A 108,923-nucleotide genomic window follows, 5' to 3' on the forward strand; every position below is an offset into this window, starting at 1 on the left:
CCAGATTCACCACTTTAACCCTTAATAGGGCACTCATTGAAATACTTGCAAATTCCAAATTTTAACCCTAGAGAATATTGGAGGATATTACATACAGCCAGAATGTGTAAAAAAACATACGAAAATAATATTTTGAGAAAAAAGTTTACTAGATTAAAGTGGCAAATCTATGAGAAAAAATGCGCAGATTTATGAGATTTAAAGTGGTGAATCTGGGAGAAAAAAAAGTTTTTTTCCCCATTTTTTTCTTTTAAATCTGCGACTGTTTTCGCGAGAATTTGCCACTTTAAATCTCTTAAATCTGCGACTTTTTTTCTTGTAGATTTGCCACTTTAATCTAGTAAATTTGCAACTTTTTTCTCAAAATATTACCTGAAGTTACCAAATATAGTTCTTTGCCTGATAAAGGGTTAAAGAGCAAAATTATGAAAAATAAAAAAAAAATCTGAGATGGGACAAAGTTAGAGTTCATCATTGCCTTCCACTAATATTAAATCTGCTTTCTGGACTCATTGCAGAGATGAGGAGCAAATAGCTTCATGTCCAGGTTTATTTTTAAATCTTCAGCCTAAAAACTCTTCTCTCCCCCTGGACCAGTGGCGGTTCTAGACCAGTGTTCCTGTGGGGGCCAGTGTTTAATCAGAGGGGCACATTAAAAAACGCCAAAGATTATATTTAAGCATTCAAAACCTTTATTTAAAAATGTCATTTAAATATATTTGGAAAGATACTAATACATTGATTGAAACAATGAGACTTACCAACAATAACTATTTTTGTACGACAATCTTTTATTTTGAAAGCTTTTATTGCACAATAAACTATTATATAATGTACACATTCTGGGTTCATTTTGTGTACAATAAGATAGTTTTAACAGAAAATAGGTAAGAATTGTTCTGTTCATCGTTCTAAATTGATCATATTAATTTGACACGGGCCTCTTCACAGGGGCAGTGGCCTTATAAAACTCTTTATTCACATATGGAATATAGGCCTATTCTCCAAAACAAATACTTTTAGAATTATATTACCTTTTAAAAAAGTATTCCCAGTGTGTCTGGAGGTGAGAGACTTCGATCCAATTTGTTGTGATGCTGTAGGACAATGTTTAAAAACCAGCTGAAATGCAGAGTGTGATCTTAATTTGAGTCCTTGTGCGTCTTTGGCTTTTTAAACTGATGTTAATGCATTTGGCACATAGACAAGATCATTAGTTTCCTCCTAATGTGGAAGGCACAGGATGCTTCTATAGCATACTGCAGCAACACGACTCAGTGATTTACACAAAGTGAAAGCAACATTTTAAAATGCAGACCCTTAAGGACAACATTTAAATCACCATTTTTGATCCTACGACTATTATAGCATAATTTTCATTCCCATACATCAGGTTTTCAATGTTTTCAAAATTGTAATTTCTACATTTTTCTCCACTTCATGTAATTCTCATGGTTTTGCTGCAGTATTATGGAACACTGCAGTGTTTATGCAGTCCATCAAAATCAATGTTACTAATTAGAATTACTAATTGATATGTCCCTATAATACAGGAAGTTAAGTCTTTAGCAAAGTTTACATATAAAATCAAGTTGAGGACCAGCAGGTCTGGCCAACTGGAGCATAACATTACCAGTCTTTAGCAGTAGATAAACATGTTACCCAGGTTTCAACAAATCAGTCAGGAAACAGTTTTATTCAGCAAGCAGCTTTATTTTTTCCACACACACAAATGTTCCTTTACTTGAAGCCCTGAACAGGTTCATGAGTTCCCATTTGTTGAGTCATGGATCAACCTGTAAAAAGGGAAAAGCTCAATTTTAATTCACAGAAAGAAACAAGAATCACGTGTATGTATTTATTGTTTGAGCCTCAGAATAAAGATAGAATCAGGAGCTGGAGTCCAGCTCTCATAGTAGGTGTCAGAAAAGTTATTTGATTTTGTCATCACAGGCTAAACATTATTTAAACACAGACATGTGGCAAAGACTCACCACATCTCAAACAGGTGAGGTCCTGGTCAGCAGGAGCTTGGATCTCTAGACCTTCTGAATCACAGGACTGAAGCTCTTTGTCCAGCCGGCTCGTTCTTACCTGTAACATTAGGGCGAAAAGGTTAGTGTAAAGAGCCAATTTTAGGGAAAAGGCTGCAGTGAGACTAATAAAGCCTCAGAATAAAGATAGAATCAGGAGCTGGAGTTCAGCTCTCATAGTAGGTGTCAGAAAAGTAATTTGATTTTGTCATCACAGGCAACAAATTAATAAAATGCAGACAATTTGCAAGGACTTACCAGATGTTAACACCAGAGAGTTCCAGGTCAATAATGACCCTCTGAGACACAGCAGCCTTAGATCTTTGTTCAGCCAGCTTCTCATTCTTAGCTGTAAAAAAAAAAAAAAAAAAAAAAACAGGGAAAAGTTGGTCTTTGTGCAGTCCACTTCTGAAAAACTTTCACTTTTTACTAATAATGGAGCCTCAGAAGAAAAGCTAGAATCAGGAGCTGGAGTTCAGCTCTCATAGTAGGTGTCAGAAAAGTAATTTGATTTTGTCATCACAGGCCAACAGTCAATTAAATCATCTTTTTTAATTATTCATGTTACAGTTTATGAAGCAGATTAACTCACATTTGCTCTGATCCAGTTCATCTTCAAGGAGAGTTTCTTCCTCTCAGCCTGCCTCCAGCTGACCTGCTGCAAAGAAGAAAACACAAAGTCATTAACTAAAGCACCAACTAGAACATTTTAATAATTAGTGTAATTGCATTTCCACACACTTTATAGATTACATGCATTATTTTTAGTGCAATAAGGTGGATCTTTAACCTGTTAAAAACTACCTTGCTTAAATATAAAACAAACTGAACAGAACTCACTGTTGTCATTTGCCACAACAAGTCATTTTTGTTATGCAAGAATTAAGATAGTCTAAACTAAAGTAGGGATCTTAAAATTTGAATGGCGACCTAGCAAAGACTTGTTTTACAATCAGTGCAAGATCATCATCATATGGTCATATGGTAATATTAACCCTTTATCAGGCAAAGAACTTTATTTGGTAACTTCAGGTAATATTTCGAGAAAAAAGTAGCAAATTTACAAGATTAAAGTGGCAAATCTACAAGAAAAAAGTTGTAGATTTACGAGAAAAAAAGCAACTTTTTTCTTCCAGATTCACCACTTTAACCCTTAATAGGACACTCATTGAAATACTTGCAAATTCCAAATTTCAACCCTAGAGAATATTGGAGGATATTACATACTGCCAGAATGTGTAAAAAAACCCATGAAAATAATATTTTGAGAAAAAATGTTTACGAAATTAAAGTGGCAAATCTACGACAAAAAAATGCGTAGATTTATGAGATTTATAGTGGTGAATCTGGGAGAAAAAAGTTGGTTTTTTCCCCCACTTTTTTTCTCGTAAATCTCCGACTTTTTTCGCGCAGATTTGCCACTTTAAATCTCTTAAATTTGCAACTTTTTTCTCGAAAGATTACCTGAAGTTAACAAATATAGTTCTTTGCCTGATAAAGGGTTAATATTAACCCATTTTAACGGTTTTCAAAGTAAAAAAAAAAAAACACATGGAAGCTCTGGCCCTTACAGAAAACCCACGTGTTCCTGCTCAGACCAACGTGGCAATCTAAAAAATATATAAGGTCATCCACATGTTAGAAACATAATACTCACTGTTTTGACCCGTTAGATCTCTTTCAGACAAACGGAGCCGGGTCATCTTTGGTGTCAGAGGGTAAAGTTTGAATAAAACGCTGAAACAAACAGCCTCCCTCTCCTCTGCCATGCTGCACGTAAAGAACTAAGGAAGCCGAGAAGAAGCGCATATGAAGGTAACCCGGTTTCCGGTAAGTCCCGGAAGTCCCGCCCCTTTCTGGGCTAGCTACTTAGCCACATAGCTAACTGCTATCGAGCTTCGTTAAACGGACTTTCTAAAAAGCGGAACGATAGTTATGCGACTTTCTGTCTATATTATTTGTGTATGTGTCCTACATTAACGTAGTGGACTCGTTTAACAAAGATAAAACGATGGCATTTCTCAAATTTAACGAGAATACAATGGCTATTATTTGGTTAGCACTGAACAACAACATCTCCCACAAGTCTTAGCCACAGACACTGTGGCAAAGCATCATGGGAGTTGTAGTTTTTGTGTGCTAACGAACTAATAGCCATTTTATTCTCGTTAAAATGGAGAAATGTTGATTTTCTTTCCATTTTTTTACAGTAATAGGTGCCACATTCACTTTTTTTTTTTTTTTTTTTTTTTTACAGAATATTCCAGTATAATTTTCAGCACTTTTGGAAACGTATCAAAAGTTTGAACTTTGACGCAGTTTACCTAATTGTTAAATATTTCAGGTAAAAAAAACTACAGTGGGTTTAACTTTTGTCAAATTGCACTTTGTGTACATTGCATTTTGTCAAATTTGTTAAGAGCTTTATTGCTTATATATCCAGACTGGGGGTAAAAAAAAAAACATTTGCTGTACTGTTGGGAAATAGGATTGAGGAAAACTTTGGTTTTTTGCCTAATTTTTAGGACACATTTCATGAAAAATCTGTAGTGACAAAGATAGCCTACCCGAGGCAGGTTATTTTAATAATGATTTGAAATGTGTTATGCTTGCAGGTGTCAACTCAGGTGCTGCAGAATATTGTAACAAGTCTGCTTGATATGCAATGTTATGGTGACACTTTCTTAACATACACACAGTGCTTCATTTCTGCATCACAGACTATAATTATTATTTCCATGTCACCAAGTTAATGCTGGTGCATTGTGGTAAAAAAAAAAAAGAGAGAAAGAAAGTAATAAAAAAAAGTGGTTTGGTTTGGGTTAGGCTCTTTAGTTCAAAATACTAAGGATAATCAAAGGTATTTTTAGAAATACTGAGGTCTTGAATCCAAAGAGTGGCCACAAACCAAACACTATACTGATTATTAGGGATTTAAACAGCCATTAAATATTAGATTAAGGGGGGAAAAAAGATATACTTACTGTTCTATTTGTGCAGTTACATTTGCTGCAATTAATTTTTTTTACCTCTATACATTATAGTCTAAATGTTGTTCTCAAAACATCTTAAATATCAAGTCTTAATAATATTAGAATATGCAGTGACTAAATGTAAAAAAATGTTATTCATATAAAATTGGGCTTGCTGAAGAAAGTCAACAAATCGTTACACAATACACTGAATTGTGGTAATAAAAAAAAAAAGAGAAAGAAAGTAATTTAAAAAAGTGGTTTGTTACGGGTTAGGCTCTTTAGTTAAAAAATACTAAGGATAATCAAAAGTATTTTTGGAAATACTGAGGTCTTGAATCCAAAGAGTGGCCACAAACCAAACACTATACTGATTTTTAGGGATTTAAACAGCCATTAAATATTAGATTAAGGGGGGAAAAAAGATATACTTACTGTTCTATTTGTGCAGTTACATTTGCTGCAATTATTTTTTTTTTTACCTCTATATATTATAGTCTAAATGTTGTTTCAAAACATTTTAAATATCAAGTCTTAATAATATTAGAATATGCAGTGACTAAATGTAAAAAAAATGTTATTCATATAAAATTGGGCTTGCTGAAGAAAGTCAACAAATCGTTACACAATACACTGAATTGTGGTAATAAAAAAAAAAGAGAAAGAAAGAGGGATTTAAACAGCCATTAAATATTAGATTAAGGGGGGAAAAAAGATATACTTACTGTTCTATATGTGCAGTTACATTTGCTGCAATTATTTTTTTTTTTACCTCTATACATTATAGTCTAAATGTTGTTTCAAAACATTCTTAATAATATTAGAATCTGCAGTGACTAAATGTATAAAGTGTTATTCATATAAAACTGGGCTTGCTGCAGAAAGTCAACAAATCCTTTCTGCCAGTCACTAAGCAAATGGCATCTGAAAGAAACACACTGAAACTGTCACTTTAAGGTTTAATTTATACATTTATTCTGATCACAGCTGTACAGGAATGCATCGTCACAGCAGAAACACAACCTAAACCCAACCATGGCACAACAGCCGTCACAACACATCCAGAACTCAACCGTAAATGTACAGGCTCAATCAGCTCACCTCAATTCAACGTCTATAATTATCATCATCATCATTATTATTATTATTATTATCATTATTATTATTATTCACATAGAACCATCCGTCTCTCAAATATATCTTTGTTTTCAAAGAGCATAAAAATACAAGTAAACTCTTCATTGGGATGAACACTGGTGGTTGATCCACTGTCTGGCCTACATGGGGGACCACTGAAGACTGGGGGGGCCGAGGAGGAGCGGAGCCAATTTATTACAGCATACACGGAGGGGGGGAGGGGGTTAATATGGGCTCGTACAAGGCTTCTCAATGGTTACAGAAGGACTGCAGACAGGGTGATTGATTTCAGGGACTCACAACTCAAACTATAAGCTACTTTTGACATCACAGACACACAAGGAGCTAGGGTTTGTAATGAACCACACCCCCCAAAAAACAAACATTAAACATATTTGAGTGGAAAACAACCAAAAAATAGAGAAAAAAAGTAATTTAAATATATGAAAGAACACTACCAAGGCACAGAGAGATGCAGAGTTAACAAAACAGACACAGAGGGAGATGAAAAAGGGGGGAGACAAGATGGAAGGTGGGCAGATTAGAGGCAGTTTCACTAACCAACACTAGAGGGAGCTCTAACAGCTCAAACACCCAGGTATATTATAAACTCTATGTATACTGGATGTACTATATAAAGCATTGAAATATAGGATTATCTTTTAAAAACACTGTTCACTGCAGCAGGACAAAGGGATACACCGCATGAGTGTGCTTGTATATATGTGTCTTTTGCATGTAAATGTGTGTGTGTTAATGTGTAGATTCACTTCCAAGCAAACCTCCATAGATGGAGCTAAACACCAACAAAGCAGAACACCAGCGAGATTAAAACCAATGTTGTGTGTGTGCGTGTGTGAGCATATGTGTGTGTGTGCATATGTGTGCTAGTGTCTCAAAAATTCATGGACACACATCTATATCGTCGTTCTGATCATTAGAATAACTACTGTACGAGTGGGAGGACATTGACATGAGCATCAGCAGGGACTACACACACTCGTAACGACAACAACGGCAACGATAACAACAACAGCAACAACAACGACATGAAGAGAGACAACACACAGGTCAGGAAGTCCGGCTAAACCACAATCCTCCACTCATACAGGAGAGAATGAGAGGCTACGATTCATCTGGAAAAATGCCTCCGTTTGACATCACACAAGTGGGACAGACTCGGAAAGCGGCCTGTCTTTCCATGTGCTTTTAAAAACTCTCTCCGGTATCTCATCTGTATGCATCCTGTCCATATATCTAGCTATCCATCTGCCTGTCTGTCTGTCAGTCAGTTTATGTGCTTTTTTTTTTTTTTTTTTTTTTTTGTTGCAAGCAATATGCTTATCTGTCTGCCTCCCTGTCTGACTGAGTTAGCATCTCCGTCAGAGTCTGTAGAGATAAAAGGATGAGGAAAATGATTGTGCTTCTGGGGTCCACACAGCCGTCTGAGGCTGGGCGGCGGCGGCGGCGGCGGCGGCGGCGGCGGCGGCCGCGGTGGCGACTTGCTCGCTGGGCTGCAGAGGTCAGAGGTTGTGTGGGAGCGGCCTCCTCGCGTCGGGAGGCGAACTAGAGCTACTGCGCCAGACGAAGAGGACTCCCTCCTCCGTGGTACTGTACAAGGCTACATGAGAAGCGCTCACGCAGGATGGACACACACTCACACACACACACACACACACACACACACACAGTCACTCAGAGCGCCAGCATGGAGCCTTGGGAGAGTTTTCTTGATACACCTACACATGATGGGGGGGAGGGGGGGGAAAGGGCCTGTAGGAGACGAGACGTGGGAGGAGATCAGTCCAGCATGGCGTCCAGTTGGTCTGCCAAGTCATCAAACATGCTGCCGATGTCGTCCAAGATGGAGACTGTCGACTTTTTGCTGGAAAGAGAGCTGGGCAGCAAAAAAAAGAGGAAGAGATTAGCTGATATAAGGCCGACGCAGCACAGTCAGTAATTAGAGGAGTGGAGAGTGAGCAGGTTTAGTCAAGACAAGAGTGTACACATTTAGGAATTGTGTGTGTGTGTGTTGGGGGGCAGCCTGTCCTGTCCTGCTGGATCTTGCGTTAATGTTTCTATTTATCTATTTTATACACTACCGGTCAAAAGTTTTAGAACACCCCAATTTTTCCAGTTTTTTATTGAAATTCAAGCAGTTCAAGTCAAATGAACAGCTTGAAAGGGTCCAAAGGTAAGTGGTGAACTGCCAGAGGTAAATAAAAAAAGGTAAGCTTAACCAAAACTGAAAAATAATGTACATTTCAGAATTATACAAGTAGGCCTTTTTCAGGGAACGAGAAATGGGTTAACAACTTAACTCTATGGAGTCTTGGGCTATTTTGTCCATTTTTTAATTATTTTCATGTCTTTGTAAGTCATTTTGTGTCTTTTTTTGGTCATTTTGTGTCTTTTTTTGGTCATTTTGTGTCTTTTTTAGTCATTTTGTGTCTTTTTTTAGTCATTTTGTGTCTTTTGGGGTCTTTTTTTGTCATTTTGTGTCTTTTTTTAGTCATTTTGTGTCTTTTTTTAGTCCTTTAGTCCAACATAAAATGTGATTTTGAATCTTTTTTTTAATTTCAAAACACTATCATGCTCAATAAAGAATTTTAAATGTTGCAAATGTGCATTAATTTCAGAGTACACTGAGACATTAAACTGCATCATTTTCAATTAAATTCTGGAAAAGTTGGTGTGTTCTGTAATTTTACTTAATCATTTTCTTTTTTAATACTCATTTTCTATGTATTGTTCCATCAACCTGCCCAGGGACTACAGGTGGGAAACAGCAATCTGCTAGAACCTGCTAGCACAATGAATATTCTCCTGTTGTACAAGATTAATGTTTTATTGTGCGCTGTCCCTGTTTTGAAATAAATAAATTACAAATTACAAAATTACAAATTTTAGTTTTTTTTCCCTGTTGTTAGTGAGCATTTTTTTTTTTTTTTAACTTTATTTTTAATTTTTCACATTTTTCCAGTGTCTTACACAAACAATCAAGACATATGAATCTCATAAATCAGAACATACTTAAATCAGAACATACAGGTCACCGAGGGAAATCAAACTCTTTGTCTCAGAAAAAAGAAAAGAAAAAGAAAAACACACTACGAAGTAGGGTCACAGTAATCCATAGGTAGGAGGTTAGGAGTTATTCTGTTTTCTCATTTACATACATAAGCCATTTCGACCAATATTTCAGGGCTTTGTTACGGTTCAGTCTTAGAGAAAAAGTCAACATCTCCATTTCATATATCTCTCTTACAGTGGCTGACCACTCTCCCACCGTTGGTGGCTCCCTGTTATGTTAGTGAGCATTTTAAAGATACCTTAATGATTAATGATAAGTTAATGCCCCTCCACATACTAATTATTGTTATTATTATTGTCACACTATTGCCACTGATATGATAATAATATAATAGCATAATAATGCAAATACACCACTTGAAGGAGCAATTAGGTGCAGTGAAGTGTTTATCTCATCAGGAGAGAAGCAGAACAATGCGTATCCACAACAACGAGTCAATTAAGTTATATATATAACGTTATATAGATATAAAAGAGGACGTTTACTGACCCGAACTTTGACCCTTTCACTGTATTTCAACTTAACCTACAAGAACCCAGACCCAGTTATCCTTAAAGGAAAATTATAGGGGATATACAACAGAACAAGTAGAACACATTTATGATGTTTTTAAAAAAAATACTACCCCTAATTGTCAAAGATCGTTGATGTGACATATACGTTGCATTGGGCGTTTATGGTATTTATGTTTATGATATTTCTTATTTTTGAATGAATAAACTAGACACATTTTCTGCTTACAGAAACACAAATTTGCCTTTTTCTTTGCATCTCCACAACATATATAAAAATTGTGACATTAAAAGTGCTGTTAGACAACAAAGTCCATTTCAGATTTGTTTTAAGTAACAAAATAATAATAAATCAATAATAAATAAATAACATTGCCTCATTGGATGGCTTCTCAACAAGCTACTGTAGCTGTAGAACACTGAAAAACACACTTATGTACTTGAGAAAACATACATGAACATTACTAGAAAATGTAAAATGTTTGTGACACCCGTGTCACCGTGGGTTCTTATGGGTTAAAGACAGTTTATTATTTATATACAGTCTATGTGTGTGACCCAGGATGTAAGGCATCATAGCGTCATAGAGACTTTTTCGGAGCTGCAGTGGGATCCAAAACAATGCAGTAATGAAATCTGAACACAAGTGGTCAGCTGGACACCCTTGAAGACACATGATACACACAGGTGTAAACAGTTATTTGTCTCATCTGTCCACTTGTGATCCGATCGCCCTAGATGCATTTTCTACGTTAGAAAGTAATGGTGACCAAGAGTCCGTCCATATGTGACGAGTAGGTAGTGAGAATGAGTTGTACCATAGAAAGACACTGCTCATGCAAACACAACAAGTATTGCTAGCAGCCACAGAAAATGCAATGTATTTGATTGGTTGCTGTAAACAGACACACCAGTTGCTCCTTAATTAATAATTGTGAGGAAGTGGCTGCTCAGTATACTATAATATTTAAATGTACTTGCTGTTACCACAGTGATGTTTTTGTGCCAAATCAACCAACTTAATGTCATGGAAATGAGTTATAAATACTCCAACCTTGTTACCGTCTGTTTGTTTTGACGTAAGTCTTTAAATACTACAGTACACACCAGCCCTAGCAACCGTTGCTATGGCACAGTTGCCAGCCGAAGGGAACAAATTTAGAGCAAATTTAGATCCGTTTGTCATTTCAAATGGGAACAAAACAGTGCACCACTGACCCAGAATTAGAATCAGTGATTTAAAACACTGAATGTTTTATCAGGTTTTCTACAGAGTGTAAACTTTGGCTTCAGCTGGATTTAAACTCAGTGATTTAATCTTTCTTTGGAGATGTAATTGGCTTCTCTCCTTGAAAGAAAACTTCACATCTTTTCAGAAAAGATTTTTTTTGTTTGTTTCTGAGCACAGGTTTTGTCACTGAACCACAGCTGTAAATATTTATAGTCTGGAGTCTCCCAAAACCACACGTTCTTGTTTTCATTTCTGCTTTAAAGGCTTAATTTGTCACACGAAAACCATTAACAACATGTGTTGTGAAATACAGTTTGGCACACCCTTTAAGGCCCTACGGTGTAAAAAAAACCAAGATTTAAATATAATATCTAATCTTCCTCTTGTAAAGAAAGTGAATAAGCATGTTGAGATATGTTTTCTTTAGGATTTTATGAGGGTGTCATGTTTAAGGTGCTCCAACTGCCAGTTGCCAAATTATGTCTTTGTGAATTTTATTTCCAGAACACTCTGAATCAAGTCGTCTCACTCTGCAGCTCTACATGTGTGAGCAAATGTTCTTTTATCCTCTCATCATGATTTGGATGCCAACAAGTGGTCCCGAGAGCCTGTTGTTACCAGGCGGCAATCTCCGTGTCTGAGCATGGAGGCCAACCAGGAAGTGGGCGCTAAGTTTGGCTGCAAAAAAAATCTGCCCATTCATTTCAGTGCAAAATTTGAAAACTTCTCACTTGATTTATTACCTCTGAAATTTTTTTCAGGACAACACTATGGTCTCAATCACTAGTAAAAAAAATCATCTTCAAGACAATCTGATGTCAATAGTTCTAATAATGGCCCCATTTAGAAGAAAATAGAAGATAAAGAATCGTATGATTTGGGGCGGGGCTACCTTTGATTGACAGGTCAATAACAAGGCGAGCTGTCACCAGGAGAGAAGCAGAACAATGCGTATCCACGGCAACGTGTCAATAAAGTTATATATAACGTTATATAGATAGAAAAGAGGACGTTTAACGGTTTGGTCTCATAACTTTGACCCTTTCACCGTATTTTCACTTAATGACAGTTTATTTGAACGTTTTGTTCATTAAATGTCTTGTTCAGTGTTTGGTTGGACTAACAGACACTCCAAGGAGTCGCTGCTCAGTTTTCTGGGGTAAGAAAGATACATTTTGTTTTTGTTTTTTGCTAGCCAAAGCTAACATCCCAGCTAATGCTCCAGTTAATGCTAACATGAATTAGCAGCGGCTTCTCTCAGTCAGGTTGAGGTGTAGAGAGGCTGTAGTCAGTGATCAGATCCCTCTCCTCCTCCACAGTCCAAATATGGTCATGCTTCCTGTATCGGAAACAAGATGGCGACGAGTATAACGTTGAACTCGAGGCTTCCAACGGGCCACAAACCAATGGGTGACGTCACGGTGACTACGTCCATTATTTATATACAGTCCATGGTTTCCATCAAGCTTTTCTCATGAGAATCTTCAAAATGTGCGTAGGAATTTGTTGATGGATTTGGACGATGGAAACACAACTACAACTTGGGTTTAGACAACCGAGGCAACTGGTTTCGTTTCCAGTTCACACCTTCTACTCCCACTACTCTGTGGTTTACTTGTCCCTCTCCTCCTCCACATTCCAAATATGGTCATGCTTCCTGTATCGGAAACAAGATGGTGACGCAAGATGGCGACGAGTATAACGCTGAACTCGAGGCTTCCAACGGGCCACAAACCAACGGGTGACGTCACGGTGACTACGGCCATTATTTATATACAGTCTATGGTTTTTACATATAAATGGTGCATTCAGTGATGATTAACTTTATAAATACTTACTCATTTTGTATGTCCTCCTCTTTGATTTTATGTTCTACAGCCTGGACAGCAGCAGCCAAGGAGGCACTGGTCTCCTCTAAACGGTGCTGCACCTCCTCCTCCTCCTCCTCCTCCTCCTCCTGGACTTCTTCAACTTTCCTCTCCGGCTCCCTCAGATTCTCTTCCTCTGCTCTCTTCCTCTCCTCCTCCTCCTCCTCCTGCTCCATTTGCCTCTTGTGCTCCCTCTCTCTCCTCTTCTCCTCGTCTTCTCTCCTCCTCTCCTCTTCCTCCTCCGCCTCCCGGCCCCCCAGCAGGTCAATGGAGAGGCCGGCGATGGATGAGCGGGGAGGTTTGACGGGGTGCGGAGAGGGAGTGGAGGGACTCTGAGCCGGGGAGGGGAAAGTAAGGGGCAGTCCCGGGGAGAGGGAGGGAGCAGAGGAGGTGTCAGGGGCTGGAAGAGGAGCGGCGGATACCGGAGAGGAGGGTTTGTGGGCCGTGGTGGGGCTGGCTGCAGCCGGGCTGGTAGCCACAGGACTTGGGCTCATGGCAGCAGAAGCTACTATTGCTTTGCCTGGTTTAGGTGCTGTTGGAGGACCGCGAGGTTTCGGGGACACAGGAGGAGGGACACGCTTCGGCTCTGAAGAGAGGCAGAGAGAAGGTTTGGTAACGCTTTATATTAAGGTTCTTGTAATAACCATTAATTAACAAGTAATAAGGCCCTTGTAAGTCCTTACAAGATGCTTATTAACATTATTGTGTGTTTATAAACTTATATAAGTGTTAATAATGGCATTACAAACACCCATGACCCACCCATTATGTCTTTGCCATGCCTTTATTAATCTTATTTTGTTTGCTTATTGATATTTAAATATACTTTATGGCTCATCTATTATAAGTTAACTATGCTTTTTGCAGCTACCGGATCTAAAGCGAGAACAATGCCGTATTACTTGTTAACCCTTTATCAGGCAAAGAACTATATTTGGTAACTTCTGGTAATATTTCGAGAAAAAAGTTGCAAATTTACTAGATTAAAGTGGCAAATCTACAAGAAAAAACGTCGCAGATTTAAGAGATTTTAAGTGGCAAATCTGCACAAAAAAAGTTGAGATTTACGAGAAAAAAGTGGGGAAAAAAGCAACTTTTTTCTCCCAGATTCACCACTTTAAATCTCATAAATCTGTGCATTTTTTTTTTGCTTTTTTCTCAAAATATTAATTTTGTATATTTTTTTTACACATTCTAGCAGTATGCAATATCCTCCAATATTAACTCAGTAATTTTAATATACCATATACTGAATGAGTTAGTTAAGTAAAATACAAAATACAGCCATTAAAAATGTGGACAAGAAGAGACTTAGAAAATATCCTATATATATATATATATATATATATTATATATCATATATTTTATGGGAAACGGCAAGCTACCTACAAATATTGCCCAGAATGCATTGTTTTCTACAGTATAATACCTTTTTAATGGAAAACAGTATGTTACTGTCACAATTTGGCTGTTTTCTTATTGTTTTCTGTGTTCTTATGTGTCTTACCGGGGCTCTGAGCCGTCTCAGGGGTGTCGGGCCCGGGTATGGGGACCCTGCGAGTCGGGGTCGGGGGGTCAACTTGCCCCTTCCTCATCGTCACTGTGGATGGTTTGGGTGAGACCGGCGGCTTCAGAGACTTCCTGGCCTCCATCCACTCACAGCTCTCTCTGTTGGCCTCTGTCCTGTCAGAGACCTCTGACACCGGCCGCCGCCTCAGGACCACGCCGCCGTTCTGCTGCGGCTCGCCTCCGTTCTTCCTGCTACTATCTGTGTGACTGCTGGGGGAGTCTATTTGTTTATTGCTTTGAACAACACTTTCTGTTTGCTCAGAGGTGCGCTGCCTCCTGCGTATCGTGTCGGAGCCGGCGTTGGCGTCCACGGATGTGGGCGCCTCGGATTCCGTCGCCAGAGGACGCGGCCTCCTTCGGAGGGTCGCCGTGCCGTCTGTGATCTCCGTTGCCGAGGAGGCCACGGTGGAGCGGGGCCGAGGCTCTGGACGTTGCTGGGCTGGTTGCCGCGGTAACAGGTCAATCTGATCACCAGGGAGGCCTTCTGGTCCGCTGATGGTTCGGCGCCGACTTAAGACATCCTCTTCCTCAGAACCGAGACCGCCTGCGCCCGCCTGCCGCCGAAGTACAGGCGGACTCACCTGGAGGTCACATGACTGTTAAACATTTATAGTACGAATGCATCCATACATTACACACTCATCCCAATGTGGGTTGTGGGGGGCAGGAGCCAATCAATGGTGACATTGGGCAAAGGTTGGTTACACCCTGGACAGGTCTCCAGACTATCAAAGGGCTGACACATACACACTCTCATTCACTCCTATGGGCAATTCAGAATCACCAGTTAACCCTTTATCAGGCAAAGAACTATATTTGGTAACTTCAGGTAATATTTCGAGAAAAAAGTTGCAAATTTACTAGATTAAAGTGGCAAATCTACAAGAAAAAAAGTCGCAGATTTAAGAGATTTAAAGTGGCAAATCCTCACGAAAAAAGTCGCAGATTTACGAGAAAAAAGTGGGAAAAAAGCAACTTTTTTCTCCCAGATTCAACACTTTAAATCTCATAAATCTGCGCATTTTTTTCTCGTAGATTCACCACTTTAATCTCGTAAACTTTTTTCTCAAAATACTATTTTCGGATGTTTTTTTTTTACACATTCTGGCTGTATGTAATATCCTACAATATTCTCTAGGGTTGAAATTTGGAATTTGCAAGTACTTCAATGAGTGCCCTATTAAGGGTTAAAGTGGTGAATCTGGGAGAAAAAAGTTGCTTTTTTCCCACTTTTTCTGCACAGATTTGCCACTTTAAATCTCTAAAATCTGCAACTTTTTCTCTTGTAGATTTGCCACTTTAATCTAGTAAATTTGCAACTTTTTTCTCGAAATATTACCCGAAGTTACCAAATATAGTTCTTTGCCTGATAAAGGGTTAAACCTAAGCTGCATGTCTTTGGACTGTGGGAGGAAGCTGGAGGACCTGGAGAGAACCCACTCTGACACAGAGAGAACATGCAAACTCCACACAAAAGAGCCGCAAGCTGGATTGGAAACCTGTCGCCCTACATTACAAATAAACATGTAAAGATACAATCCTCAACCAAACACAAAGACACCCACCTGTAAGTAGTTGGTGCTGCCTCCCAGGTTCCTTGGCAGGGTTTTGGCTCCACCCACGATGGATGTTTCCAGCATAGCGGCGAGGCTGCGAACGCTCCCAGAAGCCCCCTCTGATCTCTCCAGGCCTGCCGAGTCCTGAGATCTTAAAGCTGATCCCAGGCTGCCGCAGTCACTGGCTCGCCGCTCTCGATAGGTCGGCAGCCCCAGCAGCCCCTCCACCTGTCGCTCTCCCTCCCCGTCACCCCCAGTAATGGAAGAACAGGAGCGTTTAGGCGGTGTCGGGGGCCGACCTTTCCGACGAGGACGGAGGGTGACAGATGATTGGCTGCGGTTAACGGTGACATCATTGGGGGCGGGATGTGCAGAGCTGCTGCGGCACACGGTCGCGTATCTAGAGTCTGATTCTGAGCCAATCAGACTGTGAGTCCTCCGTCGCTCTTCCTCCTCACAGGGCAGGCGGAGCAGCGGTACAGATGGATCTACTGACGCCAGCTGGGTGGAGGGGCGGGGCCGAGCCCTGGGGGACGCCTGCTGCATCCGGCCATGTGGGGGGGTTTGTGGTGGGGTTTGTGTCAGTGTGTGGGGAGGGGTCTGTGACTGTGTGAGCCCTGGGCGAGGCTTGGCCAGCGGGCTGGGGACGCCGTCCCTCGGCTTCCTCGCCTCCCTCCGGGGCTCTGAGCTGCTGCTGCTACCAGGGCTGGATGGAGGTGTCGAGGGGCTCTGAGGAGGCTCGGAGCTACTTTCTCCTCTCTGGAGCTCCTTCAGTCTCCTCACTCCCAACATAAGCTTCTTCTGATGGCCTGAGGGGAGGTAGCGTTGTGGAGGAGACAAATGGAGGAACATATTTAGATTTCACAGCTAGAAGAGACTATTTGTTAGTTTATTTTACAAAAATAACCATAAAACTGACCCTACAATTTCATGGAAAACTGCAAATCTTTAATGGTGACCGATCCTGCACTAATGCATGATCATTATATCTAACACAGATAACCCTGGACCGCTGCCGGGCATTTGCTATGAAATTGCAAGGACAAAATATGATTCAGCAAGAAGCAGAATCTTAATTTTATATTATAATAAACATATTGCTTAGGGGTTTATCTGTATTTTTAAATTTAGAAATTTCGTCCTGTGGTTGTTAAGAGCTACAGCTGAATACTCAGACCAAATACTCCAGATACAGCAAAACTGATACCGTTTTCAATGATTGTATGTGTTTTAGTGACACAAAATGTTTGGTAACAAGTGGGATGATGTTATGACTGACATGTCTTGTGTTCATAAGTTTTGACAATCATACTTGTCATCTATATAAAGGGAACTAAATCAATCAGTCTACTGCTTTGTGTCTTACCGAGTTTAGTAATGCCGATCTCTTGCAGATCTTCAAGGCTGATGTCAGAGATGAAGTCAATGTTTTCATACCCATTCTGAACCAGGACCTGGTAGTACTGACTAAGACCAAGGTGAGTCAGCCAGTCTCCCAGATTGGCCTAAAACACACAAAAGGACACACAAACTTGGGCACAATATAAAATGTTTATGCACTGTAAAAAAAAAGGTACACAATAGAATTCTGCTGTATTTTGATTCTGAAAAACTAGTTTCTTAACAGACCAAGAAGAGCTGTGTGTGTATTTATACAGTATATATGCCTGTGTTCGTGCAGCAGCCAAAACTCAACATCTCCTCCTTTTTTTTCTAGTTTGTGTTGTACACGTGAGAGCCTTACAGGCTTGTGGTCTGGCAGCCAGTCTGTGGAGGGCAGCTTGCTGATCTCTGATGTTAACTTCTTTCGATGTCCAGGCTTCATGACCCCAATTGCCGTCAGGTCCTTTAACACAAAGCACACTTAGTCACATCAGGAATCCACCACATCTACTGTAAGTGTTTTTTTTCTCTTAAATGTAAACTATTTTATGCATACGTTTGACATTTGTACATGAGCTGTGTGTGATATGCCTTCAGGACTATTTTGCTTTGGATAATCTCTGATGAGTTGTCCCCTGCCCTTAGGGGGTTTACGTCATACCACTGTGTCCGCTTCAATACACAAACACAAACACACACACATACATACACGTTGGCATTAAGAACACACTCAAGGACAAACACGGGGTAGCGTTTACGGCGCAGACTGGAACACACGGCCATGTGTGAACACAGGTATGTAAATGAAGCAGACAGAGTATGAGAAGTGACTGGTTGAGGCTCAGGACTCACACCGGGGGTCAGGTGACAGAGACAGGAGGGTCATGATGACATCATCCACGTCAGTGGGGAGCTGATTTGAGACCTGTGCTGGGCGGAGCCTTGACAGACAAGGGGCGGGGCGTGAGGGGGTCAAGGGTCATGACCTTACCTCAGGGGTCATGCGGCTAATGGTGTCTAGATCATATCCCGCGGTGAGGAAGTGGGTGGTGTAGAACTGCAGCTGAAACTCACCCAGCCACGCCACTACTGCCTGCTTCTAGAACACAGAACACAGAACACTACTGCCTGCTTCTAGAAGAGTCCACAGGCTTCTTCTAGAGCACGGAACACAGACCTGTTCTAGAACACAGCATAGCAGCCTGCTCTAGAACACAGGGGAGAAGACTGTTCTAGAACACAACATAGCAACCTATTCTAGAACACAGGGGAGAAGACTGTTCTAGAACACAACATAGCAACCTATTCTAGAACACAGGGGAGAAGACTGTTCTAGAACACAACATAGCAGTCTATTCTAGAACGCAGGGCAGACGACTGCTCTAGAACACAACATAGCAACCTATTCTAGAACACAGGCAGAAGCCTATTCTAGAACACAGTAGAGAAGACTGTTCTAGAACTAAACGTAGCAGTCTATTCTAGAACACAGGGCAGACGACTGTTCTAGAAGTAAACGTAGCAGCCTGCTCTAGAACACAGTGGAGAAGACTGTTCTAGAACTAAACGTAGCAGTCTATTCTAGAACACAGGGGAGAAGACTGTTCTAGAACTAAACGTAGCAGTCTATTCTAGAACACAGGGGAGAAGACTGTTCTAGAACTCAACATAGCAACCTATTCTAGAACACAGTGGAGAAGACTGTTCTAGAACACAACATAGCAGTCTATTCTAGAACACAGGGGAGAAGACTGTTCTAGAACTAAACGTAGCAGTCTATTCTAGAACACAGGCAGAAGACTGTTCTAGAACTAAACGTAGCAGTCTATTCTAGAACACAGGCAGAAGACTGTTCTAGAACACAACATAGCAGTCTATTCTAGAACACAGTGGAGAAGACTGTTCTAGAACTAAATGTAGCAGCCTATTCTAGAACACAGGGCAGACGACTGCTCTAGAACACAACATAGCAGTCTATTCTAGAACACAGGGGAGAAGACTGTTCTAGAACACAGCATAGCAGTCTATTCTAGAACACAGGGGAGAAGGCTGTTCTAGAACACAACATAGCTGCGTATTCTAGAACACATGGGAGAAGGCTGCTCTAGAACACAACATAGCAGCCTATTCTAGAACACAGGGGAGAAGACTGTTCTAGAACACTAGCAGTCTATTATAGAACACAGGGCAGAAAATTGTTCTAGAACACAACATAGCAGTCTATTGTAGACCACAGGGCAGAAGACTGTTCTAGAACACAACACAGCAGCCTGCTTTAAAACACAAGGGAGAAGATTGCTCTAGAACACAACGTAGCGGCCTATTCTAGAACACAGGGGAGAAGACTATGGTAGTACACAAGATACCAGCCTACTCTTGAACTATTGAAGAACTAGAAGATTATTGGAGAACACAAAATAGTAGCTTATTCCTGAAGACTGGGGAGACTAATCTAGAACACAGGGGGAAAACTACTGTGGAAGACAGCACAGCCTACTCCAGGTCACAGAATAGAAGACTATTGAAGAACACCGCAAAGCAGTCTGCCCTAGAACACGGGAAGAAGACTGTTCTAGAACACAATGTAGCAGCTTATTCTAGAACACAGGGAACACTACTGTAGAACACGGCATGGAAGCTTGATCTAGAATATAGAATAGAAGAATGTTCTGAAATACAACATAGCAGCCTATTTGATAACACAGGGGAGAAGACTGTTGTCAAATACAACATACCAACCTACTCTAGAGCACAGGGGTTCAGACTGTTCTAGAAAAACACCACAGAAACAATACCTATTGTAATCTCAAAATGTAATGTACAGAAAAATAACCCTGTAATATTTCTAAGGTACACAACGACATTACACCTTTTGAAATGTTTTCTTTTTTTTAAATTGGGTTACTGACCCTTTTACAGGTCCAATTAGAGATTTTGGCATCAATGATTTGTGAATGAATTTAGTGTCAAAGAACATTGGATGAGATTAACCAATAAGGATACGCTATGAACCTAACTGCTTTTGCTTCTATGGCAGAACACCGCTGTTGAACGCTTCATTCTAGAATCACAGAACACACAGCGCAGGTTCTAGACTAGAGCGGCAGCATGTGGGGGTGTGGTGTCTAACCGTTTTGCAACGACAGGGGGTGGGTGGAGGGTAGGGATGGGTACCTTTCACATTTGAACCGATACGGTACCGATACCTGGTACCTGGGAATTGGTACCGGTACTCAACGGTACCAATTTTCTGTACTTTTGCGTTTGTTTATGTGGTAATAAATGTTAATTTGTTTAATAATAAAATCAAATTTTTTCAATTCAACATATTTATTTCTCAAAATATAAACTTTAAAAAATATATCAAAACAATATAAAGTAAAATAAAATAATGACGTCGTAGCACCGGTCAGACAGTATTGTGGCCGTGGCATGGTTGGAAAAAACAAAATTGAGTCGGGCTGCTCTGTGCACATATCGAGGATGACGCAGGAGACGAGGGATTTAATTTCAGCGAGGCAGTTTGGAGTAAAGTGGCAGGTAATATTCCTGAGTTGAAGAGCGGAGTATTAGCGGAGGACCAGAGATGCAGCAGCTAGCTGCTAGCTGCTAATGACTGGTCTGCAGAAGAATGGAGAGAGCAAATGGAGTAAGGAAGGTCCAATCTCGAGGCAGACGAAGGCCAAGCCCGGGTAGAGACATTGGAGAGTTAGCAGCTGGCGGCTAGCAGGCCTAGAGCCGGCTGTTCGTCTCTGCGCCGGGGTGGAAGAGGGCAGCAGCTAGTGGCCGCGGTGAGCAGACAGGACCAGACGAGGAGGTAAATAAAAAAATAAAAAAATAAATAAAAATAAAAAAATAGTGCGATCGTCAGCACACTTGTTAATCAAAGACGTCAAATGAAAACAGGTTGAAATCAATGATCAGTTTAAAGGTAACGCCGTTTAGGTACCGAAACATGGTACCGTTTGATTTTACATGAATCGGTACTCGGTAGTACCGACGGAATTCGGTCGGTACCTATAAAAGTACCGAATTCGGTACCCATCCCTAGTGGAGGGACAGAAGACAAGACAGCGACCGACTTCTTGACGTGTCTGTCACTCTGCCTGGCCCCATGGTGACACACTTGCATGCCCATCCTGAGGGTGTCAAAAGTTCAGGTGCAACACAAACACCCTGTGCCCACCGAAAACCACCCATGTAGATGTCTTTCTCTCAAACCAAAGCGATGGTTGAGAGGAAACAGATAGAACAGAAAGAGGAGGCTCCATTGTGAACCAATCTGCCATCCAAGAACTCACTTTCCCATCATCCTCCTCTGCCTTCTTCTCAAACGACCTCTGTTCATGAACTGTGCAACTGGAGGAGCCTTGTGGGGGAGGTGGACAGGTAAGACAGGGGAGAGAAACAAGAGGGAAAAGAATAAAATATATTACATTTGGCAATAAAGGAGTTTTGAGTTAATTACAATATTTCATACACAAACCATTGTTTTAAGCTGTATGAATGCACTCAGTATTTCACATGACATATTTATATTTTATGTTATTTTGTGTTTTAGTTTCTAGATCCTGGAGTTTCTTTGTAATTTGTAACTGATTATTTCAAAAGAAAAATGCAATTAATAACAAATTAGAGTAAAAATTTAAACATTATATACTTCAGGAAATGAAAGAGGCTTCCTTCATCCATCAATCCTTCACTCAATATGAGTTAAAACTCTTGCAGTTACATTGTTAATTATTTACAAAATGAAAAGCTTCTTAGCACTGCTTCTTCCCCTTAGATCACTTCTTGTTAGATCTCTGTTCTAATAAATTATTAACAACTTAAGGAACCTGGAAATTGATTGGGTGCCTTGTTGCAAAGCCAAGAAACTGTGTTATCTGTGTAAAAATCTTTGAGGAAGCAGTGGAGATATTAAATCAATCCTGGTTTATATTGCCTGTGTAGTCCTTCACAGTAATTTTGGCAATAGCGGTCATGGTTGGCTGGCTCTGAGGTGCTGTTTTAGCACTACACTTCCCACATATCACTTAAACCAGTAGAACGGCAGCAGAATAAAATATGCTAATTTTATATGCTTCTGTCAAAGTGAGATTGATAATTCATCTACGACTAGAAGCACAGAGCCCAAATTTAAATGGTGTGTCTGAGATGCCATATAAATGTCTATACAATTCACTATATGTGTAAATAAATTAATCAATCTTGTTTTAAAGACAAATGTGCTTCTTCCTGTAGCCCCAAGCAATACTCTTGCAGCAGAGTGCAGCTGCTTACAGTAAACATGTAAATGCCTTGTTAGGAATGAAGCTTTACAAGTTACCTGTGGGACCTGAGCCAAAAAAAATCATTCATTAAGTTGTTAAACATAGACAGCGGTTAATAAATGACAGCAAAACCTGCAAGTTTAAACCAAAACTAAAAAAATTTCTTTTTCTTAATCAAATTTTTATATGGTGAGTTCTTTTCATTCTAAGACAGATATTGTCCTGCTGCACTTGGCTCTTATTTTAATGTTTATTTCTTTGGATGTTACACTGATGGTTTGTCTCAGTGTCTGTCTCTTCATCTCTGGTGGCTATTGCTGCTCGGGCTAATTACACATTAGTTTTTATTTTGCACATTATGAACAAATATGATTGCAAGAACCCCAAAAGGGATTATTCCCAAGACAGAGCGACATGTCCCTGACTGTTAAGAAAAGCATTGTACAGCAGCTTTTATAAATAAAGCATCACTTAAATTACAAGGCTATAATACAAAGACGGGGGCGGGAAATGCTGCTTGTGTCTGATATGAACAGACAGGTGGTCTTTAGAGGGCCAGGTTGACTAAAAGTGAAATGAAGGAGAAAAAAAAGTATTAAAGCAGCGATCAAAACAAGCCCGAGGCACTTGTACTGATAAACACCACCTTGATCTTTTTAAATTTTCATCACTTTACTACAGACAGAATCTTTTTTTTGAATGTCTGCATCAGTATAATTTTCTTTTTATGAGGAAGTGAGGACACATTTTGTAGTATCTGTTTAAATGACTGCTGTCTTTGATCAATTAGCAGAATGCAGCAGCTAAAACGGCTTTTCAATTAAATGCAAAATGCCACAAACGATCACTTGAAGTAAAGCAGAAGCTTTTTTTTTGTTGTTGTAATTGGGTGAGTTTGTGTGCTTACTCGCTGACTGCTCAACAGACTGCGACTGCTCCAAGAGATGCTCCTTGGCTTTTACCGACTGGGACAGCACAGTGGCCAGGAGCTATAAACACAAAAACACACACACACACACACAAAATGAAACATTTACTCAAGCATAATCATTCAAATCCCAGAGGTGCCTTGTGACTCAGTTCAGTGGATTAAGTGAACATATAACAAACAGATTCTGGCTTCTGACCTGCTTCCTCTTGCATTTCCTCCAGTTTACCAACAACAGATCCAGCAGAGACAAATACTTCTTAAAATAGATAATGGCCCTCCAGCATTATGTAGGAACACTTTCCAATTTAGCTAATTGTTGTTTCTGCATTTTTAAGGTACTACCTGAAAATACACTAGTTATATCCTGTGATACCATTAAATTTACAATGTACTAAAGGTATTAGAGAGCAGACCTGCAGGGTGACATCACATATTAGAAAATGAAAGCACATTATGGAAGAAAAAAGTTGCAAGGAGAAAAAAAAAACAGCCTTCAAGACAAGATTTGTGTTGCTGTCAGGGCCAAATACATGTGATATTGATCATTTCCTTAATCTCTTCAAACCCACCTGCCTGCCGGTGACTTGGGGTTAGCTTATGGGACTATAATCATGAGTAATAGTTCTGAAATTGCACAAATTTAGGAAAACCAACTGTTGTAGCTTTTTTAAGCCAGCATTTGTTAAAAACATAAATATGATAAATTTTCCCTTGCATTTTTCATCATTTTATCAAGTTGTTGTTGTTGATGTTTCCACAATCTAACAATTTAGCTTTTACAATTTCCAGGCAGAAAAGGTTTAACCCTTTATCAGGCAAAGAACTACATTTGGTAGTTAGAGTCAGGTAATATTTCGAGAAAAAGTTGCAAATTTACTAGATTAAAGTGGCAAACCTACAAGAAAAAAAGTCGCAGATTTAAGAGATTTAAAGTGGCAAATCTGTGCAAAAAAAGTTGCAGATTTGCAAGAAAAAAGTGTGAAAAAAAGCAACTTTTTTCTCCCAGATTCACCACTTTAAATCTCTTAAATCTGTAACTTTTTTTCTTGTAGATTTGCCACTTTAATCTAGTAAATTTGCAACATTTTCTCGAAATATTACCGGAAGTTACCAAATATAGTTCTTTGCCTGATAAAGGGTTAACTTGTAATTTAGAGGCTTTATTTTACTGTGTGGTTGATAAAAATAAAACCAGGACAATGCATCTGGTCGACTGCAAAAAAAAAAAAGCAATGCTGATCTTTACGGCGGAAGAACAAACTGAACAGGAAACAGAATTGTGGTTAACCTGGTAACTACACTTGTGTTTGTTTCCTGAAAATGTTTTGATGTTTTCACAGAAATCATGTGCTTGTTGTTTTGTAAAGATCCAGTAGCATTGTGAGGGAAACCGATGCAAACACATGCAGGTAAACACACGTCTCTTACCTTCACCCCTTCAGCTTGTGCGTGCAGGCCTGGAGCATTAAGGCCGTGTGTGTTGACCCCAGGTGTGGGTGCAGGGTGTGGACTGGGTGCAGGGGTGGTCAGAACATGTGTGTTTCCAGAGCTCTGCAAGCTGCTGGATGAACGAACACTGCCCAGACTGCCCACACTGCCACTGCGCTCTGCACCTTCACAAACAAAAAACAGTATTATATAGAAAAAATTCCTCAAATACACAGTTTCACATTCACTGCAAAAAAAGAAAAGTTGGGTGAACTCAAAATTTCAAGGCAACAGACTTCAGTAAAATTTTAAGTTGGACAATTAAACTAAATATTTTAAGTTTTGTTTTTGAGTTTGCTCAACTCTGAATTTCTCTGGCACGATTGTAACGCCGCTATGAAATGTCAGCTAATGTTGTGACCACAATTTTGAGTTAGCATTGATACGCTAATGGCTACTCTTGTAGCTGTAACAAGCAGCGTCGCTAGCATCAGTTAGCCGCTAGCATCAGTTAGCCGCTAGCTTTCGCTGATTTTTTATTTTTTATTTTATTTATTTTATTTATTGGTTTTGTTTGACAGGGACCATGCATAGAATAGCTTCTATACCAGGGTTAGCTAAATAGCTAATTTTCACCTGTAGTCCCTGGGCAGGATGTTCAAGCACAGTAAAAACACAGACAAGATAAAAAAGACAACAGGATTAACATTACAAGTAAAAGAAAAAAAAAAAAAAAAAAAAAAAACTAAGTGAAAAGCAAAGATCAGTGATCACAAGCTGATGACTGAATTTCACCGCTTTCCCGCATTTCACAACAAAGAAATAAGAGTTATCAGAACTATTGTCCCTTGTTGTGAACCCCAACTTAAAGATATAAGTAACAACAACTCACCAACTTGTTTTTGAGCAGACAACTGGCTTCCTTTGTTGTGCTAACTTACATTATTGCTCTAAATGTCAGTAATTTATATTTCCAAGTTTTACCAAATTAAATCACTGTTTTAGGCCAAAAAATACAAGTTGGCTTTTTTGCAGTGTTGTGATGGGAAAATACATTTGGGAGTTTACCTGACAGAGGTTTCCGTAGCACCCAGATGTCCTCACTGGTGCTGCTTTGCTGTCCCAGTGTAGGAGAGCCTTGAGGACTCAGCTCTGCAGTCCGAGAACCTGTCACGCACACATAACACACATATGCACATTTGTCACTATGCACACTTGTCCGTATTTTAATCAATTTTTGATGAAATTCTTAAAATCAAGAGTGCAGCAACTAATCAGCTTCAGAGACCCATATATAATGTAGAGGGTTTTTAAAAAAATATATAAATAAATGTGTTTAACTCTTAAATAAAACACTCACCAAAACACACTCACTCAACCTACACATTCATAAACACATAATTATTCATAGTGGTTGCACCACCTCCGAGTGTTAATAATTTACAGCCCACAGTTCTCTTAGGCATCACTGTTCATAACATTACTTTATTATAATAAAACATCCAAGCTAAATTAGAGGACATTTTTATAAGATGGTGAATAATCTCAAATTGTATGCGTGAAGTATGTAAGGTTATAAAAAATGGTGCCATTTATTTGAACATTTTAGTTAAAGGGTCAGTTCACTCGAATTACAGAACGGCTCCAACAGTTGAACAAGCTTGGTTCCAGCAGAACCTAGTTCCCCTTTCCTGTTCTAGAGCTTAACAGCGAGGATCCGGAAGTGCAAATCCTTTTTTTTATTCTGGATCAGGATTTTGAATATCAGCCATAACTATCCAAAGTAGACTTGCAATGAGCTATGAAAACCATGTTTTATTTGCAATGTCATGGAAAAGTACTGAGTTAGCCCCTTTTACTGCTAGCACTGAACTCTATAATCTTTTATCAGTGACTATAATTTCCTTTTCTGACATGCTGCGTTTTTTAGAGATGAGGACTAGTTTGTCCAAAGCAGTGAAAATCACAATAAAGGTTGAATTCAGCAAGTAGTGCCCAAAACTCTTGTTAGCTTCAAAGTCTTATCATTCGCAACCGTTAACCCTTTATCAGGCGAAGAGCCGTATTTGGTAACTTCAGCGGATATCCAAAATAAAAAATATAATATTTCGGGAAAAAAGTTGCAAATTTACTAGATTAAAGTGGCAGATCTACAAGAAAAAAGTTGCAGATTTAAGAGATTTAAAGCAAATCTGCATGGGAAAAAAGTCACAGATTTATGAGAAAGAAGTGGGAAAAAAAGCAACCTATTTTCTCGCAGATTCACCCCTTTTAATCTCTTATATCTGCAACTTTTTTTGCACAGATTTGCCACTTTAAATCTCTTAAATCTGCAACTTTTTTTCTTGTAGATTTGCCACTTTAATCTAGTAAATTTGCAACTTTTTTCTCGACCCCATTTTGATATCCACTGAAGTTACCAAATATAGTTCTTCACCTGATAAAGGGTTAAGGTCACAATCGCTAGTTTCAAATCTTCTTCAATACAGCATGATGTTAATTTTGTAAATGTTGTATTGTAAAATATGTCTATTTTACACGCAGCATCTAGCATCTCAGTGGGAATAGAGCTTTGCTGTCAGCTTCCTGAAGCGATGACTCCTGATTCCCAGAAAATAATACACAATGCAGCACGCAGCTAAATGGAGCCTGCATTTCCATGGATGTGTATTTTTGTCAAGTTGTCTGATTTAGCACAGTGACTAAGGGAGGTGAGACTTTTGGTCAACTGAAGTGAACTGATAAAAATATAACCTTTGGAACAAAATAGTTGGCGAGTCACCACTGAGAATTAGTGGTAAATATAAGTTTGTTTGTTCGTTTGTTTTCCTTGCGCTGAGTAATAGAAATTCTCAGATCTAAGTTGTTTGATATACGTAAATAAATAATAGTTACATATTTATTTGACATTAAGTGGCTATATATAGAAATACAATTAATTATTTTGAAGTGTTGAGTATCAGGGGAGAGGCCTAGATAAGTATTTTATATTTCAGCCTACTCACTTTTTTTTCCGAACCAAAATGATAAAAGGAAATGCACATTGAATATTAAGTTAACTGGTTCTTATTTCTATCTTATTACTTAGACAGGGCAGATGCATGTATATGTATAGGGCTTTATATACTGTATGTGTGTATGTGTTTATATGTTTATGTACATCTGTTTAATGGTGCCTATGTGAGTATGTGTATGAATATGTAAACTACCAGTCAAAAGTTTTAGAACACCCCAATTTTTCCATTTGTTTATTGAAATTCAAGCAGTTCAAGTCAAATGAACAGCTTGAAAGGGTACAAAGGTAAGTGGTGAACTGCCAGAGGTAAATAAAAAAAGGTAAGCTTAACCAAAACTGAAAAATAATGTACATTTCAGAATTATACAAGTAGGCCTTTTTCAGGGAACAAGAAATGGATTAACAACTTAACTCTATGGAGTCTTGGGCTATTTTGGGCTATCTTTTTTTACTCATTTTGTGTCTTTAGGTGTCTTTTTTGTCATTTTGTGTCTTTTTTTTGGTCATTTTGTGTCTTTTTTTAGTCCTTTAGTCCAACATAAAATGTGATTTTGAATCTTTTACTTTCAAAACACTATCATGCTCAATAAAGAATTTTAAATGTTGCAAATGTGCATTAATTTCAGAGTACACTGAGACATTAAACTGCATCATTTTCAATTAAATTCTGGAAAAGTTGGTGTGTTCTAAAACTTTTGACCAGTAGTGTATATGCATCCAGCCTACGCTGTTGTAGTTTATGTTGTTTATTTTTTCGGTTCGGAAATTAATAAAAATTAAAAATGAAAAAAATATACCTTTTGTGATTAGGGTGAACTGATCCTTCACTATACAGTATATATATATGGATCATTTACATACATTTATACACACACACACGCGCACACACACACACACACACACACATACACACACACACACACACACATATATACACATATATATGTAGCTGCAGTGAAGTGCTGGAACAAGCAGATAGAATTCATATTCTATATTTGGTCTTGTCAAAAAGTGAGGAAAGGATTCTTATCTTTGATTTAAAGTGATACTACATTATGTACCTGTCTGACTCTGCTGCTCCTGAGAAGTGGAGAGAGGAGGAGGAGGAGGAAGAGGAGGAGGAGGAGGAGTGGACAGAGGAGGAGTAGACAGAGAAGGAGGAGAGATGGGGAGAGGAACGTACCCAAATGAGGAGAACCGAGGGAGGGACTGTGTGTTGGGGTGAGAGGGAGGAGGAGGGGGAGGCAGATGCAAGGGGAGGACTTTGGAGGGGGGGTATGAGTGTCCGTTGACCGCGGCAATGGGGCAGGGGTTGGGTCTGCGGAGCAGGAGGGTGTGGCACTGCTGGGAGGGGGAGTGACCTGGACACGAGCCAGGAGGAGGGAGGTGCAAAACAACAACAACAACACAACAACAACAACAACCGATCAGTCAACTTGAAACAAAACAAATCTAATCAGATTTTAAAAAATGTACGAAATAATAACTGGTTAAAATCAAAATATGAGAAAAGAACACATCCATATATCCACAGGGAATATATCTCTATAAATCAAAAAATATTTATCACCATAGCAACAAAGCAAACAAACAATATGAACAAAAAGCATCACAATCTAGCAGAGCGGGTTGGTTGGTTGGACAGGTTTATTTATTAGGGAGGTGACAGAAGGAGCAGAAATATAGAGGGGGGAGGGGGAGGGGGAGGGGGGGGGGGGGGGGGGGGGGGGTGACAGCCAATAGAGGACAGCATTGATCATTGGAGATGATTGACAGGTTGGGAAAAACAGCCTAAAGAGGCTGATGATGCTGCAGCTAGCTAATGATCAGCTATTGCTACAGAACAGCTGCTGAACTCACACACAAGCGAAAGCACACACATCCTCCCACCCACCCCACACACATACACACACACACATACACACATACAGCTGTGATGTGGGTGGTCACCTGCCCTCTTGATCACTTCCACCATGTTGGAGGGGAAGTAGCCCACACGGTCATTTCCTGTGCGGTTATCGTGAATACAGCCTTTCCATCGGCCGTCAGAGTGCTGCTCCAAAACCTGTCAACACACACACACACACACACACACACACACACACACACACACACACATACATACAGTGAACAAAATTATAACCTGTTTACTGTAGCTGAACTGGGCTGCACCACCTAACAAAATCAGTTAGAACCACTAAAACTTTGGCTAGTAAACACCTTAACCCTTTATCAGGCAAAGAACTGGTAACTTCAGGTAATATTTCGAGAAAAAAGTTGCAAATTTACTAGATTAAAGTGGCAAATCTACAAGAAAAAAGTTGCAGATTAAATGGGTTAAAGTGGCAAACCTACAAGAAAAAAAGTTGCAGATTTATGAGATTTAAAGTGGCAAATCTGCCCGAAAAAAGTTGCAGATTTACGAGAAAAAAGTGGGAAAAAAGCAACTTTTTTCTCCCAGATTCACCACTTTCACCACTTTAAATCTCATAAATCTGCTATTTTTTTTCTCGTAGATTTGCCACTTTAATCTCGTAAACTTTTTTTCTGAAAATATTATTTTCGTATGTTTTTTTTTTCATTCTGGCAGTATGTAATATCCTCCAATATTCTCTAGGGTTGAAATTTGGAATTTGAAAGTATTTCAATGAGTGCCCTATTAGGGGTTAAAGTGGTGAATCTGGGAGAAAAAAATTGCTTTTTTCCCACTTTTTTCTAGTAAATCTGTTACTTTTTTAGTGCAGATTTGCCACTTTAAATCTCTTAAATCTGCAACTTTTGCAACGAGTAAATTTGCAACTTTTTTCTTGAAATATTACCTGAAGTTACCAAATATAGTTCTTTGCCTGATACAGGGTTAATAATGTGCAAATCCTGTTGAAAACAATCAGCTATGTTAACAGGAAGTTACTGTTGCATCATGAGCTGCAAGAGAGGTGCCAACAATGTAGACTTTATTTATAAAATGTGCTTCAGAGGGTTGAGCCAGCAAGGATATATCCATCAGGGGCCTTTGTTCCCAGCTCAATGTCCTCTTAATGTAGTTTTGATGTTCTCAGCAATGTTTCCCATGGTCACATGTCAATAGGTCAGTATGTTGCTATCACCCATCTACAGCTCACAGGCTACTGATGCTAAACTCCTTGCTTTTTTATCTCCACAGTGGCTGAATGGATTTTTATTATTTAACTTGCATTTGAAACCTCAATATCTTTTCATTCATTTGCAGATCTCTTACAATGTCAAGAGACAGAGGGCCAATGGAAAATTGTGATGACCCCTCCAGGCACACAAGTAAAAGCTCTTTTTGAGCTGAAAACAACATATTTTCACAAAATATATGTTTTGTTTGGGGAAAAAAATCACTTGTACTGATATATACCAACAAGAATATATAGTAGTAGCACTGAAATATAATATTATATTAGGTTTGCCACAATTCTTGGAATCCACAATTTGAGTAGCTGTTCAATTTTAAGCTAACAATTTGATTTATTCTTTAATTTAAATGTGTAACAGTCATATACCCTTTTGTACTACAGTAAGGAGATCTGTTCAAATTTAAATCATTTATTTAGAAATGTAATAATTCGTTATTTCACCAGTCAATTGGGAACAAAGTATTAAACAACAAAAAGAAGATCTACTAGCTGGCGGAAGGACACTTCAGTTTCTCCGAGATTAAGAGTCAACGAATTGTTGACATATGGTGCTAACGGTAACTCATGGGGAAGGTGAAGGGCTCTATACCGATATCGTCCGGTTCGTCAAGAGGATATTCCAGTTTAGTTGTCTCTCCGTTATCTCTGACTCCAGCCATTAATTCTGGAAAGGTGCAGCTACAGCTAACGGTAAACTAACGTTCAGATATTTTTTCGGTTCAAGTTTGAAAGTAGAACGGATGCAGGACAAACCGGGACTTCCGGTCACCATAGTTAAAATATCTAATTAAGCTAACCTCATTAGCAACTGTTTGTTCATTTTATGGCATGAGATGTTTTGTTGTCACTTAACATAAATATGAAACAAGCACATCATCGAGTGTCAAATACATTGACCATATTCCATATTATGTCATCTACTCAATGGGTAGTATAATAGGTGACATATTAGCATGCTAACGTTAGCTTTGTCAGTTGCTTCAGTTAAGTTAGTTACGCAGCAGTTACACCAATTAAAAATGGCTAAATGGTTCAAAGTCTTTTATCACAACTAATCTTGAGCAACCCATTTTAATTCATTTGGGCATCTAATAATCACCACTTGGTAAATTTAGTACTGTCATAGCTATGTTTGAATCAATAATGAGTTGGTGCAACCAGCTCTTGGAGCTTGTTCTATAAAGCGAGTTTAGCAGACAAACCAGGCTTATTTCAGTTAGTTTGACTCATTTTCAGTTGGTTCAGTTCCATAAAGCAAATTCAACATCTTTTATGCTCAGTTTCTATGGTACCTTATGCAGGTTTACTTAGTCTCTAAGGTTTGAACAAACTAAATTGCATATTTTCTGCATTGGCTAATGAATTTCAGTCGACAGACATGCAGCACTTTGAGAACAGGTTGAGAAATGTGTTGCATTTTGTGACGATTATCACATCTATGTACCGTGATGATGTCTCCAGCTTTGATGTTGAGGCTGGTGAGGTCGTAGTTGTTGCAGTAATCCTTCAGTGCACGCACCTGCATTGCAGCCGAGGCATCTACAGGACAAGAGAATATTATGAGTGGAGCAGAAGAGTTGAGAGGAGTCAAGTAGAGGACAAAAGCACCAGCAGAGAGTTTTTAGGAGTTAGAAATAGAGCAGAAAGTCTGGAGGGAGCAGAAGACAGAGCAGGGAGCATGCAATGTTTGCTTCTCTGCTGCTGGTGGATCTATCAATGCATTTATTTACATAATTAGTTCAGAAAATTACCACAATTCACATATTTAGCACTATTATCTGCCCTGTAACTTATAATCATATATAGTATAGTGAAAATAATTTATAATGTTTTATTATTTTGTAATAATGAAACTCAGATATTGCCTATTAACCCTTTATCAGGCAAAGAACTATATTTGGTAACTTCAGGTAATTAGAGAAAAAAGTTGCAAATTTACTAGATTAAAGTGGCAAATCTACAAGAAAAAAAGTCGCAGATTTACGAGAAAAAAGTGGGAAAAAAACAACTTTTTTCTCCCAGATTCACCACTTTAAACCTCATAAATCTGTGCTTTTTTTTTCTCTGAGATTTGCCACTTTAATCTCATAAACTTTTTTCTCAAAATATTATTTTCGTATGTTTTTCACACATTCTGGCAGTATGTAATATCCTCCAATATTCTCTAGGGTTGAAATTTGGAATTTGCAAGTATTTCAATGAGTGTCCTATTAAGGGTTAAAGTTTCTTAATGTTCTTTAGCTGTCCAGCTAAATGTGTTATATGTAGATTGGTGATATGACACTTATTTCTACATGTATTAATGATGTAATTATTATGCTCAAAAATCATGATGATTTATTTGACCTTTGACCCCAAAAATGACGTTACTGCACTCTGGTTTTGCTGTAAAAGGTTCTAATAGTAATGATAAACAGAGAGCAGTAACTATAACGTTGTTGTCTTCTTTCAGCTTTTTTAATTTCAGTGAATAAATAATTTCAAATTGATTTTGTTATCAGTGTATTCAACCCTTAATAGGGTTGCAAATTTACTAGATTAAAGTGGCAAATCTACAAGAAAAAAAGTTGCAGATTTACGAGAAAAAAGTGGAAAAAAAGCAACTTTTTTCTCCCAGATTCACCACTTTAACCCTTAATAGGGCACTCATTGAAATACTTGCAAATTCCAAACTTCCACCCCAGAGAATATTGAAGGATATTACATACAGCCAGAATGTGTAAAAAAAAATACGAAAATAATATTTTGAGAAAAAAGTTTACGAGATTAAAGTGGCAAATCTACGAGAAAACAATGTGCAGATTTATGAGATTTAAAGTGGTGAATCTGGGAGAAAAAAGTTGCTTTTTTCCCACTTTTTTCTCGTGAATCTGCAACTTTTTTCGCGCAGATTTGCCACTTTAAATCTCTTAAATCTGCAACTTTTTTTCTTGTAGATTTGCCACTTTAATCTAGTAAATTTGCAACTTTTTTCTCAAAATATTACCTGAAGTTACCAAATATAGTTCTTTGCCTGATGCAGGGTTAATGATTAAATCAGGAATCATGACTTCCCGTAAATAATTATTCAAAAGCATGTGTATCTGGTGGAACTCACCTCTCAGTAGCTGTTTGATCTCTCGGCTGGCCTGTGTTGTTGTGAATTGATTAACGATGTCCAGGGCGGTTTGACTCAGAGTGTTTCTCACTCCTGCACTGATGCCACTCTGGGTGGAAGTCGAGAAGAAAATTATTGAGGCAAGAATTTCAAATTCATAATATGGATATTTACTGCACATTCTGGCGTGCCTGCTGCCAATATTTACTGTGTGTTGTTCATCAAAAAGGTGACAAAATGGTTTGTAGCACCCCATAATGTAATAATTTCCTGAAAATGTCACAGGAAAAATAACTTATCTAGTTTTAACACATTGATTTTACATTTATTTGGCTTAGCCCAAAACAGCTAGAGTCTTATTATGGTAGGGATAAATAATAGGGACTAATAAAATGTATGACTGATATTGTAATAACATTTTTACCAAGAACTGAATACCTTCATTATATTATTGGGAATTTATTACACTTTCAGTATGGTCTTTTTTTTTCAAACCTGATAATCTACTTTTTATGGATATCAAATCAAATCAAATCAAATCAACTTTATTTATAGAGCCCTTTAAGACACTTGATACAAAGTGTTGTACATGGCAGGACAGACCAACAATAAAAACAATAAAAACAAAGAACAAGCAAAAACAACTAAAACAAAGCAAGTCTCATGCTGGGTAAAACAATAAACAGTAAATAAAAGTGGGTTTTAAAATGAATCTCAATTTTAAAATTAATCTTAATTTTAAAAAGCCACAAAGAACAAATAAAAACAGAAAATAAAACAGAGCAAAGGCTCATGTTGAGTTAAAAGCCAGTGAATAATCTACTTTTTATGGATAATGTAATACTGAGTTTATTTTCAGTGTTGCATAAGGAGCATAAGAAGCATAATTCATTCAATAAGAATCACTGCTGACTCTGATGGGAAACAACATTTAATGGAAATTGACTTGACTGTTTTGTGTATCATTAGCCGTCTTCTGCAGCTTTTGCCATCTACTGATGGTTTCTAATCTAAGAAACACTCTTGTCATTATGCAAGCATCGTGCATTAGATGAATCAGCATGCATGGGCTGGTTCATTTCCCATTGAAAGGGATATTAGTTTAATACATCTTTTTCCATTTGTTGGACATTTCAAAGTCTAGAATTTACATTTCCAAACATGAAATCAGTTTCAAATTGTATTACGTTTTCAGGAAATTATAACATTATCAAGTGTTATTAGTCAGGCGGCTTAGGACCAGATTTGAGAAGAAAGGGGACACGCTGGACAAAAGCACCACATTTTTCAAAAGGTTTCAACTTTTGGTAGGAGCCACTTAATCAAGATTGTGGATCTGAGATGGCAGCCATATAAAGTCTATGAGAACCAATATATCTTCCAAGCCACTTAGAAGGTCAATCTTGGTGTCAAAATATACATTTTCTGGGTCAAAGAATCATTTAAAGCTATTGAGAATATCACTAGATGACTCACTGTAAATAATTTGTTGATCAAGATCTGACATGAGATGAAAGCGTACCCTTGATCTTTTTGAGCAGTGTACATGGCAGCTAATCCTCACTCTCCCGTGAACATAGAGTCCAAACATTTTCAGCTCAGGATACCCTGCTGCAGCACTTGAAGCGAATTGCCCAGTCTGAGTGAAAATGAACATATCTATTTGATCAAATAATCATCTAGTGATATTCTCAATAGCTTTAAATGATTCCTGGACCCAGAAAATGTATATTTTGACAACAAGATTGACCTTCTAAGTGGCTTGGAAGATATAGCATTTCTCATAGACTTTATATGGCTGCCATCACCGCAATCTTGATGAAGTGGCTCCTGCTAAAAATTGAAACCTATAATGATAGAGAGTATGTGGAAAAAATGTGGTGCTTTTGTCCGGCGTGTCCCCTTTATTTGGCTAAGCCGCCTGACTATATAGTTTAAAAACAAAACAGAGCTGGTTTGAATATATACACTACCGGTCAAAAGTTTTAGAACACCCCAATTTTTCCAGTTTTTTATTGAAATTCAAGCAGTTCACGTCAAATGAACAGCTTGAAAGGGTACAAAGGTAAGTGGTGAACTGCCAGAGGTAAATAAAAAAAGGTAAGGTTAACCAAAACTGAAAAATAATGTACATTTCAGAATTAGTAGCCTTTTTTTCAGGGAACAAGAAATGGGTTAACAACTTAACTCTATGGAGTCTTGGGCTATTTTGTCCATTTTTTAATTCTTTTCATGTCTTTGTAAGTCATTTTGTGTCTTTTTTTAGTCATTTTGTGTCTTTAGGTGTCTTTTTTGTCATTTTGTGTCTTTTTTTTGGTCATTTTGTGTCTTTTTTTAGTCATTTTGTGTCTTTTTTTAGTCATTTTGTGTCTTTAGGTGTCTTTTTTGTCATTTTGTGTCTTTTTTTTGTCATTTTGTGTCTTTTTTTAGTCATTTTGTGTCTTTAGGTGTCTTTTTTGTCATTTTGTGTCTTTTTTTGGTCATTTTGTGTCTTTTTTTAGTCCTTTAGTCCAACATAAAATGTGATTTTGAATCTATTTTTTTACTTTCAAAACACTATCATGCTCAATAAAGAATTTTAAATGTTGCAAATGTGCATTCATTTCAGAGTACACTGAGACATTAAACTGCATCATTTTCAATTAAATTCTGGAAAAGTTGGTGTGTTCTAAAACTTTTGACCAGTAGTGTATGTGCAATGCATATTGAATATATTGCATGATGACAGGTAGGATGCTGGCCACGCTGTTATATTTTTATGTAACAAGCTAACATATCCCAAAGGCGCCATCACACAGCTCTGTGGGATGAACGCCAAGTGCTGAGGTGTAAAACTTGCTCGGCTGAGGAGAGGGAGGCAGCTTTAACAACAGTTGCTTTCATAAAGCTATTAAACAGCCACACAGACAGACAGACAGACAGACAGACAGACAGACAGACAGATGGACTTACATCCAGCAGCAGGCGCACTACCTCTGTCTTCCCACAGAGGGCTGCCTGATGGAGCGCTGTGCCAGACTCAGACTGTCTGTTAATATCTATTCCAGCCTGAATCAGCAACCTGCAGCACAAATATTGATAACATTAACCATTATTTGCATGTTATCTTGCATAACATCATTTAATATAAATGCCGGTAAAGCTTTAATTTAATAACCATTAATTAACAAGTAATAAGGCATTGTTCTCGTTTTAGATCCCTTTAGCTGCAAAAAGCATAGTTAACTTATAGTTAACTTATAATAGATGAGCAATAAAGTATATTTTAATATCAATAAGCAAACAAAATAAGATTAATAAAGGCATGGCAAAGACATAATGGGGGGGTTATGGGTGTTTGTAATGTTGTTATGAAGAATTATAAGATACTCATGAGGCTTTTATTAATGTTCTTATTATACATCTCTTATAGCCTGCTATTAGCTGTATTATAATGCCATTATTAACACTTATATAAGCTTATATACACAATAATGTTAATAAGCATCTTGTAAGGACTTACAAGGGCCTTATTACTTGTTAATTAATGGTTATTAAGGACCTTAATATAAAGCGTTACCTAAATGCCTATATAGAATAACAAAAGTAAAGTAAAAAGTAAATGTATGTGGCTAAACATTGTAGAATTAAAAAAATCTAGATAACTGTCAATAGAAATATGCCGGTAGCAGCATTTTCAAAGACTTTAACTATGTTCTTTAGATCAGCTATTCTCAACCTTGGGGTCGGGACCCCAGTTGGGGTCGCGAGATGATTTCTGGGGGTCGCCAAATCATTTTGGAAGTCAGCTCTGTCTCCACTGTGTTAGAGTATTCATGTGTTTAAGTCTTTTTAGTCATTTTGTGTCTTTTTTGGTCATTTTGTGTCTTTTTTTTGGTCATTTTGTGTCCTATTTTGGTCATTTTGTTTCCTTTTTTTGGTCATTTTGTGTCTTTTTTGGTCAATTTGTGTCTTTTTATGTCATTTTGTGTCTTGTTTTGTCATTTTGTGTCTTTTTGTTGGTCATTTTGTGTCTTTTTTGGTTATTTATGTCTTTTTTTTGGTCATTTTGAGTCTTTCATGGTCATTTTGTGTCTTTTTTTGGTCATTTTGTGTCTTTTTGATCAATTTGTTTCTTTTTATAGTCATTTTGTGTCTTTTTTTGGTCAATTTGTGTCTTTTTTTTGGTCATTTTGTGTCTTTTTTTAGTCATTTTGTATCTTTTTGTGGTCATTTTGTTTCTTTTTTGGGTGATCTGAACTGTGCGCTTGAAATTCTGTTCAGTGAGCGGGGGTCGCGGACAACATGCATGTTAAATTGGGGGTCGCGACTCAAAAAGGTTGAGAACTACTGCTTTAGATTGTAACACATATTTCATAATCATAATTGTGACCCTGGAGTGAAAAGGTAGATTAGATGAGACAGACAGAGTAGGAGTGAAGACAGACACACACTGAGACTGTAATGACTCAAAGTTTTTCAGACCGTATGACATCGATGTGTCCGTTCTTGGCAGCGAGATGCAGAGGTGACACTCCGTTAGGGTCGGAGGGTTTGGGCTCCAGCATGGCTGCACACATGTTACTGCTGAGCAGCAGCTGGACCACCTAAAACAAAAACACACACCAAAATTATACATTCACGTATAATATAGAGCCCTTTCTGTCAACAGCTGCTGAAGTCTGCACTAAATTATGTAAACAAGCTTATATGTATGCTACTCACACTTTTTTGCAACTTTTACATAAATAGATTTAAAGTGTTGTTTCTCTGTGAATTAGAATAATTGATGCAGAAACTGTGCACTCTCTCTTTTGGAATAAATTAGGGTGTAAATGTTAAATTGGCTATACTTATTTTGTATGGTTTTAGACATTTTATGAGTTGTTTCAAGGTGAAATTCTGTCTGCCACCAGGAAGGGATATATGGCACAAACAGGAGGAGGATAGAGTTGCACCTAAACTTATTAAAGTAATAAAATGATAACACGGACGCTCCATCGTCTGAACCACAACGGCAGACTCTTTATTATCTCCCACATTGTCAAGTATCTTTTAAAATAAAAGGCCTAATTACTTTACTTTTTACCTAATAGCACACATATCAAATCAAATCAAACCAACCCTAAACCTGCAATGGAGAGATTCAAAAGATATGGCAATGAAAGTGGAAATTCTTGTTCAAATTGGGATTCTTACGGTTGTTTCTTACTTTGGGCGGTAGCATTAACCGAAGCCAGGCTGCTTGCGGTGTTGTGAAAGATATATATGAAGGTTGGCCGACTGGATCGATCTACTTGTTTATATGGAAATCAAGGCCAGAAAGTATTCTATTACTCTCTCCGTTGCACATTTGGTTTAGAAATACAGTGTGTGCTGTGTTGTTGGTAGCTCAGAGGAAAACAGAAGCGACTCAGTTGTCTTTGTTGTCTTGTGTTGTCTTTATATGTCTGCAAGTAGGGATGGGTACCTGTCACATTTGAACCGATACGGTACCGATACCCGGCACCTGGGAATCAGTACTGGTACTTTGTACTTTCTGTACTTTTGCGTTTGTTTATGTGGTAATAAATGTTAATTTGTTTAATAATTAAATCTCAATTTTTCAATTCAACATATTTATTTCTCAAAATATAAACTTATATCAAAACAATATAAAATCCAGGATGAGCAGTGCTTTATTGTTGAGTGAACGTGCATTTTGTAACATGAAGGTTGCAGTGTTATCAAAGAATGCAGAGGAGCGCTCTCAGGTGGAAAGTGCACGAAAAAAAAAAAAAGTTGCAAGTGCACGTGTGATTTGTTGTGATGACGTCGTAGCTGTGCGGCGCAGCACCGGTCAGACAGTATTGTGGGCATGGCATGGTTGGAATAAACAAAGTTGAGTCGGGCTGCTCTGTGCACATATCGAGGATGACGCAGGAGTCCGAGGGATTTAATTTCAGCGAGGCAGTTTGGAGTAAAGTGGCAGGTAATATTCCTGAGTTGAAGAGCGGAGTATTAGCGGAGGACCAGAGATGCAGCAGCTAGCTGCTAGTTGCTAATGACTGGTCTACAGAAGAATGGAGAGAGCAAACGGAGTAAGGAAGGTCCAATCTGGAGGCAGACGAAGGCCAAGCCCAGGTAGAGACATTGGAGAGTTAGCAGCTGGCGGCTAGCAGGCCTAGAGCCGGCTGTTCGTCTCTGCGCCGGGGTGGAAGAGGGCAGCAGCTAGTGGCCGCGGTGAGCAGACAGGACCAGACGAGGAGGTTAATAAAAAAATAAAAAAATAGTGCGATCGTCAGCACGCTTGTTAATCAAAGATGTCAAATGAAAACAGGTTGAAATCAATCAGTTTAACGTTAACGCCGTTTATGTACCGAAACATGGTACCGTTTGATTTTGGTACTCGGTAGTACCGGCGGAATTCGGTCGCTACCTATAAAAGTACCGAATTTGGTACCCATCCCTATCTGCAAGTCATTGTTGAAGCGTGTTTATGTATTGGGTTGTTCTTTTTTCAATTTTACATTGGTTTTCTTAAGTTACAGCGCGTAGAAATCTCGAGGCCGGTGTAATTGAGGCTTTCCTGATCAAATGAAGGTTAAATAAAAAAAATAAACAAATAAAGATGCACCTCTTTGCATTTTCTACTTACACCAACACGTCCAAATTCACAGGCAAGGTCCAACGGTGTTTTCCCAGCTGAGTCTGAGATACATGGGTTGGACTGGTGTTGTAGCAACATCTCTGACTGTAACATACACACACACACACATAGAAATATTACTGGCTCTGCCTCTGAATTTTCTTGCTTGTGACAACCACAAATCATGCATGCATCATCAGGCACACATAATAGACAACACCTCACAAAAAACACACACATAGCTGCTATACACACTAGAACACACACACACAAACACAGTTACCCCATCATAATGTCCGTGCTGAGCTGATAGGTGGAGAGGGATCTGTCCTTCATCTGACTGTCCGTTGACTGACGAGCCTGCCTTCAGCAGCATTTTCATTGGTTCAGTCTTCCCCTGCCATGCAGCGTAATGCAGAGGACGCATCCCTACACAAAACGCACACATACACACATACAAGAACACACACAAAGATGACAGCACAATAAAACACAGACCCCACAAGGACATGCACACAGATACATACAAGAAAATGAGAATATAAAGACATGTGAATGCATGCAAGTACACAGACTCTGTTATTGTTAGACAGACCAGTTCGTCAGTGGTTATTTAGCTTTTTTAGCATTTTTGATTCCTACTATATGGTGAATTCACAAGGGCTGGAACGATTAGTCGGTTGACCAAAAAATTAATCAGGAACTATGCTGATAACTGATTAACTGTTTTAGTACTGGCTCCAACCCTTTCAAATGTGGCTTTTTATGTTTATTTATTCTTCTACACTGAAAAAAGAACCACCTTAATTGAATTGTTTCATTTGGTAACACCTAAATGAATTAAGTTCTTTCAAATTAATTTAAAATCAGTTATGTTATTTTTTTATTAATTTGAAAGAACTTAATTAATTTAGGTGTTACCAAATGAAACAATTCAATTAAGTTGGTTCAACTATTTTCTTTTTTCAGTGTATGATAGTAAACTAAATATATTTAAATTTTTTTAGAAAAAACAAGACATTTTTGAATGGCACCATGAACCCTGGGAACCATTTTTTGCTATTTTCTGCCAATCTGTAGATCAAATGATGGATGGACTAATGGAGAAAACAATCAGTAGATTAATTAATAATGAAAACAATCGTTCATTTCAGCCCTAATTAAATGACATTTTTTGAAAACATTTCTGTAATATCTCTTTCACAGGCACAATCTCTCTGTGCTCCTTCTGGAAATTCAATCTTATTGTGGTTGACGTGCTTGTGACCCTTCGTGACCGTTGGAGTATTGTTAACTCATTTCAAATCATTTTGAATCATTTCAAATCACTTTCAAATCATTTTGTGGTCAATTTGTGTCTTTTTTTGGTCATTTTGTTTCCTTTTTTGGTCAATTTGTGTCTTTTTGTGGTCATTTTATGTAATTTTTTTGTCATTTTGTGTCTTTTTTCAATCATTTTGTGGTCAATTTGGTTCTTTTTTGAACAATCGAAAAAAAAATGAACAATCGTTCATTTCAGCCCTAATTAAATGACATTTTTTGAAAACATTTCTGTAATATATCTCTTTCACAGGCACAATCTCTCTGTGCTCCTTCTGGAAATTCAATCTTATTGTGGTTGACGTGCTTGTGACCCTTCGTGACCGTTGGAGTATTGTTAACTCATTTCAAATCATTTTGAATCATTTCAAATCACTTTCAAATCATTTTGTGGTCAATTTGTGTCTTTTTTTGGTCATTTTGTTTCCTTTTTTGGTCAATTTGTGTCTTTTTGTGGTCATTTTATGTAATTTTTTTGTCATTTTGTGTCTTTTTTCAATCATTTTGTGGTCAATTTGGTTCTTTTTTGAACAATCGAAAAAAAAATGAACAATCGTTCATTTCAGCCCTAATTAAATGACATTTTTTGAAAACATTTCTGTAATATATCTCTTTCACAGGCACAATCTCTCTGTGCTCCTTCTGGAAATTCAATCTTATTGTGGTTGACGTGCTTGTGACCCTTCGTGACCGTTGGAGTATTGTTTGTGCAAGCATTGTACTCAAGGGATGTTGCAGACAAACTGCTTTCAGACTAAGACAAGAAATCCCCGACCACTGGCTGAACAGGACCTTAGAGAATTACCGCTTAAAGAAAACTGGACATTGCAGTCCGCTCTTGGAGCAACGCAGGAAATGAAAGGTGGTGCAGAGTTCACAGCACAAAAAATCCACCACGGAGTCATTACTGGTGCCTCTAACCAGAAGACATTAAACACTTTGTAGTAGTGGCTACAAGGAGCAGTGAGCATGTTTCTCATGGCAGCAACCCAAGACCCCCAGTCCTAATACCAGCGATGAGCCACATCGTCAAGCTGAATAAAGAGGCCCTGCAGGCTTGGCTGGCATGAGGGAGTCCTGACTCAGAGGAGAGGTGCTGGCAGGATAAAGAGACACAGCAGCTGTAGGAGTTACAGAAGCTAAAGTCTGCATATAACAAGAGATGTAATGGAAAATGACTCTCAGTCAGCTACAAAGAGCTTCCAGATAGTGTGCAAAGAGAAGAGAGGACTTTACTCCGGCTCTGCAGGGAAAGAGACACTCTGGACTTAACTCGTTTGGTGGATTGCTGCAAGTGATATGAGCCGTTATTCACTTTCCAGCGGTCAACTGTTAGTTCATCCTGAAATTCAGGAAGCTAAACTGATATTTTTCATTCATATGTCTGTGTGAATTTCAGTGCTATATTTGTGTTATGACTGTGGTCATTATTATAGTTATTGTTTAGCACAGCTGTTCTCAACCTTGGGGTCCCGGCCCCAATTGGGGTCGCGAGATGATTTCTGGGGGTCGCCAAATCATTTTGGAAGTCAGCTCTGTCTCCACTGTGTTAAAGTGTTCATGTGTTAATGTGTTTTAGTCTTTTTGGTCATTTAATGTCTTTTTTTGGTAATTTTGTGTGTTTTTGGGTCATTTTGTGTCTTTTTTAATCATTTTGTGGTCAATTTGTGTCTTTTTTTGGTCATTTTGTTTCCTTTTTTGGTCAATTTGTGTCTTTTTGTGGTCATTTTTTGTCATTTTGTGGTCAATTTGAGTCCTTTTTCGCTTAATTTTATGTAATTTTTTGGTAATTTTGTGTCTTTTTTCAATCATTTTGTGGTCAATTTGGTTCTTTTTTGGGTCATTTTGTGTCTTTTCTGACAAATCCCAAAGTATCAAGTTGTTACTTTCCAAGGAGTCTCTGGCTTGAAGCTGACTGTTACACACTCAGGAGGTCAGAATGGACCTTTAAACTGATAGCAAAGGACTTAGATTAACAATAAAATATAAAAAATATATAAATGCACATCCAGAGAGATGTTTTCGTTGTTGTCTGCTTCATTATTTGTCCAAAATTCAACATGCATGTTAAATTGGGGGTCGGGGCTCAAAAAGGTTGAGAACTACTGGTTTAGCAAACTGCATTTGTATGTGTGCCTTGTGTTTTTGTTTTCCTTTTTTATATGCAGATTGGAGTGTGCCATAGCCGCGGTGTGATTGGTGGAGAGGTTCCACGCCTGGGCTGTGATTGGCTGCAGCCGGAGCCACCTGGTTTAAATGGAGCCAAGATGGCGGCCGTCGCTGGCAGCAGGCATTTCCTCATCCTCCTCTTCTCCCAACCGGTTCACACTTTTGTTTGAGTTAACTTGTGGTTTTGGATATAATTCCCTTGTTTGAGCAGTAAGGGTGGGTTGCCAGGTTTTGTTTCTGGTTTTCTCTTGTTTAAGTAGGTAGGGAGGTAAGACTTTGTAACTTTTGTTTTCTCAGGTAAATTTCTTATTTTTAACCCTTTATCGGGCAAGGAACTACACTACCGGTCAAAAGTTTTAGAACACCCCAATTTTTCCAGTTTTTTATTGAAATTCAAGCAGTTCAAGTCAAATGAAAAAAGAGGTAAATAAAAAAAGGTAAGGTTAACCAAAACTAAAAAATAATGTACATTTCAGAATTATACAAGTAGGCCTTTTTCAGGGAACAAGAAATGGATTAACAACTTAACTCTATGGAGTCTTGGGCTATTTTGTCCATTTTTAAATTCTTTTTATGTCTTTGTAATTCATTTTGCGTCTTTTTTTTGGTCATTTTGTGTCTTTTGGTGTCTTTCTTTGTCATTTTGTGTCTTTTTTTGGTCATTTTGTGTCTTTTTTTTAGTCATTTTGTGTCTTTTGGTGTCTTTCTTTGTCATTTTGTGTCTTTTTTTGGTCATTTTGTGTCTTTTTTTAGTCCTTTAGTCCAACATAAAATGTGAAGACTATCATGCTCAAGAAAGATTGAGAGTACACTGAGACATTAAACTGCATAATTTTCAATTAAATTCTGGAAAAGTTGGTGTGTTCTAAAACTTTTGACCAGTAGTGTATATTTGGTAACTTCAGCGGATATCCAAAATGGGGTCCCCATGCCTCTCTGTGAGGTCATAGAACCACATGGATTTCGAGAAAAAAGTTGCAAATTTACTAGATTAAAGTGGCAAATCTGCGCGAAAAAAGTCACAGATTTACAAGGGATTTCTCCCAGATTCACCACTTTAAATCTCATAAATCTGCGCATTTTTTCTCGTAGATTTGCAACTTTATTCTCGTAAGCTTTTTTCTCAAAATATTACCCCCCTCCCCCGGATCCATATGGTTTTTTTTGCACATTCTGGCAGTATGTAATATCCTCCAATATTCTCTAGGGTTGAAATTTGGAATTTGCAAGTATTTCAATGAGTGTCCTATTAAGGGTTAAGACAGGATTGTTTTGTTTGTTATTTTGGCTTTAGTCCACCCCTAAGTTGGAGAATATTTTTGTATTTTCCTAAGTTCTCATTATAAATAAATATTACCCATTCTTCAAGCTAATTTTTGTTTGTGGCTACTTGGGAGTTATAACAGTCGACCTTATTTATTTTTGGACACTTAAAACAAAAAAGAGAAGTCTCACAGAAATTTTACAATTGCAACCAAATGAGTTATCTGATTTTGGAAATACCCTCGATTGTGTTCCCAGAAACATCCTGGCTGAGTTACTGAGTTGGTTGGCTGCTTTTTTTGTTAATGATCTCTTTTGGGACAGGATATCAAGCCTGCAGGATGTTCAGGTCATTGACCTTAAGTTGGCATCTCTGCACAAGAACATTTTGGAGACGGGTGTGACAAAGCCTGAATCAGGATCAGAACTTCAAAGTCCAAGGAAACACTTCCTGTTATGACATACAAGTGACGGATAAATATTAAAAGTGTAAAATTTGGTTTTCTTTGTCAGTTGGAAACAAGCTGATATGCCAGAAGCTGTTAGCAAACAGCTTCCTATTTAGGATGCATTCTCGCCAAATCAGGTGGTGCTTTATATTTCGCAATTTCTATTGTTCTGTCAGAGTGTTTTAATGATCTCCAGATTTCCTTCATTACTGGATAAGAAAAGACAGGGAGCTGGAAACACACAATCAGTTTCCCCACAGAATTGCTCCAATGAGAATCCATGTGGTTAGCAGTTACACACACTTCTGGGCAGGTGGGAGTAAATTCTTGTATTTCATTTTTTACCCTTATAGTTTAGTTTTTTTTAAACTTTCTTGTACCAAATGTGTTTTCAGCTCCTGTCCAATGGCAGCAAGAAGCAGTTGTTTACTGTACTATTTCACAAAATTGCTGGTTACGTGATTGGCCACCACGGTGTGATGCTGAGAAGCCATCATAGGAAACTGCTCGGAAAAAGGTAGGCGCTTTCAAAAAATACCTGGCAGGTGATTGGATGAATCATCTTTATATGATCGTCACACACCAGCCGTGCTAAAACCTCTCTGGAGAGGAGCGAAAACCTTCAGAACTGCTATCTGCTCTTCTTTCAATGAAGAAATACTCTTTTCTTCTGATGAAATGGATACAGGCTAACCTCTTCAGGAGCCACCATTGTTTTTGGGAACAGTCGCCACAAACAGGAAACTGCCAGTTAGCTTCTCACAAGACACTGATTGCCCGAACTAGCACAAAAGCACAAAACTTAACCTGCTGCATTCTTATTTTATCTTATTTATATTTTTATTTACACTACCGGTCAAAAGTTTTAGAACACCCCAATTTTTCCAGTTTTTTATTGAAATTCAAGCAGTTCAAGTCAAATGAACAGCTTGAAAGGGTACAAAGGTAAGTGGTGAACTGCCAGAGGTAAATAAAAAAAGGTAAGCTTAACCAAAACTGAAAGATAATGTACATTTCAGAATTATACAAGTAGGCCTTTTTCAGGGAACAAGAAATGGGTTAACAACTTAACTCTATGGAGTCTTGGGCTATTTTATCCATTTTTGAATTATTTTCATGTCTTTGTAAGTCATTTTGTGTCTTTTTTTGGTCATTTTGTGTCTTTTTTAAGTCATTTTGTGTCTTTTGGTGTCTTTTTTTGTCATTTTGTGTCTTTTTTTTGGTCATTTTGTGTCTTTTTTTAGTCCTTTAGTCCAACATAAAATGTGATTTTGAATCTTTTTTTTAACTTTCAAAACACTATCATGCTCAATAAAGAATTTTAAATGTTGCAAATGTGCATTAATTTCAGAGTACACTGAGACATTAAACTGCATCATTTTCAATTAAATTCTGGAAAAGTTGGTGTGTTCTAAAACTTTTGACCAGTAGTGTATATTTCCCTTTTTTATTTGACTGTTTTTACTGTTTTCAATTGTGTCTTGCTGTTTTAATGGGTATATAAAGCACTTTGAATTACCTTGCGTTGAATTGTGCTATACAAATAAACTTGCCTTGCCTTAAACCAGACAAAACGGATTGAACCCTAGATTCTCGTGTGATCTCATGTTATCGAGAGAATCCAGCAACATAAACATTCTCTCCTTTTTGCTCTATTTTGATCCCCACCAACTCCTGAGGGAAATATCTGGGTCAAGTCAACCCCCGAGGCTCCAGTGAAAATGATTGAAGGTTTCCCTACCACCTTCACGGAGAGAATTGAGGAGGTGGGACCACCTGCTAAGGATGCTTGCCAGTTGTAGACGTCTATTTAGAGCCTTTCTGGGCATCACTGAGCCGACTGGCAATGTGGAGACAGTAGGCCTACATCCTGGAGGGATTATATCTCCCATCTGCCCTGAGATTTCCTCTTCTTCTTGCAAAATCTGCCAGTCTGAGATGGAGATATTTGCTGCTCTGCTTCAGCTTGGCTCTGGCTCCTGCAGCTATGAAGCTCTTCTGTTGTCTTTTGTTTGCTGTGCACACAAATCTGTCACCTCTCATAAACACTGCATAGTACACAGGCAGAATTCTTATTACATTTCTAACAAGCTCACCTTTTATTACACAAGAGGGTATTATCAGTCACGCAGGGGAAGCCGGTATTTGTTTTCCTGTCTCTCTTTTTTTTTGTGTGTGATTGTTTTCTGGCCAGCTGTGTGTGTTTTTTGTTCCTGTTTGATGGCAAAAATACTGACTTTAAAGGACACTCTGTGAAAATCTGTGTGCATTTTTTTTTTACCTTTATGGTCTTTAATATCCACTGCTGCCTGGGCCTCCAGCAGCAGAGAGATCAGCTCCTTGTTACCACTCAGAGCAGCATGGTGCAGAGGTGCCAACCTTCACACAGACACAGATTATGTTTAAAAATACACATATTGCTATATGTAGTCTAAAAAACCAGAGCATAACTTTGCTGAAATAATCTTCAGCGTAGAGCAGCTCCGCCCCTCAGCTCTGTGTGAGCGACGGGAGGGGGCAAATGACCTACTTCCATTAATAAGCAATCTCTCTACCCCGGAGCCAAGCGTGCACACAGCGCATCTGTGTGTGTGTGTGTGTGTGTGTGTCTAATGGATCCCTGGTGAATATAAGGGCCGGGCCCTAGAGTCAAATCAGCGAATCATCAGTCATTACACAAGGAGTTGAGTCCAATTATCTGATTCCAATCAACATAATAAAAGATCTTTGTTATCTGATTTAGCCAAATGGAACACAATTGCAAACCAAGCATGTGCACATAAAAAGCTTAACCACTCGTGAGTCTAAATATAGCCGAAATCCATAGTTGTGTATTCGGCGTCGATAAGAGAACATTTCTGAGCAAATTAAGAGCTGTGAGAAATGTTGGCTCTTCTTTAAGGTTATTAAGAGAGTCTTCAGCTGGAAAAATGTCTCAAAGATAGATCAAAGCTGAGAGTGATGTGTGAACTGATATGGCGGATAGTATATTGATCTCAGAGGGAGATTGTGTCCTTTTTTGCTTTCCTCTGTCAGTTGGATGATTAAACCAGGCATCAGCTACAAAATAAAGAGACCCGGTGGAGTTTGGTGTTTTGTTGTCATGGGGTCCTGCATTACAGCCATTCAGTGTTCAGCAAGGTGGAAAGTTAAGATTTTTTAGGGTTGTTAAACTGCTCTTTAATGCTTAATTACATTTAATTTAATTGCTCTGAACCCCACAACCTCCTGGCGAGTGTGAAAAGCTTGTTTTCTTTTTTAAAAATCGCCAGAATTACGCCATTTTTCAGAGCCAGAAACTGCAAAAACAAAGAAATTATCTTAGGATTTTCGGTAACGCTTTATGATAAGGTCCTTAATAACCATTAATTAACAAGTAATAAGGCATTGTTCTCGCTTTAGATCCGGTAGTTGCAAAAAGCATAGTTAACTTATAGTTAACCCTTTATCAGGCAAAGAACTATATTTGGTAACTTCAGGTAATATTTCGAGAAAAAAGTTGCAAATTTACTAGATTAAAGTGGCAAATCTACAAGAAAAAAAGTCACAGATTTAAGAGATTTAAAGTGGAAAATCTGCACGAAAAAAGTCGCAGATTTACGAGAAAAAAGTGGGAAAAAAAGCAACCTTTTTCTCCCAGATTCACCACTTTAAATCTCATAAATCTGCATGTTTTTTTCTCGTAGATTTGCCACTTTAATCTCGTAAACTTTTTTCTCAAAATATTATTTTCGTATGATTTTTTTTACACATTCTGGCGGTTTGTAATACCCTCCAATATTCTCTAGGGTTGAAATTTGGAATTTGCAAGTATTTCAATGAGTGTCCTATTAAGGGTTAAAGTGGTGAATCTGGGAGAAAAAAGTTGCTTTTTCCCCACTTTTTTCTCGTAAATCTGCAACTTTTTTTCTTGTAGATTTGCCACTTTAATCTAGTAAATTTGCAACTTTTTTCTCGAAATATTACCTGAAGTTACCAAATATAGTTCTTTGCCTGATAAAGGGTTAACTGCTGAATGCTCAACTATCTTTACCAGCTACTTCATAACTGTGGCTGTCTGTTTGGCTAAAATCAGTGCTATGAGAGCAGTGAGAGGGAAACAAAACAGTAAAGTTGTGGCTGGACAGCTAAACAATGAGCTGAAACTCACAAACTCACTAAAGCTGAGAGGAGCTGCATATTTGGGTTATAATTCTCTGTAGGTTTATCAATATAAACGACCCCTTTTACATCATAACATTGTCATCTAGTCCAGTGTGTCAAAAATATTGATTATAGGCACATTTTGTAATCCCTTGAGGGGTTTTATTCAATTTCTACTGTTCTGACCTGAGAAGTGAGGAACCACTGCCCTAAATACTGTGTTGTATATGCAACAAGTCATGTTGTTATTTTGAATCTGAGCAAATGTTATGCATCAAGTCAGGGATTCAGCTCTTTAAATATGATGCAGTGTAACGATAGCACTCTTTTGAAACGTAGTGACATGATATGACAGGGGTGTCAAACTCAAACACACAATGGGCCAAAATGTAAAACTTGAATAAAATCGCGGGCCAACATTGAACAAATAAACCTTTTAATATATACCAAACATGTTTTGCTTTAACATTAAATATGGAACCAGCAACACTTATAAACATACAATATATAACTAAATAGTGCAGACATGCAAAATCAAATTTCAAATAAAAAACACATCAATGTCATTAATTTATTAAATAAAAAATAAATAAAAATCGTATGCCTCTTTTCTATTTGCATCCTTCTGATTTAAATATCAAAATAAACTTTTTCAACAGGTTAATAAATTCTGCCTTTCTTTTCTCCATTTTTGGGAAGGGGTAGCTGGGAGACAGCTCTAGCTTGAGGTTGCTATGACGACTGTCACAGAGGAGCGTTTCTGGGTCCTGTCCTGATTGACGCGCCAAAACAACAGCAGGGCATTGTGGGATTTGTAGTATTAGCTGTAAATGCGCCGTATAATACCGGCGGGTCAGCTTTTATAGTACAATAATTATATAATAATTTGGTATTGCCTCGCGGGCCAAATAAAATTACACTGCGGGCCAAATTTGGCCCGCGGGCCAGAGTTTGACACCCCTGTGATATGATGTCAGGAAGACAGAAAGAAAGGAAAGAAGAAGGGAAACAATGAAGGGGAGAAGGAAAAAGAGAGACAGGAAAAACAGTAGATAAAGGAAATGAACATTTAAAACGAGGATGATGACACTGTGGAACAGTAGAACAGGGAACATGAATAATAAGGGTTCTAGTCTCTCACCCGTCTGCATCCTGGATGTTGACGTTCACTCGTTTTGCTGCTCCGAGGAGCTCTGAAACGAACAGAGAAAAGAGACACAATGAATAAAAGAGCAAAGAAAGAGAATAAAAAAAGCTCATTACAAAACCAGTCAGAATTGGATCTGTTCAGAATTCAGTGATTAATGTATTCTCTCTCCTTCGTGTACTTATTATAATAATTCTTTCCCTGCAGGTAGAGTTGACGTCTACATTTTTATGCCTGTGAGTGCTCCAAAACAACAGTTTCTACGCTGCAGCAGCAGAGGTCAAGGGGAAGTGACGATGTAAGGGAGACAATGAATTAATTCTGGGAAAATCAGCTCAAAAAAGCTCCTGCTGCACCTTTTTTTCAGCATATAAATCTGAGCTATAGTCACTGATTTAGAGAGTCTGAAAAAGAAACATTTTTCGTAAAAGATCTGTAACTTTACCTCTTAGAGCTATTTCATTTACATGTAATCAAATGATGCGTCATTAACCCTTTATCAGGCAAAGAACTATATTTGGTAACTTCAGGTAATATTTTGAGAAAAAAGTTGCAAATTTAAGAGATTTAAAGTGGCAAATCTGCACGAAAAAAGTCGCAGATTTACGAGAAAAAAGTGGGAAAAAAGCTACTGTTTTCTCGCAGATTCACCACTTTTTACACATTCTGGCAGTATGTAATATCCTCCAATATTCTCTAGGGTTGAAATTTGGAATTTGCAAGTATTTAAATGAGTGCCCCATAAAGGGTTATGACAGGATTGTTTTGTTTGTTATTTTGGCTTTAGTCCACCCCTAAGATGAAGAATATATTTGTATTTTCCTAAGTTCTCATTATAAATAAATATTACCTTTTCTTCAAGCTAATCTTTGTTTGTGGCTACTTGTGAGATGGGGCCGATGGGGCCTTTTCATGTTGTGCTCGAGGCCCCTAGACTGGGACAGTGTGGTCAATGTGTGGATCATGAGCAGATCGTTATAACAGTCGACCTATTTTTTTTTTTGGACACTTAAAAGTGGTGAATCTGGGAGAAAAAAGTTGCTTTTTTCCCACTTTTTTCTCGTAAATCTGCGACTTTTTTCTTGTAGATTTGCAACTTTAATCAAATAAATTTGCAACTTTTTTCTCGAAATATTTCCATTTTTTATTTGGGATATCCGCTGAAGTTACCAAGTCAAGTCAAGTCAAGTCAAAGTTTATTTATAGAGCACATTTAAAAAACAACCTCAGTTGACCAAAGTGCTGTACAGTTATTAAAATAGAATACATCATACACACATAGGTATAAATAAAAACAATGAAAAACAATAAAATACTAAAAACAGTAAAACAATAAAATAAAATAGTAATAAAAGCTCAATCCAAAACAGAGTTAGAGATAAAAAAGACAAATAAAAGGTAAAAGTACCAAATACGGTTCTTCGCCCGATAAAGGGTTAAGTGGGTAGCTAAAACTTTTGGGTAAATAAATCTTATTGGCTTGTCATGAGACTTATGAGAGATTGATTCCACTCTCACATCAGTAAGTTTGGGTGCAAATACTGTGTATATATATATATATATATATATATATATATATATATATATATACACTACCGGTCAAAAGTTTTAGAACACCCCAATTTTTCCAGTTTTTTATTGAAATTCAAGCAGTTCAAGTCAAATGAACAGCTTGAAAGGGTACAAAGGTAAGTGGTGAACTGCCAGAGGTAAATAAAAAAGGTAAGCTGAACCAAAACTGGAAAATAATGTACATTTCAGAATTATACAAGTAGGCCTTTTTCAGGGAACAAGAAATGGGTTAACAACTTAACTCTATGGAGTCTTGGGCTATTTTGTCCATTTTGTGTCTTTTTTGTCATTTTGTGTCTTTTTTTAGTCCTTTAGTTCAACATAAAATGTGATTTTGAATCTTTTTTTCATTTCCAAAACACTATCATGCTCAATAAAGAATTTTAAATGTTGCAAATGTGCATTAATTTCAGAGTAGACATTAAACTGCATCATTTTCAATTAAATTCTGGAAAAGTTGGTGTGTTCTAAAACACAGTAGTGACCAGTAGTGTATATATATATATATATATATATATATATATATGGTATATATATATATATGAATCTGTGCTTGTGGTTATGTGCATGTGCACGTGTGTTTGCATGTGTTCACCTTGATCTTTGACTGGGACATCAGAAAGATAAAGACACCAGACAGCAGGAAGAAGCACACAGACGTAAACACTCACCAAAACCAACACACAACACTCTGAAAGGGACGCAGAATCTCTCTGTTTGTCTCTCTGCCTCCACTTTTTTTTTTTTTTTTTCAAACCCTCTTAATCCAGAGGCCATAATCTGTGGCTGTTCTGTAATCTGGGGGAAAAGCTTCTCCTTCTCTCTGCAGCTCTATCTGAACTTCATCCCTTCATCCTGCTCTCACACTCTAATTTTCTCTGTAATTTGCTAAAGAGCGCGCGCTGATTGGTAGTTCTGCTGTTTCTGTTTACACTCTGCAGATGACATCACTCTCCTGCATGTGTGTGTGTGTGTGTGTGTGTGTGTGTAGCCCCCACCCACCCACCACCACCTTGTCTATCTTGGATTAAAAATACAAATCATCCCTTCCCCCCAAAGGGATGGAATCAATGAGATATCTATGTCACCCAAAGCCAAATGAATACTTACTGACACACAACACCAACGATTAATTATTAGGTTTTCTTTTTACCTTTTTTACCCTTTTATTTGTCTTTTTTTATCTCTAACACTGTTTTGGATTGAGTTTTTATTACTATTCTATTCTATTTTATTTTATTGTTTTTAGTATTTTATTGTTTTCATTGTTTTCATTGTTTTTATTTATACCTATTTGTGTATGATTTATTCTATTTTAATAACTGTACAGCACTTTGGTCAACTGAGGTTGTTTTTAAATGTGCTCTATAAATAAACTTTGACTTGACTTGACTTGACTTTCTCTCTATTTTAAAAAAACAAATCTTTATTGACATTTAGCATCAAACACAATTCCATACATTCAAAGATTTTATGCTTACATATTTCAATTGCGTTTGCCCCATTTTAAGATTTTTGATGAACAGAGAAAAAGAAAAACTGAAATATTCACTGTAATAAATTATTCTGTAGTTTTTTCCTTTTACTTAATATATTTGATGAAATGTATTAAATATAAATGCGTCCTTGGTTTTGAGGCAGTTGTTTAAGTAACTTTAATATAAAAATGTTTGAGATAGAATCTACTTATTTCACTTTATTCACCACTTTAAATCTCATAAATCTGTGCTTTTTTTTATCTCGTAGATTTGCCACATTATTCTCGTCAACCATTTTTTTTAGATTTTTTGGTCACAAATTTGAGGTTTTTTTCTCACAAATTTGTAACTTTTTTTTTTTACCGTTAATATGATTTTTTTTCTCATAAATTAAAAAATATTAAATATTCACTGTAATAAATTATTCTGTAGTCATTTAATTTTACTTAATATATTTGATAAAATGTATTAAATATAAATGCGTCCTTGGTTTTGAGGCAGTTGTTTAAGTAACTTTAATATAAAAATGTTTGAGATAGAATCTACTTATTTTTGTCACATTAAATATAATCTTTATGTGTATGTAATTCTAAATCAAGAGAATTTTGAATGAATCCAACACAATAGAATTAGTCTGTTTTTAATTGACAGGCACTTCCTGTTAAGTTGTTATTAACTCAACTTGTAACGTCGTTAGATTTAATTAATAATATTGCCTGCAATCTGTTGCCTACATTTTATTGAGTCGCTATAGTTGGGACATTGTGCTAATTTTTTGTGACATATGTTTAATTGAAAGCTGAATAAAGCCATTTTATTTTATCTTTAAAATGATAAACTTTTGTTTTTTGGAAATATACATTTTGAATTCTGAGTTTGACACGTTCTTTTTTTTGTTTACGTTTTACACAGTGGGTAATTGGGGTTGTATGAACACATACATATAACCATATAACTATTTTATATAGTTTGCAACAATAAAGTGTGGCCGATGGGGCGTTACATACACTGTAAAAAAAAAAGATAAACAACAGCTAGTCAATAAAATTGAGGCAACAGATTGCAGGCAATATTATTAATTAAATCTAACTACGTTACAAGTTGAGTTAATAACAACTTAACAGGAAGTGTTAAGTGTCATTTAAAAACATTTTAAAACATTTAATGTGTCAAAATAGGTAGATTCTATCTCAAACATTTTTATATTAAAGTTACTTAAACAACTGCCTGAAAATCAAGGATGCATTTATATTTAATACATTTTATCAAATATATTAAGTAAAATGAAATGGTATTAAAAGGGATGATAGATGGCAATGAGGGAAACTGGCAAACTGATGTTTTTGGGTTATAAGGAAGGACATTAATTTACTTATTATTATTTTTAATTATTAAAAAAAAATAGCATTTTCTCTCAAAATGGAAATTGAGATTTTTGGAAAAAAATTATTATTATTTTTTTTTAAACGACTCTTCACTTCTTTTTTTCCAGATGTGTATTAAAATAAATAATAATAAATATAAATAAATATATTAAGTAAAATGAAATTACTACAGAATAATTTATTATAGTGTAGTCAACCCAGCTTTCCCAGCGTGACACAAATAATGAAAATTTATGATTAGTATGCTTTCATCTTCTCCATTCTTCTCATCGATATGAGACTTTTGAGACCAATACAGATTTTATTTAGAAAAACTTAAAACACTCCAGCTACCGATATGGTGGCTCATATCTTGAGTGTTTCAGCTGGAATAAAAATAGATCTTTTCTACACTGTAAAAAAAATCTGTTTAATTAACGGTAAAATACCGGCAGCTGTGGTTGCCAGAACTTCACCGTAAAAATTACAGTGAGTGAATTTTCTATTCTAAATTTAAATGTAAATATCAGCAAAAACTGTAATTTAGACTGAATATTCCCGTTATTTTTAGGGTAATTGTGTCATTCATTCACACATCATGGTATTTCTCCATAATTTTTGCATGAAAATGTTATATTTTTACAGCAAAACTGTGTGTTTCTTCCACTTTATTACAGAAAAAAGTGAAAGTTTTGTGCTATTCTTTGATTTACGGCAATTTTTAATTTTACGCCCTATTTCTGATGTATTTGACAGTGTTTTACTGTTATTTCTACAAACATTTTTTACAGTGTAGGTGTATTGTGTGCCAATTTTGCACTGTCATGGCTATGTTAAGGCATTTAGAAGCCTGATTTCTTAAACAAACAACTTAGTTGAAGAATATTTAACCTTAACTTCCTCCACTACATGACTTTGTGTTTCCTGGCTCAGTAAATTCTATTAGATCCTCAGGAATATCCTCTGTACAAGATTATACCGTACCATTTCGCTGCACTGCATTTGGGAAATCATTTTTTTCTGTACAGGCGACCAGTGGAACACCCTGCCTGACAATGAGAGGAGCTGCAGCACCATTAACTCTTTAAAAACCAGCTTCTCCGCTCTGCACTCACTGACCTCCAGTTCTGTCCTCTCTCTGTGACTTGTTCCTATTTATCTGACAAGCAGCAAGTTTGTGATGTGCTATTGTGTGTAGCTCTGTGTTACATGCCTCTGTGTTCTTCTTTGTAATGTGTTTTTCGTTGCTGTGTTGTTTTAACCATAGACTGTATATAAATAATGGACGTAAAGGAATCTCATAAATCTGCACATTTTTTTCTCGTAGATTTGCCACTTTAATCTCGCAAACTTATTTCTCAAAATATTATTTTCGTATGTTTTTTTTTTACACATTCTGGCAGTATGTAATATCCTCCAATATTCTCTAGGGTTGAAATTTGGAATTTGCAAGTATTTCCATGAGTGTCCTATTAAGGGTTAAACACATACACTGCAAAAAAAGAAAAGTTGGGTGAACTCAAAATTTCAAGGCAACAAACTTCAATCAAAATTTTAAGTTGGACAATCAAACTAAATATTTTAAGTTTTGTTTTTGAGTTTGCTCAACTCTGAATTCAGATTTTTGTCAACTCAACTGTAAGTTGTACTAACTTATAATTTTACATTGTAATAACTTTTAATCCTTACTTCTGCTAACTTCTGCAATGTGCTGAATTGGCACGATTGTAACGCCGCTATGAAATGTCAGCTAATGTTGCGACCAAAATTTTGAGTTAGCATTGATACGCTAATGGCTACTCTTGTAGCTGTAACAAGCAGCGCCGCTAGCAACAGTTAGCCGCTAGCGTCAGTTAGCCGCTAGCTTTCGCTAATGACCGAATTTCACCGCTTTCCCGTATTTCCCAACAAAGAAATAAGAGTTATCAGAACTATTGTCCCTTGTTGTGAACCCCAACTTAAAGATATAAGTAACAACAACTCACCAACTTGTTTTTGAGCAGACAACTGGCTTCCTTTGTTGTGCTAACTTACATTATTGCCCTAAATGGCAATAATTTATATTTCCACGTTTTACCAACTTAAATCACTGTTTTAGGCCAAAAAATACAAGTTGGCTTTTTTGCAGTGTGGTGTTAGTTAGTTATTAGGCAACAAAACCACTTGTCTACCTTTCCTTTGATGCGTTCTCATCTTTGCTGCATAAACACGCACAATTTTAAGGATAGCTACGTCATGCAGTGCATCACTTTTCATAGGAAAAACTACAAATCATTCAAGAGAACAGCCTGAACTGGTGAGTTACCATCTAAGTAGCATTTCTCTGAGTCTAATAAATAAAATAAATGAATAACGATAAATAAATTATCAGGCTTTTCCAACTAAAGTCCCTCTAAATTTTGAGAACTAGTGTACTTTCATTGATACATCTGTATTGTTGTCCATTCTCCCTCAGATATTATTATCTCTCCTTTCTTCTCTTATTTTGTTTTTATTGTTTTTCCCCAATAGATTATCCGTCTTTTACTACATGGAATCTGGATCATGGCATTATTTAATAACGCCCCCCTCCCCTTGTGACCCAAAATCACAATGTTTATTTAATCAAATGCTCAGCTGCAGCTGACTTACACAGATATCACTCTGCCATGACTCCCAAAACTGATTTTCATCTAGAAACTTGCAATTATTTCATGCATAACCCTCTGTTTTATTGTGTTATAGTTACTTAAATTTATCACCTTAAATGTTATATTTATGTACTCTCCTCCCCTGACATGAGCTGCTTGTTTAAGATCATTACCATAATGTTTCTCTGATGGTGTCCTTGGACCAGGGTTCTTTTTCCCCCCTTTTTTTTATGATAATTTTAGGCAAAACACTGCAACGGAGCCCCGGTTACCATGGCAACCCCTCAATGTGCCATTCTCACAGACTGTCAGTCACTTGGCAGGGATTACTATGATATTATTTTTGCAGCATCTCCCTCAAATTTCTAGCTATTCAAGAGTTTATTTGACGTGAAATCATGTCATTCAAATCTTAATTCCAAAACCCTTCAATCTTAATGGAGAGCACCAAACAAGCAGAGAAGCTGCTGGCACAGCAACCTTCAGTGTGACGGAGCAGATTCCCAAACCTCCGGAGAGGTGAAGTGGAGGGTTTCTCAAGGGTTCTCATTACCAGAAATGTTCTGAAGTCCAGTTTTCATCCCCTCTGACTTCCGCCTGTCATCACACATTTAGAGCTCCAGTGTAACATGTAGCCTAAAACAAACGCCATGGCTGACTCTGCTCCCGCTCTGCTTCCACACGATTGCACACATATGTTGCAGTGACCGGACTCAGGGTCACCGTTTGCTAATAGTGCAGGAACTATATCACATTTTTATCAAACATACACCCAGAGGTGGAAGAAGTATTCAGATCTCTTACTTAAGTAAAAGTACTAATACCACCCTGGTAAATTACTCCACTACAAGTAAAAGTTCTGCATTCAAAATGTACTTAAGTGAAAGTACAAAAGTATCAGCATCAAAATGTACTTAAAGTATCAAAAGTAAAAGTACTTGTTATGCAGAATGGAGCCACTTAGATTGTTTTATATATTCCAAATATCATATTATATTATTATAATTGATGCATTTATGTATACAGCGTTTTAATTTTCTCAAGGTAGGGCTCATATTGACTATTTAATATTCTGTTATGAGGTTTATTTAAAAAAGTGTCTAATCACCTAAATTTATTGTGTTTTTTATGTTAAACCTCGAGTGAAAAGTAACTAAAGCTGTCAGCTAAATGTAGTGGAGTAAAAAGTACAATATTTGCCTCAAAATGTAGTGAAGTAGAAGTATAAAGTGACATAAAATGGAAATACTCAAGTAAAGTACAAGTACCTCAAAATTGTACTTAAGTACAGTACTTGAGTAAAAGTACTTAGTTACTTTCCACCACTGCATACACCATGACAAGGCAGTGTGAGGAGAGTGCTACATGGGCCGTAATCAGGAAACTAGAACCTGGAAACCTCCTCTCACAGGAATCCGTGAAATACACTGTAATAAATTATTCTGTAGTCATTTCGTTTTACTTAACCCTATAAAGCCTGAACCATGAAACAATTGCCAGAAAATTCTATTTATGTTTATTTAACCTGCTAACCAAAAAAAAATCAATATCAATTTGCATGTATGAATTCTAATTTGCATCATATTTGATACACCGGGTCTTTTCGTGCAACCTTAAAATATTTTTAACCAATTAAACTTTGACTTTCCTTTTAAAAATTTTCTCAAACATACAAAATATTTTTTTTTCCAAATAAGACAACATCATACATCTGCTGATATGAAGTTTTCATGCCGCAATGATGGATCCACTAGTGGAACCAGCAAATTATTTGGGCTACATCTGGTGTTTATATATTTTTTTCTTCAACACATGTATACATCAGGTTTTTCAAGAAAGAAAAAAAAAGTCACACTGATGATTTAGAGGTCTCAAAAACTTGTGTATCAAATATGATACACTTGGCTTTATAGGGTTAATATACACTACAAAAGTTTTAGAACACCCCAATTTTTCCAGTTTTTTATTGAAATTCAAGCAGTTCAAGTCAAATGAACAGCTTGAAAGGGTACAAAGGTAAGTGGTGAACTGCCAGAGGTAAATAAAAAAAGGTAAGCTTAACCAAAACTGGAAAATAATGTACATTTCAGAATTATACAAGTAGGCCTTTTTCAGGGAACAAGTCATTTTGTGTCTTTTTTGGTAATTTTGTGTCTTTTTTTAGTCATTTTGTGTCTTTTTTTGGTCATTTTGTGTCTTTTTTTAGTCCTTTAGTCCAACATAAAATGTGATTTTGAATCTTTTTTTTACTTTCAAAACACTATCATGCTCGATAAAGAATTTTAAATGTTGCAAATGTGCATTAATTTCAGAGTACACTGAGACAATAAACTGCATCATTTTCAATTCAATTCTGGAAAAGTTGGTGTGTTCTAAAACTTTTGACCAGTAGTGTATTTGATAAAATGTATTAAATATAAATGCATCCTTGATTTTGTTTAAGTAACTTTAACATAAAAATGTTTGCGATAGAATCTACTTATTTTGATCACATTAAATATAATCTTTATGTGTCTGTAATTCTAAATCAAGAGAATTTTGAATGAATCCAACACAATAGAATTAGTCCGTTTTTAATTGACACTTCCTGTTAAATTGTTTTTAACTCAATTTGTAACTTAGTTAGATTTAATTAATAACATTGCGTGCAATCTGTTGCCTACATTTTATTGAGTCACTATTGTTTATCTATTTTTACAGTGTAGCCACGGATTTGCTTAACTCAAAATCCGTGGAATAGCCACGGAATCACTCAAATTTCCGTGAAACTGACACGGATTTCGCTACAATGCAAGTTAATGACAGTCATATCCCGTGGCTATTCCATGGATATTTGTTCCTATTGGTTTGTTCCAAGTCACGTGACTTTCAAGGTCCCGGCGGTCAGAACAAAAAACATGGCGGACAGTTCTCTCATTTTTAGTGAAAAAAATCAATATTTTGACTTCGTTTCTGCATAAAAATGGATTTTGATCACATTTCTAGCAAGAAATATATGTTTTATTTTCTAAATATTCACTCAGTGAATGTACATAATCACTTTGTATGTTGGAATAGCCACGGGATATGACTGTCATTAACTTGCATTGTAGCCAAATCCGTGTCAGTTTCACGGAAATTTGAGTGATTCCGTGGCTATTCCACGGATTTCAAGTTAAGCGAATCCGTGGCTATTTCACGGATTCCTGTGAGACCAGGTTGGAAAATTAATATGCAGATATATGTTGATGTTAACATTGTCATATATATAATTTGGAAATAACAATAACAGTAGTTTGTATTATTTCTATGTTAAGAAAAATGTAGTATTTAATAATTAGTATTAATCTTAATTGCAAATAAGATGCTAATAATAATAATAACAATAATGACTTTAAACTAATAACTATTGAATGTTGTTGTTGTTATTATTATTATTATTATTATTATTATTATTATTATTATTATATTATTATTATTATTATTATTATTATTAATAATAATAATAATAATAATAATAATAATAATAATAATAATAAATAATAACAATAATACATTTCTTATTTTTAACTATAATAATAATAATATTAATAATAAAATATTATTATTTACTTTGTTTATAGAACGCTAAAAAGTGCTTTAAAATTAAAAAAAATACAAATGCAAGACATTATGCGGGAAAATAGACAATAAAATAAAAAGACTGTAGATTGTAAAAAAAAACTTTAAAAAAAAACTAAACTACAAATAATAAAAGTGAGAGAATTAGTAATAAAGTACAAGGCAGATTAAATGAATAGGTTTTCGGCCGTTAAAAATGTTCATCATCTTGTAGTTTAAATGTTTTACTTATAACAATGACTAAATGACCAACAACTCTCAGTTTATTCATCTGTGGCGCACAAAGCTTCCTGACCAAGTCAACACAATAAGAATTGAACTTGTTAACCTGAAACTTTTTGTAACCTTTCATCCTGCAGCTTCTGAAATTGAGTTTCAAAGGTTGAAACAAAAGGTGAACATTTATTACACATCCAAGACTTTAATTTTAATTATAGTGCCAATACAAATGCCAAAGATTATTCAGTACTTTTCTGTGCCTGCCAAAAGACAATTTAAAGAAAGACAGTGGACCCTGTGGAGCCTTTTATGGAAATTAATCTTCCTCTCATTCATCTACAGCCTCTTTACCTTCCACAACACCAAATATATGGTTAGTATAGTAGCGGGGCTTTTAGGTAACCTTAACATTTTAAAAGTCAAATAATTTTTTTCTCAAAAACAGATATGTCACAGGGGACAAGAAAAGAACACTGCAGTCCCAGTTTTCAGTCACAATTTTCACCTGCATGTCTATCTAGTCCCTGCAGCTAACTCTTAACCCTTTATCAGGCAAAGAACTATATTTGGTAACTTCAGGTAATATTTTGAGAAAAAAGTTGCAAATTTACTAGATTAAAGTGGCAAATCTACATGAAAAAAAGTCGCAGATTTAAGAGATTTCAAGAAGCAAATCTGCGCGAAAAAAGTAGCAGATTTACGTGAAAAAGCAACTTTTTTCTCAAAATATTACCTGAAGTTACCGAATATAGTTCTTTGCCTGATAAAGGGTTAACAATGATAAGGTATCTAATGCCTTCATCTTTTGCTCACAGAAACATTGTAGATAATCATCTCTGTGGTTTGCAGAAACGCACAATGGCAACATTTTTGGCTGGTGACTGAGCTTCTTGTCCGACCAGTTGAAAAAGTCAAATTAGTTTGACATAGTTTGAAATATGCTTATTTTGCGTTTTTGCTGAGAATTACATGAAAACAATGGTAAAAATGTAGCTGGAGTTATCAGCTTAGCTTAGCATAAAGACTGGAAACAGACAGAAGCATTGAGCCTGGTGTTGTCTGAGGCTATACAAATCTTTACAGCACAAAACTAATATTTTAGTTCTTATTGACAGGATTGCCCCTTTATTATTTTCCTTTTGAGGAAAATAAAACAAGTGTATGTGCCTCCTTTATGCCCAAAAAAATAAGCTACAGTATATCAGTCTTTGGCTACACAGACTGTACTTTTTGAAGGGAATTTGTGCACGAGAAAACTATAGAATCGTACCAGACTTTTTCTTAAAGTTATTAGTCTTGCTACAATCACTGGACTCTCTGTTTGCTCTTTAAATAAATCCTCTGTCAGTGGTTTGGCCCCAAAATTGATTTTTTTTTTTCAAAGAATCAGTTAAGACAGGAAGATGTTGAGTCTCTGGCACACTTTGAAAAAGATGACATCAAAAATCAGTTCCTGCTCACACAGAGTAAGGCGTATTTCTGAACCATTTGGTAATGGTATCCTTATCTTTGGCTCGGTTGCTATAAAGCTCTTTATCTTAGAGATATGAAAATATCCTTATCGCCATTGTATCTCTTTTATTCTAGATGCAAGCAAATGAAATGGGCACTAAGTGATTTATGCAATATATCTGCCCCTATCCACCATCAAGGAAGTGCAACATCACTGATCACTTGTTGGCACATCCTGTTGTAGTTTATAAAGTAGTAAGGTGTAAAACAACTGTATCTCACCTCTTCATAATACTGTCCTCTGCACAAAATAAAGTAAAAGCTGCAGATCTCAGTGAAGTTGTCAGTGACTCATCAGCACTGAGCACTAGCAAACAGAACAAGCCCCAACAAGTGCACTAGATTCAAAATCAAGGTCAAAATGTTTATTGTCACTCTAGTTGTACAATCGTGTGAAATACTTTTACTTACAACTACAAATGAATTTGATTCACAAGGAAAAACTCTCAAAAGAAGCTAAAGTTCCTGCAGCTTCAGATTCTCAAATTTACATTTAGTCATTTAGCAGACGCTTTTATCCAAAGCGACTTACAGGAAGAATAAAAACAAACAATCAAGGTATAGTGCAATAAGAGCTATTAGTGCATCAATAAGTGCTAGTGACAAAATTTGTATATTAGCTGTGTTTTTGCCTTATGTGTTGATAAACTGAATATGTATTAGTTTATTCATATGCCAACTTTGGCTCTGGGAAACCAAAATCAGCACCAATCCTAATTTTTGTGACATTTTATAAACAAAATGATTGATTTTTTGGGAAAATAATGCACCATTAATTATGTTTCCTTCCCTTAACCCTTTATCAGGCAAAGAACTATATTTGGTAACTTCAGGTAATATTTCGAGAAAAAAGTTGCAAATTTACTAGATTAAAGTTGCAAATCTGCGCGAAAAAAGTCGCAGATTTCCGAGAAAAAAGTGGGAAAAAAGCAACTTTTTTCTCCCAGATTCACCACTTTAAATCTCATAAATCTGCACATTTTTTTCTCCTAGATTTGCCACTTTAATCTTGTAAACATTTTTCTCAAAATATTATTTTCGTATGTTTTTTTTTACACATTCTGGCAGTATGTAATATCTTCCAATATTCTCTAGGGTTGAAATTTGGAATTTGCAAGTATTTCAATGAGTGTCCTATTAAGGGTTAAAGTGGTGAATCTGGGAGAAAAAAGTTGCTTTTTTTTCTTCTTTTTTCTCGTAAATCTGCAACTTTTTTCGCGCAGATATGCCACTTTAAATCTCTTAAATCTGCTACTTTTTTTCTTGTAGATTTGCCACTTTAATCTAGTAAATTTGCAACTTTTTTCTTGTAGATTTGCCACTTTAATCTAGTAAATTTGCAACATTTTTCTCGAAATATTACCTGAAGTTACCAAATATAGTTCTTTGCCTGATGAAGGGTTAAACAGTCATATTCTGTTGGGTGGGTGGGAGGGGAGATGAATGGGCTGAATAAATAAAGATTATGAAGCAGGAGACCAGTGTTTACGTCCTGTAGTGTTTTTGTGTCCCGTTGTTGGAAGTTAAGTCTGAAATAAACTTTTTTTAAACTAACCTTGTTATTTTTACCTAACAAACCATTAGTTTTGATGCAGAACCTTCACCAAAGCTTTTTTAGTATAATAATAGTTTTTACTCTACCTTAAACCAGTGGTTTGGATCCTTAACCTTAACCAAAGTATTTTAGTATTTTTAGTGTTTCAAACAGCAGTTGTCTCATGTTCACAACGTGAAGCCCTCTTGATTTTTTTTGAAGGGGTGTAATAAATATAATGTGTTAAATATAGATGAGTCAGCATTAAATTCATTAGTGGGACAAAAGCAACTAAATAAGGGCTACACTTTAGCCGATTATTTATTTAACCCTTTATCGGGCGAAGAACTATATTTGGTAACTTCAGTGGATATCCAAAACTGGGGTGGTGTTAATATTTTGAGAAAAAAGTTACTAGATTAAAGTGGCAAATCTACAAGGAAAAAAAGTCGCAGATTTGCCAGAAAGAAGTGGGAAAATAACTTTTTTCTCGCAGATTCACCACTTTCAATCTCATAATAAATCTGCACATTATTTTCCCGTACATTTGCCACTTTAAATCTCGTAAACTTTTTTCTCAAACATTTTTTTTTTTTAAACACATTCTGGCTGTACGCAATATTCTCCAATATTCTCTAGGGTTGAAATCTGGAATTTCCAAGTATTTCAATGAGTGCCCTATTAAGGGTTAAATAAAAAAATCCCTACAGAAAAGTTTAAAAATATAGACTATTTCGCGAGAATAAGGGCGTGTTTAACATCCCTCCTGCAGTATACACAGGTAACCTCACCTAGCAACAGAAACACAGAGCTAATGGAAAAATGGAGAAGCGTCAGGGAGACGAGAATGCTGAATATCTCAGAAAGAAAAAGAGAGGGTACCATGAAAGTTACATTGAGTTCGGCTTCATAGAAGCAATGGACAAAATTAGAGCCCAATGCATCTTTTGCAGTGAGAAACTGGCAAATGAAAGTTTGAAACCCTGCAAACTGAAGCAACACCAGACAGCTAAACATCCCGAGACGGAGGGTAAACCCAAAGAGTTTCTCCTCAGAAAAAGGAAACTTGTTGTCACAAACAGGCCCCAAAATATTATAGACAGATAGATAGATAGATAGATAGATAGATAGATAGATAGATAGATAGATAGACAGATACATAGATACATAGATACATAGATAGATAGATAGATAGACAGACAGACAGACAGACAGACAGACAGACAGACAGACAGACAGATAGATAGATAGATAGATAGATAGATAGATAGATAGATAGATAGATAGATAGATAGACAGACAGACAGACAGATAGATAGATAGATAGATAGATAGATAGATAGATAGATAGATAGACAGATAGATAGATAGATAGATAGATAGATAGATTGATAGATAGATAGATAGATAGATAGATAGATAGATAGATAGATAGACAGACAGATAGATACATAGATACATAGATAGATAGATAGATAGATAGATAGATAGATAGATAGATAGATGATAGATAGATAGATAGATAGATAGATGATAGATAGATAGACAGACAGACAGACAGACAGACAGACAGACAGACAGACAGACAGACAGATAGATAGATAGATAGATAGATAGATAGATAGATAGATAGATAGATAGACAGATAGATAGATAGATAGATAGATAGATAGATAGATAGATAGACTTTATTTATCCCAAGCTGGGAAATTACAGTGTAGCAGCAGCATTACACACAGAGACAATGACAACACAATTAAATAAAAAGAACAACCTAGGCATACTTCAAGCAATAAAATATAAAAATACAATAAAATACAATAAAATGTAATGTAAAAATAAAGTGTCTAAAGAAGGAGTATGTACTAAGGAGTAGAATTCCAGTGCAGAATAAATATGAATATGCAGTATAGAAATGTTTGTGGACACACAACATTGGGGAAACACTGATTAAACCTGCTTGCATTAAAATGGCTGAGCTACTGTGTGGACCGCAGGTGGCTAACAAATGTAAGACTGTACACTGTCCCATAACACAGTGAGGGGGTCGCCAAAGTTTACAATTTTAAAAATGTGGGTCCCTCAAGAAAAAGGTTGGGAACCACCTGGTTTAAACGACGGTGGTCACGTTTCACACTGAGAGCAGGTTGCAGTGATTCAAGGAACCTGGTCTCACAGAAATCCGTGGAATAGCCACGGAATCGCTCAAATTTCCGTGAAACTGACACGGATTTCGCTACAATGCAAGTTAATATTTTTTCCTATTGGTTTGTTCCAAGTCACGTGACTTTCAAGGTCCCGGCGGTCAGAACAAAAAAACATGGCGGACAGTTCTCTCATTTTTAGTGAAAAAAAAATCAATATTTTGACTTAGTTTCTGCATAAAAATGGATTTTGATCACATTTCTAGCGAGAAATATATGTTTTATTTTCTAAATATTCACTCAGTGAATGTACATAATCACTTTGTATGTTGGAATAGCCACGGGATATGACTGTCATTAACTTGCATTGTAGCGAAATCCGTGTCAGTTTCACGGAAATTTGAGTGATTCCGTGGCTATTCCACGGATTTCTGTGAGACCAGGTTGGATTCAAGTGTTCATCATCAACGTATTTTGGTTAAAAAGTAGATATTTGATGTTATCTGGGGTTTGTAGAAACATACAATCCCAACATTTATTCTAGTGACTGGCTTCACTGACCCACAGTGACCAAGGAGGACGGAGAAGTGAGGTGGTCTTGTTAACGCTTCAGTTCCTTAAACCATCCCGCCTCACATTGTGACCTTTAGATGGAGCAAAGAACGACTAACTGGCTCTCACCTGCTGCACTGAACATCATTAGCATACTGTTAATAATACAAACGCAGCCAGGCACATGACTAACACCTGATGTGTCAGGTGTGTCTCTGTGCACGCTGTAGTTGTCTGTGTGAGAGGTGTTTGTGTGTGTGATTCTCCAGCAGAGAGACCCGACTTCCTCTTTAATTATTCAGACTAAACCTGGAATCACGTCGTCTCTCTCTACACACACACACACACACACACACACACACACACACCTTTCATAACTCACCCTTTAACCTCTCTCCATCACTTCCTGTCTCGTTACATCCCTGCATTCATATCTTGTTGCCTCCCTCCTTCTGTTTTTGCACTCTCACTCTTTTTCTCTCCCATTCCAGCCCTCCTCCTCCTCCTCCTCCTCCTCACCCCTCATCTCCCTCACCCCCCCACCCTCCACCCACCTCCCCCTTTCTCTTTGTCAGTGTGCAGTGGACTGAGCACTCAGAGCTGATCTGTTCTGGCATTTGAGGAGAAGCATTTTTCTTTTCCATGGCACTGCTGGAATGTTCAGAGATAAACACACGAGAGGAGCTGAGAGGAGGAGAGGAGGAGAGGAGGAGAGGAGGAGAAGAGGGGAGTGGAGGGCAGAGGAGAGGAGAAGGGAGAAGGGGAGAGGAGAGAGGCAATGAAAGGAAAGAAAAGGAAAGGAGAAGAGAGTGAAGGGGGTGAAATAAGTGTAGAAGAGATGAGAGGAGACAAGAATGGAGGAGACGAAATGAGGGTAGAGGGAAGGAGAGGAGAAACCAGGAGAAGAAGACGAGAGGGATGGGAGGAGTGGATGAGAGAGGAGGAGAGGAGTGGAGAAGAAACAAGTGGAGAGGAGAGGAGAGAGGATAGGGGTAGGGAAGAGAAGAGAAAATGGGAAAAGAAAGGAGAAGAGGTGGAGGAGAGGAGAGGAGAGGAGAGGAGAGGAGAGGAAAGGTGAGGAAAGGACAGGAAAGGAAAGAAAGGAGAGGAGAGGAGAGGAGAGGAGAGGAGAGGAGAGGAGAGGAAAGGAAAGGAGAGGGAGAGGAGAGGAGGGGAGGGGAGGGGAGAGGAGAGGAGAGGAGAGGAGAGGAAAGGAAAGGAAAGGTGAGGAGAGGAGAGAGAAGCTAATAAGAAGGGATAGGACACAAGGAGAGGAGGGGAGACAAGGACAGAGGAGAGGAGACAAGGATAGAGGGTAGGACACAGGAAGAGAGGAGAGGGGTGGAGAGGAGACAAGCAAAGAGTAGAGGAAACAGGTGGAGAGAAGGGAGGGGGGAGACAAGAGGAGAGGAGAGGAGCCAAGGAGAGGAGAGGAAAAAAGAAGGAAACGGGAGGAGAAGAGAGGACCAAAAAGGAGACAAATTCAGAGTATAAAATGGAGAGGGGCCTGGTGATGAAATGGGAGAGGAGGAGGAGAGCAGCTTCAAGACTGTAATTGAAATCTAATTATCACCTCAAGTCCCAGCTGACTCCACGTCAAACACCCGCACACACACACACACACACACACACACACACATGAGCGCCACATACGTGCACATGTCTGCACGTGTACGATCATCACATTATTACCGCTAACATCTGGCATCTTCACACACCAATAATCCCCCTGTCCCGAGAGCTGCGAGGACCTTTGTGTACTTCAACCTCTTTCACACACACTAATACACTAATACACTAATACACACATCCTCCCTGGTGCACACACACAGACACACACACACACACACACACACACACACTAATGGTCAATGGTGGAGAACGGGTGACAAGCATCTTCCTAATTTCTAAATTCATTCTGATGACTGTTCTCACACATGTGCAACGTCATCACTATCACACACTCAACGTCATAGCACAAACACACACACATAAATACACTCATGCATGCAGGAAAAGCACACACACACACACACACACACACACACACACACACACACGCACACACACCCAAACAGTGCACCATTTAGGCTAAATGGCATCACATCAGATTTAGCCTGCACTGTCCTGACCTGGTAATGACGGGTAGTGTGTGTGTGTGTGTGTGTGTGTGTGTGTGTGTGTGTGTGTGTGTGTGTGACAGGAGGATGGAGGGATACTGACTGGCTTTCCCTGGCCGAGGTCTCTGTAGAAGCCGCTGAGCTGTCAGCAAGTCCTCGGTCTTCACGGCCTGGAGCAGCTCCTGGTCCTTCCCCATGTCCCCTCCGTCCCGCCTCGGTCCGCCCGGTCCCGCTCTCTTCCTCTGAGCGCCCCTCTCTCCTCCGGTAATCCGCTGCTACATCCTGCCGCCGCTCCGGGCCTCCCGCTGGAGCTGAGGCGCGGAGGGATGGATGCTGCCGGGAGTGGGATGCTCCGATCCGGCCAGGAGTCCAGCGCACGTCCCGCTCTACCTTCCCTCCACGCGGTGCTACCGACCCGCACCAAACCACCGACCGAGCCGACCGGACCCTCGCGCGCTCTCTCTCTCCACCGGGATGCTCTCCGGCCGTGCAGGAACACACTCGCGACAGATTCCACTGATTCTATCCGCGTGACGATTTCACCGGGTCTACGTGCGTGCCGTGCGTGAAAACGGTGGAGCTCGAGCGCCCTCCTATATGGTGCTGGGTCAAATCCGCGCTGAAATCTCACGAGCCCTCAATCTGCAGAATATCACGCACGGGTCGCTGATGTGACCGCTGCCCCCCCCCCTACCGCGGTGCTGGACCAGCTCGTGCCAGCTCCAGCGCGCATACACACACATCCACAGTCACATATGCCATTACATAAACACGAGCTATTTGAGCGCGCGCCACTCCAGTGGTTGTAATCCCAGTCCGCGTGCTTGCGCGCGTGCCAGCGGACGAGTCAGGAGAGGTCGTTTGACATCGTAATAAAATCAGTCGCGTGCAAGAGGTGCACTCAGCGCGCGGGACAGTGGGAGGCAGAGTCCGGGATCGGGATCGCGCGGACCCATGAGACACTCAGCGTTGTCACTCAAACTCGATGGATGATAAATCTGACTAACACTGCCTTTATTCACTAAATCTGCTGTTATTCATTCACATCCTGCACTGCAGGCTAATTCTATTATGCACTTTATTTTGGTATATTTTAATTATTTAATCTCATAAATCCCTTTTGTATGTGTATTTTTACGCATATTCACATTATTGATGTTATTTCTTAATTGCTCTTTATATGTATTACCTAAATCACTTTCAATTGCTCTGTTGTTTAAAGGTGCTATGCAAATAAACTGGGCTAGCCTTGTAAGTGTCACAGTGGTGATGGCTTTACGTCAACATTGTTTAAGGTTAATGAGGCAGGGATAATTTGAGGACAGGGAAAGTGTGTGTATATGTGTGTGTGTGTGTGTGTGTGTGTGTGTGTGTGTGTGTGTGTGTCCCTGGTGCAGGGCTAATTTAGACTAAAGGGGCCACTGCCGGTAGGATTTAGGACAGGAAGTGGAACAGATGACAGAAGACTGGTACTCAATCAAAACTGTGTGTATGTGCATGCTTCAGCTGTGTGTATTTGTGTATAGACACAAAGCCCATCTGATTGGATTGGCAAAAAAAAAAGCTTTAGTTGAGAGTTGGCTTCATACAAGGCCCGATTAAACCATCATGTATACCCGAGGCCTGGATGACCTGTAGGGCCCTCTCAGAGGAGCCCACTCCAACTTTGTTTTGGGACAGTTAGATTAGTTAGAATATAGAAAAATATAGTTTTATACCAGTGTCGTACTATGTACCAATTCTAGCTTACAGCCTTTGAGGATGACAAATAACAAAGTACACTAATAAAAAGTCAGTGTGCACACAAACCACTAAAAAAGGTTGGATTTTTAAGTGTGCTGCGATGAATTAAGGAATATGAAAACATAAAATTAAACATTTAGTTTTTAGCATTTAGTTAATTTAGTTTCAGTAACAATGAAACACTGTAAATGTATATATGAGCCATTTTTTACAGTTTTGTTTTTTCAAATACATTACTCTACTGTAAAATTCACTGGCACTGTGTAACAAAAATATACTGTAATATATATACAAGCCATCACTGTAATTTTTGCATTTATCTTTTGTTGAAAATACTTTTTCTCACTGTTAAATGTACTAAACACCTTATCTCTTACAAAAATATACAGTAATACTTAATGGTAAAATCTTTAATTTATGCATCAGTTATAAAGTATTTTCTTGTCAATTATATGGCAGAACAGCGTTTCTTTTGATGGAAAAACTTTTTATTTATACAGTAAAAAAATTTAATAAAATGGCAATCTTAAACGTGAAATCAACAGTGCCAATATTTTTTTACTTCTTAATATTAAGAAAAGTTCTACAGTATTTATTACGGTAAAGTTCTGGCAACCACAGCTGCCATTTTTTTACCGTAAAAACAACTTTTTCTTTTTTACAGTGCATTTGGAATGCAGCAGCTTTCTAAAGACACACTTTGTTTTAGCTCCAATGTGCACTTACTGTTAGTATAAAACAATAAGATATGTTGATTTTTTTTGGGTGCTAACTGTAAAAACAGTTTACTATAAAGATAATATTACACACTTTATACAATCAGTATAGACTAGGTCTCCATTGCAGACATCCCACTGTGTGTTTTGGCTCAACTCCACTTGGTTTTTGGTATCTGCTGCTTTTAGTTTCGTTTTTCACTGCAGTTAGTTGCTCAGTGCAGATGGGATTCTAGATAAATGTCATAATGACGCAACAAGAAACTGCAGCAACATCCACTTTGACTCAACACAAACAGTTCTCTTCCTGGATCCTTTTATTGTCAGTCATGCAGAGTCATGCAGTCTTACTTATCTACCGACTATGACAGGGGTGGGCAATTAATTTTCCCAAGGGGCCACATGACCAATACCACGAAGGTTGCAGGGGCCGGACCAAAACTCTGAACTAAATTCTGCTCAATCTTAATTTAATCGCTTTATAAAGTAAGTTTATATAGTAAATTATCTGGTTTTGAGCTGCTACTGATAAGAATACATGTTATGATAAGACTGTTAATGTGGAGTAAATCAAATATAGCAGTAAAAAGTAGTAAATACTCCAATCACTATGTCACTAGTCCATTTATTTTAAACACAACTGTAAATGTCCTTTAGTAAGCTTCCTATTTATGTTTTTGTATTATTTAGCTTGTTTTTCATGTTTGTACATTTTCAAGGTGTTTAACAATGTTGAGGTGCTTTTATTTTGAAAAAGTGCCGTCCAGTGTGAAACAGGTGCTTTCATTTTGAAAGGTAGTGACAGGAAATAACCGGTAGAACGGTTAAATGAAAAAACGAACCGTAAATAATAACGAGTGCGTCATAATTCATATAAAGTTGATATAAAGTATCAAAAAGTTCTTCTATAGTGGCTGACAGGACACAAGGTTTGTTAAAGTTTATTTTCTTCTGTCATATATATTAGTGGCTATATTTGTTGTCTTAACTATAGTAAAAGTGTTGTTATTTTATTTTATTTTATTTTTTATTTTTTTTAAATAAACTTTATTAAGGCAGTTGGGTGGGGTGTAATACAAAAAAATACATCAGAACGTCGCCAGGGGGTTTCAATAAATCATAAAGAGGTTGTCATACAAAAATATTATAAAAATTACAAATATTCAGAGTTTTAGCAGCTTTCAAATTAGTAGAGTCTTTAATAGAATTAATATACTGCTTGGTTTCACTTATAAATATAGAAAAGAGGGGATTTTTTTTTGTGTATCGAGATTTATGTATGTGATATTTTGCCAATAGTATAATTAGATTTATAATGTAATATTGATTTTTTTTTGTGTATGGGAAGTCAGTGAAACCAAACAGTATATTTTCAAAACAAAGGGACAAATTAGGTTCAATTGAAGTAAAAGTGTTGTTAGCTAGTGCTAATGTTTGCTATTTTTTTCAAAATAAAAGCACTGCGGTTATATTGATTTCTAATTTCTGGGTAACCTCACGCGGGCCGGACAAGGACAGCCAACGGGCCGGATGTGGCCCGCGGGCCGCCCAATGCCCAGGTCTGTACTGTGACTTGGTTTTGTGGGCAACTGTTTTTTAAAATCCTGGTCAAGAGAATTAAATAAATATAATTTATTATTATTATATTATAATAAATTATTCTGTAGTCATTTCATTTTACTTAATATATTTGATAAAAATGTATTAAATTTAAATGCGGCCTTGGTTTTGAGGCAGTTGTTTAAGTAACTTTAATATAAAAAATGTTTGAGATAGAATCTACTTATTTCACTTTATTCACCACTTTAAATCACATAAATCTGTGCATTTTTCTTTTCTCGTAGATTTGCCCCTTTAATCTCGTCAACCATTTTTTTTTTAGATTTTTTGGTCACAAATTTGAGATTTTTTTTTTCCCACAAATTTGTAACTTTTTACCATTAATATGAGATTCTTTTCTCATAAATGAAAAAACCCTGTCAAAAGTTGCTTTTTTCCCACTTTTTTCTCGTAAATCTGCAACTTTTTTCGCGCAGATTTGCCACTTTGATCTAGTAAATTTGCAACTTTTTTCTCAAGATATTACCTGAAGTTACGAAATATAGTTCTTTGCCTGATAAAGGGTTAAGTGACATTACTTTAACTAACATTGTTTACTTTTGGTTCCAGGGACACAAATGCTGGTGTCCTGGGTTTGTTTCCTTGGAGCAACTTTTTTCGTGTATTATAGTTCATTTATATGTCTATATTGTTGTTTTTGCTAGACACTGAAAATTCCCCGTTGTGGGACTAATAAAGGAATACCTTTTCTTAAAAAAACAAAAAACAAAAAACTAGGGTCTCAGCTGGGAGGCAGGGTACAGACTATCACAGGCAATCTGAAGATGCATACCTAAACTGCATGTCATGGGGCTGTGGAGGAAGCTGGAGAACACAGAGGAAACCCACAATCAGTGGCGGTTCTACACAGGGGCCTCCAGGGGCCACTGCCCCTGTGAAGAAGCCTTTGGCCCCTGCTGTGGCCCCTGTGTCAAATTAATAATAAAATAATCAATTTATAACAATGAACAATGGAACAATTCTAACCTTTTTTTTGTTCAAACAATATCTCATTGTACACAAACATGAACATTGTACAATAGTTTAACTTTGTGGAGTCTTATAGCGCTATTTTGTCCATTTTTGAATCCTTTTCATGTCTTTACGTGTCTTTGTAAAGATCAGTCATTTTGTGTTTGTTTTTTTGGTAATTTGTGTCTTTTTTTGGTAATATTTTTGTCTGTTGTTGTGTCTTTTTTAGTTATTTTGTGTCTTTTTTTGTCACTTTGTGTCTTTTTTTTATCATTGGTGTCATTTATGTGTCTTTTTGTGTCTGTTTTAGTTATTTTGTGTCTTTTTTGGTCATTTTGTGTCTTTTTTGGTCATTTTTTGTCTTCTGTGGGGTTTTTTTTGTTATTCTGTCTTCTCATTTTGTGTCTTTTTTGGTCATTTTGTCTTTTTTGTCATTGGTGTCATTTATGTGTCTTTTTTGGTCATTTTGTGTCTTTTTTTAGTTATTTTGTGTCTTTTTATGGACATTTTGTGTCTTTTTTGTCATTTTTATGTCTTCTGTGGGGTTTTTTTGGTTATTCTGTCTTCTCATTTTGTGTCTTTTTTGGTCATTTTGTGTCTTTTTATAGTTATTTTGTGTCTTTTTTTGGTCATTTTGTGTCTTTTTTGTCATTTTTATGTCTTCTGTGTTTTTTTTTTTTGGTTATTCTGTCTTCTCATTTTGTGTCTTTTTTGGTCATTTTGTCTTTTTTGTCATTGGTGTCATTTGTGTCTTTTTTGGTCATTTCGTGTCTTTTTTTAGTTATTTTGTGTCTTTTTTTAGTCATTTTGTGTCTTTTTTATCATTTTTATGTTTTCTGTGGTTTTTTTTTGGTTATTCTGTCTTCTCATTTTGTGTCTTTTTTGGTCATTTTGTGTCTTTTTATAGTTATTTTGTGTCTTTTTTTGGTCATTTTGTGTCTTTTTTGTCATTTTTATGTCTTCTGTGTTTTTTTTTTTTGGTTATTCTGTCTTCTCATTTTGTGTCTTTTTTGGTCATTTTGTCTTTTTTGTTATTGGTGTCATTTATGTGTCTTTTTTGGTCATTTTGTGTCTTTTTATAGTTATTTTGTGTCTTTTTTTGGTCATTTTGTGTCTTTTTTGTCATTTTTATGTCTTCTGTGGGGTTTTTTTGGTTATTCTGTCTTCTCATTTTGTGTCTTTTTTGGTCATTTTGTGTCTTTTTCAAGACATTCAAAGATTTTGAATGCTTAAATATCATCTTTGCCATTTTTTTCATGTGCTAATGTGCCCCTCTGATTAAACACCGGTCCCTCCTTGGCCCCCACAGTAAAACTGGTCTAGTGGTCACTGCCCACAAACATGCCATCTCAAACACAGACTGGCCCCGAGCCAGCGGGTTCAAACCTGTAACCCTTTTGCTAGCCACAGTGCTAACCACTAACCACTGTGGCTGGTTTATCTAAAAATAGAGCGACAGCCTGAGCCCTGGGGCAGTCGCTCACTTTGCCTGGTCTGTAGTTCAGCCTTGGGTTCACATCCATTATAGTGCATTAAACATGAAATATGACATTAAATATAAAATAAAACATTAAATATTTTAATTACTTTTTGAAAAGCATACCACTCTTGTACAGTTGTTTGTTGTTCTGACTAAGGACATTCAGTAAACATGTAAAGATGATTTAAAGCGCTGATGAACAATCTATCACAATCCACACGGCATGAATCAATACTGTTGCATTAACAATGGCTACAAGTAATGTGACAGGGCTCGCTATTGACAAACTCAGAGCATAATCACCAGTTTCTGTTCTGTGGAGTCTCTTTTAACAGATAGGGCAAAGGGCATTGCTTTGTGTCCAACTTTCTCTTTATCTGTTGTTTTTTTTTTAAAGAGCTGTGTCTCTGTGTTCTGGGGAGGAATGTCTATAAAAAATTAATAAACCTTTCGATGTTATGGTGATTTAATTTGACCTTTAGCAATCATGTGCTACTAGTATTTTTGCAACCACAACAGAAAAAAATAAAACAATTGTTTGGCTGAGCTTCATCTCTGAGGGGGAAAACAAACAACGAGGGCAAATGAGCTGCTGTTCAAGCAACTTTAATCTGGCCTTGTGTACGTCCCTGTTTTCCTGCTGAAATTTAGGAATTTCCAAGGCACCAGATAGGAACAAAACAGGAAATCATGAGTCAGGCCTTACGTACAAACCCAAGGTAAATAGAACCAAGACTAGAAAATGAGCTGCACTTCCTGTTTGGATCAAGTACCCGTTTGTGTATTTTGACTATATTATCTATTTTTCATACTTTTCATTAAATCCAGCACGGGCTGTTTTTCTAAGAAACCCTTGTTGTCTTGATTTGTTAAGATTTTCCACAACAATGCCTAATTGAATACTGATTAAAGACGTGCAGGTTGGCTGGATTAAAAGCCAAGATGGCTTCTAGTATTGTACTTTATCCATTACTTATCTGAAGAAACAACCTGTTGCTTTCTTATAAAAATTATAAATACAAAAATAGCGTTAAGTTGAAAAAATATTTGATTTCCACATGTGGCCATGAAGCAGAGAAGTGTTTGCTTATATTTCAGCCATAACAAGATAAACTGGTGATAAATGTTGTTTTTGCCCCCTAGTGGACAAACATTGATTAATGCAGCAAGTTTTACATTTCTATGATATGTATCATGGAGGCACTATTGCAGCAGTTTCAGAAGATTTGGATGTTCTTATTAATTTAAAAATAATAACAAGTACCATGAACAGTACACTCTGTAAAAAATTCAGATAATGTGTGCAAATAACCTTTGAATGACTTCCAAGCTACATTTGTGTGATTTATGAAGTTAAATATGACTCAATAGCAGAATGTTTGTTTAACTTATAACACACACCTGGATACAAGGACAGTCCCTCTGTCCACACATGTCTATATACAACAAGGGTACGCACAAACATAGTCTTTAACTTGAGTGCTGAGTCCAGGTAAGGTGCGTATATTTCCTACTTCATACGAGCCCATCAGAGCCCTCCTGCACATCTGCTTCAGGCGCTCCGGGCGCTGCTTGCGATAAGGCACTGTCAGCTTGCAGGACGAGCTTGTGTAATAAGTGAGCAGAGCAAAGAGGGAAGGAAAAGTCCTGTGGCTGCCATACAGACTGAAGTGCAGGTTGTTCAGCTGGACACGAACACTCGTTGGGCCATCTTCGCTTTGGTAACTCAGAGTGAAGAAGACATCTGTCTGGCCACTGTCTCTGCAACAACACAGCAGCAAACATACAGTCAGGCTGCTATGCATTACACATAAAAAAAAAAAAAAAAAAACAGCATGACAACCACACTGGAAAAAAGCCAACTTGTATTTTTTGGCCTAAAACAGTGATTTAAGTTGGTTAAACTTGGAAGTATAAATTATTGACATTTAGGGCAATAATGTAAGTTAGCACAACAAAGGAAGCCAGTTGTCTGCTCAAAAACAAGTTGGTGAGTTGTTTTTACTTATATCTTTAAGTTGGGGTTCAAAACAAGGGACAATAGTTCTGATAACTCTTATTTCTTTGTTGTGAAATGCGGGAAAACGGTGAAATTCGGTCATTAGCGGAAGCTAGCGGCTAATTGATGCTAGCAACTAACTGATGCTAGCGGCTAACTGATGCTAGCGGCTAACTGATGCTAGCGGCGCTGCTTGTTACAGCTACAAGAGTAGCCATTAGCATATCAAAGCTAACTCAAAATTGTGGTCACAACATTAGCTGACATTTCATAGCGGCGTTACAATCTTGCCACTTCAGCACATTGCAGAAGTTAGCAGAAGTAAGGAAAAGTTATCATAACTTATAATGTAAAATTATTACATTACATTACATTACAAGTCATTTAGCAGACGCTTTTGTCCAAAGCGACTTACAATAAGTGCATTCACCCTGAAGGTACTAGACATAGACCATAGGAATCAAGTAAGTACATAACTTTAAGAGCTAACCGTCATCGCTACAGGAGTGCTGTATGTTAAAGAAGAAAAGAAGAGAAAAGAATAAGAGCATACTGAGCATACTAAGTTAGTACAAGTTGAGTTGACAAAAATCTGAATTCAGAGTTATGCAAACGCAAAAACAAAACTTAAAAGATTTAGTTTAATTGTCCAACTTAAAATTTTATCGAAGTTTGTTGCCTTGAAATTTTGAGTTCACCCAACTTTTTTTTTTTTGCATGGCAGTTTAAACAGACTGAAAAAGCAGTGTCTTTATATTTGAACAGTATGGAAAATATATACTGTAACACCCCCATAGCCCCCAGGGGAGCTCTGTGTTGCACTTTAGCATGGGAGCTAACTGGCCACGCAGCTACAGTGACACAGAGCTTTTGAGAAAGAGAGTTACATTAGCTGGCTTGCTATGTCTTGTGCTGGTGCACTTGCTTGCCTTTTTGGCTCTTAGCAAAGTTGTCAACAAACATAGCGCTGCAAAAACTCAAATATATTTGGTAACGCTTTATATTAAGGTCCTTGTACACTGTAAAAAAAGATAAACAATAGCCACTCAATAAAATCGAGGCAACAGATTGCACGCAATATTATTAATTAAATATAAAGTTCAGTTAATAACAACTTAACAGGAAGTGACTATCAAATAAAATATTATATTTATTGTGGTCAAAATAAGTAGATTCTATCTCAAATATTTTTATATTAAAGTTACTTAAACAACTGCCTCAAAATCAAGGACGCATTTATATTTAATACATTTTTATCAGATATATTAAGTAAAATTAAATGACTACAGAACAATTTATTACAGTTTCCCAACAGATGGCAACATTTCCTCCATATGGCTTCACACAAATCAATCCCATCTAGGTGTGAATCGGTAACGCTTCATAATAAGGTCCTTAATAACCATTAATTAACAAGTAATAAGGCATTGTTCTCGCTTTAGATTCACTAGTTGCAAAAACCATAGTTAACTTATAGTTAACTTATAATAGATGAGCAATAAAGTATATTTTATCAATCAGCAAACAAAATAAGATTAATAAAGGCACGGCAAAGACATAATGGGTGGGTCATGGGTGTTTGTAATGCCATTATTAACACTTATATAAGCTTATAAACACACAATAATGTTAACAAGCATCTTGTAAGGACTTACAAGGGCCTTATTACTTGTTAATTAATGGTTATTACAAGGACCTTAATATAAAGTGACTCCCTGGGATTTTATTGCTTTGGGGGATATTGATTTTATTTGAAGTGCACAGATGGCTAGAATGAGATAAAGTCCAAAATCAAACACCAGGATTAAACATTACATCCAGTGGTGGAAGAAGAACTCAAATATTTTACTACATTACTTTTACATAACAATACAACAGATTGGAAATACTCTTGGAAGAAAAAGTAGGGCAATGCTTTATAATAAGGTCCTTAATAACCATTAATTAACAAGTAATAAGGCATTGTTCTCGCTTTAGATCCGCTAGTTGCAAAAAGCATAGTTAACTTATAGTTAACTTATAATAGATGAGCAATAAAGTATATTTTATCAATCAGCAAACAAAATAAGATTAATAAAGGCATGGCAAAGACATAATGGGTGGGTCATGGGTGTTTGTAATGCCATTATTAACACTTATATAAGCTTATAAACACACAATAATGTTAATAAGCATCTTGTAAGGACTTACAAGGGCCTTATTACTTGTTAATTAATGGTTATTACAAGGACCTTAATATAAAGCGTTACCTGTGAATCTACTAAGAGGTAAAACAACACTGAAACTTTCAAATTAAAGTGGTGAATTACCTGATGAGGAAGGTTCCCAGTGGTGCCTTTGCCAGTATCTCGTGTGCCTCCTCCATGGTCATGGAGCCCCAGTAGTAACCACTGTGTTGGAGCTGCCGGTACGTGTGTTTCACTAGTTTGTACTCCGCTGCGCTGCGGAATGGACGGAGGTGTGTGGGCAAGCTTTCAGCATCAGCTCCACCCACTGACTGTAGAGGAGAAGGAATTAGAAATAAACAATAGAACATTATGTAAATGTAAATAACGTTTTTTGGTAACATATTACCAAACAAAATAAATCAGAATTGAACATTAATAATAAAGCAGAAGCAAATACAATGGGCCTCATTCACCAATATCTTCTTAAGAATCTTCTTAGATTGTTTCTTAAGAAGATTTCTAAGAAGACCCTACGTCAGATTCATCAACGTGTTCTTAAGACGCTGAATTGTTCGCAGCCGTGTTCTTAAATTGATGAATGCCAGGTGAGTCTAATTAACATAGGATTAGCATAGGGAACCGCCCATTAACGCCCATAAAAGGGCGCATAAAAAGAGGAAACAGCAACAGAATGCCTAAAGCAAAGCGTAAATCCGTTATAGCACAGGTAAAAAGACAAAAAAAAAAACTTTAGCAGTTCAGAACTAGAAGTTCTGCTGCAGGAGATCACTGGAGGAAGAAAATTATATTTAGCAGCCTAGTTCAGGTTGCAACAACACAAACAATTTTTTGAAATAATACCATATATATATATATATATATATATATATTTATATATATAAAACATGTGCCCTGTAAGGCAGGAGTTTAACATAGTGTGTAAGCTCAAAATATGTCTTTAGTATTGGACTGAGGGGTTGCAACCTTGGATTGATTTTATTTATTTATTATATTATACTGCAGCAGCAATATATCTGCCATTGTTTTGTAGCCGTGGATGGAGAAATGCCACCTATAAATAGGATGGTATCACTAACACAACACAACCATGCCAACATGTCAGCACTGAAATGTGCTTCAGAGTTCTCCTGAGTGTTCCTAGGATTTGTTCTTACCTCAGAAAAATCCTGGAGAAGAAAAAAATTCATGAATGCCACAATCTTCGTAGAATCTTCGTAAGTAGGACGTAAGAACAAATTTGTTCTTAAGAACGGTTCATGAATGAGGCCCCTTGTTATTTGTGAAAAAGTACCAGAAGTAGTTTGTGTTTTAATATAAATGATTATAGGTATACCAAATGAGTGTTATTATTGTTTTAATATTATTATCATTATTTTGAGAGACGCTTTACTTGTTATACGGGAAACAATAAAGTAATTCTCAAAATAATAATGCCCTGCATTGCATATAGTCTAGACAGAATTGTCCAAAAAGTGAAAGTGAGGAAAACTTCTCACTCTTTTTTTCTGACAAATCTGGCAACTGTGTCTGTAAACAGGACATTAAATCTGCAAGTTTATATTAGTCTAGATGGATTTCAGAATAAAGGCCTCCTATAAGAAGTGAGGAGCATTTATGGGTACAAGTTAGGAACCGGCCTACTTTACTTATTTCAAGGGTGCTGCATCCAAAAAAATGGTTCCCAAGCGAAATTTTGAGTTTTTGACCTTCTCATTTGCATATCAAAATGGCCGCCAAATTGCCCATCTTGCTCAGTCGTTGGACCATTTTCCCTTAGTTTTTTGTAAGTAGGCAATCAAGATGAGGAAATTATGTTTCTAGATCTATAGTCTAGGGTCAGAGCAAGGATATAGTGGAGGATATATGGATATCTATATATATATGCAAAATGCCAACTTTTAAGGTGAAATTAAGCATTATTTGTGTCATTTTTTTTAAGGCCGACATAAATATTCAATCAATATCACTTTTAAATGTTCCAGTTGGTATTTTGCATATATATATATGCATAAAAAAGACACTGAGCCTCCACTTTATCCTTGCTCTGACCCTAGACTATAGATCCAGAAACTTAATTTCCTCATCTTGATTGCCTACTTACAAAAAAACTAAGAGGAAATGGTCCAACGACTGAGCAAGATGGGCAATTTGGTGGCCATTTGATACAAATTAGAAGGTCAAAAACTCAAAATTTCGCTTGGGAACCATTTTTTTTTTGGACTCAGCAGCCTTGAGATATGTAAAGTAGGCCGGTTCCTGACTTGTACCCATAAATGCTCCTCACTTCTTATAGGAGGCTTTTATTCTGAAATCAGTCTAGACTAATATAAACTTGCAGATTTAATGTCCCGTTTTCAGACACAGTTGTCAGATTTGTCAGAAAAAAAGAGTGAGAAGTTTCCACGCCAGTATTCAAAGTCCAAAGATAGACTGAAACATTTGACCTTTTCAAATTCAGTTTCCAAATTATGAGACAGTGGAACTCAGATTTAATGAGGAAGCTCCACTGACAATAATGACGTTTATTGTTCTCAGCAAAAGGGAAACATCAAGTTCTGTTTTAGTCAAACCTGTATTACATGCTTTTGGTTTACATAATAATGAATAATCATGAATAGGAACACACTATTATTCTTAGGGTTGTTATTAATATAATTTTAAACATAAATTTGTAGTTGTATTTTTATTTTGGACAATTACAAGTCTTATTCCTTTTTTTAGTATTATGATATTGCCTTTGGAAGGAAGAAAAATCACATGCACATCTGCATAATAACAAATGAATACTATACATTATTATCATTTTTGTCACTATTGTTTTTGTATATTTGTTTACATGGATATATGATGGCATTCTTTTCTCAAAAATACATTTACTCAAATACTGTACCTTTAACTTCACTCCACTATTTATTTGACAGCTGTAGTTACTTTGCAGATTCAGATAATTAACAGAAAATCTAATTAAAATAATTAATTATAATTAATTATGATGTACTAATATAGAATATGATACAATTATGCCGGCTGTTATATAATATTATAGTTATATAATTGTCAAATTGGGTCATTCTGCACAATGAGTACTTTTACTTTTGGTATTTTGAGTATATTTCAATGTGAATACTACTACTTTTGGTAACACTTTATATTAAGGTCCTTGTAATAACCATTAATTAACAAGTAATAAGGCCCTTGTGAGTCCTTACAAGATGCTTATTAACATTATTGTGTGTTTATAAGCTTATATAAGTGGTAATAATGGCATTACAAACACCCATGACCCACCCATTATGTCTTTGCCATGCCTTTATTAATCTTATTTTGTTTGCTTATTGATATTAAAATATACTTTATTGCTCATCTATAATAAGTTAACTATAAGTTAACTATGCTTTTAGCAACTACCGGATCTAAAGCGAGAACAATGCCTGATTACTTGTTCATTAATGGTTATTAAGGACCTTATTAAAAAGCGTTACCCTCAAATATTTTACTACATTACCTTTACGTAACAACACAACAGAGTGGAAATACTCTTGGAAGAAAAAGTAGGGTAACGCTTTATAATAAGGTCCTTAATAACCATTAATTAACAAGTAATAAGGCATTGTTCTCGCTTTAGATCCCTTTAGCTGCAAAAAGCATAGTTAACTTATAGTTATCTTATAGTAGATGAGCAATAAAGTATATTTTAATATCAATAAGCAAACAAAATAAGATTAATAAAGGCATGGCAAAGACATAATGGGTGGGTCATGGGTGTTTGTAATGCCATTATTAACACTTATATAAGTTTATAAACACACAATAATGTTAATAAGCATCTTGTAAGGACTTACAAGGGCCTTATTACTTGTTAATTAATGGTTATTACACTGTAATAAATTGTTCTGTAGTCATTTCATTTTACTTAATATATTTGATAAAATGTATTGAATTTAAATGCGTCCTTGATTTTGAGGCAGTTGTTTAAGTAACTTTAATATAAAAATGTTTGAGATAGAATCTACTTATTTTGACCACAGTAAATATAATATTTTATTTGATAGGACCTTAATATAAAGCGTTACCAAATATACTTTATTGCTCATCTATTATAAGCTAACTATAAGTTAACTATGCTTTTTTGCAACTACCGGATCTAAAGCGAGAACAATGCCTTATTACTTGTTAATTAATGGTTATTAAGGACCTTATTATAAAGTTGTCTGTTGTGTTGTTACATAAAGGAAATGTAGTAAAAGATTTGAGTTCTTCTTCCACCACTGGATGTAATGTTTAATCCTGGTGTTTGGTTTTGGACTTTATCTCGTTCTAGCCATCTGTGCACTTCAAATAAAGTCAATATTTCCAAAAGCAATAAAACTCCCAGTGAGCAAGCATTGGTCCTCACCTGGCACCAGGTCTCAGGATCTTCCTGTAAGTTGAGTTTTTTCCAGAGCAGCAGGTCGAGCTGCCTCTCTGTGGGCTCTAGGCTCTCTGGCTGAGCTCTCTCTGGGCCTTGAGCTCTTTCTGCTCTTGCGGGTTCCTCGGGGGGTTGGCTTCGGTTCTGTGTCTCAGCTGCACCATTCTGTATTTTGCTCTGAACTACTGTTCTATTAAGATTGTCTCTGACCATCCTAGAAAGGAGGATCCTCCTCTTGACCACCTGTTGCACCAGTTCCTCCTCTTTTCACTGGCAGATCCTCCATCACTGGCTTCTCTCTGGTTGGTCATCTGCTGCACTGTCCTCCTTCAGACGTCATGTTGCTTTAATCAACATTTATCACCATTTTCACAAACTTCTGGAGGGGAGAAGAGGCTGGATCAGCTCAGCCATCTGTCACTGGAGAATCTGATGAGCTGAAACAACCAAAAAGTGAACAATTACTGTCAAAATCTTTTTTTTCCTCACTTTTTTCTTTTCCTAGATAATGCAGCGACACTGTGCACACTTGATGCACATTACATTTATAAAAAAGAATCTAATGTACATGATTTGCATTAACCCTTAATAGGGCACTCATTGAAATACTTCAAATTCCAAATTTCCACCCTAGAGAATATTGGAGGATATTACATACAGCCAGAATGTGTTAAATAAAAAACATACGGACCCGGGGGAGGGGGGTAATATTTTGAGAAAAAAGTTTATGAGATTAAAGTGGGAAAAAAACAACTTTTTTCTCCCAGATTCACCACTTTAACCCTTTATCAGGCAAAGAACTATATTTGGTAACTTCAGGTAATATTTTGAGAAAAAAAGTTGCAAATTTACTAGATTAAAGTGGCAAATCTACAAGAAAAAAAGTTGCAGATTTAAGAGATTTAAAGTGGCAAATCTGTGCGAAAAAAGCCGCAGATTTTGAGAAAAAAGTGTGAAAAAAGCAACTTTTTTCTCCCAGATTCACCACTTTAACCCTTAATAGGACACTCATTGAAATACTTGCGAATTCCAAATTTCAAACCTAGAGAATATTGGAGGATATTACATACAGACAGAATGTGTGAAATGTGTAAAAAAAAAAACATATGGACCCGGGGGAGGGGGGTAACATTTTGAGAAAAAAGTTTAAGAGATTAAAGTGGCAAATCTACGAGAAAAAAATGCGCAGATTTATGAGATTTAAAGTGGTGAATCTGGGAGAAAAAAGTTGCTTTTTTCCCACATTTTCTTGTAAATCTGCGACTTTTTTTCTTGTAGATTTGCCACTTTAATCTAGTAAATTTTTTTTCTCAAAATATAACTTTCATATGTTTTTTTTACACATTCCTCCAATATTCTCTAGGGGTGAAATTTGGAATTTGCAAGTATTTCAATGAGTGTCCTATTAAGGGTTAAAGTGGTGAATCTGGGAGAAAAAAGTAGCTTTTTTCCCACTGTTTTCTCATAAATCTGCAACTTTTTTCGCGCAGATTTGCCACTTTAAATCTCTTAAATCTGCGACTCTTTTTCTTGTAGATTTGCCACTTTAATCTAGTAAATTTCTCGAAATATTCCCCGAAGTTACCAAACATAGTTCTTTGCCTGATAAAGGGTTAAGAAAACATTTCCTCTACCAGAGCTGTTACATAATGTTTGTTTTTTTTTGTTTTTTTCTTTTACAAAATAACAAACCCTCTTTCTGGTCTAGTCACTGTCTCAAGGGCACTTCTCTCCTCTCTCCTGTGCTTTAGTGTTTTTGTTTTTGATTCAGTATCGTTACCTGAATAAACTGTGTTGCGTTGAGGATCACAGGGCTCTCATGCTGTCTACGTCTATGAAAAACCATGATTATTAAGTCATGTGAAACTGCATTATAATGTCTTTTTAATGGTTATAATCACCTGGTTTGTTTTTTTTAGGAAGCACTTGATCTCCCAGTAAACCCCCCTGAAGGAAGAAATAGAAGTTTGTGGACGCCTGATTCATGTTAGTCTAATATTCCTTTTTTTAAATTCTGTTTTTGGTCTCCAGCACCAACTCCTGAGGGAAATAAATGGCTCTTCAGCGGCTAGAGGCTCCACTATGCTCTCCAGTGAGGCAATAAATGTGTTTGTTTGCTGTTTGGTACGAAGCAGGTAGTATTCAATGGGTTTTTAGACCTAGTTTGCTAAAAAAAACAGTGAGCTGCTAAGGCAGAAATCAAGTGAAAGTGAACGAAAACATAAAGTTGTGGGCCAGGCGGATAAACAATCAGCTGAAACTCACTTTACAGCTTCATAAAGACATAAAGACGGGCGGAGCTGCAGAATCAGATGATTATTCTTTGTCTGTGTTTTGATTATCAGATTACAGGCCATTTAACTTCACTGTTTTCTATTGCAACTCATGCAACCCTGTGTGTGTGTGTGTGTGTGTGTGTGTGTGTGTGTGCGTGTGCGTGCATGTGTGTGTGTGCGCTCAATGCATATTCGTGTGGCTGACTATAAATGTGTCATCAATCACTAGGAAGGGCGGATGTAAGTCACTTACAGAAAAGATGCTTTCACTTTCTCATTCAAGCGAGACAGAAAAAAGAAAAAAAAATAGTGGAGTCACTCTTCTACAAGTTCATCTGTGTAAATATATTACAACATCCTAGAGTGAACAAACTGTAGTGTTCATAAAAAGTAAATACTGTTTATTTAAAAAGCTTCTTTCTCGAGCAAAGCCACAAAGTGCCTTGAAATAAAAGATCAAAAGCAGCAGAATTATAAAATAAAGTAAGTAAAGTATTATAAAATAAGTAGAAAAACTTAACAAGAAGGTCTTAATACAGCTTTATAAGTATATAATGACATAAGTTTGTGGCCAATTCACATTTAACCCTCAAGCTTTTATGTTTTAAAGCACTTTGCAATGATGTTTAATAGCCGGTATATTAGATATTACTTTATATATTATATATAAATATATATATATATATATATTATAGATTATATGGCTTTACAAGAAGATTACTTACTAAACATGTATATTGTGCTGTTTTTCTTTCATTCTTTTTCTGTTTTTTGTTTTGTTTTTCTTGCTTCACCTCGTCTAATTTAAGATGAAGAGTGCATGTGAAAGTTCTAATCTTGCTTTTTGAAACTTGCATTTAAATTTCACTCTAAATCTCAGTCCGACTTGATTAGGCGCCTCTTTGTGAAGAGGAAGGCTGCGTCAAACTATAATCAGTTTACAGTAAGTCATGTTACTCCAGGCTGTTTTTTTCCAGCTGATGACAGTGCAGTCTTTCAAGAAACTTTCTTTTGTTACACTGAACTCCAACACTTTAGATCTGAAATTAAACTTTAACTACGAGGCTTAATTTTCAGTTTGATTTTTGCCACACCTTCTTGCATGAATAGTGTATATAATCTCAGTTTTTGAAGCGGTGCAGCTGTGCATGGACTAATTACTTCTGACACAAAGTGAATGTTAACACCCTGAAATTAAAGCTTGCAGTCAGAACTGTAACTTCACAGTAACTATGCTGGAGGTCACAAAAAAACACAATAAAATTCACATTGTGTAATAATAATATGGCTTAATATTCAGTTGTGAAATGTGACTAAAATAAATTTACTTAAATACAAATATTGTACTTTTTTTTACTCCACTACATTTATGTAACAGCTTTGTTTTTTGTTTTTTTTTAAATATAAAGTTTGATCAACTAATACATGAAAATACATTATTATAGATTACACTACCCAGCAGTATATTAAGTAATTAAAATTAACTCCATCTTCCGCATGATGAGTTTTACTTTTTGTACTTTAAGTATATTTTGTTATTAATACTTTTTTTAAAATTTTAGTTAAGTAACATTTAGAAAACAGAGTGTATTACACTGTAATAAATTATTCTGTAGTCATTTAATTTTACTTAATATATTTGATAAAATGTATTAAATATAAATGCGTCCTTGATTTTGAGGCAGTTGTTTAAGTAACTTTAATATAAAATGTTTGAGATAGAATCTACTTATTCTGATCACATTAAATATAATCTTTATGTGTATGTAATTCTAAATCAGGAGAATTTTGAATGAATCCAACACAAAATTATTAGTCCGTTTTTAAATGACACTTAACACTTCCTGTTAAGTTATTAACTCAACTTGTAACGTAGTTAGATTTAATTAATAATATCATAGACTGTATAGAATAATATTGCCTGCAATCTGTTGCCTCAATTTCATTGAGTAGCTATTGTTTCTTTTTTTTTTTTTTTTACAGTGTACTGGTCACACAAAAATATTAATATTAATGCAAGTGCTGAAAGATAGCAGCCAAATGTGGCCAAAAAGTGCTAAAAACTGTTTCAACCTCTCTACAACTAATGTCATTAGTAGTGATGCATATTTTGCTGTTCCAATACGACCGTAATTACCGTTATGCACCGTAAAATCGGTCATTCAGATTAATTTGTGTGTTTCTGTTTGATCATTTTGTACGTGTTTAGATGAATGAATGAATGAGGAACACCTGCTGCAACTAGCGCACAGAAAACCTTTGCATGCTACTAATAAAGAGTTAAATATGCATGAATGAGACTTACTTGCAGTAAGTGAGTGAGTCGTGTGGTGTCCGTGCAGCAGTGAGCTGCAGCAGCTTGTGCTGCTGGAGGTCGTTGCTCCTCAGCAGGAGAAATGTTTTACTTTCGGTTTAGCTTTAGGGGCGGGGCCTCCTCTTCACACTGCTGATAACATGCTGGGCTCTAACTCTAGACTGTAACATAATATCCGAGCTTTAATTTGTTTTTCCAATGAAAGACACACTTCAAGAAAAAAAAAACACACGCGCGCGCACGCACAAACACGCACGCGTACGCGCACGTATTTTTTTTTTCAGGTGCAGTTGGTTTCGGTTTGCTCGAGCCCATTTCACAGAAAGCACGTGACTGCTAGGACTGTGTGTGCATTTTTGTGTGTGTATATGTGTGTGTGTGGAGCCTTTTAACGTGTTTTAACTGTTTGAAATGACTCCGTTAAATGCAAAATGCATTGAATTTGCATTTCAGCTTTGAATGCAAATTGCCTTATTTTATCTTAACCGTTTATCAGGCAAAGAACTATATTTGGTGGTTAGAGTCAGGTAATATTTCGAGAAAAAAGTTGCAAATTTACTAGATTAAAGTGGTAAATCTACAAGAAAAAAAATTGCAGATTTAAGAGATTTAAAGTGGCAATTCTGTGCAAAAAAAGTCGCAGATTTATCAGAAAAAAGTGTGAAAAAAGCAAATTTTTTCTCTTATATTCACCACTTTAAATCTCATAAATCTGCACATTTTTTTCTCGTACATTTGCCACTTTAATCTTGTAAACTTTTTTCTCAAAATATTATTTTTGGTATGTTTTTTACACATTCTGGCTGTATGTAATATCCTCCAATATTCTCTAGGGTTGAAATTTAGAATTTGCAAGTATTTCAATGAATGCCCTAACAAGGGTTAAATGCAAAATGCATTGAATTTGCATTTTAGATTTGAATGCAAATTGCCTTATTTTTTATCTTAATGTCAGTGATGATATAACTATGCAGAGCACACCGTTCAGTCAGAATGAATGTGAAACATTAAGTGATGGGAACATGTTCAGCATACCAAACTGAATGTAACACCAGTAACTAATGAGGCTGATTATAGGGCCGAGTCATTGTTATTGTTTTGCAAGTTCCAAGTAAGTCATTGCACTCCAACCCCCAATGAAGACTGACAAATCCCTTAAGTATTTTATAAAGTCAATTTTTTTTATAGCTTGTGTGCATAACAAACAGTTGTTCACAGAAGATAATAACTTGTGTGCACAAGATGGGGAAAATGATCCAGTGGGATTATATAAAACTCTAAACACACACTACCTGCCTTATGTATATTTCTCTTTTTATAACGTAATGTCTATTTTAATTACTGAAGTGATCCTTTTGTTTTGTTTTTTTAAATTCACAATATTTCTTCGATCAAATTTCCCCTCATTTCCTATTTTGTAAGATTATATTGTCATGTCATCCTGTTGTTGTGTTTGTTAGGTGTACTGTCTATTTAAAAAAAAAAACAACAGCCACCTTTTGTAGCTAAATTAGTTCCTTTCTAGTAAAATCTCAGGTCCTCAACTTTGAGTTTCGAGTCCTTAACAAACCACAATGTGCTTTTCACCAGAACTTAATCCTGGAATGTATCTTCATAGCATGTAGCATGACTCCCGAGTCATTGATTGGTGTTAAAGTTCTCTTCAAGTTGCAAGTCTTTTTCGATTTTGTTGGCTCTAAAGTCAAATATGAGTCGACTATATGATCCAGATTGTTCTCTCTGCTTTTGTAGGTAGGAGGGGCTAATGCTGCACAGTAATATAGAAACTAATAAAAAAAGAAACTAAACTCTTTTACAAGAAATTAATCAATTTCATGAAAAGCAAGCATCAGTGCAGCTGCATACTTTTGGATGCAGTAATAGGCTCTTCCATTGTTTTCACAACTACATGCAAAATGCATCCAATTAGCAAGATTTAAGGATCTTTATGCATTTAACTTTTTAATGCAAATGATCTTTTAACTAAATAATGAATGCTGATTAAAAAATGTCTGCTTTCAACAACTTATTATTAATACACAAAAGACAATCATTTAAACAATATCTACACTTCATGTTTTGTCGCACAAAACTTAAATTAAATACCCTCCTCCTCCTTTTTCAGTAAGCACCGTCTATCAGAACCTGCAGAAAGTCTCGGATAAACCCAAATCTGTTCAATTGTGTTTTATAATTTTTATAATTGACTTAATTCTCAAAAACATGTAAACGGATATAAAGTGGGTAATAAAAAAATAATTAAAATAAATCAAAGTGGTTTGGTTGCAGCTTCTTCAGCAGCACATGGACACCTGGTGGGCAAACAATCTCACTGCACACATTAAAACACACACACACACACACACACACACACACACACAAAAACACAAACACACCCATTCTTGTACTTCTATCTTTGTGAGGACCCTCATTGTAACAGTGAATTCCCTTACAAGGTTATAATAGTTTTGGATTTTTCATTAGTTTTAGTTTTAATTTTGTTGTGAATTTTTGTTTCCAAATTCAGTTAGTTTTAATGAGTTTTTAGAGTGAGTTTGCTAGTTTTAGTTTAGTTTTTACTAGTTTTAGTTTTTTGTAATGGGGTATTTGTTGGGTGGGAGATTAAAAGAGGTCACAGTAAATTTTGCCTTTATTTCCTTTGTCTGATCCATCTTCATTATGTATGAAAAAAGTTGACAAAGATGAAAACGAAGGACATTTTTACTATAATTTTAGTTAGTTTTGTAACCACACAATACAGTTTCAGTTAATTATCATTATCATGTAACCTTTAACCCTTAAAACAAAGTCTGAAATCTAAAAAAAAATGCCTTTATAGAAGTGAGGACCGGCCGAAATGTCCTCACTTTGCAAAAATGTCCTCACTCTGTTGGTTAAAAACGTGTTCTGGTCCTCACTATGTAGGAAGTACAAGAACACACACACACACACACACACACACACAGCAACCAGCGTGACTTCTCCTAATATCACTGAATAAAAGATCAGGTGGTGTGAAGCATTAACAAAGCATTTATTGTCAAAGAAAACTCAGCTTAACTTTCTCACACTGGGAGTTAATGTCACGTTGCTTCCTTCTGTTTCTTCATATCTTAATTAATCATTAGTGTATTAAATCTGTCAGTCAGAGATCGATGTTTCAGACCGAGGGCTGGTCTTCTTTTTTCTGTCGTCTGTGCATCCAGTAGGCAGCTGCTGTGACAGCAAGGACCCCATAAGTAGCCAAGACACACTGTGAGAGAGCAGAGAGGGACACATTCCTGACTGAAGAGATGTGATACATCAAAACTGTTCACTTTTGTGTGTGTGTGTGTGTGTTTTGTACATTTCTGCGGCCCTGCAGAGTGTAACTATTAAAGTATTTCCTCAAACCAGTCAATTCCGCAGAAGCCGGCGCCTCAACACCCAACAGCTGCCTCTGAAACACACAAAAAACAACAGAAACACAATAAGAGGAAGCACTGCAGTGAGACTGCTTTGTTTTACACGTTTTTTTTATATTTTAGATATTAAAATAATATCAAAATGTACGTATTAAAGAATTATAGACAAAGTGTATGAACAACATTTCATTGCAAGTAAACTCAAAATGCATAAAAAAACTATGAATATAGAAAAATGCATAGTACACAGAATAAACCACATGTGAAAGTGAAAGAAAAAACTGTTAACCACAAAACCAAAAGCGACATCAACAAATGTAGATGTAGAGTTCGAACAAAAAGTGCATTTATATACACATTTATTGAATTGTTATGTATGACTAAAATAAAACAACATGCACCAGTAACTTCGTAAAAAGTCTTCACAGGAATTATAATTCATGTGTAAACATTTTAAAAGCACAAACAAGTTGCTCAGAACTTGAAAAGGATGAACTGAATTCAGGATATCTGCCTTAATGTCTGCAGTACTAGTAGTATTGGCCTAAACCTGAACAATAAAGTAGTTCCAGATGGGCAGAACAGTTGTGTGAATGTGTCTGTGAACATTTAAAAACACCATCTGTTGAGCTGATAACAATGCTCTTTGAGTGCCTGCCAGTCTAGCCCATATATCAGATCACCTGACAGCTATGCACAGTAAAAATGAAAGTGAAACATTAAATGATGAGAACATGTAATTAGTGGATAAAATGTTATAACATCGATAAGTCTGACTAGCCTGGTTATACCCATACTGCCTTGCACGCTCGAATTTCATTTTGAACCTCCAGGCAGTCTGGCGTGTTTTAAATAGTTTAGAGCGAAAGTTGATTTTAAAAGAAGAACAACGTTTGACTTTACACTCCTGTTTCACCACCAAAAAGGATGTTTTAGCCTTGCTTCCGAGAGGATTTGGGAAAAGTCTAATCTACTAATCTACCAACTAGCGCCGCTACTAGCCCCGCTACTAGCCCCGCTACGAGCGCCGATACTAGCCCCGCTACTAGCCCCGCTACTAGTCCCGCTACTAGCCCCGCTACTAGTCCCGCTACTAGCCCCGCTACTAGCCCCGCTACTAGTCCCGCTACTAGCCCCGCTACTAGTCCCGCTACTAGCCCCGCTACTAGTCCCGCTACTAGCCCCGCTACTAGTCCCGCTACTAGACCCGCTACTAGCCCTGTTACTAGCCCCGCTACTAGCGCCGCTACTAGCGGCGCTACTAGCCCCGTTACTAGCCCCACTACTAGCGCAGATACTAGTCCCGCTACTAGCACCGCTACTAGCCCCGTTACTAGCCCCATTACTAGCCCCGCTACTAGTCCCGCTACTAGCCCCGCTACTAGCGCCGCTACCGTAACGCCGGTGATCTGGCTACGAGCCGGGGGACAGCGGAGCCCCCAGAGACCTGCAGCAGCTTGTTTATTGCCCATAAAATCAGTGGATGTGTGTGGCTGAATGTGAACATGCTGCGGAAAAATGTTGCATAAGCAGAATTGAGCATTTTAGCCTCAAAGTAGAGATGGGCTAATCTGGCTATGTAAACATCCATTTCTGTAGCTCTACATACATCATCTGGTATAACTGATCCCAATAAACGGCTCTGGAGGATCGTAAACCACACCTCCTCTACGGAGAAATGAATGGCTGGTTTCCAGACTAGATCTCATTTGTGAGGCTAAAGTCTGACGGAAACACTGCACACAACACTTGTAAACAACAACTTAATTTGAGTCTACATGCCAAGAGACAGTTGAGACATTAAACACCTGCATGTTGAAACAGGAGGTTTGTTGAGTGGCAGAACGAGGCAGAACTGAGGTGACAAACTAGTTTATGGTCATGCAAGTCACATTCAACACACTGTGTTGAATTAGATTAAACTGAATTATTCATAAAGTTCCAGCTAATCATCTGGACTCGCTGGCAGCACGGAGCTCATTCTCCACAGACTCAAGCAGTCTTTTTTATGCCATGAGAGTTTAACTGTGTGATAAAAGCTTAAAGCTGCAATTCCCTTTGGCTGAAGAGTTTGAAGCTTTTTCTTTTAATGCATACGCTGAGATTATTAACAAAATATCTCAATTCTTCAGAATGAGCCGCAAAAGAAATACATGAAAGCCAGCCTTTTTTTTTTTTTATAACTACTGACAGAAAAATTTACTTTTTTATGATGCTGAACACATATTTATCTAACTCGTGTCATAAAACATTATGAATGTGTTTAAAGCTTATGCCTTTTTCAGGCTAGCATCTAAAACTATCTTGACACAACATGTGGCCGTTGAAGAATTACTTTCACATTTTGGGAAATATGTTTACTCACTCTACGCAGAGTTAGATGACAAGATTGACTCCACTCTCATATCTGTGTGCTAAATATAAAGCTACCAGGAGACAGTGAGCTTAGCTTGACATAAAGACTATAATCAGTGCATGTGAGGACCTCTGTGTCCCGTCACTGCTCTCTCAACAGCAGTTAACCCTTTATCAGGCAAAGAACTACATTTGGTAACTTCAGGTAATATTTCGAGAAAAAAGTTGCACATTTACTAGATTAAAGTGGCAAATCTACAAGAAAAAAAGTCGCAGATTTACGAGATTTAAAGTGGGAAATCCTCACGAAAAAAGTCGCAGATTTACGAGAAAAAAGTGGAAAAAAGCAACCTTTTTCTCCCAGATTCACCACTTTAAATCTCATAAATCTGCAAATTTTTTTCTCTTAGATTTGCCACTTTAATCACGTAAACTTATTTCTGAAAATATTATTTTGGCAGTATGTAATATCCTCCAATATTCTCTAGGGTTGAAATTTGGAATTTGCAAGTATTTCAATGAGTGTCCTATTAAGGGTTAAAGTGGTGAATCTGGGAGAAAAAAGTTGCTTTTTTCGCGCAGATTTGCCACTTTAAATCTCTTAAATCTGCAACTTTTTTTCTTGTAGATTTGCCACTTTAACCCTTCATCAGGCAAAGAACTATATTTGGTAACTTCAGGTATTTACTGGATTAAAGTGGCAAATCTACGAGAGAAAAAAATGTGCAGATTTATGAGATTTAAAGTGGTGAATCTGGGAGAAAAAGGTTGCTTTTTTTCCCACTTTTTTCTCGTAAATCTGTGACTTTTTTCGCGCAGATTTGCCACTTTAAATCTCTTAAATCTGCAACTTTTTTTCTTGTAGATTTGCCACTTTAATCTAGTAAATTTAAATTTTTTCTAAAAATATTACCTGACTAACTACCAAATATAGTTTTTTGCCTGATAAAGGGTTAAAGGATATCTCTGTGTGTTACATTACAGTAAACATTTCTAAAGAGAAAAAAAATAGAATTATCACATTCAACGTTTAGGCTAGTTGGATGATTGTAATCTTGCATTTCACTTCAAATGGACATTTGTGAGCTTGTGGTTACTAAATTAAAAGTCGTGTACACAATAAGCTTGGTGTTCAAGTGGTAAAGTTGTGAGTTGTGAGATCATATTCAAAAACTCACCAAACTCGGCACAAAACTCAATCGTGTAGAAAATTTACGTATTGTATTGCTTTCGGCAATGGGCGTGGCAAAATGACCTACTAGCGCCCCCTAGAATTCAGCCCCTCACACAAGTTTGTCGTACATACACGAAATTTGGTACATACGTGTATCATGGGAATACGCACCAAAAAGTCTCAAGAAGCCATACCCAAAAACGTACAGGAAGTCGGCCATCTTGGATCAAATACGGAATTTTCGCCATTTCCAGGTCGCATACTTTAACAAACTCCTCCTACAGATTTCACCCGATTTACTTCAAACTTGATCAGTACCATCACAAGGCCTTTGGGATCAAAAGTTGTATAAATGTTCCTATTGGTTTGTTCCAAGTCACGTGACTTTCAAGGTCCCGGCGGTCAGAACAAAAAACATGGCGGACAGTTATCTCATTTTTAGTGAAAAAAATCAATATTTTGACATAAAATGGATTTTGATCACATTTCTAGCGAGAAATATATGTTTTATTTTCTAGATATTGACTCAGTGAATGTACATAATCACTTTGTATGTTGGAATAGCCACGGGATATGACTGTCATTAACTTGCATTGTAGCGAAATCCGTGTCAGTTTCACGGAAATTTGAGTGATTCCGTGGCTATTCCACGGATTCCTGTGAGACCATGTTAAAAAAAGACACAAAATGACTAGAAAAAATACACAAAAAATTACCAAAAAAGACAAAAGATGACAAAAAAGACACAAAATGACAAAAAAAAAGACACAACAACAGACACAAAATGACCAAAAAAGACACAAAAAAAGTCAAAATGACATAAAACGACAAAAAAAAGACACCAAAAAGACATGAAGAGGATTCAAAAATGGACAAAATAGTCCAAGACTCCATAGAGTTTTAGAAATTTGAGTGATTCCGTGGCTATTCCACGGATTTTGAGTTAAGCAAATCCGTGGCTATTTCACGGATTCCTGTGAGCCCAGGTTGGAAAATCAACACTTTCCTCAGACATATACAATTATGAAATCGATATTAAAATTACAATATATCCATTGAAAAAATATCTCCCATGGCCTTCACCACTTCTGAAAGCCTGCCATGGCTTGTAAATTCTGAATTTTTTTTTAAATTTCCACTTATGAGGTGATGAATCCCACAGCAGGGCGGCTTTCATACGGATTCTTCTTGCAAACACGGTAAACACAACTCCATTATAAAAGGCAGCAGTTGGCCAATTTAATTCAGAAACACTGAATCCTATTAAGTGAAGTGTTCGTCTGGAGTGTCTGACTTACAGTACATGTGGGGGAGAACACAGAATATAAGGATTCATGTGAGAAAAAGAGGAATAATTTGCATTATGAACATTAGACTTGCATGAAGTGTGGCAGCAGAGTGCTGACAAGGCCGCTCTGCTCAGCCATGCTGATTTATTCTGCAGAGTATCACCAGAGTCGAGAGGAAACCTTTTTTTTTTTATTGCCTCAAGCTTGATACCGATTCAACTACGTGAAACAACGGTGTTGACTGGAGCATGATGTGTTGGAAAATGTCTGTTTAAATCATTTAGAAAAACAGCAGCTGTGCTCTTGTTTTCTTCCTGATTCTATTAAGATTTTATCAAGAACAGTTTCATTGTGAATCTGTGTCCCACTTTAGCAGACAAACTGAACCTGGAACACCAACGTTAACAAGTGGTGGCGGCTGCAGAGCAGCAGCACGTCCTCTAGAGCAGTGGTTCCCAACCTTGGGGTCCCGACCCCAATTGGGGTCGCGAGATGATTTCTGGGGGTCGCCAAATCATTTTGGAAGTCAGCTCTGTCTCCACTGTGTTTAAGTGTTCATGTGTTTTAGTCTTTGTGGTCATTTAATGTCTTTTTTGGGTCATTTTATGTCTTTTTTTGGTCATTTTGTGTCTTTTTTGGTCATTTTGAGTCTTTTTTTTGTCATTTTGTGTCTTTTTGGTAACTTTGTGTCTTTTTTTGGTAATTTTGTGTCTTTTTTGGTCATTTTGTGGGTTTTTTTGATCATTTTGTGGGGTTTTTTGATCATTTTGTGGTCAATTTGTGTCTTTTTTGGTCATTTTGAGTCTTTTTTTGGTCATTTTGAGTCTTTTTATGGTCATTTTGTGTCTTTTTTTGATAATTTTGTCTTTTTTTGATAATTTTGTGGTCAATTTGTGTCTTTTTTGGTCGTTTTGTTTCCTTTTTTTAAGTCATTTTGTGTATTTTTTTGGTCATTTTGTGTCTTTTTGGTAACTTTGTGTCTTTTTTTGGTAACTTTGTGTCTTTTTTTTGGTCATTTTGTGTCTTTTTTGGTCATTTTGTGGGTTTTTTTGATAATTTTGTGGTCAATGTGTGTCTTTTTTGGTCATTTTGTGTCTTTTTTGGTCATTTTGTGTCTTTTTTGGTCATTTTGTCTTTTTTTGATAATTTTGTGGTCAATTTGTGTCTTTTTTGGTCATTTTGTTTCCTTTTTTTGGTCATTTTATGTCTTTTTTTGGTCATTTTGTTTCCTTTTTTGGTCATTTTGCTTCTTTTTTGGTCATATAGTGTCTTTTTTGGTCAATTTGCGTCTTTTTGTGGTCATTTGTTGTCAATTTGAGTCCTTTTTTGCTTAATTTTATGTCATTTTTGGTCATTTTGGTCAGAGAGATGTTTTAGTTGTTGTCTGCTTCATTATTTGTCCAAAAGAACCACTGCTTTAGAGCAGTAGTTCTCAACCTTTTTGAGTTGCGACCCCCAATTTAACATGCATGTTGTCCGCGACCCCCGCTCACTGAAAGACATTTCGCCCATATTGGTCAGGCTGTAGCTGTAATGCTTTTTATTTGACTGTTGCTCAGTGAAAATGAGCCCCTCTAAGACAAAAACTTTTCCTCTCTTTTTACTATCTTTCACAGACTCTTTATTGCGCTCAAGTCAAGTTTATATAGAGGGCGCATTTAAAAACAAAACAAAAACAAAACATCGACCAAAGTGCTTTACAACAAGTGCTATGGCTTGATAAAATAAGATGAGATAAAGAAAGATAAGATGGGATTAGGAGAGATAAGATAAGGCCTTATTGATGTCCAGAAGTGGATCCATTTTGCAAAAGTAGTTACAAGAAACAGACTAAAGGCAGGAAACGATTAAATAGCAACCAGCCGTGCAAATATATATATATATATGTGTATATATATATATATATATATATATTATATATATATAATATATATATTATATATATATATTATATATATATTATATATATATAATATATATATATATATATATATAACCCTTTATCACTCAAAGAACTATATTTGGTAACTTCAGGTAATATTTCGAGAAAAAAGTTGCAAATTTACTAGATTAAAGTGGCAAATCTACAAGAAAAAAAGTTGTAGATTTACGAGAAAAAAGTGTGAAAAAAGCAACATTTTTCTCCCAGATTCACCACTTTAAATCTCATAAATCTACGCATTTTTTTCTCGTATATTTGCCGCTTTAATCTCGTAAACTTTTTTCTCAAAATGTTATTTTTGTATGTTTTTTTTTACACATTCTGGCTGTATGTAATATCCTCCAATATTCTCTAGGGTTGAAATTTGGAATTTGCAAGTATTTCAATGAGTGCCCTATTAAGGCACATGTGTCAAACTGATCCAGGAAAGGGCCAAGTGGGTGCAAGTTTTCATTCCAACCAAGCAGGAGCACACATGACTCCACCCATCTAATCACCTGGGCTGTCTTCAGATATCAGATATGGCAGCCTTTTCTTGATGACATCACGCAGCAGAGAGGACCCTCATGACACCTCGATATCCTGATTATGTTTGAACATTTATTTGTCTATAATTTATATAAATAAGTATAATTTTATACAGTCACGGATAGCCATAGAAACTGTTGTTATACTGTAGAGTACAGCTTTCACCTTTTTTCTTTTGACTTCTGTCTGTTTTTGTTTCTCTAACCTGCTTTGGGGGTGGGGGGTGGGAAGGAGGGGGTAATTGTTTGGGTTGTTATGTACCTGGATGTTTTGAAAATGAATAAATAAAGTACTTGAAAAATACATACAGAGATGCGAAGGATCATTACAATCAGCTTTCAAAGGGTAACACAATACATATCTGACACTATCTTTTCTCTCGTTTTGATTGTTAAATCGATAAGACATTCTGCTTTATATTCTGCTTTTGATCATTTTGTGTCTTTTTTGATCATTTTGTTTCCTTTTGTGGTCATTTTATGTCTTTTTTTAGTCATTTTGTGTCTTTTTTTAGTCTTTTTGTGTCATTTTGTGTCTTTTTTTTTGGTCATTTTGTTTCTTATTTGGTCAATTTGTGTCTTTTCTGACAAATGCCAAAGTATCAAGTTGTTACTTTCCAAGGAGTCTCTGGCTTGAAGCTGACTGTTACACACTCAGGAGGTCAGAATGGACCTTTACCTAACTGATAGCAAAGGACTTAGATTAAAAGTAACAAAAAAGTATAAAATATATATATAAATGCACAGACAGGGAGATGTTTTAGTTGTTGTCTGCTTCATTATTTGTCCAATTATTATCAACTGAGTTTGTTTGATCTGAACTGTGAGATTCTGTTCAGTGAGACAACATGATGTTAGATTGGGGGTCGTAACACAATACATATTCAACACTATCTTTTCTCTCGTTTTGATTGTTAAAAGACATTCTGCTGTAAAGCTGACAACAGGGATCAGTCATCCAGTGATCTCATCTCATCAGAGCTGTGGGTGTTAGCGACTGGTAGCAGAGGTGTCTGATATGCTCATTATGACATCTAGAGCGTCTGATTTTCAGCTCCGTCTAAAAGGAGAGACTCATTGTAGAGTATCCATGGTAACCAGATGGTCAGTCACTTGTGTCTGATCATGTAAAATTAAAGGCTAATCACACCCTCGTACTCTGACTGAACCCTCTCTCTCTCAGCATGATTTAAAAAATGCAACAGAGGAGAGAGAGAGAGAGAGAGAGAGAGAGAGAGAGAGAGAGAGAGAGAGAGAGAGAGAGGAATGTGGGAGACAAAACACTTTACATTGTAGTTTGTTATTGTTGGGTTTGTATGCATACACCTACTTGTACATGCATAATAGTTCTGTTTACTTTTCTCTGTTATTGTTCAGTTTGTTATGTGTCATCTTTTCTGTAAATTGCGTAACATTAAAAGCAACTTTAAAAGATAATACAATTTCTCATATTTGTAAAACGAGATAAGATTAGATATGAAATTTAGTTGTCAGAGCAGCTCAAGGTACAGACACATAGATATACAGGCAGAATAAAGAATATATAAAAATAAGACACATACATTCCATACACTATACACATACCTTTCTGCTATTTGGCTTTTATTATTAACCCTTTATCAGGCAAAGAACTATATTTGGTAACTTCAGGTAATATTTCGAGAAAAAAGTTGCAAATTTACTAGATTAAAGTGGCAAATCTACAAGAAAAAAAGTTGTAGATTTAAGAGATTTAAAGTGGCAAATCTGCGCGAAAACAACTTTTTTGACTCTAGTAAACCCAAGGCTAAAATACACGGTTAAAACGATACGCAGTCTGAGCTGTTCGATGTGGGACACAGTGACGCTACGTGATGTCCGTAGCAACAAGTACCTACAGTGGAAAGGAAGATTTCTTGTTGAAAGAATTCCTCTAAATCAGCTATTTTCAACCTCAATTGGGGTCACGAGATGATTTCTGGGGGTCGCCAAATCATTTGACTCTGTCTCCACTGTGTTAAAGTGTTCATGTGTTAATGTGTTTTAGTCTTTTTGGTCATTTTGTGTCTTTTTTGATCATTTTGTGTCTTTTTTGATCATTTTGTGGTGAATTTGTGTCTTTTTTGGTCATTTTGTTTCATTTTTTTGATCATTTTGTGTCTTTTTTAAGTCTTTTTTGGTCATTTTGTGTCTTTTATTGGTCATTTTGTGGTCAATTTGTGTCTTTTTTGGTCATTTTGTTTCCTTTTTTTGGTCATTTTGTGTCTTTTTTTAGTCTTTTTGGGTCATTTTGTGTCTTTTTTTGGTCATTTTGTGTCTTATTTGGTCAATTTGTGTCTTTTTGGGGTAATTTTTTGGTCAATTTGAGTCCTTTTTTACTTAATTTAAATGTTGCTTTTAATTTTATGTAATTTTGTGTCTTTTCTGACAAATGCCAAAGTAATAAGTTGTTACTTTCCAAGGAGTCTCTGGCTTGAAGCTGACTGTTACACACTCAGGAGGTCAGACTGGACCTTTAAACTGATAGCAAAGGACTTAGATTAAAAGTAACAATAAAATATAAAAATATATATAAATGCACAGACAGAGAGATGTTTTAGTTGTTGTCTGCTTCATTATTTGTCCAAAATTCGTCGTATCAACTGAGTTTGTATGATCTGAACTGTGTGTATATATATATATATATATATATATATATATATATATATATAAATAAAAGATATAATGTAAAATATAGGCAAGAAAGGGAGGTAAGGTGCACAGTCTTCAATTCAATTTGCCATGATGCTATTTAGTATTCATAAACATATTGCACATTGAAGGACAATTTATTGCACAATTTATTGCACATTGCCGAAGAAATATTGCACAGTAATAAAGTCCATTTGGACAGTCAGTGCATATGAGAGCTCAGGGTTGTTATTGCTTTTGGGAAGAAAGAGTTCTTGAATCTGTTTATACTTGTGGTAATGTGATGCTGATGTCCCAAAACATTTAGTATCTCCTTGTTTATGAAACTTATCTTAACCCTATAAAGCCAAGTGTATCATATTAGATACAGTTATTTTTGAGACCTCCACATCATCAAAAACCTGATGTATACATGTGTTGAAGATAAACAAACTGAGCAACAAATTGCACAAAAATACCAGATGTAGCAAAAATGATATGCAGGTTCCACGAATGGATCAGTCATTGCTGCATTAAAAAACTTCATATCAGCAGATGTACGATGTTGTGTTATATGGAAAAAATATGTATTTTGCATGTTTGAGGAAAACGGAAAAGTCAAAGTCTTAATAGGTTAAAAATGTTAGGGTTTATATGTTTTTGTTAGTTCGAGAAAAACAAACTGTGAGCAACAAATTGCACAAAAAGACCTGATGTATCAAATATGATACAAATTAGAATTCATATATGCAATTTATTTATTTCTTAAAATTCGTCAGCAGGTTAATAAGCACTCAGTTTTTACAAAAATTGAATTTTCTGGCAATTATTTCATGGTTCAGGCTTTATAGGGTTAATGTAGATTACAGGAAATGCTCCACGGCTCTTATTTTAACAGCTCTCTTCCTCTAATGTATTAAATATTTGCGACTTTGGCCCTTAATGTGGCCCTTATACCCCATCATAATTATTCTATCACAGTGATATATTTTACAGCTGTTCTTACCTTCACCTCTGTTATCAGATGACCGAAACTGGTGAGAGGGATCCGCGTGTTAACAGGAGACGTCGGCATAACTGGAGACAGTTTGAATGAAAATGTTACGCAAAAATGTTTATCCTTCCACACACATTCAATTCATAGTCTAATAATTAGAATAAATAAAGAAAAAATAAACATTTAGAGGTTAAAGACCGCTACTTACTGCTTTGTTATTGGAGGCAGGACACTTATGCAATGTTTTCATGTGCTTCCGGTAGCTCTGACGTCATGTACACGCTGTCCAATCATGTGCGTCTATGAAATGCGCTGACCAATGGGATATGATCTAGTGGGCGGGGCTTGCAGGCAGTTGACCCAAACGACTGTCATTCTTCACTCCAGTCACAAGAGGGCGCAACATGAACGTTTATGACAAGATGTGTCCACTTTTACTTATTTTACATTACTTTAAACTTTACATTATGTAAATGTCTTTCCATTTTAAGCTACTTTATACTTCTATCCACTAGATATTAGAGGTTAATATTGTACTTTTTACTCCACTACTTTCATTTGATAACTTAAATTACTTTGTAGATTTATACTACAATATTTAAAGGCTTCAACATATGAATCAACTAATAAATTATGATATATTATTCAAACGTAAGCTGCCCAACAGTACATTACATAGCTGACATGAGCTCCTCATTTAATAACTGCAACATTAAAGAGAAAAATTCAACAATTAAAAATTAATTTAGCTTTATTTTGGCGCATTAGAACAAAAAAAGTACTGAAGTATAGGTATACATGAAGTCAAGTACTTCAGCAGCTTAAATAGAAAATATGAAGAATAGAAAAGTCAACAAATTAAAAAATTTGACCATTCTGAAAATGTAGTGCTTGTACATTTGTTACTTTATATTTTCATGCTTGTGAACTTTTACTAATATCACATTTTTATTTGCAGTACTTGTAACAGAGTATTTTTTTTACACTGCAAAATTGCTTTTTACATTTTTTTTTATTAGGAGGTAAGGCACATTAGAACAGGAACCAATGTTATAATTACATTGAGTATCACATCACATCCGCATCACAATTGAAGATGTAAAGATATCGATACAATACAAATACTGTGCATCATGATGAATGAAGAACAAGACATACGCTCTGTCTCCTAGGATGTTTTCTTATTTCTTATTTTTCTTATTTGTGGCCCAATAGAAAAATTATCAGGCGACAAACAAACAATGTGCAAATCAAAAAAGTAAATGAGTAAAATAAAAATAAATAAAAAATAAATAAATAAAATAAAATAAAATGAATGAATGAATGAATGAATTCATTAATAAAAAAATAAAAAAATAAATTAAAAAAATAAATGAATGAATGAATGAATAAATAAATAAATATATAAATAAATAAACGAATGAATGAATGAATGAATAAATAAATAAACAAATGAATAAATAAAGAAATAAATAAAGAAATAAATAAAGAAATAAAGAAATGAGGGTTCTTGTATGTAATAAGTGAATATATGTTTTAGCTACAGGGTATAAACAAAAATACAAGGGAAGCCAAAAGACAGGAGAAGAGAGAAAATAAACAAATAAATAAATAATAATAATAATGATAAAGGCATAGTGAAGAGAGTGAAAGAATTTTAGTTGACTTCCAGTGAAGAATAAGATGGCGTCTTGCCAGTAAGGAAGTAAAAGCTAAAATATCGAATTGGTAAGAGGAAAACCGGATGTGGTCTTCTGGGAGCCCGAATATGGCAACATGGGGGGGAGACTTTTATGGTCACTGAAATAAATTATAATAAATTATTCTGTAGTCATTTCATTTTACTTAATATATTTGATAAAATGTATTAAATATAAATGCGTCCTTGATTTTGAGGCAGTTGTTTAAGTAACTTTAATATAAAAATGTTTGAGATAGAATCTACTTATTCTGATCACATTAAATATAATCTTTATGTGTATGTAATTCTAAATCAAGAGAATTTTGAATGAATCCAACACAATAGAATTAATCCGTTTTTAGTTGACAGGCACTTCCTGTTAAGTTGTTATTAACTCAACTTGTAGTTAGATTTAATTAATAATATTGCGTGCAATCTGTTGCCTCAATTTTATGGAGTAGCTATTGTTTATCTTCTTTTTTTTTTACAATCTATCGAAATAATTCTGTGCATGCATCATTGCAGTTTTCAATTACAGGTGAACATTTAATTGAATTTTACAGATAAATATCTACTCGAGTCATAAAGTGAAGTTTTAAAGACATTTTCTTTCCCACCTGGATGTCAATGGCTGCTAGTGGCATGGACTTCTTCAATCCACACTCTCTAATTTCCATCAAGCTACTATAATTAGGGCCACGGGGCAATCACACCGAGCATTATTGTTACACTGTGGATTTTTTCTTCTTCCTCTTTCGGACACAATTTCGTCCCGCTACTAGTTATACTTCAAACTACTATTATATATCAAAACGTGCGGTTTGATCGGGATTGGTGTGCTATTACTTTTTCCTATGGAATATGAATTTTTCGTGACGTAAGTCGTGAAAAACTGCACAAAATTTTGCATTGAAGTGAATGGGACAGCTGAAAAAAATGAGCAAAAAAGAACGTCTACTTCTCCGGCATAATTTCAATCCTCTGGTAAAGCTGTCAGAGTTATAGTTTGGGCGTAGGACGCACAGATGATCCACCAACACCTCCAACAGCCCCATTGACTCCCATATTAAAAACGCAGAAAGATTTCTGTAGAGAAGCATATTTAACAGTTTTTCAGATCGCTCTTACAAAGCTATTTCTTCATTTTTCTTCACAAAAAACATATGTAGACGTTCAGGAAGAACTCAGGACGTTCAAAGTGATGTTGGATCAATGATAGGTATTATGGTTTTTCCAAAAATGCTTTCTGTTCGAGGCCAGAAATTCCAGTCTGCCCACCTCTAGCTGCTGTGATTGTGCTGGAACATTCTACAGCAGCAGTTAATTCCGTTGATTGCTCTGCTCTGATTGGTCGACCTCAAAGCCTTTGATCCTTTGATGTATCTCTCACAGAAAGAGAGAACCAGACACACACATACACACACACACACACACACAAACGGACGGACGGACGGACGCACACACACACACACACACACACACACACACACACATACAGAGGTCACTTTTTGTGATTACAGTTACAGATACACGCACGCATGTACACACACACACACACACACACACACACACACACACACACACACACACACACAGGTCACTTTATGTGATTGCAGTTACAGATACACGCACACACACACACACACACACACACACAGGTCACTTTATGTGATTACAGTTACAGATACACGCACGCACACACACACACACACACACAGGTCACTTTATGTGATTACAGTTACAGATACACGCACGCACACACACACACACACACACACACACACAGGTCACTTTATGTGATTACAGTTACAGATACACGCACGCACGCACACACACACACACACACACACACACACACAGGTCACTTTATGTGATTACAGTTACAGATACACGCACACACACACACACACACACAGGTCACTTTATGTGATTACAGTTACAGATACACGCACGCACGCACACACACACACACACACACACACACACAGGTCACTTTATGTGATTACAGTTACAGATACACGCACGCACGCACACACACACACACACACACACACACACACACAGGTCACTTTATGTAATTACAGTTACAGTTACTTTACCAGTTTTCTTTTTATTATGATAAGTAATACTTTATATAAGTTTATAAGTTGCATAGCAGCATATTATTCAGAACATTTCCAGTATGAAATAAAGGTACTTCAACAAAGCAATGCCATGATAATCAGTTAATAGGCTACAAACAAAACACATCCTAAAAGATAAAAGACACTATAGAGAAATAGAGAAATTTTCAGTTCTACCGTCATAACTCACATTTTTGGTCTAAAGGTAATTGACAAAATCTTTTAGTGTTAATAATTGGTCTGAAGTCTGAGAGTCATGCCTCATGGACAGATTATTTTTAAAAAATGTGTCCCTGGGGACAGACGTGCAAAAGGCCCCAGCACCTGTTCTACAAAGCAAAAAGACACGCAAATTTTGTGGGGGTTTTACCTATTTTTTGTTTTTCTTGTTTCTTATCTCTTTGTGTCATCATGCAGCCTTTTGTTTGGATATTTTGTAGTCGCTTTGTGTCTTTTTGTAGTCATTGTTTTGTGTCCTTTTTTTGTTGTTGCCATTTTGTGTCTTCACTTGGTTGTTTCGTGTCTTTGTATTTATTCTGAGTGATTAAAAAAACAACTTTTTGGATCATTATAATAATTTGTGTCCTTTTTTTGGTGGTTTTGTGTGTCATTGTAGTAATTATGAGTCTTGTTTTTTGTTTTCATCTTGAAAAATTTGGTCATTTTGTATCCCTATGTAGGCATTTGTGCCCCTTTTTTCCCTACCATTTTGTGTCTCTTTGTAGTCATTTTAAGTCATTTTTTTGTCTCTTTTTGGCATTTGAGTGTTTTTTTTGTTGTTGATTGTTTTGTGTCTAATTATAGTAATTTTGAGTGTTTTTTGTTTGAGTCTCTTTGTGGTCATTTTGCATCTTTTGTGGTCATTTTATGTGTCTTTGAAGTGGCTTTATGTCTCTTTGTGTCTCTTTGTGGCCACTTTGCATTTTTTTTACTCACTTTGAGTGACATTTTGCATGTGAAGGCCAGAGCTTTCTCTTATCTACATATTTAAAAAAGTGTATT

General features: G+C 36.6%; 2 protein-coding genes, 1 long non-coding RNA gene and 3 other non-coding genes across 8 annotated transcripts; all 6 read right to left on the minus strand.

Moving 5' to 3' along the window:
• Positions 1-1,704: 1,704 nt before the first annotated feature.
• Positions 1,705-3,848, minus strand: LOC131979460 (uncharacterized). The gene is made up of 4 exons (XR_009395060.1): positions 3,691-3,848; positions 2,626-2,691; positions 2,292-2,382; positions 1,705-2,094 (listed from the first exon to the last, which is right to left on the minus strand). It is a non-coding gene; the product is annotated as an uncharacterized LOC131979460 (long non-coding RNA).
• Positions 1,868-1,956, minus strand: LOC131980210 (small nucleolar RNA SNORD60). The gene has a single exon (XR_009395213.1). It is a non-coding gene; the product is annotated as a small nucleolar RNA SNORD60 (small nucleolar RNA).
• Positions 2,165-2,253, minus strand: LOC131980214 (small nucleolar RNA SNORD60). Its single transcript, XR_009395214.1, has one exon. It is a non-coding gene; the product is annotated as a small nucleolar RNA SNORD60 (small nucleolar RNA).
• LOC131980221 (small nucleolar RNA SNORD60) lies at positions 2,472-2,561 on the minus strand. Its single transcript, XR_009395215.1, has one exon. It is a non-coding gene; the product is annotated as a small nucleolar RNA SNORD60 (small nucleolar RNA).
• Positions 3,849-5,956: 2,108 nt separating the features above from the next.
• On the minus strand, positions 5,957-70,347 carry LOC131979373 (caskin-1-like). Of its 3 annotated transcripts, none has more exons than XM_059343342.1 (21): positions 70,188-70,347; positions 51,354-51,405; positions 48,351-48,448; positions 41,152-41,297; positions 40,878-40,973; positions 38,726-38,847; positions 37,214-37,322; positions 34,262-34,370; positions 32,609-32,703; positions 29,954-30,068; positions 26,056-26,154; positions 24,988-25,172; positions 23,536-23,617; positions 21,657-21,724; positions 18,347-18,451; positions 17,717-17,818; positions 17,339-17,477; positions 15,982-16,781; positions 14,355-14,997; positions 12,818-13,433; positions 5,957-8,039 (listed from the first exon to the last, which is right to left on the minus strand). In XM_059343342.1, the coding sequence occupies exons 1-21, from the start codon at positions 70,279-70,281 to the stop codon at positions 7,943-7,945; spliced, it is 3,972 nt and encodes a 1,323-aa protein (XP_059199325.1). In that variant the 5' UTR covers positions 70,282-70,347; the 3' UTR covers positions 5,957-7,942. The 3 variants fall into 3 exon arrangements, with proteins under 3 accessions (XP_059199325.1, XP_059199316.1, XP_059199333.1); XM_059343333.1 differs by having other exon boundaries at positions 18,347-18,454; positions 70,188-70,345; XM_059343350.1 differs by lacking the exon at positions 18,347-18,451 and having other exon boundaries at positions 70,188-70,340.
• A 6,161-nt stretch (positions 70,348-76,508) lies between these two features.
• Positions 76,509-90,313, minus strand: LOC131979426 (suppressor of cytokine signaling 1-like). The gene is made up of 4 exons (XM_059343400.1): positions 89,772-90,313; positions 85,179-85,627; positions 80,903-81,090; positions 76,509-78,355 (listed from the first exon to the last, which is right to left on the minus strand). The coding sequence occupies exons 2-4, from the start codon at positions 85,401-85,403 to the stop codon at positions 78,031-78,033; spliced, it is 738 nt and encodes a 245-aa protein (XP_059199383.1). The 5' UTR covers positions 85,404-85,627; positions 89,772-90,313; the 3' UTR covers positions 76,509-78,030.
• Between the last annotated feature and the right edge of the window lie 18,610 nt (positions 90,314-108,923).

Source organism: Centropristis striata, chromosome 1, assembly GCF_030273125.1.
Source record: "Centropristis striata isolate RG_2023a ecotype Rhode Island chromosome 1, C.striata_1.0, whole genome shotgun sequence".
Taxonomy (NCBI): domain Eukaryota; kingdom Metazoa; phylum Chordata; class Actinopteri; order Perciformes; family Serranidae; genus Centropristis; species Centropristis striata.

Excerpts from the sequence above, each read along its gene's own strand:
- LOC131979373 (XM_059343333.1), bottom strand. The coding sequence starts at position 70,281 with ATGGGGAAGGACCAGGAGCTGCTCCAGGCCGTGAAGACCGAGGACTTG. Across the intron at positions 34,371-37,213 it reads TAGTGCGCCTGCTGCTGGAT|AGTGGCATCAGTGCAGGAGT; the intron begins GTAAGTCCATCT and ends ACTTCCACCCAG. Across the intron at positions 18,455-21,656 it reads CAGAGGAGGATGATGGGAAA|AAGCAGGCAGTAGTGGCGTG; the intron begins GTGAGTTCTTGG and ends TCTGTGTTCTAG.
- LOC131979426 (XM_059343400.1), bottom strand. The coding sequence starts at position 85,403 with ATGGTCAGAGACAATCTTAATAGAACAGTAGTTCAGAGCAAAATACAG. Across the intron at positions 81,091-85,178 it reads ATCCTGAGACCTGGTGCCAG|TCAGTGGGTGGAGCTGATGC; the intron begins GTGAGGACCAAT and ends TCTCCTCTACAG. Across the intron at positions 78,356-80,902 it reads CTGGGAACCTTCCTCATCAG|AGACAGTGGCCAGACAGATG; the intron begins GTAATTCACCAC and ends GTGTTGTTGCAG.